General features: G+C 37.2%; 27 protein-coding genes, 1 long non-coding RNA gene and 1 pseudogene across 46 annotated transcripts in view; 14 read left to right on the forward strand and 15 right to left on the reverse strand.

The window, feature by feature from the left end:
• Positions 1-802: 802 nt before the first annotated feature.
• LOC125214206 (heavy metal-associated isoprenylated plant protein 39-like) lies at positions 803-2139 on the reverse strand. The gene is made up of 3 exons (XM_048115128.1): positions 1605-2139; positions 1390-1465; positions 803-1300 (listed from the first exon to the last, which is right to left on the reverse strand). The coding sequence occupies exons 1-3, from the start codon at positions 1608-1610 to the stop codon at positions 948-950; spliced, it is 435 nt and encodes a 144-aa protein (XP_047971085.1). The 5' UTR covers positions 1611-2139; the 3' UTR covers positions 803-947.
• A 134-nt stretch (positions 2140-2273) lies between these two features.
• On the reverse strand, positions 2274-3721 carry LOC125214207 (60S ribosomal protein L36-2-like). The gene is made up of 3 exons (XM_048115129.1): positions 3592-3721; positions 2544-2743; positions 2274-2445 (listed from the first exon to the last, which is right to left on the reverse strand). The coding sequence occupies exons 1-3, from the start codon at positions 3691-3693 to the stop codon at positions 2415-2417; spliced, it is 333 nt and encodes a 110-aa protein (XP_047971086.1). The 5' UTR covers positions 3694-3721; the 3' UTR covers positions 2274-2414.
• A 6715-nt stretch (positions 3722-10436) lies between these two features.
• On the forward strand, positions 10437-14867 carry LOC125212157 (kinesin-like protein KIN-10C). Of its 2 annotated transcripts, none has more exons than XM_048112242.1 (16): positions 10437-10689; positions 11311-11473; positions 11589-11789; positions 11886-12066; positions 12172-12368; positions 12449-12804; positions 12895-12934; positions 13079-13168; positions 13264-13413; positions 13507-13588; positions 13671-13936; positions 14011-14057; positions 14304-14325; positions 14415-14483; positions 14566-14604; positions 14687-14867. In XM_048112242.1, the coding sequence occupies exons 1-16, from the start codon at positions 10475-10477 to the stop codon at positions 14726-14728; spliced, it is 2160 nt and encodes a 719-aa protein (XP_047968199.1). In that variant the 5' UTR covers positions 10437-10474; the 3' UTR covers positions 14729-14867. The 2 variants fall into 2 exon arrangements, with proteins under 2 accessions (XP_047968199.1, XP_047968200.1); XM_048112243.1 differs by having other exon boundaries at positions 11314-11473.
• A 1264-nt stretch (positions 14868-16131) lies between these two features.
• Positions 16132-18002, forward strand: LOC125209927 (annotated as a pseudogene).
• A 217-nt stretch (positions 18003-18219) lies between these two features.
• On the forward strand, positions 18220-24466 carry LOC125215465. The gene is made up of 10 exons (XM_048116887.1): positions 18220-18371; positions 19380-19567; positions 20412-20554; positions 20746-20790; positions 20866-20919; positions 21673-21777; positions 21886-22092; positions 22462-22547; positions 22854-23869; positions 23982-24466. The coding sequence occupies exons 2-10, from the start codon at positions 19387-19389 to the stop codon at positions 24197-24199; spliced, it is 2055 nt and encodes a 684-aa protein (XP_047972844.1). The 5' UTR covers positions 18220-18371; positions 19380-19386; the 3' UTR covers positions 24200-24466.
• A 598-nt stretch (positions 24467-25064) lies between these two features.
• Positions 25065-28327, forward strand: LOC125216639 (short-chain dehydrogenase TIC 32, chloroplastic-like). 3 transcript variants are annotated; one of them, XM_048118398.1, is made up of 8 exons: positions 25065-25263; positions 25643-25874; positions 26114-26189; positions 26355-26524; positions 26961-27039; positions 27484-27568; positions 27646-27697; positions 28000-28230. In XM_048118398.1, exons 1-7 carry the CDS (start codon positions 25158-25160, stop codon positions 27678-27680), a joined length of 783 nt encoding a protein of 260 aa, XP_047974355.1. In that variant the 5' UTR covers positions 25065-25157; the 3' UTR covers positions 27681-27697; positions 28000-28230. The 3 variants fall into 3 exon arrangements, with proteins under 3 accessions (XP_047974355.1, XP_047974353.1, XP_047974354.1); XM_048118396.1 differs by having other exon boundaries at positions 25098-25263; positions 27651-27697; positions 28000-28327; XM_048118397.1 differs by having other exon boundaries at positions 25104-25263; positions 26114-26193; positions 26371-26524; positions 27651-27697; positions 28000-28327.
• An 874-nt stretch (positions 28328-29201) lies between these two features.
• On the reverse strand, positions 29202-31055 carry LOC125213956 (UPF0496 protein At3g49070). The gene is made up of 3 exons (XM_048114778.1): positions 30695-31055; positions 30475-30580; positions 29202-30270 (listed from the first exon to the last, which is right to left on the reverse strand). The coding sequence occupies exons 2-3, from the start codon at positions 30521-30523 to the stop codon at positions 29255-29257; spliced, it is 1065 nt and encodes a 354-aa protein (XP_047970735.1). The 5' UTR covers positions 30524-30580; positions 30695-31055; the 3' UTR covers positions 29202-29254.
• A 320-nt stretch (positions 31056-31375) lies between these two features.
• On the reverse strand, positions 31376-34178 carry LOC125213955 (30S ribosomal protein S9, mitochondrial). The gene is made up of 4 exons (XM_048114777.1): positions 33498-34178; positions 32470-32910; positions 31800-31880; positions 31376-31620 (listed from the first exon to the last, which is right to left on the reverse strand). Exons 1-4 carry the CDS (start codon positions 34102-34104, stop codon positions 31529-31531), a joined length of 1221 nt encoding a protein of 406 aa, XP_047970734.1. The 5' UTR covers positions 34105-34178; the 3' UTR covers positions 31376-31528.
• Positions 34179-37385: 3207 nt separating this feature from the next.
• Positions 37386-39239, forward strand: LOC125212427 (scarecrow-like protein 8). Its single transcript, XM_048112599.1, has one exon. The coding sequence runs from the start codon at positions 37522-37524 to the stop codon at positions 39076-39078; it is 1557 nt and encodes a 518-aa protein (XP_047968556.1). The 5' UTR covers positions 37386-37521; the 3' UTR covers positions 39079-39239.
• A 3725-nt stretch (positions 39240-42964) lies between these two features.
• Positions 42965-48542, forward strand: LOC125211035. Of its 4 annotated transcripts, none has more exons than XM_048110711.1 (7): positions 42965-43914; positions 44062-44109; positions 44469-44769; positions 44854-45058; positions 45183-46103; positions 46182-47064; positions 47174-48542. In XM_048110711.1, exons 3-7 carry the CDS (start codon positions 44587-44589, stop codon positions 48354-48356), a joined length of 3375 nt encoding a protein of 1124 aa, XP_047966668.1. In that variant the 5' UTR covers positions 42965-43914; positions 44062-44109; positions 44469-44586; the 3' UTR covers positions 48357-48542. The 4 variants fall into 4 exon arrangements, with proteins under 4 accessions (XP_047966668.1, XP_047966669.1, XP_047966667.1 ...); XM_048110712.1 differs by having other exon boundaries at positions 42965-43891; XM_048110710.1 differs by having other exon boundaries at positions 42965-43325.
• LOC125209929 (ferric reduction oxidase 2-like) lies at positions 47504-51452 on the reverse strand. The gene is made up of 8 exons (XM_048109504.1): positions 51278-51452; positions 51111-51210; positions 50840-51034; positions 50529-50763; positions 50113-50440; positions 49771-50014; positions 49038-49693; positions 47504-48958 (listed from the first exon to the last, which is right to left on the reverse strand). The coding sequence occupies exons 1-8, from the start codon at positions 51450-51452 to the stop codon at positions 48819-48821; spliced, it is 2073 nt and encodes a 690-aa protein (XP_047965461.1). The 3' UTR covers positions 47504-48818.
• Positions 51453-51822: 370 nt separating this feature from the next.
• LOC125216997 (surfeit locus protein 1-like) lies at positions 51823-53412 on the forward strand. 3 transcript variants are annotated; one of them, XM_048118811.1, is made up of 7 exons: positions 51823-51936; positions 52009-52118; positions 52190-52293; positions 52352-52569; positions 52634-52757; positions 52830-53137; positions 53224-53412. In XM_048118811.1, exons 2-7 carry the CDS (start codon positions 52031-52033, stop codon positions 53279-53281), a joined length of 900 nt encoding a protein of 299 aa, XP_047974768.1. In that variant the 5' UTR covers positions 51823-51936; positions 52009-52030; the 3' UTR covers positions 53282-53412. The 3 variants fall into 3 exon arrangements, with proteins under 3 accessions (XP_047974768.1, XP_047974767.1, XP_047974769.1); XM_048118810.1 differs by having other exon boundaries at positions 51867-52118; XM_048118812.1 differs by having other exon boundaries at positions 51869-52118; positions 52640-52757.
• Positions 53413-54299: 887 nt separating this feature from the next.
• On the forward strand, positions 54300-55980 carry LOC125215993 (surfeit locus protein 1-like). The gene is made up of 6 exons (XM_048117586.1): positions 54300-54545; positions 54613-54701; positions 54801-55039; positions 55110-55182; positions 55249-55523; positions 55702-55980. The coding sequence occupies exons 1-6, from the start codon at positions 54458-54460 to the stop codon at positions 55757-55759; spliced, it is 822 nt and encodes a 273-aa protein (XP_047973543.1). The 5' UTR covers positions 54300-54457; the 3' UTR covers positions 55760-55980.
• A 1059-nt stretch (positions 55981-57039) lies between these two features.
• Positions 57040-60081, forward strand: LOC125214998 (probable receptor-like protein kinase At5g24010). The gene has a single exon (XM_048116265.1). It carries the CDS (start codon positions 57087-57089, stop codon positions 59727-59729), a length of 2643 nt encoding a protein of 880 aa, XP_047972222.1. The 5' UTR covers positions 57040-57086; the 3' UTR covers positions 59730-60081.
• Positions 60082-60637: 556 nt separating this feature from the next.
• LOC125212923 (glutaminyl-peptide cyclotransferase-like) lies at positions 60638-66489 on the reverse strand. Of its 2 annotated transcripts, none has more exons than XM_048113221.1 (12): positions 66043-66489; positions 65833-65889; positions 65434-65469; positions 65145-65209; positions 64790-64853; positions 64557-64674; positions 64190-64287; positions 64034-64104; positions 63902-63929; positions 63751-63802; positions 62741-63679; positions 60638-61892 (listed from the first exon to the last, which is right to left on the reverse strand). In XM_048113221.1, the coding sequence occupies exons 1-11, from the start codon at positions 66298-66300 to the stop codon at positions 63570-63572; spliced, it is 957 nt and encodes a 318-aa protein (XP_047969178.1). In that variant the 5' UTR covers positions 66301-66489; the 3' UTR covers positions 60638-61892; positions 62741-63569. The 2 variants fall into 2 exon arrangements, with proteins under 2 accessions (XP_047969178.1, XP_047969177.1); XM_048113220.1 differs by having other exon boundaries at positions 63751-63805.
• LOC125209930 lies at positions 60796-61425 on the reverse strand. The gene has a single exon (XM_048109505.1). The coding sequence runs from the start codon at positions 61423-61425 to the stop codon at positions 60796-60798; it is 630 nt and encodes a 209-aa protein (XP_047965462.1).
• Positions 66490-66589: 100 nt separating the features above from the next.
• On the reverse strand, positions 66590-68400 carry LOC125212924 (40S ribosomal protein S10-1-like). Its single transcript, XM_048113222.1, has 5 exons — positions 68290-68400; positions 68138-68186; positions 67792-68056; positions 67343-67475; positions 66590-66800 (listed from the first exon to the last, which is right to left on the reverse strand). Exons 1-5 carry the CDS (start codon positions 68290-68292, stop codon positions 66744-66746), a joined length of 507 nt encoding a protein of 168 aa, XP_047969179.1. The 5' UTR covers positions 68293-68400; the 3' UTR covers positions 66590-66743.
• A 1474-nt stretch (positions 68401-69874) lies between these two features.
• LOC125210790 (protein REVEILLE 6-like) lies at positions 69875-73944 on the reverse strand. Of its 3 annotated transcripts, XM_048110383.1 has the most exons (9): positions 73665-73944; positions 73266-73323; positions 72480-72603; positions 72223-72396; positions 72046-72123; positions 71352-71461; positions 70575-70634; positions 70293-70403; positions 69875-70164 (listed from the first exon to the last, which is right to left on the reverse strand). In XM_048110383.1, exons 1-8 carry the CDS (start codon positions 73862-73864, stop codon positions 70305-70307), a joined length of 903 nt encoding a protein of 300 aa, XP_047966340.1. In that variant the 5' UTR covers positions 73865-73944; the 3' UTR covers positions 69875-70164; positions 70293-70304. The 3 variants fall into 3 exon arrangements, with proteins under 3 accessions (XP_047966340.1, XP_047966341.1, XP_047966339.1); XM_048110384.1 differs by lacking the exon at positions 70575-70634; XM_048110382.1 differs by having other exon boundaries at positions 69875-70403; positions 70475-70634.
• A 1728-nt stretch (positions 73945-75672) lies between these two features.
• LOC125215451 lies at positions 75673-77794 on the reverse strand. The gene is made up of 3 exons (XM_048116870.1): positions 77727-77794; positions 77093-77306; positions 75673-76275 (listed from the first exon to the last, which is right to left on the reverse strand). Exons 2-3 carry the CDS (start codon positions 77273-77275, stop codon positions 76003-76005), a joined length of 456 nt encoding a protein of 151 aa, XP_047972827.1. The 5' UTR covers positions 77276-77306; positions 77727-77794; the 3' UTR covers positions 75673-76002.
• A 370-nt stretch (positions 77795-78164) lies between these two features.
• Positions 78165-80839, reverse strand: LOC125216249 (cytokinin hydroxylase). Its single transcript, XM_048117906.1, has 4 exons — positions 80551-80839; positions 80168-80397; positions 79478-80083; positions 78165-78821 (listed from the first exon to the last, which is right to left on the reverse strand). The coding sequence occupies exons 1-4, from the start codon at positions 80813-80815 to the stop codon at positions 78396-78398; spliced, it is 1527 nt and encodes a 508-aa protein (XP_047973863.1). The 5' UTR covers positions 80816-80839; the 3' UTR covers positions 78165-78395.
• Positions 80840-92775: 11936 nt separating this feature from the next.
• Positions 92776-93900, forward strand: LOC125216431. Of its 2 annotated transcripts, none has more exons than XM_048118142.1 (3): positions 92776-92917; positions 93105-93431; positions 93512-93900. In XM_048118142.1, the coding sequence occupies exons 1-3, from the start codon at positions 92851-92853 to the stop codon at positions 93661-93663; spliced, it is 546 nt and encodes a 181-aa protein (XP_047974099.1). In that variant the 5' UTR covers positions 92776-92850; the 3' UTR covers positions 93664-93900. The 2 variants fall into 2 exon arrangements, with proteins under 2 accessions (XP_047974099.1, XP_047974098.1); XM_048118141.1 differs by having other exon boundaries at positions 92784-92917; positions 93096-93431.
• Positions 93901-94712: 812 nt separating this feature from the next.
• On the forward strand, positions 94713-97732 carry LOC125213895 (probable CoA ligase CCL9). Its single transcript, XM_048114683.1, has 4 exons — positions 94713-95054; positions 95301-96348; positions 96727-96830; positions 97296-97732. Exons 1-4 carry the CDS (start codon positions 94854-94856, stop codon positions 97512-97514), a joined length of 1572 nt encoding a protein of 523 aa, XP_047970640.1. The 5' UTR covers positions 94713-94853; the 3' UTR covers positions 97515-97732.
• On the reverse strand, positions 97703-100207 carry LOC125213896 (tubulin beta-1 chain). The gene is made up of 3 exons (XM_048114684.1): positions 99692-100207; positions 98803-99072; positions 97703-98554 (listed from the first exon to the last, which is right to left on the reverse strand). The coding sequence occupies exons 1-3, from the start codon at positions 100083-100085 to the stop codon at positions 97872-97874; spliced, it is 1347 nt and encodes a 448-aa protein (XP_047970641.1). The 5' UTR covers positions 100086-100207; the 3' UTR covers positions 97703-97871.
• Positions 100208-101138: 931 nt separating this feature from the next.
• Positions 101139-102672, reverse strand: LOC125216323 (actin-depolymerizing factor 7-like). Of its 2 annotated transcripts, XM_048118015.1 has the most exons (3): positions 102603-102672; positions 102029-102288; positions 101139-101603 (listed from the first exon to the last, which is right to left on the reverse strand). In XM_048118015.1, the coding sequence occupies exons 1-3, from the start codon at positions 102603-102605 to the stop codon at positions 101453-101455; spliced, it is 414 nt and encodes a 137-aa protein (XP_047973972.1). In that variant the 5' UTR covers positions 102606-102672; the 3' UTR covers positions 101139-101452. The 2 variants fall into 2 exon arrangements, with proteins under 2 accessions (XP_047973972.1, XP_047973971.1); XM_048118014.1 differs by lacking the exon at positions 102603-102672 and having other exon boundaries at positions 102029-102294.
• Positions 102673-103536: 864 nt separating this feature from the next.
• On the reverse strand, positions 103537-105716 carry LOC125215055 (low-temperature-induced 65 kDa protein-like). 5 transcript variants are annotated; one of them, XM_048116357.1, is made up of 6 exons: positions 105559-105716; positions 105295-105480; positions 105002-105217; positions 104579-104932; positions 103780-104511; positions 103537-103715 (listed from the first exon to the last, which is right to left on the reverse strand). In XM_048116357.1, exons 1-6 carry the CDS (start codon positions 105635-105637, stop codon positions 103672-103674), a joined length of 1611 nt encoding a protein of 536 aa, XP_047972314.1. In that variant the 5' UTR covers positions 105638-105716; the 3' UTR covers positions 103537-103671. The 5 variants fall into 5 exon arrangements, with proteins under 5 accessions (XP_047972314.1, XP_047972311.1, XP_047972310.1 ...); XM_048116354.1 differs by having other exon boundaries at positions 104585-105217; XM_048116353.1 differs by having other exon boundaries at positions 104579-105217.
• An 8316-nt stretch (positions 105717-114032) lies between these two features.
• Positions 114033-115889, forward strand: LOC125210934 (putative 4-hydroxy-4-methyl-2-oxoglutarate aldolase 2). Of its 2 annotated transcripts, none has more exons than XM_048110579.1 (2): positions 114033-114285; positions 115175-115889. In XM_048110579.1, the coding sequence occupies exon 2, from the start codon at positions 115189-115191 to the stop codon at positions 115687-115689; it is 501 nt and encodes a 166-aa protein (XP_047966536.1). In that variant the 5' UTR covers positions 114033-114285; positions 115175-115188; the 3' UTR covers positions 115690-115889. The 2 variants fall into 2 exon arrangements, with proteins under 2 accessions (XP_047966536.1, XP_047966535.1); XM_048110578.1 differs by having other exon boundaries at positions 114035-114259.
• A 534-nt stretch (positions 115890-116423) lies between these two features.
• On the forward strand, positions 116424-123605 carry LOC125217151 (protein SHORTAGE IN CHIASMATA 1-like). The gene is made up of 7 exons (XM_048118986.1): positions 116424-116741; positions 117618-117710; positions 118289-118360; positions 118857-120170; positions 120534-121034; positions 121555-123204; positions 123278-123605. Exons 1-7 carry the CDS (start codon positions 116451-116453, stop codon positions 123353-123355), a joined length of 3999 nt encoding a protein of 1332 aa, XP_047974943.1. The 5' UTR covers positions 116424-116450; the 3' UTR covers positions 123356-123605.
• Positions 123606-125363: 1758 nt separating this feature from the next.
• On the reverse strand, positions 125364-129597 carry LOC125217152 (flagellar attachment zone protein 1-like). Its single transcript, XM_048118988.1, has 8 exons — positions 129449-129597; positions 128947-129147; positions 128702-128824; positions 128573-128610; positions 128371-128464; positions 126623-128251; positions 126129-126221; positions 125364-125762 (listed from the first exon to the last, which is right to left on the reverse strand). Exons 1-8 carry the CDS (start codon positions 129509-129511, stop codon positions 125535-125537), a joined length of 2469 nt encoding a protein of 822 aa, XP_047974945.1. The 5' UTR covers positions 129512-129597; the 3' UTR covers positions 125364-125534.
• Positions 127658-130883, forward strand: part of LOC125217153 — a 3405-nt gene continuing 179 nt past the window's right edge. Inside the window, exons 1-5 of the long non-coding RNA XR_007175582.1 lie at positions 127658-127778; positions 128634-128826; positions 129030-129181; positions 129333-129383; positions 130442-130883. The exon at positions 130442-130883 is cut by the window's right edge and continues 179 nt beyond it. This is a non-coding gene — a long non-coding RNA (uncharacterized LOC125217153). The remainder of the gene's footprint in view (positions 127779-128633; positions 128827-129029; positions 129182-129332; positions 129384-130441) is intronic.

Raw genomic sequence — 130883 nt, forward strand, 5'->3', positions numbered from 1 at the left:
AACATACTCAAAATTTTAATTACTGTTAGCATAATTTTTCCAATTAATGCCAAAATTGGACGGCTAGTTGAATATATTGTCATATGTTGGAGCCATATACAGAGGTATCAAACTTCAATCTAAAATTAATCGCATAAGATACGAGTTTTAATGTATAATTAATAAAATATAAGAGGGTATAATGAAAATGTAATTAGAGTAAGTTAAAATATGAGACGGATATAATGAAAATGTAATTGGAGTAGGTTAATGGAGAATGAAACTCACTTATTAAAGAGAAAAATGTTATTAAAAATAAATGTTAGACTATTTTTATGGTAAAACCAAAATGGAAAAGTCTCTAATTTCATGAGACGGATGGAATATTGCATAAAATTAAAATTGTATTGGTTGGTCAGCAGTAATGCTCACTGCCGAATATATTTAAGCCACGGTTGAAACTTTTCGAGATTCTGTGCTTTGTTTCCGTTCTACAAATCGGGTCAAGTACAAGTTAAAGTTCCTATTTATTGTGCGTTATTTGTTTAATGCCAAAAACAAATTGCATCTAAATTCCATTTACCAAATGCAACTATATGATGACTAGTCTTAAACCAGCGCTTACATCTGACGTTATAAATCAATTCTATGAAATGCGACATTTTCAATCATAATCCACGATAACCAATTGTGTATTTACGTAAGGAATTTGCATTTCTATGCGACAAATATGTCAAAACCGTGGCCCATTTTCGATATGTTGAAAAAATCCAATCGCCGACTATTTGGAAATATTCAAGCCATAAAATCAATAAAGCTCAACTAGTCTCAATTAAGTACTCCATTTGGCAAAAATAGGATATACTATTTAAATTAATAAACCTCTCAAGTATAGCTGAGTTAGAGTATATACACAGTGGATATTCTATAAATCGTCATTACTTATTCGTAAAAAAATTGAGGAGAAATTAAGAAATAACGCAAGCATTAGGATCCTCGTCGGCGCTCCTCTGATAATATGGCGGGTAGGGCAGGGCGGCGTGATGATGCTGGTAGTAGTAAGGGTTGTGATAGTAAGCTTGTTGATAAGCTTTGAGTAGTTGGGCTGCTGCCTCTTCGGCTTTCTTCTTGTCGTCGGCCGCTTTCTTGGGCTCTTCCTTCTTGGGCTCCTCCTTCTTCTTTTCCGGCTCCTTCGCTGGCCCCACTGATATGATCTCTGTGTTGCAAATCTTCCTCAGCTTTGCCACCACATCTATAGGATCTATGTTTCCAGTTACAGTCAGCTTTTTGTCTTTTGGATCCAGTGAGATTGACTCCAGACCTGGGGTCAGAAATGGGATTAGCACGTGTTTGTGGCTTCTTTTATACAATAGTGTACGAGAAGATCTGGTTTATTTTATAATACACTACCTGATAGGCCGGAGACTTTTTTCATGGCTTTTTGCTTGGTTTTGTCGTCGGCTAGATCCAATTTCAGTATAACCTTCTGCAGCATATAAGGATCAAGATCAATAAAAAGATTTTTAGCTTACAGCTAATATATAAAATCATTTCTACGAGGAAATATGCAAGAATCAGAATCGAAACACAGAAAAGTAGATGCTAAAATGCGTGCGCACACTGACCATCATCTTTGTTTGGATTTTGGAAATAGTACTATATTTTTCTTCTTCTTCTTCTTTTGATTGTGTTGAAGGTAGGGAGGAGAAGAAAATTGAAGAAATAAAAGAATATGAAGAAATAATTGGATGGGATGTGCGGGTGCCCAATACAATAGAGATGTTTATATACTGGCAAATGGAGTGACTGAGTCAACAAGAGTCAAGATGATTAGTCTACGGTCAAGATTTTCATCATTCATGAATGAGATGAGACTTTAGGGTGGGCGATGAATCCAGAATGCTTAATTTTTAATATTCCCCCGGTCCAACCATAAGCAATGAATTTAGTAATTGACTAACTGATTTTTGCAAAGAGCAATAATAACACAAATACACAATACAAGAAAACAAAACGCATAGCTTATTAAGAGTTTGTCAATACAACATTTCAGAAACGATATAATGGACCATGAGAGACAACCCAAAGATTATACAAGTACCTCAATGAACAAATTTTATTTTTATTTTTATATAGTACTCCAAGTACTAAAAACTGCTACTTGAATGTATAAAACCATAGGAGTATTTTTTTACTAAAAACTTTCATATAAGCTTAAGCTAAACTGCCACTTGCATGTATAAAACCATACAAAAATTTCTTTTCCAAGTAATAAAACTTCATTAAAACAAGCGTCAGAGAAGATAGTTCTGATAAAGTAAAACCAAAATGTGTCTCATTTGTGCAAGTCATTAGCAAATAAACAACTGATTGAAGCTAAATCAAAGGATATTCCTAATCAACTCTCACAAAAATTAGATCCAAGAGCATTTTCTCTATTTCTTCTTCTCGCCACCACCGGCAGCCCTGCTCCAACAAGAACAAAGAACAATAAGATATACTAGTACTAAAGAAAGAAACATTATTTCACCATTTCTTTTAAAGGAGGCACAAAGATAATTCACCTCATCTTTCGGAGAGCGCCAGACATCTCCTCTCTCTTCCTCTTTGCCCTCTTGTGGGTGCCTAACTTTCTCTTGGCTACTTTCAAAGCACGCTTGTCCTTCCCGACTTTGAGAAGCTCAGTGATCCTCTTCTCATAAGGTGCAAATCCAGCAACTTCTCTGATAAGGTTCCTCACGAAATGCACTCGCTTGCTTGTTTTCTGAATTAAAACATAGGTTTTGAGCATAAACAAGTTGAAAGACCAACTGGGGCTACCAAAAGCAGGGAAATGGATTTTCTACACAATCAATCAGACAAAAAAACATTCCCATACAAAATGTCTAAGTTCCAAATCTTAAACGAAATCCAAAATTTTCAACTATCATACACATCTAAAAACAGTTATTCCTTCGAATATCTCAACTCTCTGAATAAGCTCAAAGAGTTCGTGTATCACTGAATTAGTGCGTAACCAAACAATAAAGTAAGACAGCGTTCAGATTTGAATAACTAAACATCAGCAATCAAAATTCTTGATCATATTACTACATTTGTCAGTGACTACATACAAAATGTCTACCTTCAGAGGCTAGTATATCTAAAAAAGGTTACTCCTTCAAATATCCCAACTCTTTGAATCAGCTCAGAGATCATGTATCACCAAATTAAGGCATAACTAAACAACAGAGTAGCACAAGTTCCAAATTTGAACAACTAAACATTAGCAATCAAAATTCCTGATATCCTACAAAATACATTTGTCAGTGACTATGAGTTCATAGAGCTCATGTATCAGTGAATTAGGATTTAGGGCATCACAAAACAACAGAGTGAGACAACTTTCTAATTTGAATAACTAAATTTGAGCATAATGAATCATTGGCTACATTTGTTAGTAACTATGATTCTAGCAAATGAATCAGTAATGTGCGTATATTTAAAGATTATCTTTAAGAATTGCGAAAACAAAAGGAGCAAGTTAGTACATGACACAAATTCATGAATTATATAAAAATTAAAATAGACAGCACTGGATGAAATTGCAATAACAAAAGGCATTCAACTCACCCCTTTCCTATCTGAGGGTCGCGGCGCTAGCTCCTTTGGGGTAACGACATGACCTTTCTTCAACCCCACAAAGATACCACTGTTTTGCTGCTTTGGAGCCATGGAGTAGATGGAGGCGTCCCTGGAAAGAAAGATGGAGGTGAAGAAGTTTTTAACCTAATTATAGTTAGTGACTTTGGGCTTAGGTTTGGGCGTTAGTAGTGGGCTCTTTAGTGGGCTTTTTAACTAACCCTAATTAGTTAGTAGATTTGGGTATGATTAGTGGGCTCTTTTATAGTCTCCAAAAATTACTACTAAATTTGATTTATTTATATAAATGAATGACTATGATCCATCTGTGCTTTTATGAGGAACGAATGGTAGAGATAACAAGCACAAGGATTGTGTGTTTTTTTTTTTTTTCACTTTTCAATATATGACTATGATTTATTTGTGTTATTATTTATAAGATTTAGGCCAAAATTGGTCTTGAACATATAGCCATTTTACATTTTTGGTCATAAGCTTTATCTTTTGGATTTTTTTGTATTGCACATAGGGGTGTGCATTTGGTTTTTCGGTTCGGTTTTTGTCCAAATCGAACTGAACCGAAAAAACGAATTTCCTTGAAAATCAAAACCGAACCGACCCAACCGAAAAACCGAAAAACCGAAAACCGAAAAACTGAACTTAAAAAACCGAATTAAACCGAAAAACTGAAATTTTCAACAAAAACCGAAAAATCGAAAAAAATGTGGAGTATATATTAATATATACTTATATATAATTTATTTATTTTATATATACTAATATAAATTAAAATATATGATATAAAATTAATAGAATATATATAATACATACTATATAAAATATATTCAAAGTATATAGTATTATATACTCCCTCCGTCCACGAATAGGAGTCTCATTTCTATCCGGCACGGGTTTTAAGAAATGTTAAGAAAGTGGGTGAAAGAAAGTTAGTGGAATAGGGGTCCCACTTGTATATATTAGTATTAAATGATATGTGAGTGGAATGAGTTAGTGGAATGTGAGGACTCTTTACCATTTATGGTAATTATGAACCGGGACTCCTATTCGTGGCCGGACCAAAATGGAAAAACGGGACTCCTATTCATGGACGGAGGGAGTATATCATATAATATATTTAAATTAATAGAATAAATATATATAATATTATATTTAAAATATTATTCGGTTTTTCGGTTTTTTTTTTCGCCCGAAATGAACCGAAAATTCGATTTTTTTTATTTTTAAAACCGAACCGAACCGAAAAACCGAAAAAATCAAACCGAATTTCAAAATTTCGGTTTGGTTCGGTTCGGATATTCGATTTTCAGTTTTTTTTGCTCACCCCTACTTGCACATATGGAAATTTGACCATTTTGGTCCTGCACATATGGAAATTTGATCATTTTGGTCCTCCCGTCAATAGTTCTGTTAAAAACTAACGGTCAACGGGTTTAATCCCGATTTTGACCAAATTAAACTCTTAATTCTGATTTTTAAGTCACTAATTAATCTCTTAATTATTTTAACAAATATCCATTTAAAATTAAAATTAAATAAATAATATAAAAATTAAAATGAAATACAACCCGTCGATTTCTCTCTCAATCACTCATGGGGAATTCTCTCATCACCAACACTAAAACGTCTCTCTCTCTCAACGATTCACTCACTTCTACGGAACCCTCCTCCGATCGGCGACGGCGAATCCAGGCAAACGACGGCCAAACCTAGTCCTAGACACGACGACGATGACGATGAGCACAAGGAGATAAAGGTCAAGCTCGTCGTCCGCCTCCCCCGATCCGACGACAAGGAGACCCCCAAAATCAATAAGAAGGATTTCGCGCATTCAGCGTCGGAGCCGGAACCCGATCCTGCCTCCGAATCCGAACCGGATTCTGGCTCCCCCGCCTTCGAGGATCGAGACGTGAAGAAGCGGAAGATCAATGACGTCGATCACGAATCTGAAGGTGCGGTTTCAACTCAGGTGGGGTTGAATTCTGCCTTGGTTGCCCCCAATTTTGAGAATTTAGGAATCAGGGAATTGGGAGAGAGTTTTTCCCTTCTGAAAATTAATTAATTTCGAGGTTTTGGCAGTTTTTTCGTAAATGGAATTTTTATTTTGGGAATGGAATTTCGGAATTTGAATGCTGGGGGTTTCTTTTGGGATTTCGCTCCATAACTAGGGTTTGAGATGAAGAGGAAGTGAGAAGATGAAAGATTAGAGGAAGGAAGAAGAAAGAAGATGACGGATGAAGTGAATTGCGATGCGATGTTGAAAAAATAAAAACCAAGATTTAATTCTAATTTTAAATGGATATTTGTTAAAATAATTAGGAGATTAATTAGTGACTTAAAAATCAGAATTAAGAGTTTAATTTGGTCAAAATTGAGGAGGACCAAAATGATCAAAATTTCATATGTGCAGGATCAAAAAATCTAAAAGATAAAGTTTATGACCAAAAAGATAAAGTGGTCATATGTTTAGGACCAATTTTGGCCTTTACTCTATTTATAATAATAATTGAGTTCAAAATTACAATAATTGTTTTTTTCTGCTTTCTACTTTTGAACAAATGCCTATAATTCATTTCATTTCATTTTTATAGTGAATAGTTGAGAACTTGAGATAAATAACACACTCTGGGTTAGTATAGCTTATCCAAAGGTATGTACACTTTTCATGGTTTGTAATGAAAAATAGAGATATACATGGATTGAAATGAGGTTTTGATATGTGTTTCCGTTAAGTTGGGAGCTACAACACTTGCGAACTTCCCTTGGAGTCTCTTACGTCAGCTGCAGGCATATGCAGTGCCTCTGCTAACCTATTTATACTTTTGTTTGTGAAAAATGGTATTCATATGTAGTAGTAGTAGTACAAAAATATGTACATATTGACTAGACATGAGTTGTTCATAAATTTTCAAAAAACACTAGCATATAATTCTGGTTCTGGTGCAAGAATTCAAGAACTTCATTAATCTACTCATTTCAAACTTGGTGAAATCTTGTCGTTGCTACTGTGAAGATGACGAAGATCATCCGCCCAAACCAAGAGACGGGAGAGCTGGGACGAGCTGAAAGGAACGAGTCTAGTCACATGTTGTTGAGGAAATTACCTAATGGCTATGCTTGAGTGTACTATATATATATGCATGCTATGCATCTGAAATTCTGAACATAGCATCGTTCTTTAAGCGTGTTTGTGCACATAACAGTAGACTTATATACATGTTCATAGATTGAATTAAGTGTGTTGAAATAATATAAACCCAATCTTATCACTACTTACAGCAAATCAACTGGTAAGATCATAAAAGGGTATACTAACAAATACACCATTATTTATTACTACTACCAAATCATCCTTTTACAACTTGCATCAGTATTCAAATGAAAATAAAAGAAAAAGCTGAAGGATTAAGCTAATTAAAACCTCAAAAATCGATTTTTTTTTTCAAGATGAAGTGGGCTTCTTAATTGAGCACGCGCTTTTGAAAGCTTCGATTTGTGATCGGCATTTACTCTGATCGCCTTTGTTCTCTTCCAGACATTTCTTCAGCGCCTCCACATCACACGGCGACATAATTTTTCTCACACTATCGCTATCGCTCATGTCTGTCTTATTGATTGTCCCACTTCCTCCCATTTCTGAAAAATTCCAGTAGCGAAGAAGAAAATGACTAAATGAGCTTGTTCTGCAATTCGGCTGCTATGGTGAACCCTAGGCAGAAAAGAGGGATAAATTAATGGGGTGAGAATGTGAGATCCCCTGCGGCTAATAAATTCAGGCAAACTATTTTAAAATAGAAATTCAAAAAAGTTTCAAAACCCTACTTAAAATTCAACAACGGTCCAATTTAAAATTAATTAATTCAAAATTTTTTGGCACGAAAAATAGGAGAGAAAAATAAAATAAAATAAAATAAAATATATTAAGAGTGAATTGATATTTAGTTTTTTTTAAAAAAAATAACTCCAACTCAACTTAATTGAGACATAGAGAGTGCACTTAATTAATTCAGATTGCTTGTTACTGACTATCTGAAGTAAAAATGGGCAAAACATTCATCTCAAACGTTAGTAATAATCCATCCGTCCCCGATTAAGAGTCACATTTTTTCATTTCGGTTTGTTCCCGATTAAGAGTCACACTTCATTTTTACTATAAATGGTAAGTAGGTCACACGTTCCACTAACTTACTTTACTCACATTTTATTATAAAACCAATATAAAAAAGTGGGTCTCACATTCCACTAACTTTTTCAATCAACTTTTCTTTAAATTTCTTAAAATTCGTGTCCTGTCAAAGTGTGACTCTTAGTCGGAAACGAAGGGAGTAGTAATTAATTTCTGAGCATCCACAACGATTGCTCTGAAGTAATGTTGGCCCTTCCGCAGGACATGATGGCATGAGTCCATCATTGCAGGTGATTCGTCCCATCGAGCGGCCTTTGGAAGGCTTGAGCCCCTTCTGATGGGACACATAGGGGTGACAAATCGTGCGTGTTGTGTCGTTATCGTGTTGACACGATAACGACACGACACGATAACAACAAACACGAACACGACCCGTTAAGAAAACTCCAAACCCGAACACGAACACGACCTGCTACCCTCAGACACGAACACGACACGAACCACTTCGGGTCAACACGACACGATAACAACACATATATGACACGACACAATAACGACACTATAATAATGATATTATAATATATAAATATTATTTCTAATATTAAATATTAAATTTTAATTTTAAAATTTTAAAATAAATAAAATAATAGTATTATTATAATATTAATATTATTTCTTAACGTGTAACACGAACACGACACGAAGTTTTCGTGTCCTTATCGTGTCGACACGAACCCAATAAGCTTTGACACATACCCATTAATTTCGTGCCGATTCGTGTCGTGCCAAAAATTGCCAGCCCTAAGGACACACTCCCCCACCCATGTGGCACATTTTGGTTTGGCGGTGACATGCACTTGTTAGCTCGCAAATAGGCATCCTTTTGTCCAATTAAACACTTCCTAAGCTCTATTATAAATGAAATATTTGTTTTTCGGCATAGAATTTTATTTAGTGTTATTATGTGAGCTAATGAGAACAAATAAAGTAAGAAAGATGGAAAATAAAGATGGCGTTATTTCCATTTTAAAAAACGTTTAATTTTTAATGGGATAAACAAGTAAGAGACGTAAGGAGTATATACTGTATATATAGAGAGAGATATTCCAATTCTAAAATTATATTTTAAAATAAAATAAAATTATAATTTCACCATGATGCATACTTTAAAGTTATCTTTGTGGATTAGCAGAAGATTATATTTTATAGTATGTGAGTAGGTTTTGTTTTACTCGAGTGAATCTTTTATACGACAAATTGGCTATTTTATAATTTGTTTTAATTTCAATATTTCTTGTGATTTTGACATGTGACAATTGTTTGATTCGGCATAAAATCAATATTTAGTCAAATTATAAATTTGTTTTGATGAATTCTAGATATTGTGATTTCAAACTTCAAATCCAACATTAATTTGTTTTAAATTTTGATTTTTGTTATATATTTTTTATTTTATTATATTTTTGTGTTTTCCTTTTTTAATAGCATATAAATATTTGTGATTAAATTAATTTGCATATACTCCCTCTATCCCAAGATTAGCGAAACACTTTTTTGGACACAAGGTCTAAGGAATTGATATTTCAAGAGTTTAAGTAGAGAGAAAAAAGTTGAGAAATAAAGTAAGTGGAGAATAAATTAAGAGAGATGATTTTTTGCTAAAAATGAAAATGACTCTTATAGTGGGACATCCCTAAAAGGAATATATATGTCTACCTTATCTTGAGACGGAGGGAGTCATATTTGCGGATTTTCAAAATTATCATCCTTCATTAAACAAATAAGATATCGACACCTAATATCATGGAACTTTCAAAAAGTTGGGTTTTTCCCACGAACTTTGAAATTGACAAATAATATCACGAACTTTACCATGAGTTTGTTATTTCCCAAATCCCACCAACGAAAAAATTAAGGCAAATAATTTTATTTTACGAATTTTTCTTCGTAATTTCTCGACAACAACTTCGAGAGTTTCAAGTTTTTCAATATTTGAAAATAGTTTTTCTTGAAGCACACCCTCCAAAATTGTTCTTCAATCTATTAATATAGCCGAAACTTTTTCATTGGTGGAAAATAACAAACTCATGGTAAAGTTCGTGATATTATTTGTCAATTTCAAAGTTTGTGAGAAAAACTCAACTTTTTAAAAGTTTCATGATATTATGTGCCAATATCCCAATAAATAAATAAATAGATTTGTAGATTTCAAAATTTTGTAGTTTCACTAATTTTATATCATTAAAATTTCATTATGAAACTAATAATCCATTCGTCCCATTCTAAGTGATATATTTCATTTTTTGGAATGTCCTACTTTAAATGACATTTAAAAAAAAAAACATCACTCTCTCTACTTTTTCTCCTTTTTTACTTTATTCTTTTCATTTAACACACAAAACAATATTACATAAAATTTCATGCCAAAACGCAAATGCACCACTTAAATTGAGACGATGAAGTATATAAAAATAAGATTCACCTTTCACTAATCTTTTCAATTCACTTTCTACTACCGTACATTTCTTTAAAAATTGATTAAATTTGACATTTATTTGTGGACGGAGGGAGTAATGGGCTAACTCATCTCACACGCACGTGCAATACACATGCGCTAAATCAAAGATTTGAAAACAGAAATCACCGCCTACCAATCTCGTCCATAAATCACACAATCACGCTCCATCTCTCCCAACGGCTCTCACACTCTACCACAATTCAAATTCTGCAATGGCTCTCGAAGCTGCTGCAACCTCCAACGCTCTGAAATCTAATCGCTGCTCGAATCCAGGAAATGTTCGAATCATCGGGAAAATTAGAGGTTTAACACACAGGGAATCTGAATCACTAAACCAAGACTCGAAGCCATGGATAACTGTCAAAAATCCGGAAGAGAACGGCTCGTCTCAAAAGTGTAAAGTCTATTTTGAGACTCAATCTACCAAGTAATTTCTTCTCCTTGTAATTCTAATTTCTCGCTTGAGTTATTTGATTGATTGCTGGTGTTTTATTAGGTCCATGGTGGTATATTGTGCATTTTTTTTTTTTTTTAAATCTTAACTTGTTTGGAGATTATTACATGGAATTTGAGGAGTTCTATTTAGGGCTTATGTGTCTGAGTTTTGGAAAGACTAAAGAGCGTTTAATTTTTTAGGAGTTTAGAGTATCAAGTTTATGTAGAAAGTTCTGAACATACGGATGCCAAAACTTCTAGATTGTGCACTTTCTTAATCATCATAGGAAAAACTCCAGCTTCAGTTTATGGTGCAAGCTTGGCTCCGGTTTCGATAGTATTTTGTCTGACACCTAGAATTTATAAATAAGCTATATATGTTGAGATGTTGTCTGTACTATGTAACAACAACACACGAATCGTGACTCATGTCCAACATACATGATCTACTAAGTGTTGACATCCTTCTAGTTTTTTACTTGTTTATGCCATATCTTGAAATATTAGTAACGATTATGTATCAAGTCATTGATCAATTTGAAGAAAAACATAAATCCCAAGACTGACATGGTTTTACTTTGATATAATCTTGTTTTGTGCCATCTATGTGTAGAAGGGTTGGTTATGAGCTGGATTATTGCTATGAACAACTTGAAGAAATTGATAGAATATATACAAGGGAGATACAACCTCTTGTGCGAGAACTTTTTGAGGGTCGAAATGCATCTGTCATTGCTCTGGGAGCTAAAGGAAGTGGCAAAACTTTCACCATCCAGGTTTATGCTTTCTCTGACCATTTGCTTCTCTTTCTTAAATTCTTAATATGAAGTTTGCATTTACCTTCACTGTTGAAATAAATCCATTCTAAGCTGCTTCTCCTACATACTGAAGGGATCTCAAGAGAAACCTGGTCTAGCAGTGATGGCAATGTCTGACATCCTTGCAAAGGCAAAAGAGACCGGAAAGTCAGTTTCCATGTCTCTATATGAATTAACGCAAGAAAATGTGAAGGATCTCTTGAACCCCGACCATCCTGCTATCAAAGTACTGGATGATGCTCATGGCAAAGTCAATATTATAGGACTTTCTAAGGCAAGAATTATGGTTTTACTTCTACATTTGTTATATGCATTCGTCTTCTTTTCAGTATCAGTCAATATTTACGTGGAACATGGATTCTTTTGTCAGGTTCCTGTTAATTCTATTACAGAATTTCAGAATATGTACATTAGTCAGGTCTGTTCACAGAATACTCAGAAAGTAGTAACTGATCAGTCACACCAGAAGGGCTTGATGGTGCACATATCGTCAGATGACTGCAAAATGAAAGTCAAGCTGGCCAACAAGATTAATTTTGTTGACCTAGCAGGTGGATTTCTAATGAAAATGCTCTTTGCATTTTGAACTTTATTAGTTGTTTAAATGATTTATTATATTTCCTACAATTGCTTATTTTAAGTTCTAATGTATACAGGCTATGAAGATCTCAGGAAACAAGGGACTACACCTGTTGATAGTAATAGGAAAAATAAGTCACTTTATGCGCTACTGAATGTTATTAGTGCTATCAGTGCCAATGAAACACGGGTGCCATATCGCGATAGTAAACTCACTCGGATTTTACAAGATTCCCTTTGTGGAGGAAATCGTGTTTTACTGCTGACTTGCTTGGTACATGAGCTTTACTAGTAACATTGCATCAGTCTGATTATCAATTTAAATGTGTTATAATATTCTGATACTCCCTGCAGAACCCTTTCTTTTGTCAAGACTCTCTTAGCTCCATAAATTTAATCTCTCATCGTCAAAGCACCAAGCAAGTGTTGACAGACTCAACCAATAGAAGTCAAACCCCAGCAAAAGTGAAAACACTTTCATCATTTCAAAGTGGGAAGACAATATCAGCTTCTGTAAGTGCAAAGAAGCCGTTTGGACATAGTCAGCTCCATTGTGACTCAACCAATAGAAGTCAAACCCCAGCAAAAGTGAAAACACTTTCATCATTTCAAAGTGAGAAGACAATATCAGCTTCTGTAAGTGCAAAGAAGCCGTTTGGACATAGTCAGCTCCATTGTGCAGCAAAGGATAGTCGCAACTTGAAGGGAAGGTAAAACTACTTTCATGGTTGGTTTCAATGGGAGGATCGAGGTGCTGCTGAATTTCTAATAATATGCTTTAATTTTTTTTTTATTTAAAGGAAGCTCTTTGATGAAAGGAAGAAGGTCAACTCTAAGCAGGTATATGCCTCAAATTGTGAAGCTTCCCTAATCAATTGTTGTTTCTTTCTCAGCATATTTTGTTTATTTGGTTGTTAATCTAATGCTCATTATACACTCGTACATAAAATTATTAAATGTATGTTATTGTTTGAAATGATGCAGTTAACATGCCAATCTGAAGATACTTCATGCCACAAGTCCAAAATTCCACCAAACCATGCTTTAGCTGTTGCACCGTTTTCATTAGAAGAGGTACGTAAGTTAGAGATATAATTTCTTGGTCATGGTTTTGCATAATTGTCGACAATGTCTTTAACGATACAATTTTATACCTATGAATGGTGCAGGCTACACAAGACATATTAACTTCAGAATGTAGTTCATTTGTGGAGCATATTATAGATTCAAATTCTGAAGCACTTGTTTCACAATATTCTCCAAAGTTTGAGGGTACCACTTGTGCCACCACTGATGATCTAACTATCTTGATGAAAACGGTATCCAATTTGATGTCAGAGTAGAAATGAAATACGTAAATACTACTTGTGCTTAAATTTTTTAACTTGGCTTTCTATTATGCGTTTTCTCAGGATAGTAAGGTATGTGGGCTTGAAGAAACTCTTGACAACATATCAGATTTAAAAGTTCATACACGGTCTGAATCAGAATCAGGTAATTTTATTTATTGATATGATATAGTATCTGTACGCTATAAAGCTTCACTTATTTTGTTGTTTTATGCCAAAAAAATCAGCTACCACATGCAATGAAACAAAATATTTGTATACAAAAGGTGATGGATCCCCACCACTCAGTGAAAGAATTAGAGAAATATGTAACAACCTAAAGTCTCTATGTGAACCAACTCCATTGTCTATAAAGATGCCAGATGAGATAGCCACACCTTGTAACAATGAAGTGAACTATAATGATAATCAAGAACCAAAGACTCCGGCAATGGACCGTACCAGATATTGTACACCACAGGGTATTTTTGACAGTTGCAGTTCTAAACTAAAGGTACATGATGAAAAATATATTTATGATAGTATTCATTTTTGGTTATCTTAATGTCCATTATTTTTGTGATGCAGAATTCTATTGTCCTCGAGTACCTTACCTTTTTTAATTCTGCCAACAAGTAAGTTGATCACTATTTTGCACTCCATCATGTTCTGCCCTTTATCATGCACTCCAATTTATTGATAGAGAAATGCAATCACTTATTCATTTTGCTTATGCTGGAATTTAAAGTATATTATAATTTATTTTGTAACTATATTCTCATCCATCCATTAAATGTTTACATTTGAAAGATTAAATCTTTTTTCTGGGATGATAATGAATTTTCAAGAACTGATTCTTTTTTCATTGTTTGTATTTGCAGGGAAGAATTAAAGAGCTTAAAGGTATTTAAAATTTCGCAAGTCTCAAACTAATGAGTGCATTACCAAACACTAATTAGTGCATTACCGGAGTAATTCTTTTATTAATACAGGGTATTGGAGAGAAGAGAGCTACATACATTATGGAAATGCGCGAAGAATCTCCTGAACCATTTAAAAGTGTAAGAATATCTTTTGGTAGTAACACGTTAGATACGTCTTTGCGTACACAATCTGAATGTTGCTATGTTTAATATAATACAGCTCGATGATTTGCAAGACATCGGCCTTTCAGCAAAGCAGGTTGTTAGCATTTTTGGCTATCATGTTTCTTTCTCTGCAGTGAAAACGTTAGTCTTTACATTTTCTCTATTTGAATATGCAGATAAAAGGCATGATGAAACAAGTTGTTGGAGGTCTTTTCTGATTTCTTAATTTTTTAATTTCGGTGTTATAGGAAGAAAGTGCTTTGATGAAAATTTAAGAGACAAAGTTTGTGTGTGATGCTGATGTATATGAAACAACATCTATTATTGTAACATGTTTACAAGTCTCCCATACATATATATACTCTCTTCGTATTAAAATAGTTGAATCGTATTCTTTTAGGGCATGAAATTTGATAATTGATGCTTTAAAAGTTAAAGTGGAGAGAGTAAAATAAGATATAGAATAAAATAGAAAAGATTAAGAGGGTAAAGTATAAAGGATGCTGAAGTTATACTACTGCAAACTATCCCCATAAAATTCAAGTTTACTTTATATATATTATTGAAAATTGGTCCTCATTCTACATAATTCTAGAAATAGATATTTGTTAATTTTTGCCTATGTATAAATCTAGAATTATGTAGACCAAATTAGAGATATAAGGATGGTATTATAGATAAGAAAGAATTATAGATAAACATGGTATTAGTGATGATGAGATCAGGATTACCTTATCCATTATCAATTATATATATATGTATGTAAACGCGTAGTTTCATTTTGTGAAATAAGAGAAGCCCTATATTAAACAAGAAAGACTCCGTTCTATCATTCAAATATACTTCTATGGATCACTAAACTGGCATAGCTAGTTTTCACAACACCTCTCCAACCCCATATCTAATTTCTCACTATGGCCACACCTTCAAGTAACGATCAAAACCCAATCCCACATTTTCAGAGTTTTGAATTTTGAGATGCTAAAGAAGACCCTTGCTTATAACTTTGTTAAATGCGTGTTGACACTCTTTTTGTTTGGTACATTGTGAGATTCTTCGTATCACCCTATGAAAGCGGTGGGCATTGACATTCATTCTCTTTATGCCTGTTGGCTTTCGTTCTCATTCAAACACTGTTGTGCCATTTTCACATGCAATAAATACAAGTGTACCTGTTAAGAGCACTCAACTAGATCAATGGAAGATGTAGGTCGGGCATTAGGCGTGGCTCCAGCAGTGGGTGAGACAAGTCAAGATGAGTACATCTTTATTTCTGAAAGTGGTATGATAGAGCTATGAACAATTGGATATTCATTTGTTATGACTTTAAATGATACTAATATCTTAGGAGGACTCTGGACCATGTGGATGAATGAAACGTATTTGTATGTTTCTGTGGCTCGAAAAATAGGCAGTTGATCTTTCAGCTTTATGCACTTAAGGGATTAGTTGTCATTCATGAATGATACAATTGATAATAAGGTCCTTGTACATAACATGAATGTGGTTGCAGATGCTATATGATTTATAGATTTTGATTTTGATAAGATAATATTCCAGGATTCGAAATATGAAGAACAAGAAATACATGATCTGGAAAATGAACTAAAAGCATAGTACTATGGTAGTCATTGAGAAGTCGAAACAGACAGCAGTTAAAGAGTCATATCGATGGGAACATGGAGAAGATGTCTGGGAGGCTCTGAGTAAGGGAGTAGAGAATGTTAGTCTGTAGTCTGCTATTATCTTTTTCTTTAGAAAACGAATGGTGAAATACTAATGATAGGTTGGTTTGCTCCCTGCCAGAGGTGAGAATCGGTATTTCTTTGTTAGTGGTAGTATATTGCAAACTCTCTTCTCGTCTAGAATGCTATTTTTCAATAAGGAAAACTATCATTGGAAGATAATACTACTCCTAGTACTTATTTCGATAAGGAAAACTATCATTGAAAACTATCATAAACTTACAACTATGCAACATAGACATAAGCACTTGACTTCCATGCTTCCTGCTGTTGAGCATAAGATGGTTTCTTTTCATCAACTTGACATTTACTGAAGTTTCAGAAATTTTAATTTTCCTTGCAAAGTCTTTTATCCGGATTAGCTCCATTTCATTCATTACTTAACATATAAATCTGAAAGATGTGATAAGTTATAATGCTCAACTCAAGCTGAGGCAGCAGAAAATCTTTTGAAGGACGAGATTAACAGAACTAAAGAAACTGAGGAACTATTGGTCAGAGTAAGGCAAGAAACTGAGAAAATGAAAAATCTTCTGAAAGAACTTCAGCTGATCAGGGTCCAGAAGCCTGCATTAGAAAGACAACTAAGTGAGGCCCGCTGCTCAGAGAGAGAGCTAGAAGACAAGCTTGTTCAAGCTGTGAATCTCTTGATAACATATAAGGGGACATGGGATGAACTCCAGAGGGAGTAAGACTCTTCTGTAAGGAAAATTAACAGATATAGGGCAGTGCATACAGATTATCCTTCAGTAATATTGCCTGCACATTTTTTCGGAACCAGTTTCTCTGATACTATCATTGAGGCTACCGAAAATTTTAAACCATCTCAAAAAGTTGGAGAGGGAAAGTATGTAAGTGTTTTCAAGGGAATACTAATATAGATGTTGCTGTCCTCTGGTTCTCAGAGCGATTCAGAGTTTAAGATTAAGGTAATCTTTTCAGAACCTTAAGATTTGCCTATTAGCATAATAGCGTTAAAAATTCTCAATTATGTCAACATTTTGCGTTTATGAATTGTTTGAAACAATGATCATTTTCTAAATTAAAATTATGTACTAACTTCACAAGGTTTGGTTTCAAAAGATCTAGAGTACATTGATCCGAGTCTCTTGAAACTGGGGAGCTCACTCCTGAATCAGATGTATATTCATTATGAATGGTACTATTAAGGCTCTTAACTGCAAGAGCAGCTATAGTGGCAGTGAGGGATGTTAAGTGTGCACTCGAAAGAGGAAAATTAGACAGCATCCTCGACATGTTAGCAGGGGAGTGGCCGCTCGGGCTAGCCAAGAAGTTGGCTGATTTAGTTTTGAATTGTTGTGATAAGGATAGCATGGATCGACCGATACTGTTTCGCAAGTATGGCATTTTCTTAAGCCGATGAGGGTCCGTGGATTCCGGAGGTCAGGGTAATGCATGCAAATGCATCTTTTTCATTTTATCCAAGTGCTTCTTCATCCGTTGCCTTGGTCACTGATCGAGTAGGGTGATCGCGCAGGATGTCATGAAGGATCCGCATATAGCTGGACGAAGCAGAGGCGATACAAGGATGGTTCAGCAGTGGTCACAAGACTTCACCTATGACAAATCTAAAGCTTGACAACAGCGACCTAATTCCAGATTATGCCCTTTATTATGCTCTCATATTTTCACATGCCCCCTAATGTAATACTACTACTACTACTATTTAGTGCAAAGTGATGAAAAAGAAGAAATTTCAAGAATTATGTTCCATTTCCTTCCGGGTTACAAGCATTTCAAATTCATAGTATTTAAAAATCTTAGTAGGTAGTAGTGTAGTACTATGTACCTCTCACCTTATATACGAAATATAATAATAATATTTTATTCAGAGTTTCGGAGTGAGTGAATTACTGCTTACAATTTTTTCATATTATATGAAATCATTTTACTTACATTTTCGAGAAAACCCCAAAAATAAAAAGAATTTCATAGAACTGGTGTGAATATAATATATAGCCGCTCGTGTTTTCATCTTTTTTTCCCTATTTGCATTCGCTCTCGGCGATTCCTGAGTTTCTTTTTCATATATACATTTGGCTCCATTTCCTGTTTACGCGACGCCGTTCAGTCGCCGGTGATTTCTCGTTCAGTGGTAAGTGGCCTTGGATTTGGTCACAGATCACCAGCACACTAACCCTACAGCTGTTTTGTGGATTCTTTTTTTGTTTTCTTCTTTTACCATTATTTGTTTTTGGTAGCGAATTCAATTCAATCCAATGTCGGTTTTCTTGGTTCATCATATTGATTTTCGATCATAATGTTTGAATTTGATTTTTATGGGTTGCGAATAAGTTTGAATTAAAGTACGAGTTTATTAAGATTTAATACTCGCCTGAACTGGATCCTATGTAGTTAGAATGAGGTTTTGCACTAATTCTCAATCTTCTTGCTTTAGTGTATTTCTGGTTCTATTATCGACACTGTTATTCTGCTGAGATAGTTAAATAATCCATACTTTGGATGTTAGGCACGGTAGCAAATGATCAAATGCTTATGCGTGTGACTGTTAGGCTACATAAAAGTAAGCAATATGCTGCACCCTAAGGAAGATGTGCGAGATTTTTACTTACATATTAGTTTTATGGATTTCTTGATAAAGACATGCCGAGATGAGTCATGTTTTGGCATCAGGACAATCATGAAACTCTCTGATCTGTAATAATGATAGTTAAGAAGAGCAGTTTCCTCTGATTTTCATGCGATGTGTTTCTTTTTCATTTTAACGTGCAACTTTATTAGCTTATTAGTTGCTTTATGGAAGAATGTATTCAATTTTATAAACACTCCTTTTGTGTAAGTTCAATAGTTCACTACACATTTTAAGTAGCTTTACTAATTTCGCTATGTTCGTCTGCAGCCTGTGGTTCGATTAATCAAGTCTTCTCATCCAATAACAAGAAAGGAATCATACCTAAACCATGCTTATCATTTTAGTAAATGTTGTAGGACATTAGGAGCTTCATTTAATGAATCTTTGCATTCTTGTATGAGCTATCTCTCTTTTATCGTCTGACTTTTTTTTTTGTCATTTTGCAATTGATATATGATCATTTATGTCATTAAACTATGAAGTGTTTCTAAATGAGATAATTGTAATCAGAACCTAAATGCCTGCTGCAAAGCTCTACTCAAGTGGAACTCTCAATGCTATGAAATCAGAAGCAGGGAATGATTCCCTAGGCACCTTCATCAGACAAGCTACAGGAAAGGAGCCTCTTGTCCCTTTTCCAAGGACAGTGGATGGTCCAGTGCAGTGGATTCAATTGCTTAATGCCTTAGATCAACCAGGTATTAATATCGTTTAACAGGTTTGGCTGTCTGTACACAGTATACGAACAAAAAATACCTTAATTGTGTGGTTATAAAATGGGTTATGTGATCTATCTTCATCATTTAAGGTATACAAATTTAATACATACAGATGTGATACACTTTGTTTGCAACAGTATAGAACATTGTATACTTCTTTTAATAACATTTACGGTGTGTAAGTGTTATGTACTGAGAGTAATAAATGTACAGACCACATTTCCTATTAGTTCAAGTTTTTCGTCGGTTCTTTATTGTACTAAATAATTGGGCTATTTGCCGAAAGCCCTGCACTCTATGGCCCATAGGAAAGAGAAAATTAGGGTTGTTCACCTAACAGATGGGCTCCTCATTTCTTGCCTCAATAATTAAGTTACCGCCGCTCCTCTACAATCTTGTAATTGTCCTCTGCACTTGATCAGTTACCCACAATTCTGTCTGAAGCCAGCACATTTTCTGTAAAGAACTTTGCAAGTAGAGTAGAAGTGTATTGTGTCCTATTCGATTTGGGTGCACTTAATTTTTTTTATAATTAATTTGCATTTGATAGTTGTTTCATTATTTTCACAATGCTAGATACAATGTCCAACATTTAACAATAGCACCCAGTGGCTGCTGGTTTTTGGCATATGTCAAACACTGCAAGCACCATCGGCAGGCGAAAGGATTTCCTTGATGTTTGTCACTCATTCCAGTGCAGTGTTTACCTTCACTGGATGCTTGATTTGTACTAGATCTTGTTTTTTGTTTTGCAAAAGGGCATGTTTGGTAGGTTCTGGATATTAAATTTTGTTTGGCTATTAATGCTTGTTTCTTCTTTTAGTTGTAGATTTCTCTGGTTGGCCCTTGCTGGCACCTGTAAAAGTTCAGATGCAAAAGTGTGAGAAGTGTCACCGGGAGTTCTGTTCTCCTATAAACTACAGAAGACATATTCGAGTGCACCGCCGCTCCTTAAATATCAACAAGGTTGCCAAACTTTTCTGAAGCACCTAAGAAACACACACAAATTAATAGCCTGCTTTCTATGAAGCATTACTTAAACATCTATCCATATGATACATTATCTATTAGTTGTTGATATCTGGGAGAATATCACCAACATTTTATTTTGAGTCTCACATTCTATAATACTTAATGTTTGTGTGGATGCTGTGTAGGAATGGCACAAAAATAGGGATTTATTAGCTGAATTTTGGGATGAGGTAATTACTTTCTTTTTTGCATTCATTTTTTGCTTTTCCACTATATTTCAAAAATTCACTTTTTGCTGTGTGCAGCTTTCATTGGAGCATGCTAATGAACTGGTGTCATTTAATGACATAATTCTTAAGGTAGCTATGCTCTCCCTTTTTTATCTCTATATAATTTGTTTGTTATGATATTATGATTAATGCAAAACTTAGTAGCCTATGCCATTTAACATGAGGAGTCATCCATTATGCTATCATACCTGGTGAATGTGAATAATTATTGCACAGATGACCCTTAGTGTGCACAAAGCTTTAATGTTTTGATTTAGAGTCTTGAGTATTATGAGCTCCTATTTCAATGTAGTTGAAATTGGTCTTTATTATTTCTTTAATCATTGACAATTTCACATCCTTCCAATTGATTCTGAAAGAATTTTTCTAGAAGTGGAACTTGTGGTTCTGCTCATTTATATTTTGAAAAGTTACTTTGAGCTCCTGAACTATAGTACTATATATGTGGATACATATTGCTTGTTCTTAAAAATTCTTTCCCCTTTCTCATTGATTGAACTTAGATTTGTTTCAATGTTTATATATTTATGGAATACTGTTCTAATTCTTGTGTTTCTCAAATGAGATTGGATCTCTTTGGATTCTGCAGTGGAATATCTCCTTTCATTTACATTTTGGTTAGTAGGCTTTAACCACTTTCCGTAATGTTATGAGGTGTATGTTGTATTCTTACATTAAAAATATTACTTTGCCCATGTTTTCTGTCAGCACTATTTAGTGGTAATAATTCACTTTCTTTTCTTTGAATATCTTCCGGCATACTTTATTTTCATCCAGTATCACATTCACATTTGTTTATTTGGTTTTCAATCATCCTCTCAGGATATTCCAGGATCATCGGTAGTTAAAGCTTTGTCTTCCTCTCTCCTTAAAGGAGGGGTTTGGACTCTCCCACAGGCTTATGTGAAGGCTGGTGCCACACTGCTGGTGAGGAGGCTTCATTTATTTTTATTCCGTAATGCCCTTTGTATAGTTTTGCCACATGCAATGCCTTCATTTTGTCAAATGTTTCATACAATTCTTTCTTCATCCCAGGATATCATCCAAGCTAAGCCTTCCAGATTACCAATATCCTCACAAGAACTGTTTAGCATCCTTGATGATGCCAGCGAGAGAACGTTTCTGTGTGCTGGTACAGCTGATTCTGTGCAGAACTATGTTTTTGATGGAGAAACTGCTAAAAATAGCCTTGAGTTGAAGAACCTAGTAGCGCTTACAAGCTTCCTCTTTGAGCAACTACTGGTATTTGCTCTTATTTTCTCTTAGTTTTCAACTTTTCAGTAATTAGCAAAGAATACCCCACCCCTGCCGTTGTTAAAAAGTAACCATGCACAGCTCTGCATAATCTCAGTAGGGTGTCACTGAAAAAAAAATATACAGGTTCAATATTATTTAGCCTTTGTCATTTATACACATTCATTCTCCTAGCCTTATTTGTAGCTTCAACCAAATTCTTTCTTTTCACGTTGGGGGAAGTGATGTTTCAGTAACAGGAAGTATATTTGACCTCTGCTATGTATCCTCCCCTTATCTTTGGCTTAGTTGTCATGACTTCAAATAACTTGGATTTACAGTATACTACAGTTTAAGTTGTTACGCTTTCACAACCAGGTCAAGGCATGGGTCGCTGACAAGGATGCAGAGGCTTTGAGATGTCAGAAGCTACTTGTGGAGGAGGAAGAAGCTGAACAAAAAAGGTAGATTCCATTTGTTGACGCAAAATGTTTCTGCAGATACACAATATTTGTTTGTAGGTGTAATTTTGCATGGTTGATTTGCCAACAGAGGGTAGTGCTGTGAATGCTTGGTTATATTTTAGTGAGATATGCTTGCTATATTTGTGTGTAACTATTCTTGAACTGCTTAGACCTGAGACATGTATAACACCGATAAAAAATTCATACGAAATTAGGGTTAAGACATTGAGCATCCATAAGTGGATTAGGTTGCAGGAACTGGAACAAATGATTCAACACTGATTACTTTGTTTGAAATATTACTAGGCAAGCGGTGATTGTGGAGAGGAAAAAACAGAAAAAGCGTCGTCAAAAAGAACACAAGGTCAGGGAGCAATACTGTGGGTGCGGCAGCAATTTGAATGTCTACATTGATGCTGTAGATAGGCCAACTTCAGCCGAAGCATCTGATATTTCATCCCCATCCGGCTCCAACTCAAACTCACAAGATGTGCCTACAACCATAGACTCAGTTCAACCCCAAAACAAAGAGTCAGATGAAGATATAGAAGAGCAGTTTGATGCTAGCAGCGAACATAAGAAACAGAGGGACTCCCCAGCAGTTGAACTCCAGATGTTGGTTGCAAATGGTCACCGGCATGCAGCCACCAACCGCTTGCAGGCTCTGAAGTCACAAAGGGGCAGCCGATATGGCCTCCATGCAGACTTGAATCCCCAAACATTAAAACCTGAACTTATGCACAAGCTTGGTCCATCCAAAGACCGAAGAATTCAGAATGGATGCAAAGTCTGGACCAAAAAGTTCAAAAATAACAATGATTGGGAGAACCCGAGGCCTCCTTCTTTGCAAGAAGTGGAAAGTAACCGAATAGAACAAAATAGCGGTGAGGTGATTATCGGTTCTATACCTGTCACGCTGAAAAGTTATTATGATCAGCAGCAAGCAAGTCCCCCAAATGAAACACAAGATACTTGCAGCGCAGAGCAGCTTAAGAAGAAAAATGCTTCAGAAAAGCCTGTGAAATGTAATTCTCTGCAGTCTGGCACCAACCGAGCACCTTCAAAACTTTGGAGGCCTGTTAGCCGTGGTGAGACAAAGAACGTGCTGACAGTTGGTAGAATCAATGAAGATCTCGAGGATAGTGCTATGTTGACTAAGGTTCATAACCATACTCCCTCAAGTGAAAGATCTGGGCAGTCACAGTCCTTGGACAGTGATGGTTGTCAAAACGGGAGGCAATTCCATGTCATCTCAGATGATAATGCTCAAGGAGGATTGATGCCTTTCTCCAGTGAAGCTGTGAAAGAGTTTCTTGCCAGGAGTATGCCTTGTTTTACCTTTAGCCCATTCTATACGGACACAAATTTCCAAGTTAAATTCTTGTATTACTTTATTGCCTTGCAATGAGCCTAATAAATCCCAAATTGGTGCAGGATGGAAGGAAGCTATTGCCGGAGACCACATAAAGTTAGCACTTTCATCAGAGCGTGAACCTCCTGGACGCCCTGACGTTCAGCCAGCATCAGGTCCTCCTAGAAGCAATGGTGAGAATCAGTGTGGCAGAATCATTCAAGTTCAGGTCACTAGAAAGCCTGACAAGAGCGTGAAACTCAAATACATACCGAAACAGAAACAAAAAGCTACCCCATAGGTACATTTGATTGTTCAGAATTTGTTTAGTTTAGGACATTGCCCTCAAATTTCTCTGCAGAGGTTACAGTTTTACAGTGGTCGTCCATCGGACAAGTGAAGGAAATTTTATCGAGGAATCCGATTTTTTGTTTTCGAGCAGTGATCAGCTGGGGGGGTTAGACTGTTTAGGAGGTTGGAATCTTGGAATTTTGCTGCATTTGTAAAGTAGGTTTTATTAAATGTCCTGTCGATAATTTTTGTCTATTAATTACAACTTTTTGGGGTATGTGTGGTACTGGTTTACTTGCTCAATGTATGAATGATAGTCAAATTGGAGCTGAAAATTAGTCTTTGGTTAATAAGAGAAATATTAACATCGATAATTTTATCGCTTACCAGAAATATCGCCCTTATTAACATGAGAATCAACATTTCATTCCAAAGATTTACTTATCATGCAAACTAATGGCCCTACTCGTGATGTGACAATAATGTGGGTCAATATTAGTTTTGTTAATACAGATAAATACTCAATAGTACCCAAAAACCTTCTCGGAGGGGCAGCTGTCCTTCTCCGGCGGATTCTCGCTGCCGATCCGCGTGTTTGTGCCGGTTTTCTACAATTCGCGGGAGATCTGGAAGGCGTTTTGGTGCTTCAATTTGTTTGGGTTTTTGCTGCCTGTTTATCTGCCCAAGGCCTTCAGGATTTACTACCCATCGTCGATTACCAGATTCTATAACTGTTTCTACTTTCTTCATCTACTTACTTTTCATCATTGGATTGTTATGGATTTACAACAAACTTAAAAAATCTTAAACAATTGGATCATAGTATTAAAAATTAAAGTCTAGTCATTATGTAAATAAAAAGAACATTGAAATTGAATATTTTAAAATAGTGGATTTGAAGAAGGGCCCACACTATCAAGGGTGGTTATGATATCTATCAGTGACTGTGTTATGCCGTGAGGAAGAAAATGTGGTTCTTCAGCAATAAAGGGCCCTTTGGCTATTATGCCACCTCCACGGCGGAGCAAGTAACCCAAGGAATTGATGGCTCCGGTCTCACCGCCATTGTTACAGGTTATTCATTTTTACCTCTGTATTTCTACTAATATGCGTCACTCTCATTGTTATATATTCGAGCTAATTTAATCTGCTGAAACTTGAATATTCAATTCCTTTTGCAAAGATACCAGTGAATTTATTTCTATTTCTGCTTTCTTCCTAGGAAAGACAATATTCTTCCTTGTTCCCTTTTTAATATGCAAACTTCTAATTTGTTTGTTGGAGTTTCGGTGGATTAGATGACATCGGTGGATTGAAGTTATTTTTGATCAGTTTATAAGATCGATTTATATCACAAATAAGGAAACCAGAGCATCAATTGTAATTTGCTGTGTATTATCATATCTTGTGCGAAGTCAGTTCATGACCTAGCCTTGCCCCTCTCTGTTCACAGGAGCTTCAAGTGGTATTGGGGCTGAAACTGCGAGGGTACTTGCCTTGCGCGGTGTACATGTCATTATGGGAGTTAGAAATGTCGGTGCGGGTCATCGATCTAAGGAAGCAATCATCAAACAAGTTCCAGATGCAAAACTTGATGCAATGGAGTTGGACCTCAGTTCTATGACATCAATCAGGAATTTTGCGTCAAATTTCAATTCTTTGGGCCTTCCTTTGAATGTGCTAGTGTTAGTATCATTACTCACACATATATATATTCATAGCTACTAATAATGCTCATTAGATAAGACCACGATGGCAACACAGGATAAACTTCACCTGTATTTACCAAACATACTGAATAACCTCATCCCTCTTTTCTGGGCATTATTTACTAAGTCCTTGGCTCATTCTTTTGGGTAATGGTTCTAATGATTTATATTTACCTTTTACGTTTAAGGTGTCTCCTTGTTTTGCTTTTTGCTAGAAACAATGCTGGCATTATGGCAACACCTTTCATGCTTTCAGAAGAAAACATAGAGCTGCAGTTTGCAACAAACCATGTAGGCAAGAATTTTCAGCACTCAACGTATATCATGGACTGAAATTAGTTAAAATTTTGATTTCGATAGGATACAGGTTGATGATTGCTGATTGACAAAAAATTATATAAGTTATTAAGAGTTGCATTCCTATTAAAGTATTTGTATTAGATGACAGCACTCTAGTTGTGTCTTTTTGCAGGACATTTCCTCTTGACAAATTTGTTGCTGGAAACCATGAAGAAAACTGCTGATAAATGTAAGCATGAAGGAAGGATCATAAATGTCTCTTCCCGAAGGCACAAATTTCCATACAATGAAGGAATCCGTTTTGATAAAATTAATGATGAATCAGGGTATGCTCTTAAACAGCAGAAATCTATTTTATATATCTATTGCAAGTCTGTCTTTCTTGGTGTGATAAGAATTATGCTGCATTCAAGATGCATTTACCAAAAGTATAATGAATGAGAGGTTTGTGCACTTCTGTAAATTGAGGCTTCCCATTTGTAATGCATTTAATTCAGATCGGTATATCCTAAAAAGGTTGATAAAGAAAAATAAGTCTTGATATAGCCTAGAAGTTTTGGGAAAGAGTTTTTTCGTTTATCTCTGCAGCAGGTTGGTAGTTGCGATATTTTTTGAGAAAAAGTTTCCTCTCAGTTCATAGACTGATAAAAATGGGAAATCCAAGAAGTACCAACATATATCTATGAAAATGTTCAAAGAACCCTTAGATTTACCAGTGTTATTATTCCAGTCTCACGAAATGATGCATGTGGTGATGTACAGGTACAACAGCCTATCTGCTTATGGACAATCAAAGCTTGCTAACGTGCTGCATGCTAATGAACTTGCTAGGCGTTTGAAGGTATTGGTTGACGAAAAGTTTTTTGTCAGCTGATCTTCATATAAATAAATGTCTCTTTCCCATCCTCACAATAGTGGATGAAGAAGCGCGCAAGATATTTTTTTCTCGAGATATTAGAAGGCATTCCTTGTAGCTACCTGATCATAAAATCTCAACCTTTCTAGTGGGCATGCCATGACACATGTGGATAGGTGCCTTATTTAGTTATATTCTTAACATGCTTGACTGTGTAGTTTAAAGCGTAGAAGCTACAAATATGTTTGACTCAATTACGTTGGTGACTGAAGATGATTTTAATAATTAACATGCAATACATTCATTCAGGAGATTTGTTTATCCCATTTTTGCATCCACAAGTTTTATTTTTCCAAATGTGCCTAGCATAGCAACTCTCATTCATGTGTCATTCAGGAGTATAATAAAGTGTTCTTTCTTTTTTTGAAGGAAGAAAATGTGCAAATAACAGCTAACTCCCTTCATCCCGGAGCAATTGCCACAAATCTTTTCCGTCACTACAGCTTTTTAAATGGTAATATATTCTTGTCCAGTTAATTCATCTTATATAACTGTTAAGTATCTGATCCAATTCTTTTCTCTTTTGGCTAGTTCAGGTCTTGTTGCAGCTCTTGGTAAGCACGTGATGAAAGATGTTCACCAGGTATTTTACCTCATTAGCAAGAACAGTCATGTTTATCTTTCTTTTTGAAGTAAGTTTAGGCTCTTGAGATGGCAGTAAAACATAATGAAATAGCGCTGTTTACTTCAACATCCCACTTTGAGCATGGTAGTGTGTGTATATATATGCATTGGTGGTCCAAATGTGTCACTGTCTTCTGATAAAATCCGCAGTTTTCAATCTGGTTATGAATTTTAGCACCACACAAATTTGGACAGTGGTGACCTGTGCAAGAAAGCCTCCAATTATAGACATTTGGCATGTTCGTCTTGAATGAATTGCAGGGAGCAGCAACAACATGCTACGTCGCATTGCATCCGGATGTTAAAGGCATGACTGGGAAATACTATGCTGACTGTAACTTGGCTGAGACAAGCTTGCAAGCTAAAGATCAAGATCTGGCTAGAAAGCTATGGGACTTCACCAATAACCTCATAGACAAATCTACAACTTAGTCTAGAACTTTGTGTTATATTTTGTAGAGAATAATAATCTGTTTGGTTACTTTTGGACCATGTTAGTGAGAAAATATAGGTTTCTGATGCGTTTTCAGTGAATTGGTTCAGAGAAACCTTATAATTCTGAAAAGAAGTCACCCTTTGAATTTCTCAATTAGCCCAATTATTTATTTTAGTGGAGTCCAGTTATTTATTTTATTGAAAAAGACAATATGAAAGAATAAATTGGGCCTAAAAGCCCATACAATGTGCCTAAAGCCCATCTTTTATTAACACATAGTATGAGATTTACTAAAATAAACAGAAATATTAAATTGAGATAAATCTGGTTATTGAATAAAATAAAATAAAGTAAAAGTCGGATAGATAGGAGTAATAATATACTATATTAATTATACAGTTCTGTTATACTCTTTTTATAAATTAATTGATATAGTTTTTCATTGGAAGAAAATTAAATTGTGATCCTTTAATCTATTTCCTGTCTACTTTTATCTTTAATTTTATAAATATACTAATAATATTTATACAGTTTGAGATGAGATGGAAGATTAAATTACGATTTATGCACTTCATTTTTGCTTAATCTGTAAAACAAAAAGGATTTAATGATATGGGGTGATGTTGAATGTAAGGAGGAGGAGCGAAAAAGGGTGGTGCGGCATCCGCATTTCACACCATAGAGACGAGCCGAAAAAGCATATCCGCCCCCTCCGTGTGTAGAAATATACTCCCTCCAATCTCCATCCTTTGGTATCGCTGCCTTCACCTCAAAGGGCGAGACTATATAAATAAATCTCATCAAGGAACGCAGATGAAAATGGCACTACCCAAATAAAACGTGGGCTGCGTTTTCGTAGCGGATCGACCATTCGTTCATGCATCTTGGCAACCAAATATATAACCCAAGCTAATCTTGACCTTATAGTAATACTATAAACCGAACATGCCCTAATAAGATACTACTCCATATTGTTATGTTTGCAATTGTCTTGACACATACTCCTACTACTATATATATATATATATGTAATGTAAATAATGATAGTTATATGAATAAATATTGAGAGATATTGATAGGCTAGTTATGTGATGAATTGAGAGTGGCAGAATCCAGAATTTGTTTGAGAACAAGGTTTCTGGCTCTATTTATGGTCATGAAACACAAGTACAAATGCTCTTCCAACTCATCCAACTGCTCCATGAAGCTCTGGTTATTCTTCTTCAGCTGGCAAGCCACTTCCTCGCTACCTTGCAGCCCATCATCCCTTCTCTGCACCCACAGTTGCACCAACCCATCCACCCGCTCCAGCTCGTTGTTAAGCCGAGCCACCAGCCGCCCTATCGTGTCCAAGTCCCTGATCAGTATGTAAGTCCCCTTAGCCGCCGTGTCCAGCTGAGCCGACCACCTACCCAGCTCCTCCATCGAAGCCAGCTCCACCATCACGGCGGGCGCGGCCACCAGCATCACCAAAGCATGAGCCGCCACGACCACCACCAGCGAAGCCGTGACGGCCACCAGGAGAAGAGCTGACCCGAGCTTCACCTTCTTGAGGCGTCGGAGCTTCAGCAGCGCCTTGTCGCGGCGTGACTCGAGCTGTCTGAGCAGGTCGGAGCAACCGGCTTGCACGGCTCGGAGACGGCTCATCGATGCGCCTAGCAAGGAGAAGGGGCTGGATCTTGAGAATAAGGTCACCACTACGGGTAAATGGTTTGTTTTCGATGGGTCTTCCAAGGATTTGAATTTCTTCCTTATGTGGTTAATATCTTTGAGGAGAAGCCCGCAAAGATGAGAAGCACAAGAGGTAGTGCCGAAGTAGTCGGTCAAGAGAGGTGAAATCTTTGGGTGGATCCGGGTCGTGCTCAGGATCCGTTTTACAGTGGGCTGATCCGGATCCAACAGATTCTCCGCGAACAGCCGGTACGAAGGCAGCCGAGCCGCTGTTTTGGAGCCCAGACTTCTGTGAGGGGTGACCTGCCCTCGGTTTAAGGCAAGAACGTGGGTCCAAAAATCAGTGTAAGATTCCGTCCGAAAAGCTTTAGCGTATTCTTCGCGTATGTCCAAAATTTCTGGGTTCGGTTCATTTGGTTCGGTCGCTTCCCATGCATGGATGGATAAAATATGTCAGATACAACCAAACCCTAGCTACTCATATGAGGAGTGATTCATTAAGTATTTTAGATATTCACATTTTCGATCCATGTACATACCTCAACAAGATCAATCTAATTGGAGATTAGTACTAGTATTTAGGTCAAATGACTGAGAAATTATATATATAAAAAAATAAACCAACTTACAATTGGATGAGAACAAGGTCTTGATTTTGGAATGAAGTTTGATCTTCATCCAACTTTATCAGCTCTTATGATGAATGTGTATATCCTAGTTTCTTCCAACTTTTGACTGAGGAAAAAGATATGAGAAACAAGAAAGTATTTGATACATGCACTTCTAAATGAATGAATTAATTAACTGATATATGGAGTACAAAAGAATATTGCGTCAAAATGTATATACCTTGGTAGAGAGGCTTAATTTACGATTTCATGGACGGATCGAAGAGGACTAATGATACTTTTTCACCTTTTATAATTGTGTGGATAACTTTTCTTATAAGTATTGAATTAATTGGTTGTAAGTTAAGCATGAGAAAATATTTGCTTCCATGTATCTTAGAAGGAAAACTTGGGAAAGATGTGGGGAAAAAGATTTGCGTTTCCTCAATTTTGTTCTACACAACTCTTATAAAATTGTACTATTATACTCCCTCCGTTTTTAAAAAATAGCAACTATATTCATTTTGGGCCATTCCTTAAAAATAGAAACTTTAGAATCTTTTTTCTATTTTGTTCTTGATATTATTCTGTTTCTATACACGGATACGCGCAGAGTCCATACATTTTTCTTCAATAGCTTGAGAATCAAAGGAATTTAATTTTAGTAAATCTTCACGCTTATATTTATGTTAGCAAGGAGCAAACAGATGAGGTATATCTAATTCAATGCTAGTTTTTCAGGAGCATCACTGGAGAGTATCTAAGTTTATTCGCAAACTCAATGCCAGTTTTTCTAAAGTGAGGTTACATCAACCAATACTTCAGAAATTTTCTGCCTGCGTATTACACCGTAAAAAAAAGAATCAAATGCAGTGAGCTGCAACAATATCATCACATAATCACGCAAAGATGGGGAAGGTGATGAACAATGAAACATCGCCAAGCGCTGGAGCAAATGTTGAGACTAAAGACTGTATTACAGAGGAGGCTAACCTGACTAGCTTTGTATTATATGGATAAAAAAGCTAGAACTGTTGCGGTATAACTGGTGCCATAGATGAAGATTACAAAATGGTTAACGTTTGACCCATTGGAAGCTTTTCCTAGCTTTCGCTTTACCAGGTTTCTTCCTTTCCACAACTCTTGAGTCTCTCGTCAGAAAACCAGCTGAAGAAACAGTGTAAACAGGATTAGCGGCAATATATCACAATCTCTGTTAAGTTGTACAAGGTAGATGTAAGAACAGCAAATTCTTGGCTAAACTTTTGCAACTAGGTAGCTTCAAAAATCACAGGGCATGCAAATGATCAGACATTGTAAACAAAATCCGGACTCAGAAGTTAGACCTTGTTTTAGAGGAGGGCGTAGTCCTGGCTCCCAGTTTTGTAATGCTCTACTGATCCCCAATCGGACTGCTCCAACTTGACCTGCAATGTTTGTGCATAGTATAAATCCACAGCATGGCAATAAAAATTGGAAATTAAGAGTCTCCTGGAGAAAAAATCTAGCTGGTCATGTCTGGTGGCTAAACACAATGATTTTTCACATATACAGTACAAAATAGCAATTGAAGTTCAATGGAACTCTATCAAACTCAACTGCATTTTTAATTTATAGTAGCAAGAACGTCATGCCAATCTTTTTAACAGCCAACTAAGTCTTGAAAGTTTAGTTAAAAAACGAGTTTTAACAGCTCTGATCTAAAGATTTTAAGTGATAACAAATCACACAATGCAGGTGTGAAACAAACAAAAAAAAATCTTTACAGCCATGTCAAAGCTACAGTACATCATGAGGAACTCACTCAGCTGAAGTCATCAAAACATGGTGAAAAATAACATTTGCTCTATAAGAGAATTAAAGAGAAAGAAACAACATCAGGTCTTTGTAGTTAAGATTTTAGTACTATTATTCTTTGATCAGAGAATATATGTCTTATTTACTCATCTACCATACTCTAATAAAAGTTCAAGCAATCAACCAGACAAGGATGATTAGTAGAAAGCTAATACTCACCTGTAGTGCCACCTCCTTGAACAGTACAATTGATATCCCACATGCCCAATGTTTTCGTTTCAGAGAAAGGCCGGAGAAGAGCAGCACGGTGATCAAGCATAGGGAAGTATACATCAAACTCTTTGTCATTCACCAAAAATTTCCCATCACCAGGCTGAAGCCAAACACGTGCTATGCTGCATTTCCGTCTTCCTGTTCCATAAGACCTTCCCTTCTCATCTACTTTTCTGACACGAGCCTTGGCAGCTTCTTCTTGTTTCTGGCGCTCTATTTCTGCTCTCCCAGACTTCTTAGTATTCTTCTCATAACGCATCTCCTCTATTTCAGATAGAGACGGTAGTCCTTGAATGCCTTCGAAGTCCTTCAGTGCAATTAAACTATCCAGCATCTCATCTGTTATTCCAGATGCAGCTATAAGGTCACCAAATGCACGATCAGAACCTGCAAGAATCAGCAAAATTAGTAAACAATATTTCCAAAAGGCTTCCCTATGGGAGACTTTTTAAGCTAAGTCATAGGAGTATCTAAAAAAGATGGAACATTTAGAACAAGTTATGATGGCCTAGACATAGATGTGACAGTAGACATTGCTCAATAGAGATTTAGAGAGCTGCAACCAACTTTTGCAAACTGAAAGATTAACATAAATATTCACACTAATCCAACTTCAAAGTTAGATAATTCAAAAACTTCATATCCGCAGGCAAATTACCAAAGTAGAATGTGAATTACGTCAACTTATTATCAGATCAGTTTCAGGGAAATTAAATTGTCAGTAAGTAATGGCCAATTTCACACAAAATGAAAGAAAATGAGCATATTGGCACCTTTAAGAAAAAACCATGAATCTCAATCACAGTATAGCAATTTTAATTTCTCCAATACAAAATAAATAAACCAAGTAAACAGGATAACATAAAATTGATGACATATATTTCAATTTTAAACACAATGTAATAGACATAACACCATCGACCACCAAGACAAAGATTGGGAAATTACAAAACAAAACTAATCAAAGAACCCACCTTTGAGAGCAGCAGTCAAAGCTTTCGCCTCTGCTTCGAGTTGTTTCTCCTCCTCGCTCTTTTCAGCCCCCAACCCTACTCCATCTTCTAAACTACCGAACCCCATTTCTTCTCCCTCAGCTTCAACTCCGCCGAACAAATCATCACCCGGTTCCCCTTTCCCTTCCTCCGAAAAACTCCACGGTGTATAATCTTCAGCTGGCCCCTCCTCATCCCCTCCACCAAACTCCCGGGCCTCCGAAAAAATATCACTCCCGCCAGCATCCGAGCCTTCCCAATCGCCGCCACCATGCACATTACCACTCCTCATAACGCCGCCGTTCCGATCGTCGAGTCCCGGTAGATTGCCGGGATCCATCGAGAACACGGAGTCCACATCTTCGTCAGCTTCCGATGACATTTTCCACAAATCAGTAGTCGATGTGGTGGAATCATCGCCCCCACTGCTCCCTCGTGTAGAAAAGAACGAAAAATGAGGAGCTTTCGGCGTTAGAAAACGGTTAGGTTTTGGAATTAGGGCAGTTGGAGCTACGAAATTCGAGCTCGAGGAAATTAGAGAGAGACATCGATGAAATTGCGAAGATTTGTGGATTAATCGAGCAAGCATCGCTGTGTTGTTTACAGTGAGGAACAGTGTGGGAGCTGAGAAGAAGAGGGTTTTCACTTTTCAGAGGTTTTGGAGAAAGGTAATGAAAATTGGGCATTTAATTTTATTGGGCCATTAACTATTTTAATGATGGGCTCGATTGCTGTCATTTTAGACCGATTTATCAATTTATTGAGAAAAGTTCGGTACCAATTTCAATATTTTTGTTCATACTAAAGCCCATAGGAAAGATGAATCATAAGTTTGGGAGCAAGAATAATTTTTTTACAGGATTTAGATATCACTTAATCATGGAAGTAAGTACTCCCTTCGTTCCATGTTAATAGAGACATTTTTTTTCGACATTGAGTTTAAGAATAGTGTGTTGAATAGTTGAGGAAAAAACTAAAAGGGAATAAAGTAAGAGGGATGAAGAGAGAATAAAGTAAAAGAGAGAATTATTTGCCAAATATAGAAATGACTCAATTAACTTGGAACTTCCTAAAATTGAGAAATGACTCTATTAACATGGAACGGATAGAGTAATAAATTTGTTATTGTTGGTGAACAATGAACAATTAGATTAAGAACCTAGAAAAGAAGATGAAGATGCTGAACAAAAAGAGTCTATGGACTGACAGAAAAGTAAAAAATTATTTCTTAAGAGTGAATTGAGTTACTTGCTGCTGAATGTGGCTACATATATTCTCTCCACAAGAATTCGACTAACACACTAACTAAAGAAAAGTTAGTTATAACTGCCACCAACGGCTAGTTCTTCCTATCGGCTAGTTTCACATAACCAGCTCTTGTTCCACCGAGCCTCATTGCTCCAACTCCGAGCCTAGCTGAACGAACCTCCATGATCGATCCATCAAATCTCCACCTTGGAACATCATCAAACAAAGAACAAATGTTTAACAACCTTAGAGCATCCCCGTCCATGCTCTTAAATAAGAACACAAAGGTAGGTCCGGACCCACTTTTACTCCTTGTGTTTAGATAAAAGCACAACACCCACATCCATGCTCTTCCGCAAGGACAAACTCAAGGGTCTCACCATTCTATTATTCAATTTAAATACTTCAATTACTAAAAATATTTTTACAATATAAAAATACATTAAAATATAAAAATTACATAATTAAATCCTAAAAAATAAAACTTACATAATTAAAATCCTAAAAAATAAAAATACATAATTAAAATCCTATAAATTAAAAATTACATAATTAAAGGCTAAAAAATACCCTCATAGAAGACTAGTCCTCTATCCCCATTGTTCTTCGGAGACCCCTTATCATTGGGAAAATTGAAAAATAAATTAAAAGTGTGTAAAAAACGGATATAATTTATTGGGAAGTGGAAAAATATTTTTTTTATTTAAAAACGGTTTTTTTAATTAATTTTGAATTTTTAAGAAAAGAAAAGAAAAAAACAAAATCTATGTCGTTGGCCAATCGCAGTCTGCCACGTAAGCCTGCTCAGCGGCACGGACGTGCTCTTATTTAAGAGCACCGCCCCGCCGCTGGCAAGGACGGACAACGTGCATTGATGAGCAGCGGCGTCCTTGCCAATGGCAAAGACGGCGTCCGTTACCGCTGCGGATGCTCTTAAACAATAGTCAAACTTCTCCTTGCCCAAAGGCTTTGTCAACATATCAAAGGGATTAAACAATAGTCAAACTTCTTTCCTCCTTGGAGCATCTCTAATGGGAGAGGCAAAGTCTTATAACTATCATATTTACCTTATTTTCATGAAAAACTATTCTCCAAGAGAAGAGTTTTGAGAATGTATTATACAATTTTCTGTTTTAAAGAGGAATCCTTACTCTCCATTGAAAAATCTAATAACTATCATATTTATCTTTTTTTTTCATGAAAATCATTTTCCAAGAGAAAAGGTATTTGAGAAGGTTTATATATTTATATTTTGAAATGCTTCTTATACTATTTTTTTTATTTTAGAAAATACCTTTCTATATAGTACTCTATTTTTTCTTTGGAGTTTGTTATTTTTGGAGTAATTGCATTATACATACAAAATGTTTCACTATTGTTTTAAATTAATACAAAATGTTTTAAGTTAGCCTAAATTATACAAAAAATTTAGCTAAAATTTTTAATTAGTACATTCTGTTAACTTCTTTAACACCGTTTGACTGTGTCAACACTAGTGATTGTCAAAACTCCATTTATACATCACCACCATAAATATGCAATCATAACTCCTTACTAATTTTTTGGGAAAATACAAAGGAAAGAACAGTAAAAAGAACAAAATTTTGAAGCCTAGTGATATTTTTCTCCTCACACCTCTTCGTCCCACCAACACCCATCTGAAAATCAGAGGTCCACATTATTTGTTTCGTTTTTTTGCTTTGTTTTTATTTTCCGTTCTTCTCAGTTTAACTCACAAACTTGCACCGTCGCTATGTGTTTCTTTTTTTGAAGGGTTTCACGTTTTATTTGTTGTATTTTGTGTACGTATTTATGTATCAGTGCGTAATGAATTTGATTTGTTTTTTAATCTGAAAAATATAGAAAAAAATTAAAATAATGGCAGGATGGTTGAAGAGAGAGAATGATACTCTTCAATGAGCACATAAACTGGGCGTTTTTATTCGAGAATAGAAGACAATGGCGTTCCAATGTTAAATAGTGCTTCACTAAATTTCTCAAGGCTTTTCTGGAAGAAGTTTACGGCATTTCTTGCCGGTTATTTGAGAGGGGTAGATTGTTGACCAATTTGACGGTGTTAAAAGAAGTTAACAGAATGTACTAATTAAAAACTTTAACAAAACTTTTTTTAGTATACGGTAACTTAAAACTTTTTGTATTAATTTAAAATAATGGTGCAACATTTTGTATATATAGCGTAATCACCCTTTACTCTTTAGAATAGTATATTTCTCCTTTTAAAAAGGTAAATATATGATACTCTTAAATCTTTTCTATACATATTCTCTCTTTGGATACGCTCTTATAAAATTAAATCCATAAACTTATAAGCAATTTATTGGAAATTTCTTATAATAACATGACATAAATAGAATTATTATCAAATTTCCGTGATACGTGTATCTTGGCTTTATTAAGAAACAATTTTAATTGTTGTGTCGGTTAAAATTTTGAAAAAGTAGTAGTAAAAGTTTGATTGGTAACGCAAAACCAAAATATCCGATGTTAGCTGTATATGAGTGTAACCGTGTAAACTAGCATTCATCAAGGGCCACTTAACTTAATTGATTCAACCAAACGATGCGTTAATGCATTTCTATTTAATCTCTACTAAACACCCCATTTATCTCTCTCATAATCACACCATCCAATAGCATAACACCGAAAAACACGTCTCCATTCCCCTCTCTCTCTCTATAGAAAAAAATTCCAACCCCATCTCTCTCTGTCTCTTTGATCCAATCAGTTCAGCCAGAAAATGTCATCCGGCTTCCCTGGTGGCATGCCTGACTCCTTCACCGCAGGCAGAAGAGCGACGCTGCTTCCGGCCAATATGAACAATAGTTATAGCTCCAATATCATCACCGCGCAACAGCAGTTTTCCCTCCGCTCAACGCAGATCAACGGGAAGAGGTCTGTCGACGAATTTCACCACCAACAGCAGAATCTCCGGAACGTCAGGCCGCGTCCTAGCTACCAAAATCCATCTCCGGCGCGGTACCATCTGAATCTGTCCAACAGAAATGTAGGAATTCGGTTGGCCGGGGATCCAGGTTTGGATTCGGAAAAGAATACGATGAACCACCGGCTGCAGGAGCTGGAGAAGCAGCTGCTCGATGATGAAGAAGACGACGGCGACACTGTCTCTGCTATTACTAACACCGAATTGTCGGATACGATCCAGAATTTGATAGGTACATCTTCTTCTCCTACTTCCTCCTCTTCGTCGTGCTGTTCCACCTCGGCATCACCCTGCCCCAAGCAAGCATCGATCGACGCCGCCGCCTCGATCTCCGAGGGAAAGCCGGAAGTCGCGGCCGAGATCCTCACGCGTCTGGCGAACGCGAACGCCAGCGGCATCGCGGCTCACATGCTAACGGCGTTGAAATCGCGCTTAAATCCGTCGGAGAATCCTCCACCTCCTGCGTCGGAGCTGTTTAGTGCTGAACACGCGGCGTCGACGAAATCATTGTACGAGTTCTCGCCGTGTTTCAAGCTCGGAATCATGGCGGCGAACCTGGCGATCCTCGAGGCGGCCGCGGAGGACGGATACAACAAAATCCACGTATTGGATTTCGACGTTGGACATGGCGGACAGTACGGCCATTTGCTTCACTCGCTCGGCCTCGGCAGCAACAAATCCTTGAAGATCACCGCCTTCTCGGATGATGAGAAGCTGAAGAAGGCCGTCGGCGACAACTTGCAGGCATTGGCTAATAAAATTGGTGTTCCGTTCAATTTCTGTGTCCGTAATCTGAATATCGCCGATCTGAACCGTCAGATACTGGAAATCCAATCCGACGAGACATTAGCAGTGAACTTAGCGTTCAAGCTGTACAGGCTGCCGGACGAGAGCGTGACGACGGAGAATGTTAGAGACGAGCTCCTCCGGCGCGTGAAGGGGCTCTCGCCCAAGGTCATGACGGTGGTGGAGCAGGAGCTGAACACGAACACCGCTCCACTGACGGCTCGCGTGCGCGACACGTACGACTTCTACGCGGCGCTACTCGACTCTCTCGACAACTCGGTCCGAGTCCTGGTCGAGGAGGGATTGGGCAGGAAAATTAGCAACTCGGTTGCGTGCGACGGTAGGGATCGCGTCGAAAGGTGTGAGGTGTTCGGCAAGTGGCGGGCCCGAATTAGTATGGCCGGCTTTCAACCTCGACCCATGAGTCAACACACCGTGGAGGCGCTCCGCTCCAACCTCAACTCGTGGACACGTGGCAACGCGGGATTCGTCATCAACGAGGAATCCGGTGGCATCTCCTTCGGTTGGATGGCACGAAAACTCACCGTCGCTTCTGCCTGGCGTTAATTTCCCTTTTTCTAATTATATTATTTACTTTTGATTAATACTTTAATACTTATAATGCTCTCTTAATTGTTGCTTTAACGTTTTCTTCACGTGATTTGTAATTTTTGGGGCTCCACTTACATGTATACGTATATATACCTCTAGTTTGACATTGTTATTGACTTTTAATTGTAATAGTCTTTCAGTTGACTTCTTTTTGTTCATATTATATGTGTGTATGAATGACATGAGTTTCTTTGAAATTATGTTCCCATTAAAAACTTCAACAAGATTGTCAATTTAACTCTAGTTGTAAATGTCAACGTTTTTTTTTTGATACTGTGCACAGTTACAAATAGTCATTTTGAAATATAATTAAATTATAACTAAATTTTAGTACAGCTATATTTTCAAATTTAGACTTTGTATTAATGCGCTGGGTCCATATTCCATAACTTTAGTCTTGGAATGCGATTTGTTGTTCGAGTATTGAATTTTTAAATACCAAGTATTGAAATGAATTGGTAGGCAGCTGCAAATAAATTAAAAACCAAAAAGATATACAGTACACCATAAAAAAAAGGAATTTGTTGTGTAAAATATTGGTTTTTATTCGATTTGAACACAAGTCGCCGAACATCTTACCGAACTTGCTATCTAAAACTTTAAATTTTATGCAAATAGTAGTTTTGTATTCCCGTTTATATGTAATTTGGTGGTAACAACAACCATCCATTCCCCATTAGCTATTGCATCTGTAACTAACTCCACTCGCATTCATGTAATGCAAGATATTTAATAGTAGTATTAATTACTTATAATTTATATTTAAGGTACTAGATTACGTATGCACTTCTTGTTTAGTAGTAGTATATACATATATCCAAATCTAAATTAGAACATGCTTTATTCATGTAAAAGACTAAAACTATGATACGCTTTAAAGTCTTCAAGAAAAAATATATAGCCTATTACCAATAGTCCTCAATACACCGTTTACAAACAAATGAAGGATCTTCTTAAAAGGTGAATATAAACATATAATAACATAGATTGTGATCAATGTCGAACTAATTTATAGTGTCGAACCGCACAACTGTCATTTTAGATAACACAAAGTTTATTTTAAAAATTCCAAGTTTAAAAAATACAGAGTTCATTTTAGATCGTTTCATTCTTTCTAAAATGATTTAAAACTTACTAATAATAGCTTTTGTGTTATTTAGTAATAATGAACTCCATCTTGATTCTACAGATTAACACTAAAATTGAGTTTTGCATATAAGAATCATCTCTAAAAGGTGAATATAAACACACATAAATGGCATAATATCTTACTTGCATATATTACGTACGTTATATTCCAAATTATTTCAAAATATTCTAAATTAGTAGTGTCATGATAGTATGACAATAACAAGCTAACTAAAAGAAGACTATTGTGCTAACTTATTTATGAAAATTCTTTATGAGGGTCCATTACCTAACATATGCACATGATTATGATGATCCACTTGGGGGTCTCTATTCTCTTGGCTCAGATTATTGCAAAAATTTATTCCAATATAGTAGAGTTTGGGCATTTGAAAACAGATAAATGTTAGAGAATGAAGAATGAATCTGGTACCTATAGGCTATAGCTACAGTCTACAGGCAATATACAATTGATCTAGCAACGGTAGATACTTACATCATTTCTCATAATGACACACGATCGAATAAGGTTAACAATGTTATGACACCATTTTGTTTCTTACTTGCTTTCATTACCAAAAATTTATCGAAGACAAAAACATTGAGACACAATCATATGCATTAATTTTTTTTAAAAATAACAATAATTTAGGATGAAAAAAATGTGTCCTTAAGTTATGACAAATTAACTTAGTCTTTTGTATTTTAAGACGCTTTCATCTGTGTCTTCTAATTTTAGTTGGAACACCAACAATAAAGACGCTTTTTGAAGCGTTGTGGTATATTTAGAAACACAAAATAACGTCCTTAATTGTATTATAAAATGTCCTTAACGATTTTTTATATTGTAGTGTTTCATTTTTTGTCTCTTAACTTATATATTATAGATAATCAGCAAATAAGTTAAAAAAGGTTACCAATTAAATGGACAACTGTTACCATGAGCCTACTAGTTACTACTATAAGGTTCATTTTATACATTCTAAGCTTAGGATGTTTACAACTTAGGCTTAGATATTTGGGAATATAAGTGTGATCTTAAATAAATTTAATGAACACTTTGACATTGATTTTCTTGGCATACTTTGTCGGTATAGTGTTTGAAAGTGTGAATTATTAGAGCTTTTAAACTTGAGGAGCCAGTATATCTTTCAACCTTCAAATGATCTTCTCATATTTATAGCCTTATAGCGGCCTGTAATTGAAACAATGTCATAACCTATTGTCAAAATTTTCATCATTTAATTGGGGCATGTATATAGAATTACGCAAAATACTTGTATGGATTGGGCCTAAAATATCCATTGGGTCACGTACTTATGAGTCGGGATGGGATGGGCTGGTTCATTTTTATTTCAAAATCATGGGCCATTTTTAATTAATACCCCTGGCTCGGGTATTTATTTTCCAAGTCGTATTAGTACTAGTACTATACTATTTTCAGCAATCTTGTAGAAATATTAAATTGTACTATAGCTATATATTTCTGGTCTAACACTTATTTTGTAGGTTTGGGTATAAGGTTTAGGGTATTGATTTGATTATTTACTTTAAATTTTACGCAGACACTGTATAAATTGGATGATACTCCATGTCATTAGTATATTTTTAAATGTGCAACTACGTCTTTGGGCACATGTGCAATATGAGTCATTTACTTATTTCCATTCTCGTTCGTCTTTAAAAATTTATCATTTACTTATTTTCATTTTCGTTCGTCCTTAAAAATTTGTCACCTTTCACTTTATTTCCTTCGACTCATAATAAGAGTCACATTTTACCGTTACGGTCCGTCTCACAATAATAGTCACACTTTACTTTTACCATAAATGGTAAGTAAGTCCCACATTCTTCAACTAACCTACTTCACTCACATTTTATTATAAAATTAATATAAAAAAATGGATTCCATATTCCACTAACTTTTCCAACCCACTATTCTTTACATGTCTTAAAATCCGTGCCTACACTAAATGTGACTCCTAATTGTAGGACGGAGGACGTACTATTTTTGATACTAGATCCTACATTTCACTAACTCATTCACACCCATATTTTATTACTAAAATTAATATAGTCCATAAAAGTAGGACTCGTAAAAGTAGGGCTGGCTGATAATTGTAGAACAAGAAAAAGAAAAAGAAAAAGAAAAAGAAAAAGAGAAAAGTGAAAGGAAGGAAGAAAAATTGAAGAAGACGACAGATGTGGTGTGGAACTTTGTGGTGATTTTGACTTTTTGTTGAGGGTGTGGTGTCCAATTAGTCTTTCTTGATGTAAACAATAATAAAATACAAATGCTTAAGGAAAATGCGGATATTACCCTTAGTATATTCCCTTCTGTTTCTTTGGTGTTGGTTAAGGTATAGATACTAATTTTCAGTTGCGATGTGAATCTGTTTTGTTCCCCTTTTACTTATTTATTTATTTATTTATTCTATTATGTAATTATTTTTTTCTTACTCTTTCTGTGATGTTCAATAACGAATAATAGCAGTTTGATGTTTAATACAGTATTATTAACATTTAAGTTTGGATTATGATCTTAATTGTGTAAATCTAATTAGCGAGATGTGATGACTGATTGATATCATCATTCATCAACGCCGCTAATTAGAGCGGACGTCGTTACCAAACAGTACTAGGGCATCGAAGGGTATTTTCGTGTTTTCAAACCTCGAGAGTTAATTTGGTCATAGTGGAAAGCATAAAATGGTGGCCACTGCGATGCAATTAATCCTCCATTGCTCATCATATACGATTTCATTCTCTCCTCTTCTCAGGAAGGCGAAGAAATATTCCAGTAGCCAAGAGATTTCACGGACGACCTCTCGCCGTTCCGGCGGTTGAAGATCGGAAGGACCTCTCTCACCTTAGCCCTCGATCCAATTGAAGCTGCGGCGTATTCGGTTGTGTGAATAGGACTTGGAGCGGAGGGATTTTTGGCTAGGATTTCCGGCGGAGTTATACGTGTGCGCCAGTTCTTGTGAGATTCGGACCATTTGGAAGGAGGTTAATCGGAGCCCCTAGAGTTTTGAGTTGCGGAGATTTGGGAGTTTTATACCGTTTACATACAGGTATAGGAAACCCTAAGTTTTTTGATAATCTGCGTGATTTGTGAGTTTTTTCTCTTAACCGTCGTCCGGCGAGTAATCTCCTTCTCGGTAGAAAGATCTGTGGTCTCCGGCAGACTTTCTCATCCGGATTTGAGTTCAGGATCCACGAGTTCAAAATCTGAATCTGATTTGTCTCTTGAGCTAAGTCTTCGTTTGGCGGAGCAAGTGAAGTTGCCACTTAATTAGATTTTGATTGAATGATTTGCGGTGCACATGTTGACTTCAAGGATGGCTTTTCGCGTGCTCTCTTCCTTTTTTGGTTAAATGCATATTGCACATATGGAAATTTGCCTCGGATCGGGATCTGGTTGTAGGAAACGTATTAAAATTAACCATGGAGGAGTCGATGGCCTGTCGGCGGCTGCAGATTATTTGAAGACTCTGAAGCTAATGACTGATTAGATCTAGCGCTCATTCACTATGTTCACCTGAAGGGTGCAAGCTATCAATTATGATGGATGAAAGGCCATTCATTCCGGCCATTTTCGTCATCTATATAGCAGGAACTTATTTCGAACTAAAATGAAGTACAGTAATGATGTGCTCATTCGTATGTCCATCTATTTGTTTTAAATAAAAAATACTATAATTTTACCAGTATAGCTTTTGATCTAGGTGAAATGAATGAATCTTGGTCACTATCGTGTGCTTTGCTTCTTTGTCTCGGGCCTAATGCAGTTTTCTGCTTTGTTGGCAGTGAGCTCAGCTGCGTGAAGTTCAAAGAAATTACTGTTTATGACCCATGGTAAGATTTATTTATAAATTGTCAAATGTTGCATACACAGGGTTATTAGGAGTAAAACTAATTTATTTTGGCACTCTAGGTTGGTATTCAATATTAACATTTATGATACATTGATTCAGTTATACCAAGTTTGTTTTTTATGTCTTTACTTGTTTGTAAATGGTCCTATAAATGTGTTGTTGTTGACAACTTATGAAGCTCCCCTAGCGAATAAAAGGAGGGCAAAGTTTGGTTTGTGGAAAATAGTTATCTCTGATGGACTGAATTTGTTGAAAACACAGCTCTAGACCCAACCCTATTATGCATTTTTATTTAAGATTTTTTGTCCACTTTTCCCGAGTTAACTTTGCTTCTGGCAGGCTTGTACTTGCAGTTGATCCGGGACTGTAATTGTTAATTCAGAAAAGTAGGCAGCAGGTTTGTTAAATCATTTGGTGGATTCAGCGTGTATGGGATAGAGCCCATATCTGCGAAATAATGCTAAGCAGTATGGGTCTTGAAGTCATGAACTTCACCGATCCAGAATTAAGTTGGAAACCAGTGACGAAAGGACGACGCACAAAAAAGTCACTAGCCAGAAGCTTGAACAGTGTTGTAAAATCAGGGAATTCTACTAGCCCCAAAAGCATAGATGATTTATCTTGGTCTGATTCTGATAAGGTAATATTGTAAAAACTGCTTACTCTAGATATTTAGTTTTGTATTACTATACAAGACCTGAGCATTCTTATGCCACTGTTGCAGTTAGGTGAAGTGATTATTGGACAGGAAACCACTGACAAATCAGAAAATGTTCCACTCAAGAAAAGAAGGCATTTACTTCAATCTCCACCATCTCATCCCTGGAAATCCTCTCTACGCAATCAAGTTTCTGCCCCCTCGAGAACTCGCTCTTGTTTACCACTTTTCGGAGATCGTGAACAGCTTCAGTATCCTAGCTGTTCCTCAGGTCAGAGGCACTTCACTCGCATTTAAGAGTAATGGGTGAATATGCTAAGGCTAGATGTATCAGTTAATGAATCTGGTGATGTATCCTTAAGTACTCACACAGAGGATGATAATTGTTTGCGCAGGGGATTTCTCAGGAATTGAACTTCTTGCAGCAGCAGCTAGCATGGTTGTTGACATTAATGATGCAGATAAAAAGGATGTTACAGAAGACCCTATACTCCAAAATAACTCTGATGAATCAAGTTCTGCCACTCTGTCTGAACAAGGGTCAAAAAATAAAGTGTCAGCGGGTTCTTTGAGTAATTTTGATGTCCTTGGAGCTACTGGCGAGTCCCAAGACAACAATTCTGCTGTTGCTCCTCAAAGCTTACTAACACACCCTGAGGATGACACCATGCCAAAGGTAAGCAGAGAGCATTGGGATTTGAACACTCTGATGGATGCTTGGGGCGAACCATGTGATGATGCAAATGCTGTGGATACCTTAAAGGATGTCAATGGAGGGATGCATAGGGAGGAGGTGGAGAAGCATTTTGCAAATCACGTACTATCTAAGCCAACTAAGACAGCAGATGGGACTTCAAGTCTTTTAGCAGAAGAAGATAAGTCAACATTAGTTTCAGAAGATGGAATGTGCAATGCACCTCCCCACCTTGAAGAAAATTTGTGGGAACCACCAAATGTTGTCTTTTCTCATACTGCTATAGATACTTCCAATCAATCTTGTGAAAAGGATCCTGAATCAATTCAGGCTTCTAATTGTGAATCTGGAATGAAAATATTGAATCAAGATACAAGCTCGGATATCATTGTTGGCTGTTCTCCTTCCTGTGAGCTAGTGCCTGAGGAGAAAAACAATGCTACTACGTTACATGATGGAGATTCTTCTGGTAACATCAGTGGATGTGAGAGAAGTGCAGCTCTAGATGGAAGTCATACTGGGACTGATGAAGTCAATGCTCATGACAGAACCGCTTCTGAATCTGTGATTTATGTCCAGCCTAAAGATAAAGAAGTTTCCAAGAAGATGCCTGACTTACCTGGTATAAATACAATGTAAATGGATTATTTACTCTTTGATGTGCAATTTATTAAGTTGCATAAGTGTAGTGAACTCTCAGTCCAATGTGTTGATCTTCTTTCTGCAGATGGTCATCCTGTTGCAAGTACTGATTCAAATAAACAAATTGATAGGGGCTTTCTTTCAAATCCTTCAATGGCTGATTGCGAGCAGTATTCAGAACTAGCTGAACTTGGTACTGACCGTGATGGAGATAGTAATCTTCCTAAAGAACAATTGAAGAGAACTGTGGTGGATGACACTTGCAAGAGTTTTGGTGCTGGAACACGATGTAAAGTACCTTTCTCTGTTGGAAGTGTTGGACGGTGCAATTTAGATGTTTCTCGGGGCAACCATGTTGACATGGGTGATGGAGATGACTTGACTGGTTTCCAGGAAGGGTGTGATTCTCCATACGAGGATGGGGAGCTGAGGGGTTCATGTTTTTACTCGTGGGAGGAAAGTGATGTGGAAAATGAGTGTGTTGACTATGAATCTGATGGAAGGAATGGAGATGGTTCTGTTGTTGATGATTACTACCATGGGTCTGAGATAGTTGAAGGTGGTTCCGAGGGTTCTCATGATACTCAAAGAAATTTGTCAATGAAAATATCTCCAGAAGGTAAAAGTAAGTGTGGAGCAGTTAATCGTTCCTTAAAGGAGCATATTGTCAAAGATAGAGACAATAATGAGTTAGCTGGAAAGGGATTAAATGCTGGGTCTGGTTCTACTGTTGAACAGTGTGTGGAAATGGCAATTGAGGCAAATGATGGCATAACAAGATCACAGTTGCATGATCACAAAGATGCTGTAAATGCTAGGATGACACAAATAGAAGAATATGTATCAAAGACTGTCAGGGGAAAGCTTCAATCCCGAATTGAAGGACGGTCATCTACAGATGGTACTGATGTGAAGGATGTTTTCTCCGTACAGCAATCCAGGTACTAAGTTTTGTTTTCTCTTGATTGTTTTTTCGGTCTTCTGTTATTTTAGGTGCAGTTACTATGAAATCTTGATTTCTCTCTTCAACTCTCTTATATTGTGTTGTAGGTCATGTCGTGTTGCTGGTTCATATCCTCAGCCAGAAAGAGATGCTAGTCCTGATAGATATCTGGGTCGACATAGATCTGCTGTTACTGGTGAAAGAGATGGAGCTCATCAATGGACATCATGGGGTTCCAGAAGGTGTTATACATCAAATTATCAGGGAGGTGAGGGTCGCAGCAATACCAGGCCAAGAAGTAAAACTGGTGAATATGCAAACAGGATTGATGGGGTGGAATACCATGAAAAGAGGCAGGCTAATTATTTAGCGAAAGGCTTGCATAAGCCATTTGTGAGGAGATCACCAGTGGAGAGGGATGAATATTTTGTTGTAGGTAGAAGAGTGCCACTAACACAGGGACTGAGTAACTTTAGAGGCAGAGGACATTATTCTCAGCGTCCGGGTAGAGATTTTGCTGAAGAGTTTGAACCTCTGCCTGAGGTTGCTGGTGCATCTGTTCGCATGCCGCGCTATATATCAAGAAGAGAACACAGTTTCTCCCCAAGCTCTGGTAGACAGACGCACATGGCCATGTCCCGGAAGAGATCTCGGTCAAGATCCAGAACCCGTTCGCCCAGGGCATGGCATCAGCAAAGAGAATGTATTTTGGGCGCTAGAAGAATCAGCAGGTCTCCTGATTTTAGGTCAGAGGCTAGGATGGAAAGAATGAGGATGCCTTTCTCAAAGTCTTCGTTTGCAACTGAGTATGGAGAGGGTTACATATCCCCGCCAAGAGGTCATTTCTCTCCTCAAAGGAGCTGCCGTTGGGTTGAGGAGCGTAATTTTGCAGATTCTAACTATTTAAGACGGAGAAGATCACCACCTGTGAGAGAGTTCAGGCGTACTCAAACGCTTGATGCTGTCGGGTCTTCGGGGAGAATGAAGTCAGACAAGTACTTCAGACCTATGACGCGGCCTGGGAGATTCTCTTTCATGGCCAACGATGGTCGGGAATGCAAATTGGAACCAAACTACAGTGATAGATGGCGTGATGATAGTGGGGAGATAAGTCACCGAGTGGTGCATCCGGGTGATGGTGCAATCATGAGGCGTTTCCGGCACAATGTAGGTGGTTATGATTTTGAGGTGAAGAAGTTGAATAATGAGGAGGGTGATGGGGATGTGCCTAAGAGCCACCAGCAGCAGCAGGGTGAGAGAGAGGATAAGAAAGCATCATTTAAAATCTGACTTGACGACGTATTTTCTTTGGTAGAGTTTAGCGGAGTGCATCATCAACGAAGAAGAGAAATGACCCTAGGATTGGGGATTTCCTCTTGAGGTTGGTGGCTGTTGTTAGGTAGGTAGGAATTCCATACCAGTTTGAATTTTTCCCTCTTTTATAGCCCCAGAGTTAGTCTTAATTTTTGCTGATTATTTTTATTGTTTTAATATTTTGGTAAGGCCCTCGTTTGATTTTTCATTGTACATCCTTTGGAAGTAAATAGCTTTGGGCACAATGTTCCTTTTTTTCGTTTGCCGAAGGTAAATGGCCTTTTTGCCGTGGCAAATAGTCTTCTCTTTTGCATTTTAATAAACTAGGCTTTCATAATGTTCGTTTCTGGGCTGACGAATCTTTCTCTTTTGTAAATAGTAGTAATTCGATTAAAAAGGCGGTGTATAAATTTGAAGCACATATTTGCTGGTAATTAGTTACCAGTTGAAGCTGAAAGATTGATAATGTAGGCGTTTGGTTGAATCAGATGAGCATATTGCAGCAACATCTTGTTTCATCTTCTGTGAGCTGCTGACGAAAACACCGATGTCTTGCCCGTCACACTTGGATAGTATTTCTGCAACCATTCTAATTCCCGTGAGTTTTTATCACCCCAACAAAATCAATAACCAACCCTATGAATTTGTAAAACTTACTCTTGAAATCAGGCCTTGTGCCATAATGCACTGTGGTGATTTGCTTCAAAGACTCTTCTGGGATGCTTTCTAATTCTCTCTCAGTTGGAGATGGTATGGTGGCACTTTCAATCTGTCTGCACTCTTTAGTGTTATGTTTCTTGTTCCAAAGAAAAGCTATGGTGGCAACAGTTGCCACAGCCACACACAAAAACAGAGTGCTGATCAAAGATCTTACAGCTTGAGAGTAAACTACATCCATGGACACTAGGTTTACAAGGCTTAAAATAATAAGAAAAACAACAAAGGATGCTGAGATAATAGCTCCGAGCCACAGCCAGCTGCTTGAGCCCAAGACTCCAGTAACTGGTGTTGCCCCTGATACACTTGGTTCGGACCAAATGTTTATGGGGAGTGTCTGGCTGTTTGTGGAGGGACTCGTATCCCTAGTGACATAAGCTTGAATGTGCAGCTGAAGGCATGCAACATCACAGGGAGTTCCAGACAGCGGCAGGAGTAGATTCAGCATACCGACATCTGCAGACTTCTTGAACACAGCCACAAGGAGAACTCGAGGGGTCTTTTCACGTGCATTTGAGAGGAAAATGAGTTCCCTAATGATGGATATGAAAGGTGTTATGCCACTTCCTCCACTCACCAACACTAGCATCTCATGCCTACAAAAGCACAATATTCAATCCAGAATCAATCTTAAAACTTAAAAGTGAAAGAGCTTCATCTTTCTTCTTCAAACCTTAGAAATGAAGTGTATGGAGGTGCGTAGGGTCCTTCCACGGATACTTGTAGATCACCCAATTGACACGGGGATGAGAGCTTCGAGTGGAGCTTCTGAGACCAGCTTCCTTCACATTTGATGACAATGCTGAGCTGGTTGGGATCAGTATTCTTGTTTGAGGTTATAGTGAACGGATGCCATTGTAGTTTTGATATGCTCTTCACATTGATGAACATAACGCTTGATGGAGTATAATTTAGCCCTCAAACCACACAAATATTTAAAAAAAAAAAAAAATCAGTTTTGGTGCATCTATGTAATGATCAAGTATTGAACAGTCTATACATATATAGCTCTTACTTGGATCTTTCGCAAAGTTCAGTTCCATAGCCCGGCAAGGTAGAACACGAGCAGAGATGACATGAATCTTCTGTTGGGATTGCAAGAATCTCAGAAACCGGTCGACCAAGAACAGGTACAATCCAGGGAGCATGATGCAAGAATACACGAATCCCACATGTAAAACGAAGAAGACTAAAAAAACAATGTATAAATGATGAGTGTAGAAGAACAGCTCAAACAGTTTTCGCCTGACATGAGAGATGCTTGCAATCCACATGACTGTTCCACAGAGAAGGGCTACTTCTCCAGCCACATTTGAAATTCCTGTTCTATTCCACTTCCGCATCTGCAAACTCAGAAAAGTCACTGCCGGATCCAATGCTTTTGTGTCGAATAAACTCTACAATCGCACGTTTAATTGTCTATATACATACCTCAGAGATCTGGTCAGTATTAGCCCAGAAAACAACGTAACACAGACCATGTGAGAGGAAGAGAGTTAGAACAGTGTGGCCAAGCCAAATGTGATACTTGATTGAGGACTCTGAGGTGAGTCCAACAAGGCGAACGATTGGTGATCCTCGTGCCACTGGGAAGAAGAGGAACGACAGACATATGTTGCCTACGAGGCCTAGCAGGAGAGCTACACTCTCCAGCCTAACCTCCCACCTGCGAAACCAAGCCTAGAGATCATCAGTAGATCACAAAAATGCTTACTTATAGTCAAGAAAAAGACTCATCTTACACGGCATCTCCCATCTTTGAAGCAGATTCTCTAGTGATGTTGTTGAACATACCATGTAGGTATGCAGAAAATGACCATACCAAGAGCACAACGAACATCAGCATGAATAGTAGTTCTGTGCAAGAGATGACTCCAAGAGGGCCCCTTACAAGTAGAGGTTGTTTCCAAGAGGCAAAGTATTGATCTTCTCTTCTTCTGCAAACAAAGTGGAGACCTATAAATAAACAAACTCTAAACTAGTATGAATTGCTGCTGCACATTCGCCGTATACCTGTTATCAGTATCATCACCATACTTGTCCAAATGGAGATACAGACATCCCAATATAGCAATAAGCAAGATGGGGAAAGTGTAGATAAGAATATTAGCTCCTGCAAGTGCAAATGAGATTGAGATGTGAAGTCTTTCAAAGTGTAGTTGGGTAATGAGAAATCAAACCTTTTTGGCCTAAGAATGTGGAGTCTGTTTTAGCATGGATATGTGGAAGCCAGTGCAGCCAGAATTCGTTTGTAGGCATCATTATCCATATCATAAGGTACCCCATGAAGATGATCACAGTCAACATCTTTATGGCTACTCTAATTCTCTTAATTTGTTGAATAACGAAATCCATCTTTCTTTTTCTCAATCTGTTGAATTCCCTGTATTTATATAGAGTGCATGTTCACAAAACAAGAGCAAGAAAAAGAGCAGCTCATTAACTTGTAGTAATAGCATTCAAAATGATGTACAGTATGCTAGTATTTGACTGTTCGAGAACTCCAAGTTAGATTTCTTGCATTGCGTGAAGATCATTAAGTTTGTTTGTTTGTTTGTCTGTTTAATATCGTAATAGGAGTAAGTTATTTTTTCAAGAACAATAAAAATATTAGTGTATCTTTATTATCGAATTTCAAGAATTTGGCATTTCTTCTCCATATTATTGTAAGACAAATAATTGGTCTTGTTTGTTTCAATTTGTGTATCGTTATCATCTCCCTTCACAAATTTTCACTTTTTTAAAAATCTTAAATAACAAGTTAATAAATGGTTGAATTCGCAGTTGAATTTTGGGTGCAGAATAAACAATGAATCAATATAAAATTAGAAGCTGAGTGGTTAGATGGTTACGAGTATCAAGTTAAAATCTTAATTTATTCAGGATCTAATTATTTTGGTATAATCTGTAGGTGTTGAGTGTTGAGTAATAAGATGTTGGGCACACATAGGAATCATCAGCGGCTGCAGCAAATACGCCGGCGTGCCGCCTCCATGAGCATGGCTAATTCAACTCAACAAGGTTTCACATCACTCTTATATTTGATCCTTATTTTGTTGCTGCTAAATAAATACGGTAATTTGGATTTGCAGAGGGGAAGAACAAGTCAAGCTGGTGGAGCAAGATAAATTTTTTTTGGGTCCCTAGTTTTTTACTTTTCAAAGGCACCGAGCTACTCTTCAGCCTACCAGAAAAGGTACCAATTCATGTGATATATTTCAATTAGATAAGTGATGAATTCATTCACTTTACAGCCGGAGTTGGTGGAGAGCAGACTAAAACTGGAAGCGATTGAGATTAATGATGAGTGTTTGAGTTTGAAGAAGAATGTGGAGTTTAGAAAAATCAAGATGAAAGGATTTTTTGATGAGAAGAAGTCAATTTTAGTTGTGGAAGAGACATGTACAGATTCTGATCCTTTTGCATATGAATATAGCCTCCTAACTCCCTTTCTTTTTCTCACTCAAAACAGGTACTTAGTAAAATAATTCAGTCATCATCTACATTTCTTTTCTTGAGATTTAAACATAGTATAGCTGCAGTGGCAGTGTAAGTTCAGGTGTACTAGTGAACAGAGGGCGTGTCCCACGGGAATGGGCAGAGTATACCAAAATTGAGAAGCTTCAATCCCATGAGATTGTTAGAGATTTTCCCCAAAAGGTTGTAAATATTGATATGTGATGTGCCAAGTATCATTTTCATTGTGAATAATAGTAGCAACTGAATATGCAGGAGAAGCTTTCATCCATTGGAGTTGTGAACAATAATACTAGTAGTAATATATTGAAGAGGCTAATATTATCAGCCATCTCTCGGCCTCGGCCTCAGCCTATTGAAGTTGTTGGAGTTATAAGGGGCAGAGAGGGGCTTGGCACGCTTGCTGGTGGTGTGGGGCTTCATCCAGAGGCAACCCTCTATGTTGAACAAATTGAAGATAAAAGTGGTGATCATTTAGCCAACACCACTCTTTACAATGATGCACATATGCTGGCCCATTATGCTCATACGAGGAAGGACCATATTCATATGATCATACTCTGGTATGTACTACCTATTACTTTTTCATGTAATAGTGTTCCTATCTTTGGAATTACTTATTCGTACAAGTTTTAATGGTTAATTCCAGGTACTGTAGCTCGGCTGGAATGTTTCAACTTGGTAGATGGCTAATGAAAAATCTGTGATGCAAATAAATGTAGGAGGAAAACCTATAGTATTTTGTAACTGAATCTTTTCTCTTATTTAGGGAAATTGAGAGGATGATAGATGAATTTAACCCTATGGGTTTTTGGCTTTTTAAACCAAAACCTTTCCCTGAATTCCGGTTTTTCCCATGAACTATGAGATTTATTTTTAAAACCACGAACTTTCATTTCGTTAGGATTTTCCCCGGGCGGGTCAACGACGAAACCCGGGTTGTCTACATGTCAATTTTAATCCTATTTGTCACTAAATTGATTACTTGGATCCTATTTGGCACAATAATACAGTCACAACTCACAATTATTACATAACAAATGACAACTTTAACATTTTGAATTATGCTATTCGGGTCGGAAATGTGCTATTCGGGTCGGGTTAAGAAAAACCAGAATTCGGAGAAAGGTTTTGGTTTAAAAAGCTAAAAACCCTTTTTTAAATCGAGAATCTACATGGAAAAGATATACAGTAGGAAATTGATTAAATTAATGATTCCTGCGCAAATAGGTACTACTCCAGTCTCTGCAGCTGGTCGTCCGCATAAATAATTTGGATATCAGCTCAGTAAAAGAAGGTCACACATAACATGACACATCTCCCAATATCAAATCGCTGGCAATTTAATTAGTCCATTCACTGCATCTTATTATTCCAATAGCAAAACTTGCATCCATTCTAACCAGAGTTGGTTAATATTCAATTAGACTATACGAAATATAGTACTCCCTCTCCCTCTGTCCCACAAAAGATGTCACCCTTTGGAATGATACGAGATTTTATAAGGTTTTGTTTTGTGTGTTAGATGGAGAGAGAAAATATAATTTTTATATTCATGTGAGAGAGAATTTTTTTCAAAAAGGAAAATATGACATTTTTTGTGGGACAACCTAAAAAATAAAGTATAAAATTTTTTGTGGGACAGAGGGAGCTGGACTATTGTTTTTTTTTTCAAATTAAAATCAGTCATCAGAAAAAATCGACAAATGCTGTCATTAATTATATACGCAGTTCATGTGCAAAAATAGAGTAGGAGTAGTCATAAGATTGAAATTAATTTACGCAGTTCATGTGTCCACATTAGTTATGCAACATGTAAAGTAAAAAAGATTGAAAATAAGTCTGAAATTAAACATATTTCTGGTTTGATGCCGCAAAGATAGATGATAGGAGCTAGAAATCTCCGGTGGTTTGGACTGAGGCGCCGGCTTTCCACCTCGCCCAACTCTGCTACTTCATCCCATTCCCAAGGTTAACCACATCTAAACTTAAATTTCTACTCATTTACTCGGTTTTGATTTGTTGGATATGGAATCAGAAAAGTGGAGGTTGGAAGAATGGTGGATCCTCATACCAACAGGCCTTTTCGGCGTTGCTGCTTGGAATTTCTTCCGTGCCCGAGCCAAGGTTAATCCAATTTTGATTTTCATTTTGATTTTGACTTTGATTTTGATTTGTCATGTTAAGTACATACTAATAAAGGAAACGTTTTTGGGGTTAGTGCAGGAGAAGGTGCACAAATACAGGGAGGGAAGACTAAAATTGGAAGCTCTTCAAGGCAACCGCATCTATACTGAGAGGCAGAGCTTGGATTCTGTGGAGTTTAGGAGGGTGGTGTGTAGGGGAGTTTATGATCACAAAAACTCTATTTTAGTGCACAAATATATCAAAATCAACTCTGGATATTGGAAATATGGATACAACCTCCTTACCCCTTTGCATCCCATCCCCAATGATCCTCAAAGGTAATTCATTCTCATTCTACTTTTGTTGGAAATTATTTGTGTTACAAGTAAAACCATTAGTAATTTGCAGCATACAGTCTGCTATACTTGTGAATAGAGGATGGGTACCCTTGGCGTGGGGAAAACAGGCACTTGGGCGAGAGGTTGCATCTTCACCACATTATCATACTATCAATTTGAAATTACTATTATTAATGTGGAGTGTGCAGGAAGAGAGCGTTGAACTGGTTGGAGTAATAAGCAAGGGTGAGAGGCCTAACACACTCTGGAGATCAAACAATCCTGCTAAGTCCGAGTGGTTCACAGTGGACGTTCCCTCCCTTGCTCATGCTTGTGGACTCCCTGAGACGACACTCCATGTTGTGGAGATCGATTCGAGCAGCAAGATGAATACCAGGAAGCCATACCCCTTTGCTTTCCTCGCATGTCAGGTCAAGGAAATTTACTTGTCTCAGCTAGAGCATGCGCGCTATTCAGCCCTCGGGTAATATATATTCATCATTATCATACTTATCTTTTATGTCTGGATTCATCTTCCATTCTTTCTAATTTAGTATGGTTACATAGATGATCTACTGTAAGTTTTAATAAATCAAGAGATTGATCATGCTTGTATGTGCAATAAAAACAAGAAGCTTTTCCTGATTTAGACGTTGGCGCAGGTTCTTTAGTGGATGTTCTGCAATGGCCGCGGGTCTGAAGAAATTTGGCAAACCCTGATGGCTCTTTTGTGTATCTTATGTTTTACAACAATGCAGAAACAAGGTTTAGTTCATGTGATGGAGTATTAATTTTGATTTTGAAAACTATCTGATGCACATTTATCAGAGAACATCCTGTTGGAACACAAAATTTATTGCAAAAACATTACATTTCTGTAATCTCTGAGCATTCATAAGCTTATACAGGAGTACTACGATTATATTCATATGGCTCTATAACTAAACTTTCCAAGATTCAATCGTCACCATCCACATCTTCCTCCATTCACAAAAAGTCGTTCTTATAACTTACTCCATCCGTTCCGCTTTAGCAGTCCCATTGACTTTTCTGTCCTTTTTTTAAAAAATGATAAAAAATAGTTAAAGAGGAGAAATGATAAATTAAAAGAGAGAATAATATAGATAAGAGTTTTATCTATATTATTGTCTCTCTTACTTTACCATTTTTCCATATCATTTTTACAAAAAAGAGGGCGGAAAAGTCAATGGGACTGCTAAAGCGGGACGGAGGGAGTATTTATATTTCATTCCACAATTTTGTTGTCGTTATTACAACAATTAATCGTCATGTTGACATCATGCACCATGTCTCAACTCTTTTCTAATTTGATGAATGATGACCACAAAATAATTGACACATATTGCACCTTTTTTAGAGAGACCCACCACTAACTCAGATAGATTTTTTGTACGCCATATAAAAATATAATATTATAGACATAAATTGATAAGAAGCAAGAAGTCAAACAATTTGACAAAAAAGAGCCAATTCAAGATTGTGGGATCTATTGAAATTGCACTGATAAATTAGTTGGTGACAACCAACTTTCACACATTCTAGACGATTAGATTAGATGTATATATGTTAATTTATAATCTCGTTTGATAGTATTATGAGCATTTATTAAATGAGGAATAAGTATACATAGTTTCTTACACTTGATAAAGAATAAACAAAACAGTTATAAGTGCTGGCAGCTCTGCTGAATACTACTCCTAGTACTATTTTTTTCACAAAATTTAGTTAACACTGGTGCTGATCAAGCTGGCAATTTTGTCACTACATCAAAAAGGTGCTAAACTTATAATGAATCAAATAAAAAAATTGGAGAATTTGGACAAAAATTTAATGCCACATTAAATCTGCACATGCCAAGCTTCCCAAGTCAAACTTTAGCTGAAGGATGAAGCATTTTAAGTTTTCACCCATGTTTTTACTGCTTATAGCCTTATATAGTGTGCGTAAATAGTTTTCAAAATCTTTTAAACAAAGTTTCTTCTTTTGGATTAAAAATCTCAAAATCATGAATTAGTACAAAACCCACATGATTCTCAGCCTCCACCTTTTCAAGTGTCCATTTCTGGCATCCATTTCTTACAGAGTCCAAGTCCTTTCCTTGTTGAATTCTATCCTTTTCATTTTATTATCCCTTTCTGTCATTATCCCAAGAATTTCTGGATTTTATTCACAACAATTTCCTCAAGCTCTTATGGCTGGACAATTATTCCTACTTGTTCTATTTTTAACAACTTCCACTGCTTTCACACCTGAAGATAACTTTCTCATCAGCTGTGGATCCGATTCTAGCTCAGAGATAGTTTACAACAGACACTTTATTGGGGATTCTTCAGACAAAGGTTCATCTTTTCTGTCGGAAGGTAAATCATCTTCTCTCACGAATCCAAATTCTGCTGTTATTTACAGCACAGCTCGAGTTTTCACTTCTGCTTCGAGCTACACTTTCAATATCAAGAAACTTGGGACTCATTTGGTGCGTCTGCATTTCTCTCCTTTTACCTCTCGGGATTATAATCTCAAAAATGGGAAATTTGGTGTTTCTGCCAATGGGATTTCGCTTTTAACCACTTTTAGTGCTAATGTTACTGTTGTGAAAGAGTTCTTTGTCATGGTAGATAGAGATGAGCTTGAGATTGTGTTCACACCTGATGATGATTCAGATTTTGCATTTGTGAGTGCAATTGAGGTTTTCTCAGCACCCAAAGATTTCTTCATTGATTCTGTTGAGATAGCATTGATTAGCCCTCAAGAGATTAGTGAGTTTAAGCAGAATATCTCAAACCAAGTTTTGGAAACAGTTCATAGAGTTAATGTTGGAGGTTTGTTGCTAACACCTTTTAATGATACACTTTGGAGGACTTGGATTCCTGATGAGGATTTTCTGGTGATTAAATCTGCTGCTAAGGTTGCTAGGACTAGTGATCCTCCTAACTACCAGCAGGGCGGGGTGACTAGGGAGGTCGCCCCCGACAACGTGTACATGACTGCACAACAGATGAATGTATATAATGGGAGTTTGGTGAATCATTTCAACATAACATGGGATTTCCCAGTGAGCTCAGAGGGCGCTATGCATTTGGTTCGTCTGCATTTCTGTGATATCGTGAGCATTTCCCTCAGCATGTTGTACTTCAACATATATATTAATGGCGTTACTGCATACAAGGATGTGGATCTGTCTGTGCTTGCATTTCACAGGCTTGCATCTCCTTACTACATTGACTTCGTTGTGAAGAATATGAGGGGTTCTGGTGTTGTTCGGATCAGTGTTGGCCCCTCTGATTTGAGCAATACCATGAAGAAGAACGCCATTCTCAACGGGGTGGAGATCATGAGAATGGTGAATTATGTGTCTCCTTCGCCCCCAAAGTCTAAGAATGGTGGCAAGTGGATTGTGTTGGGCTGTGTCGTTGGTGGAGTTCTCGTGCTGAGTTTGGCCGTTGTAACGGTTGTAGCCATATTGAGATGCAAGATCAGGAAGCCCAAGCCCAAGCCCAAGACAAGGCGTGCGGAGAGCACAGTCTGGGCTTCTCTTCGTATATTTGGTGGTGGCAGCTCCCACGGCACAATATCTCAAGGCACAGCCCTGGCCTCTCCAGGCCCGTACGGCTACTATGGTCTGAAGATCCCATTTGCCGATCTACAGATTGCTACCGATAATTTTGACAAGAATTTGATAGTTGGCTCGGGTGGTTTTGGCATGGTCTATAAAGGGGTGCTTAAAGACGACATAAAAGTGGCTGTGAAGCGAGGCGTGCCTGGCTCGAGGCAGGGGCTCCCTGAGTTTCAAACTGAAATTACTGTACTATCCAAGATTCGCCACCACCATCTTGTCTCACTCGTAGGTTACTGTGAGGAACAATCCGAGATGATACTTGTTTACGAGTACATGGAGAAGGGGCCATTGAGAAACCATCTCTATGGTAGTGACTCGCCACCTTTATCTTGGAAGCAACGGCTTGAGATATGCATCGGGGCGGCCAGAGGGCTTCATTACCTTCACACCGGCTCAGCCCAAGGGATCATTCACCGTGACATCAAATCGACAAACATTCTGCTTGATGAAAATTGTGTTGCCAAGGTTGCTGATTTCGGCCTTTCAAAGTCGGGGCCGTGCCTAGACGAGACTCATGTAAGCACTGGCGTCAAAGGTAGCTTCGGCTACTTAGATCCTGAATATTTCAGGAGACAGCAGCTCACTGATAAATCAGATGTCTACTCATTCGGGGTTGTGCTCTTTGAGGTTCTTTGTGCTCGACCTGCAGTGGATCCATTACTAAACCGCGAGCAAGTAAACTTAGCTGAATGGGCAATGGAGTGGCACAAGAAGGGGATGATCAATGAGATCATAGATCCTAATCTCGTGGGTCAGATCAAGCCGAACTCCCTCAAGAAATTTGGTGAAACGGCTGAGAAGTGTCTGGCTGAATATGGTGTGGATAGGCCAACTATGGGAGACGTGCTGTGGAATCTGGAGTACGCGTATCAGCTACAGACTAATGAGAGGCCAAGGGAAGAAGAGCAACGAGCAGCAGATGGTGATGATGAAGCACATGTGGTTGTTCCATTGAGGCGTGCAGACATTGATGGGGATCGGGATTATGATGGTGGTTCGGACATTTCAACGAGCCGTGTTTTCTCCCAGCTCTTAACCAATGAAGGTCGCTAGATCACCAGATAAAGTAACAAATTGCACTGGTGCTGTAGGCATATACTACTACATACTTTGCCTTGATAGATATGTTGGTTTGATTGTTCGTAGCTATTTTTGAACAGAAACTTGGGCCAATGTAACATGTTCTACCAAGAATTGTCTGTCGCCATTTGAGGTTGTTTGATGGAGTAGTATTTGTCTCTGATTTGGATTTTGTTTTCATTGTTTATACTCCACTTGATCAAGCAAGCGTTGTATACATATATTAGTGAGTAGTAGTATAATTTACTGTAGTTATTACCTGTATCAATATCAAGTTAGGGAGTATAATTGCTACCTGTATCAATATAAAATTCAGTTTTCACCATTTTGATGCTTATTCATTTAGTATCTTCTATACCTACATTCTAAGAATTTTCAGATCTTTTGTTATGTTTGAGCAGGTTGTGGTGGATCTTTCACTTAATATGGAGTACTTGACTTTCATTGCGAATCAAGTTTCAATTGCTCAACAGGTTTATGGTGATGAAGAATGGTCTTTTGGGTTCTGTGAGCAAGGGTACTGGACTCATCCACTGAACAGAGAAACCACACATTCTGTCTCTATAATTAACCAAAAAATCAGGGAACTGAGCAGAGACCTGTCTGGAGAATCATATGATTTGTTAGCAAAAAATTGCACTCATTTTTGTGATGAGTTTTGAGAAAGACTGGATGTTGCTAATTCTTCTTTTGATGGCAAAATTAGCTTCTCCTGGGCTAAGTAGCTCCCATATACTGATTCTTAGCTAATGATAGTGTATTCATTTGCTAGGGAAACCATTATTGGATGGGTAAGTTATATAACTACTAAAATACGAATCATTTGCCTGGGAAACCATAGTGGTGAACAATGCAAGTTATAACTACTTAAAAATTTCAAGTAATTGAAAAACACTAAATATGAAGCCAAAGTATGAAAATGTGATGATACAAAAGGGGCAGCCGAGCTCACTCCATATGTATATACATAAAATTATTCAAACAGAACCTAGTGCTCGCACAACAACTTGACCGATTGCCTCAGATTTTTGTTGCTTCTTCATCCTCTCAGCATCCGGTTGAACATATAAGCATCAATGTGAGCATCGTCAGCTATTTTAAGTGACGAAACAGCCTGAGCAGCAAGATGACCAGCAGATAAACCCACGGAGCCCCATCCTTGTTCAGAAAAATATTGAGGGTAGACGTCTCTTCCAAAGAGATGATCAGATAAGACCAACAGGTTAGAGTTACCCCAGTGACTCCACATATGCCCATATCTGTGAGCATCAGAAACCAATCCAATATTGTCAAGGGAACACTTGGGGAAATCTTGGTAAGGAACCAAAGAGTGTCTCCCAACAATGATGTCCATGTTGTTAGCATGATCCCACAAGGCCAGCCCCTCATCCTTCTCCAGCATTAGTTCACTTGAATCGTCCGAGTCTTCGCCAAGTAGGACATGCAGAGCAACCGCCTCTGCTATGGCAGCACCTTCGTCAAGTCTTTCTTGTTCTTCTTTCTTTTTCTGTTTCTTTTTTTCTAGCTCAGAACGGATCGCGGCAGAAGTAGCCAATGCCTTCTCCAGGCGTCTCTTTTTCTTCTCAGCCTGTTTAATTAGATCAATCTCGTCTTTCACCTGCTTCTTCTTGCCTTTCCTTACACCAGTAGTGACTTTAGCACCTTCCATGATATCCAATCACACTCAACTCAAACCCTATCGCTACACAGTCCTAACAACCTAATATATTTCCAGAATATCCTCTTTGTTTTCCCTAGAATACTTCCCTATGGCATATGCATTACCAAAGCTAATTTGTTTCATTTCTTTTCGAAACACGTTATTGAATACTTTAATGAACTAAAATTCAAAACTTGGAAACATTAAAGCAGTAAATCTATAGAACTTACACCTACACCTACACCCACTCAGGTCTGAATGAATACCTCATCTTGCGCACACTACATTCCCAAAAAGAAATAACAGGAGATAAAAGAAGTGAAAACTGGTAAGCATTCATTAATCCTGTCTTCATCATTGTTCTCAACCTTTCACAACCTTTTGCCACCCACTAACAGAACAGTTAGAAGAGTAACTCAATTAATATGAGCGGTAACAGTTCTTTTCCGCCTCAAAAAACTCACATGGCCTTCCCCCTGCAATAAACAAGAATAACCTCAGCATATACACAACCGCTAACAAGAAGAAATGCAGAATTCAAGCAAAAACAGCAACTACGTAATTACAAATGGGAAATGCTAAACAGCAACTTACTGTAACACACAAATAACTACCAATTTGAGACACATACCTACGTAAATGCCTTGGAACCAATCAAGAAAAAACATGCCACAATATTGACAGCATAGCAACACAAAACAATATGAGGCAAGAAGTAACATGACAAGCATTCTGTAATCTACCACAAGCCACTGGAGAGATTATGACACAGCAATTCCAGATCTATAAGAATTTTATAATGCATCCAATACAATTAAGTCATCATACAGATTGACCAGATAAAGGAAAAACAAATACAGTACATGGTGAATCATACTGAAATCTGGATAAGCCGTACTTGGAGTTATAACAAAATAACCGTTTCAGGATTGCGTCATGAAAAGCTTACACGCCATTTCTTATTCAAAGTTTTGTAGATACCAAAATACTTAGCACGTAAAAAGTGTTTCTTTACACACCTAAAACATTACTAGAATAACTACCTAACCTTAATCAAATAGGTAGCTCGGGTATTAGTTAAGGAATTGATTCACATATTGTGACTACATTCTATGCAATCCGAACATAAACATATCTCTAAAAGGGGCCATTTATGCCGCGCATATTTTTGGATATTACCAATAATAAACCCTAATTGAATTCCATAATTCAATAAGCAAAAACTCTTTCAATTTGACATAAATGCCCGAAATTCAATCCTACGCCTATGAATTGCTTAATAAATCATTCAGAACATGAATCTAAAAAGATATTAGAAGCAGACCTGGTGGAATCAAGGAGAACGAAGAAGGCCTCCGGACAAGAAATTAGAAATAAAATAGATAAGAATAAAGAAATGAAGAGAAGTGTGTTTGATTCTCTGCAATGAGTGGCGCGTTGAGAGAGAAATGAGATAAAATAGCTGATCACCCGGTGAGATGAGACGGGGGATGAGTGCAAAGACAAACTAAAAGTGATCCACAATTATATTGTAAGTAGTACTCCCTATTCATTAATATCTATTTTTATTTTTATTTATTTATTTCCTTTTCTTTTTTCAATAATTTTTAATTTCTGACCCTATAAATTTTAACTCAACTTAATCCAGACAGATAAAGTAAATATTTTGCAATCTAACAAAGGAAATGAAAATAGTGGATTGTATCTATCTATAAATAATACTACTATTATTGTGAAATAATCTTTAAATTATATCATTAGACAAATTTAATTTTAACATAATGGTTACCAAAATCTTTAGTGATGATCTAGGAATTGTTATGGGTGGTAGCTCAATTGTTGGGAGCTACGTTTATTTTATTTGTGAAGTGAACTAAATGTTCCTATCAATTTATTTACTCCCTCCAGTCTATGAAAATAAAAATGTGGCCTAAATGTGAAGTGAACTAAATGTTCCTATCTAATTGTGGTAGCTCAATTATAAATGTGGCCTTGATTGTGAACGAGGTTTGTTTGGAGAAACTAATGAAGCCAGCAGTTCTTGACATTCTACTTGTACTAGTATCTTTTGGTATAAATAATCTACAGTGAATCAACAGCCACTTTGTCAAAACTTTGGTAAGATGAATTTATACATAGCTGGAATCCTTTCATCAAAAATGGACAGCAGGCGGCATGCACAGCTTCTTGATGTCGCCTTTGAATGGCTTCTTCAGCCGTTGCAGCTTTATCTCATATAGCTTCGGCCATAACTTCCCAGTTACTGTCAAACAGAAATACGTACCATTTTAGATTTGTTTTGATCTCGAGCATAAAAATGGTCGGAGGACTCACTGAAAATCCGGTTTTGCGCCTGATCCCAGGCGATGCCATTCAATACATCAATCTGCTGAAAAAAATGGATCAATTTTTAAAATGACATCTTTATTGATTAGCCTAAAACTAAAAATATCCAGATTAACTCAGGGAGGAAAAAAGAACCTACAGAGTTTCCAGATGCTACGAGCCCTTTCCTGCGGTAGATTCGGACAATTTGCAACACTTGGTTGATTATTGGGGAAAGAAAAGATGTAGTACTACTATTTATAAAACATGGAGACTGGAGAGAAGACCAAACCTCAATTTTGGAAGGTATATCCATCCCAAGACAAGACCGTCTTTGCCCGAGATTCTTGCAATGCAGTCAGTCTAGTCGAAAGAAATAATCAACTCTGAGGTAAGAGGGAAAGATAGGAAAGACTCAGATGATAGAATCGGAGTCTCATTAACATACCTCCCAAACATTGGCCCATACTTCGCCAGCCACGAACTCTAATTCATTCAGGTTATATACTTCATCTCCTTTAAACTTGACAGTGTGATTTCTAACAACTGCATCACCCAGACCAACTAAATTAGTAGTAGTATGTTACAAACAAAGCTGCCATACGAAGCACGAACTGAATTCATGGGGGAGAAGACTTAAGGAAACATAGATAATTGATTGTGGCATATAAAAGATCAACACCCGGCAAATTCCTTAACATACAGTAAAATTTTAAAGTCTGAATTAACAAGGTAGTGCAGAACTAGCAAGTAGCAACAACTAATAGGATATGGAGAGCTGGCAGTTAATGCGTAACAACCCAGAAGATGCAAACCTTTCATTGTCTGAGGGTCAATCTGATACAAGGTTGATGTTCCATCACTTCCAAATAGAACTTGTCCATCAGTTGCCAATCCCCACCCATCTTTCATTTGATTATTAAATATCTTAACCTGCAGTAGATGACAATATTCAAAGATCGAAACCAGTGTATCTATCCAAATCAAGAGACCCAGGAATAGAAAAAGGAAATGATACAGAAAGGAGTTGAAAAGTGGAGGCACAAACTTTGCTCAAGTTATTTCTGTCATATATGAAACCAGTTTTCGTCAACCAATTGACTTGGAACAACCTACAGAGGTACATGATATTAATACAACAGATTTCAAAATAACATAACTATCAAAGTAAAGCAACATTAAGTTTTACATGGTTTTGATCACCATACAGTACATAAGACAGGTAAAGAAAATACTTCAAAAGGTAAGTGCAGTTTTACTTTATTAAACAGGAGTAGTACATTCAGAACAAGCTTCTCCGATGACTTCAAATAAAAGTCATTCTATCTAAGATTTTCATCCGATGAACAAAATCATAATTAAAAAACTTAACCAACAGTCCAACACATATTTTCTACACAAACCTGTCACCAAGAAGAGTCAAACCCTCCCCAAAGTAAGAGTTGTCCATTTTATGCATAACCTCAACCTGTAAACAGAAAGAGAAAACATTAGTTATCCATATATGATGTAAATAATTCAGATGTTTCTTAATGCTTGGAAATTCCATAAAAAAATATCTTCTCCAACAAAAAATAATCAAAAGTATCAAAAAATGGTAAACATTTAAAAAACTATAGAGGAAACAATAGTACAGTTATTCCAAAGAAAAACATAATGTGGATAAGTAGTTAATCATTAATACTTTCTTACCTTCCCTGTCCGAATAGCAACTTTCCGAACCGACGACTGCCATTCAAGAAAACATGTGAAGTTAGGAGAAGCTCTGCATAGCTCAGAGAAAATGCATATTTTGCTTTAAATAAGAATAAGAGATTTTTTAATTTATAATCCAGTGGCTCTAACAAAGCAGCCTTGGCTAGCTACTTTATCTGCTAGCTATATGATCCCATTACTCTTTCAGGCATAGGTATGATTCCTTCAAGTAGAAAATTGCCCATTTTAAAGTTAATTTCTGTATCCACCAAAAAAACATCAATTTATACTATTCCAAGATAATTATTCTACTACTCGTTCTAGGTACCAAACATGCTACAATGACTTGCATATGCATATTAAATTTATGGAAACACAGAGGAAGAACACACTCACATGTCCATAGAGTCCCGTAGATTCAAAAAGGGCATCATTTCCTGCATACAAAAGCCCCTAAACACCAAAACTGTTAGTGCAAATAGAGCTATAATTGTCACTGAAAAGTGTGGATGCAAAATTATTAAAACCAATAAAAAGGCACATAAAGAGGTGAATCTTGGGTTGAGGGTTGATGAAAAAAAGCAGAAGAAAATCCAATCGAAATACCTGAGTGAAGGCATCGGGATCGTGAGGAAACTCATTGACAACTTGAACGTCGTAAATGCGATCAATACTCGGCTCCAAACCGAGCGAGTTGGAAGAAATGGAGAGAAAAATGAGAGTGAGAGCATACGCAAAAGCAGCAGCTGAAACAAGTAAAGCGGCCATCTTGTAATTGGTGTGGTCGTGGAGATTAGTCGGATTGGGAATTGGTGGACGGCGCTTTACCGATTTCTTCCCCGACGATTTATAGTACCTTGTCATAATTAAGTCATCGGATTTGAGTTTGACTCGACGCCTCCCCCTCAACTTTACAAATGGATCTTGATTATGCGTTTATTGTTCGGGCTCCCCATTTCCAAGCGTCAACCAACTCACTTTAAATCATTTGTGAATTCGTTTGTCCAGCTGATCTAATCCCAAATGCTACTTTTGCTCTTCTGATTGATCATTTTCGCATTTGATGTGATGCGAATTTCTTACCCACTAAAAATTTAAAGGATTTTAATTTGATGTGACTAAAGAGAGTTTATGTTCCACGAAATACGGAGTGTCACACTAACAAACAAAATATTTTGTAGCCCAGCATAATTTTTGATTCAATGTAAACAAAATTGTATTTGTAGGGCGATTAAAACGGGAGTTACAACTTAGGTTCCATACAATCTCATTCCTAAAAACTATCAAGAAACTGGGAAACCACAATGTTAACTTGAAGGTGCTCCACCGAAACCACCAGATCCTCTGCCAAAACCACCACTGCCCTGCATTCACAAATAAAATAAACTCCATGTTAATAATACTATGCCCAATGAACTTCAAACAGCATAATGAAATGAGGGATGAAGGAGATATTGGCTCATTCTATCATTTAGAGAACACAATGGCAACATAAAAGATAAAAACTCAACTTATGTGAACCACAAACTCTACAAACAGAACTCGAGTGGAAAGATATGGACTTGGGAATATACACAACACAACTCTTCACAATATTTAGGTTTACTTTTCATCATATAAAATTGGATGATACTTTTGAGTATTAAATGAAACAGATAAAGGAATACATAGAGTTAAGTAGGATAATATAAGAAATTGAACAAACAAGCAACACCTAAAGAGATGAACTATAATCCATCAATCTTAATCCACAATGTAGGCAACAAATTGTACATCAACCCCACTAATAAAATTCGCCGTGTGAGAGTATTAGGAAATTCTCAGTGATTGCAAGGATAAGTAATAAAGTATAAGTGCAAATCAAATCTATGAAAGTAAGAGTGGCGACCAAAGAAATTGACATTACCCTGAAGTTTGGCTGATAATCAGCCGGAGCTCCACCTTTCTCACCACCAAATTCACCTGCTGGGCCTCTTGGTCCACCACGGTAGCCATCTCGATCACCAAATCGTGGCCTGTCACCATCTCTAGGAGGTCCACTGTGAAAAAAACAACACACATTTGAGATGAAAGATGCACAGAAAAACTTTGTAAACATGCTTCCATAACAAATTATAGAGGTGGACACACAAACAGACCATTTTTAAAACATGACAGAGGAAAACACATATTGCAGGGCTTCATACACATCTTCAAAACATATTACAGTACATCCTAATATACTACACACATTGATATTGTACTGTAGCAGAAGTTGCAAAGTTTTCTTCCACAAGTAAACAAAAGCATGCGATGTTTAGAAAGAAGAAATGAAAAGTAGCAACACGATATGTGCATATTAATGGCATCACTGACCGAGGGCGATCGCCAGCTGGCCCACCCAACTTAGATGACTTCTTCAGCGTGGCGGGCACAATTTCCGAGGGCAGATTGAGGTATGTGCGGAGGAACTCAATCCCATCATTGGTGAGGTACCAATAGTAATGCATCCAAGCGAAGGTCTCCCGGACGTATTCCTTTGACTTGAAGCTCTGCATAAGCTTAATCACCTCAAGATTCGGGACATCCATTTCTGGGTGCTTCGCCAAATTGTAATCCTTCTTCGCATAGCACACACCCTCTGCATTTTTCCCACGCATAAAAAACACCACATTATTACTACTATATCACAAATAAAAAACAAATAAAAACTTAATGTTACCTTGAAACAGATATTTCGAGATCTCTCTCCGGCTCTTCTCTGAGATGATCTGAGATTTAAATATAAATAAAATATGATTACAGGAAGAAAGAGGAACCGCGAAACATTTCAACGACAAAACCAAGAAATTGATGGATAATGTGGAGTTGTACCATGGCTGCACCGGGTTGTAGCCAAGGCAGATTGAAGAAGATGCAGCAGCTCAGCTGATGGAACCAGGTAGCTAAAAACAAAGAGAATTAGGGTTTCTCACTACTTAAAAACGGCCCAAACTCTTTGCAGACAGCCCTGTTTTTTCTATTTTAAAATTAATTAATCAAACTTTAATTATAGCAGATTATTAAATTTAAATTTTCAATTTAATTGTAATATTAACAAAATATTAGTTAAACTACTATGTAATTATGAGTTGTGGATGGTGTAATCACAATTTACACTATTACTGTACTAGCCTTTAAAGAGGTTTTTGTTTTTTTTCACCCAAGAACCTATGCAATGATGTTTAGTGAATTAAAAATTAATAAATAATAAAATAGAAAAGAGAAAAAGAGAGAATTAAAATATTGTACTAATAGAATAAATAATAAACTAGTACGAGAGATAAGAGGATAAAATTGGAGAGACAATGAAGTTACTTATTAAAAAAAAATGAAATGTCTCATTTAGATTAGGACATCTAGAAAATAATACGTTGCATTAAGACCGGGACATATTTATTGTTGATGTATTCATATGTACTGTATTAATCTAACTTCTCTATATTCATTTCTTGACCCTATTGACTGGTTGAGAGGATAGAAAGAAAATACTCTCTATATCCTATAAAAATAGATATTTTTGGGATGACACAAGTTTTAACTCAAAATTGATAAAATAAGAGAGATGAAAAAAGAAAAAGTGATTGGAGTATTATTAGAGCATCCGCAATGGTTAATAGGCCAGCCATTCTCTCCTCTGCCACGTCAGCAACACTAAAAAAACCACCTGCCACGCCAGTATTTAGGGCCAGCCATAGGCCAACCGCAATAAAAACAATTCAAAATATACTACATTTACGGAATTAAAATTGCGATATACGGAATTAAATTTACGACACATATACGGGAAAAATAATCCATTCCATTAAAAAAAAAAAGTACAAAGATTTAAAAAAAGTACATGATTTTTTTTTTTTAAAAAAAGGGCTTCAACACCCGAGCCCCGCCACTCTCTACTCCTCATCGCCGTCGCCGTCGCCGCCGCGCCGCCGCCGCCACCCGTGGTATCTCGAGCCCACGTCGGAACCCCCTAGCCTCCTCGTCGCGATCTCTAAATCAGCACGCATGCTCTCGAGCATCTCGAAAAGAATCCTCTTCTCCGTGGGGTCAGTGGCGTTCTTCCACTCTCGGAAGACCTGTAACATCTGAGCCCGCGTTTGGTTACGCGAATGGAGAGTGTACTCGAGTGGGGCGGCTGGGAGGGCGGAGGACCATTGCGGATGCTCTTAGTAGAAGTAAGAAAAACTTGTCAAAAATAAAAGATGACTATTTTTGTAGAATGGCTCAAAATGGAAAAGAGAAAGACTATTTTTATGGGACTGATGAAATAAGGTGTTATCTTTTTTTAATCTTAACCATAAAGAGAGTTTAGCGAACAGATATAGGAGTATGTTATAGTCGAGTACAAAATTTGGGTCCAGCCCACTTCTGGTTCTGGACAAAGCTTAAAATGGCACTAATAATTAACAGCGCTTTTACATCAAGGAAAATACTACTGCATCTTTATTCAACATTATTTGACTGCGTCATCTAATTTTGTAAAACAATCGAGAAGCAAAAAATTTACATCATCTACAGAAGCTGCACAATGGGATCAAAATTTTGCATTTACAGACAAACATGTTCACAATTTACATCGCCGCAAATACCCCTCATTTTATTTCATTTGCCCGTATGTACAAGGCCCCACTAACTGCTTAGACACAAGAACGATACTTACAATTATAGGAATTGGCAACTCTCGAAACACATCAAAAGTTTGCCCAGAGCCTGCCATTAACAAAGTAGGCATCCAATTCAACTTCAGACCAGCTAGTATCATTCATCAAGTAACGATCTCATTGATGATATAACTAATCCTAGGACGATTGAGAGAGAGAGAGAGAGAGAGAGAGTACCAAGGCACAAAGTTAGCCTGCACCCTCAGATTCGCAACAAAGGATAGAATCAGTTACATCAAAGGCATCACCCATCTCACGGTCAATCTCATATGATGAAAGCACCCTTCTCTGCAAAAAGTAGTATGTTAGTAAAAACTTACAAAGTATAATAATTTACCAACACAAAAAGTAGCACATACAATTGAGCAAATAATAGGCAGGGGATGCACAGGCAAGCATAGACAAACCAAAAACTAGCCCCTGAATGAATACTTTAATGCCCAGGTAATTTGTGCTTACATGATGCTCAAAATCACGACTAGCCAAATTGATCGAGAGATTTCTCATCAACAATAGCACCTGTTTAAGAGACAAAGCTAGAGATCATGAGACACTAAGAGCTTACACTTAGAAATTTAAATGTCAATTCAGAGAAGAAAAGTGGATGTCTATGAAAAAGTAAAAGTAACACTCATTTGCCACTGAGATGCATGAGAGAGACAGGAAGGTGCCACAACTAGCATAGTTACAATTGTGCTTAGTTGCTTACAGATTCAAATTACCAACAGAGAATCCCACAAACTCAACTTCAACTAAAATTTCAATATTCTATTTAATGATTTTAGGTGCAACACAGCTGCCAACTCCCCCCCCCCCAACTGGGTGTTCAAGAGAGAATGAGATGACCTTTATGGTCGACCAAACTTAGTTAAGATTAAAACCAACGATAACTCTATACTCTATAGCATGCTTTCAACAGAACACAAAGCATTCAAGAAAGACAAGATCGAATGTAGCGGGGACAGCTCCGAAGGAATGTACATAAGTACCTTCATATGCATGAGGTAACTATGTACCCAAAATTCATTAAGAAAACCAAATCACATACTTTTCGGTATGGCACACTACTACAAGCCTTCAAATCCATCTGATTTTGTTCCACTGACTAAACTAAGTCATGGTTTTGATTAGGTGATCTAATCCATTTAATTTTTATACAGATTAATAACCCTAATTTTTTTTTGAGGAATCTTGCAGCAACAAGGGGATCAACACAGACAAGTTCAGAAAGCATACTGTCTCAATATCAATTGGGTCCATCTTCTTCAATTTCTGTAAATGGCCAGTAACATTTGGATCGAAGACACTGCCTATGAAACTGTACACTTGACCAAAATCAGGGAGAACTGCACTCAAAAGAAAAATAGATGTTATTGAAATTTTTGAGGCAGTAAGACAGCAAGGCCAGATGCCAGTGCAGATTAAATATTACAGCATAGCTTGAACAAGGTAAAGGTTAAAATAGTCCAGCAAGATTGCAGGCGGGCAGAGTGAAGCATGTAATACATAACATGTCTAAAACAGAAGCAGATAAGGAAGTAAACCAAATCAAACATCACATAAGCCTGCATGTGCAGATTAGCTAAGAGATTAAATTGATGAACGAAAAACAGGAGGTATTATAGAGCAATATAAATCCACATGAGATGACCACAATCACAAGCAAAATCACAGCATATAGAGTGCAAGACATTCGAGCTTCATCAACTTTTGAATAGATTACATAAATATGGTTGACCATCCTATCGTCACTATATTGTAATTACTTGAATAGATGTTAAAAAGCTTTTTACGACTTTACACAATAGATAAGAAATAGAGAAAAAAAGAATACAGGTAATGCATTCTCGTCTCTTTTGAATTGTAACCATCACTAGTATTAGTTGGAGGACCCCACAAGCATAAAAAACTTGATCAGCAGTTATTTCACCTGTGGGTCTTGTCTTTGTTGTGCTGTCATTGCTACCACAAATATAGGGCATTGTCTGTCCGGCATATCTGGCATCAACTGCAACAGAACAGGAAATCAACATCAGCAAAGATAAAATGAAATAACTTCTCGGGCAACATAAAAATATTCTATTGACAAGGACGAGAAGTTGTTAACCTCCAACTGCATGCAAAAAATTGGTTTTCTGCAAAGGTTTCTCTGTCCAGCCAGGTATAGATGCAGCAGATTCATTTCTTATTATTGCAGAAGGAACAGGCCTCCTTGCAAATCCATTATCAGGAACAGCAGCAGAGTCTTGGAATGATGGTCTCTCTTGTGAACGAACAGGAACTTCAGAATAAAATAAAATGAAAATGTTATCTAGCATTGAAGTTTGCAATTTTGAGCATGATTCAACAGAAAATAGTGCATACCAATTTTAGAAGCTTTCTGTGGATATGGATGAGCAGCTTTTCTTTTTGGCCGAGGTGGAGGAAGATGTTCATTGGTTCCACTCTTTTGAACTTTCAGAAAATACTTTTGTGCGTGGCTACGTATCTACAAAAGTTACAATATGTCTCAAGCTACTGTTACCGACATAATAACTTCACCTTATAATAGAGAAGTAGAGCTAATACAATCTCACATCAGTAAGAAGAATACAATATTGCATTCTTCATCCACATGCAAGTCAGAGGACTATCAAGACACAACACAACCTAGAGATACAACTACTTTATCTGCACGTACAGCAGCAAGTATCTTGGTGTTTACATGCAAAATAAGTACAGAGAGAAAATTCAGTAGATACATGAGCTTGTGAAGTAAGAGAATGCAAAACATCAAAAAAGAATATGGAAGTGGAAATATTGCATTAAACTGAAAATGAATCCATTTCATCAGCAACGGTGACACAATCTTAGTAGAACACTTAACATTCCAACTAGAAGGAATGCATACCTGGATTCGGCATACCTATTTCAAATTCATCCTAACTGCAGAACTATGCTAAAAATGAAGCCAAAAAGCACAGAGGAATCCTGAATTATGACAAGTATACCGTTACTTACTTAACACAGGAACCCATTCTCCCAAATGGTAAAGTATCTAAGCACATCAGATTAGTGCACGACGGAAATGGGAGATCATCTTTATAACATGTTTGTATGTGTAGATGCTACTTGCCACTGACAGGACTAGATGGAAGCATGGGAAGTTACCTGAATAACTGTTTTCGATCCGATGAATGCTTCAATCTTCTTCCAATCACGATCAAAGCTACACAAAGATAGCAGAATATAATATTTGTAAAGTAGAATGAGCCAGGAAGTGAGAAAAATTGTGAATCAGCTGAATAACACTTAAGCACTCCCCCAATAGATAAATTAAATTAAATTAAATCACACAGTTCATAATCTCTTACACTCGGAGAAATTATAGTTATGTGCAGTGTACCCCGAAGAAATTAACAACAGTTCCCGAAATGAATAATCAGAGAAGCTTCCACTTATAGTATGATTCATCTAGCCCTAAACAGAACGATTCAACCGCACCAAAAAGTAGAAATTCCGAGCCACATTCCAATAGTGCTTTAAAAACCCTAAGTGCTGAAAACTTACAGCTGGAGGGCTTCAAGGAACTTGTCGTGCTCAGGTTCGGTCCAGCTCTCACGTGACTTGGTAATGGTGTACGGTTTTCTGATTTTCTTATTGGGGTCTTCCGCCGGAGACGAAAATAGGCCGATGTTCGGCAAGGCCATGGCGTCCCGATCCAAGAAGAAGCCCTTGGTTTGATTGGTGTTCAGTGAGAGTGAGAACATGCGCTGAGCGTCAGTGCGTGTGGTTTCTCCTTCAGTGTGTGTATGTGTTTGGGGTTTTCTGCTTGTGTATAGATAGATTCGCTTCGGGTTGGGAAAAATTATAGAATACCAATATACCAGACTTATCTTACTAGTAACTGAAATTACCTAATTTTCTATTGACTATAAAATTTTTGTATCCTAGGACTCGTTTGATAAAAAAAGATGGGATATAAGAAGATATGTAAAACGAGCTTCATGTCAACATATGCAAAGATATGATTTTTTTTCGTTATTGTTTGATAGAAAAGAAATTATCTAAAATTGTATTTTATATTAAATAACATTGCTTAACTTGACAAATTGGTGGGATACATAAACATAGTTAATGTTATAATTTTGGTAAGATTGGTTAGGGTCCGTGTCTTATATTGGACTTTGGGTTAAGCTTAAATATGATATCAAACAATTAGAAATGTCTATATATAATTCTCTATCTTGGTTGATAACAATATAGATTTTCATATACAACAACTTAATATACTCCCTCGGCCCTCAGAAAATAATCTCATTTATGGACGTATTTTAATAAGAAATTAATAAAAGAGATAGAGAAAAAATAGGTAAAGTAGAGATAAAAGAGAAAAAGTGGATAAGTATTAGAGAGAGGGGGAAAAACCGAAAAAGTGAGAAAAGTATTAGAGAGAAATTTTTCATTTTTAGAAATGAGACTATTTTTATAGACGGATGGAGAATAATTACGGTGACCGTGTATATATCGACAATAATATATACCATAAAAACGGTTTATGCCGATGAGAATGTATAATATATTTACATATAAAAGTTAATTATATTTATAATATTTTCGGTATACCGAATTTCAGTAAAACAAACCAAAAATACGGTACGATATCGGACTATCAATACTAAAATTGGTCATACTAAATCTTGGTAAAGTAAATGTATGATTTTTACTCATATTGAACTTTCAATATGGTATAATTTATAAGCGTTTTGGTATGGTATACAGTATCAACCAAACCTCTTATGGTCTATTAATCTTTCCCTTTTGTTTTGTTTCATTTTTATGTGAATCATACTCCACTTAGTATTCAAGAGGCAAAGTAACCAATGCGTACACAAAATTCAAACATATATAAGGGAAACATGCCAACTAACCTACACTACTGAGTCGTAGAGGGAGAAGATACCGGATACTATGGAACTTGGGGCACCCAAGGCACTAAACTGGTAAATACACGACTCATACAAAAATTTTATCTTTTTTTATATTGGTATAAAAAATTTGATGTTTACGTAAATAATAGTACTACAAAAAGTTCCATTCATATTTCATTTTGGTACATTTCGTTATTTTTGTTTCGATATCGTTAACTCTTTGTCTATATGGAGTACAAAATATTTCATCATTGTTTCATGTTATAGGTAAAGAGTTAACGGTGTTCAAACATATGACTGAATGAATTAAATTGTACTCCCTCCGTCCACCAAAATTTGTCCCATTTTTCCATTTCCGTCCGTCTCCCAAAATTTGTCCCATTTCATTTTTATCATTTTTGGTAGTGGACCTCATATTCCACTAACTCATTCCTACTCACATTTTATTATAAAACTAATATATAAAAGTAGGACCCACAATCTACTAACATTTTCAACTCACTTTCCATTATATTTCTTAAAACCCGCGCCCGGTCAAACCGGGACGAATTTTCATGGACGGAGGGAGTAACAGATTTTACCTTTTGTATTATTCAGCAAACTTGAAACATTTTGTATCATATGAAATAAAGGCAAAACATTTTATATGAACTGTATAAATTATCCAGGCACTGAACTATCTGAATAAGGTGACTCGGGCACACCCAGTAAGCTAATACAGAGGTGTTTGGTCATATGCCAATGTCATGTTAGATTTCTTACTAGACATCTAGTATTACTAACAATACATATGAGATTATGGACATACAATAATTTAGGCCGAACTAGTCCAAGCCAAAATAGTTGCAAATGCCTAACGTTCACTGTCCGCATCTACTTATAAATTGGCAATTCATTAAAATACAAAACGATTGCATATTTCATTATATCATGTACTACACCAAAAACAGAAGGTGGACATCAAGGACCAACCATCTCTAACTCATGCTATCTCCTGATTCAGATTGCTCATCGCCATCATCATCATCATTGTCGTCTTCCTCCTCTTCGATCATATTGCCATCATTCAAGACACTCTTGACATCTCTGAGCTCACTTGCGATATCAACTTCACCCATAGAGCTTCCTCTGAATTTAAAGTCACGGTGTTTGATCAGAAGCCAACGGAGCAACCGGTCTTCCTTGTTCAGGTAATACAGCTCCGAGTTTATGCTGGGCGGTGTCATCATAGTCATCTGCAGTAGTTGGCCCTGCACGATATACCAATTAAATATTTCCGGATAGTTGTCTTCTTTCACAACAAGGAGTATTTCACTGACAAATTTGATCTAACATATATATGCAGTACTACAATTTAGCTACTGAAAAATGTTTATAGGGAGTCTTTACTTAGAAAAAAGGATGAGCGAGAGAAATGGAAAAAAAGTAAGATCAGGAAAACCAGGGGTGGGAATAACCAGCTTAAGCATACGCATAGACATTTTAATGGTGCATCAAAAGCCAACAAATAAAAGCTCAGATGCTGAAGAAATTCATCATTGCCTAAGCTCTTAATGTCTACAGGCATAGATGCTTTTCCTACATAATACTATAAAAGACCTATGATATGATACGATACAAAGTAAGAGCAACTAAAGAAGGATCGTTCTTAACAAGTCTCGTATAACCCAGGCTTGAGCAAGATGTTATTTGTGAATTTCAAAACAAGCATGGTGATTCGACAATGTCATGTAAAGTAAGGAAAAGCAGGAGACCAATGTTGATAATCAAATCAGTCAACATGTAAACAACTTAGCATATCATCTTAGGCAGATTTTGCACAAGTTAGTCAAAGAATTGAACCAAATCTGACATATGATCAATGTGTTTTACAAATTTGTGAATTTTTTCAATTCATTTCACCAATGACAAGTTCTAGACGATGAAATGAAACACTTCAAACCGGACACACCAGATTTGGTTGGATTGTCAGCACTTTCCTATCGAAATTCTAGTCTGAACCGAATCAAATTTCATTAGATTTCACCCTTTTTTTCCGTGAAACCATGCCAAAGGTGAGCAGGATACCTGATAATATCTTCCATCGAGTTTTCTAATTCCATAACCTAATTGGACAATTCCAAAGGATTTCAAATCAGTGACTACTCCGTTTCTTCGGTAAACATGCTTTCCCACCCTTGCAATCAAATCGAAGAGAGCTTCCTTTGGTACAGCGGGTTTTAACAAAAGCATGCAGTCATAAAGAGGCATCTTTTCTTTCAAACTATCTCAAAACCACAATCTGCAAAAAAAATTGTTGTAATGAGTCACTCTGATCCTCAGGCCGCAGCAATTAAGCAATCAGATAATCAACGCTAATTATCCATATCTATATCTACACACATATATAACCCAAGAAATGGCATGTTTTGGGCTCATTTTATCCTAAAAATTAACATCTACTACATTTTTTATCACCCATTAATTTCTGCTCATCACTTTCTTTTATAAATGGAATAGATCCGGTACATCACATCACATTATTCAATGAAATATATCAAACAATTTCACATCAAATTTCAATCCAGAAAATCTTATTATTCCAATTTTGAGATCATTAAATCCTAATTCAGAAAAAAATGAACAAACTTGCAGAAATGCTGGAGACGATATACAAGCCGATAACAATAGAATTAAGGCTTTTTGATGTTTCCGAGCTTAACTGAGAAGAAGACGGCGAGCACAGGTTTACGGCGGCTGCAGCGGAGGAGCTGAAGAAAATGGTGCAGTGCTGAGGCGGAGATGATATAATTGGATACTAAAATTGTTGGGCTTTTTGAATATGTATTGCAAAGTGGTCCATACTTACTCAGTAAATATTTGAGTCAAGCAACAATGTTTGCAACTTTTTTTTATCACAAGTCCAAAAATTTGTTTGCAATTATTGTATCTTTTAATCTTAAATATATAGATGATCATTTCTTTAAAAAAAAATTTATTAGAACAAGGAAACATCGTTTGTTATATATGACGCATATTATACTATCACTTGTGTAAGTCATAGAGACATTTCGAGTTTTGCTTATTAACCCAAAAACAACGTATTTAATCCTTATAACATATTCCAAGAAAACATAACTATTCCTTTATAGTAAATAAATTCGGGAAACAATGACTAAATTTTATTCTCTAGATTAGTTACAAGTTACAACATGGAGTACTAAACCTTAGTAGCCCTCTATTACAACAAGTTACATTTATCCTTAATGCTAAAAACACACTCCCACAAGTTTTAACTTGTGTAACAATTGAGTAGGAGCAAACAAATACCCAAATAATAAAGAGAAACAAGAAAAGAAAGTAAATTAATAATGTATAAAAGCAAAAGTATCTATAGAGGGTTGAAGATGAGTTGCATGCCATGCTTAGGTCTAAGAGATAGCATGTGAGATGGCTGATGGCAATAGTTTGGGGAGAGTGAAAATGAAAACCTAGTGAGAATTAGAGTTAGCATGATTTTGTATTCCATGGCTGTCAAATTCCTCCCAACACACATCCTTCCTCCAAATCCAAATGGCAAAAACCCCATCTTGTGATTGCACCCTCCATATATGTTGTCCTCGAACCTCTCCGGCTTGAACTCGTGCACGTCCTTCCCCCAAAGCTTCTCGTCGTGGTGCATCGACACCACGTCGATCCACATGTTGGTCCCATTCGGAATCACCACGTTCCCCACTCGGATGTCCTGCCTTGCCTGTCTTTGCACGTTTGGAGCCGGAGGGTATAATCGTAAAACCTCATTCATTACCCATCCCATCTGCCAAATTAATCAAATCAGAAATAAGAATGCCATTGGATACTAATGAGAATAATAGTAAGTAAATAGTTTTTGATGATTGGTCGGTGTGGAAGCGTGGACAGGAAATTAAGAGGAATTCGGTGGGTATCGTTTTCACGTGAGGCTTACTCACAATCAGCACAAGCCACGTGGCACCACTATTTTGGTAACTATATCTCCCAACGCGTAGGAGAATTATTGTCGTCAACTACTTGGATTTCATTTAATTTGATGGTTTTATAAGTGAGAAAACAAAATACATACTGTTCATTTCTCAACCCCACAATTTGACTCTAAATTCCCAACACCTTGACTCAGCCCAGAATAGAGTCATTTTTCCATTTTGGTACGTTCCATAGTAATAGAGTCATTTCCATATTTAGTAAAAGTCAACACATTTTTCTACACTTACTTTACTTTCTCTTCATCTCTCTACTTTTTCATTTTCAAATTTACTCTCCCTTTACTTAACTCACCTAACACAAATTTTCTTAATCTCCGTGTCGAAAAGAACCGCCTCCGTTACTATGGAACGGAGGGAGTAGTATAATAGAAAAATCACACTATTTTATCTTTTGTTATCCTACTTAAATGATACTCCTAACTCAAATTAAAAATTGGTAAGAAAATGTCACCTTTTTTAGGCCAGCAAGCATTGCGACATCTCTAAGCTCCCCATCTCCGACGACTAGGGTGATCTCCTCCCTCAACTCCTGCTGCCACCTAGGGTGGATGGCGAGGAGGAGGAGTGTCCACGTGAGAGACAGCGCGGTGGTCTCGTGGCCGCCAAAGAAAAAAGTCTTGCACTCATCCACCAGCTCCTTGGTGGTGAGCGCCCTCTTTTTCTTGTCATCCGCCATCAGCATACCGAGGAGGTCCTTGGCCTCTGCCTCGCCGCCCCCTATCTTGGTCCTCCGCTCAGCGATGATCTCGCGGAGGAGATTGTCGATCTCCTCCCCGAGCGCCTTGGCTTCTAGGGTTTCCCTAAGGTTCAAGTACTTCCCCAAGGGAACCCCCACGTAGCGGTTGGTTTTGAAGAGAGTGATTTGCACATCTCTCAACTTCTCTAGAACCTTCCTCCCGTTCCCGTCGCTTATGCCGAAGCTCGTCTTCGCGATGATCTCTCCGGCCGTCCGGATTATCTCCCTCTCCACGTCGATCTCCGGTTGGCCCGAGCTGACCAGGCTGCCCCACCGGTCTAGCATGTCGCTCGCTGACTCGACCATTAAGCCTCCCATAGCCTATATATGCATCAACAAAAATGCTAGTGTTAGGTCAAGTTTTGCATTAAAAACTCAAGTCTAACATATAAGTATAAAATATACCTTCAAGTTAGCAGGAGAGAATGCGGGGGTGATGACGTGGCGGTGGCGAACCCAGTCGTCGCCTTCGACCATGACGAGGCCGCTTCCGAACATGGGCTCTCTGTCCTGTTTGAAGACATTAGGTTTCCCCCAACCTTTCCCTTTTATGTCTGCACTCATTTCCTTGACAAATTGTGGGTCGGCGATGTACAGAAACGCCTCCGTCCCCAACCAGTACACCATTACTTTCCCTACAATAACAAAACACCCAACAACTTTATACTCACATACACGTGCATGCATGCATTAAGAACGAATACTCCATCATCTTAACCAACACAAACACAAATACTATTAAACATGCTAGTAATAGTTATATATATAGTAATTGAGAGCCTACGTACCGTATAGCTTCTGCCATAGAGCGAAGTAGGGAAATGCGGTGGAATGGATATTGTTCGATATACTACTCAGTGGTGATGAAGACGAAAACGATGACAATAGTTTTATGTCATTCAAGTTTCCAAAAGGAAAGCTAGGTTTCGGCCCGGAAAATCCATTTCTTTTGAGCTTCCTGTAGGCCAAAAAAGGGATAATCCAGCAAGAAAACACTAGTTTTCCCACCAATATAAAGGCACACAAGATGCCCAAACTCATAGTAGTATTCATTAATAGATATCTCTTGTGTGTGTGTGTGTAGAGATTTTGAGTATATTTAGAGTTTGTGTTGATGAATATGCTATGGGAATGAGAAGAGGGGTATTTATAGTTGTGAAACAAGAATGTCAAATCATTGACTAGTCAGATACCAAATTTGATGTTTGAACATTTTTAATGCCTCTGCGTCTGCGTTGAAAACAAAAAAAATTCTAACTTGCTTTTTGTTCAGTGTTTATTAGGAGTACCGAGTACATGTTTGCGGTAAGGAATATGTCAAAGTTTAGTTCAAAATCAAAATCCTCAAACCGAGTACATAAATTTCGAGGGCGGCTTCTAATAAAGTGGTAGTTTGCCCCACGCACCCAAATCGATCTTCGCTTTATGCCACTTCATCATATTTACATGATTTTTTTACAATTTTCAACTTATATATCTTTATGTCAATATATATGAAACTTTCATATGCTACTTTAATATGGATTTTAATTACATATTGCTAGTGTAATATGTGTAATTAATTAATTTATGTGCATGTGATACATAACTATATACAGTACTCCATATAAACCAATACAAAGTTTAATTACTCTTTTTTCTTGTAGGTCGTATGCCATGTGTTATTGATGGAACAAGTCCTTTACTTTAATTAATTTAACAATATGATCAAAGTCTAATTTTGAATCAAGTCAATAGTAAAGTGCCTTTGATCCCCCGCCGAATGATGTTTTAGGAAATTGTTTTCATTTTATTTAATTATCATAGGGTTATTATTAAGTTTTTACTCTCAAATTTGGTCCCATGACAATTCAAGTATTTCAATTTAAATATCCTACATAAATAAGTATCAAATGAGTGACATGCACAAACTAATTAACTAAAATACCTTTTAATTAAAATGTTGAAAATTAACGAAAAGTTGCCCCAAAATTCACATAACTAATAGATAAACTTACATTAATATAAGCATGAGATCAAGATTCGGACAATATTTAAAAATATATATATAAAGTATAAAAAAACTGAATAAGTTGTGTGTCACAAAATATACTAATAATAGCTGAGTTGACACGTGTGCCTGACTTTCAAAGCGTGGCATGATCCTCACGTTTGACGTGGCAAAACTAAAAGAGTCCTTTTTGTTTCATTCCTCTTTTCCGACAAACATAAAAAACGTTATGAATAAAAAAATAATCAACATTTATTATATCAAACCAAGAGTGAGACTTCTCTTCTCATATAAGGTGCTCCGGCCACCAATTTTTTTAATTTGCAGTCAATGATCAAAAGGGTCAAACATTACAATCCAGGAGAATTCTTAATTATATCTATTTAAAATCAAAAGGGAAGATCTAAAAGAAGATTAATGTGGGCAAAGTCAACTACTAAGAAAATATGCATGCAGAGGCAGTAATGATATCAATATGTGCAAATTCAACAAATTGATAAGTCCAGCATCAAGCTTTTGAACAATTGATTTGTCGTGTTTTTCGTTCAATTTTTAGAGATATTTGACAAACATTCTACCCTTTTATTGATTAAATTTCAACTTGTAATAAAGATGTAAATAATATACTTAGTAATGATGATATTAATATTTTTTATGACAATAAGTATCTATGTTCTTAAACTACTGATCTTGACTACCTTTAAAGGTTTGTAGTTTTTGGACTGGGTATACTCCGATTTAGGTAGGTAACTACGTGTAATTATTTGCTCAGAAATGTCAAAAGTATAAATAATATTAGAAGCAATTGTTGAAAATACCCATTTTATGTTGAATTGTGTATTTTGTACGTATTCGTTATGTTATACTGACATTTATGTTCTTGTACGGACCACAACTAAAAAAAGTATTTTTATTTTATTTTTCCCTGTGTGGTCAAGAAACATTTGTTTGCCCTACTGGCTATTAATATAATGTGACATTATAGTGGAAAAACTAATATTTTAAATATTGTTACATTTTTTCTTTTAGCGAAAATGACATTAATAATTAATTATTTGATGTTTCTTATTCCCTCAACTCCTAAATAATAATAACAAAACACATGCAACCCAATTATTACTAGGGAGGTTAGATTTTGAAATATAGATACGGATCATCATTGTATTCACACACCCTATGCATGGACGTATTAAAAATCTAAACAATTTATAGGAGTATAAAGCACCGACTAATAGAGTATTTTCTATTACAACGACAATGATTGGTCTTCACCAAGCTAATATGGAGTACCAAAAATTTAAAAACAAAAAAAGTGAAAAAAAAACTAACTTCCTTTTAAACTTATATACGCGTTAGTCAAACAAAATTAAATAATTAGCTCACAAATTATCGTACAGTATTAAATTCTGTCACTACATATAAATACCGTCTGTTTTTGGATGCCTTCCAAATCGGGAAGGTCAAAGACATTAATATTTTTAAACATCCAGATTTTTTGTCAAAAAAAGTCCACTATTCATACTTAGGTCCAACTAAGATCATAAAATGTATGAACATGGCCGGTGTGCTCTAGAGGCCATCTAGATTAACATATTATATCCATAGCTAATTGTCTTCGATTGACCGGTGTGTGATGCAAGATCGATACCTCGGTTAAAAAGACGATATATGTTGTTGCTATTGTTAGATGTTTTTTGTCTTTTGTCAATTTTTCGTGTCTTTTAGTATAATTTTTTACACTGTTTGAATTGTCATTCTATGTAGACTCTGCTCGTCTCTTCCTTACTTTGACAAATTTTCATTCCATATATTAATTAAATGTTTGTGCAAAAATCACTCAATGAAATTAAATTTTGTTACAATTTCAGATTTATGCGTCCGCCTGTCATATCTGATGAGGTTACAAAAACAATTAGATTATATTACCAGTACATATGGATATTGTAAAACTGTAGAAGTCATGAAAACATGTGTAATAAATTTGAAATACTGTACAAGTTGCAGAATATAAATGTTTTTCATTGGCCTATAAAGTGCTTCTTAGTTAACAATATCTTTCACGTCAGTAGCACTATAGAATCTTATCTAGTAGTATATCACTTTTAATAACTGAAACTAAATCTAGGAAATCAATTATCACATGTAGTGCTGTTAAATCTTCTGCTCAGTGCAAGTGCACTTTGAGTTTGAGTAGGCTAGCCTTTTGTTAATACAATGGCTTACGCGTTAGCGGCGTTACCTAGCCTTTTTTTTTTTTTTTTAAAAGATAGGGTATTTCTGAATTGAAATGCCATCAACCATAATTTCTAATCATGAAATGATAATACAGTGACTGTAGTCGCTATATGAAATAATAAATCGAGTATTAGAAACTTTGTGGAGTCGCAACTCAATCACATGAAGAAGGTCGTGGCTGACATCGTCTGTCGCTTAATTATTGGGTTGTGGAAGCATTATTTTATATGTACCTTTCTAAATTAGAGAGTTGAGACAAAACTATCATAGAGTTGGAGGTCGATTTATGAAGTTTTCTTGCAGTGTGATGGACCAACTCCACCTAAAATCGTCCCTGACTATATATATGATTGATTGATTAACAAACCCGCATCTCTATGATTGATATATCCTCATGTTTGAATCTCCATGATTACAACCTCTGACAGGGACGGATCTAATGTGCAAGGAGGAGGGGCAAATGCCCTCCCTCAAAATTTCATATCTATATATAAATTTTATTGCAGAAAAAAATTAATATTAATTTCTTCTTTAAATGCCCCTCCTCAAGCACTTCAAATATCCCCATATGTATTTTTGCCCCTTCTATGATCATTTTCTAGATCCGTCCCTGACCTCTGATCCATGAATATGTATCATTATTCGTTTTCAAAAAAAAAATGCTTTTATATAATAGGAGTAGTATCTTAAAAAGATTTTAATGTTCATGTGGATATATATGATCCGAAGTAGATAAGCATGGTTATGTCAATATTTTACTTTTGGCTATTAGGAGAGCCGTTATATCAAAGGGAAAATGTAACATGTTAATCATCACCGCCAAACAAATTATACACAAGGAAAAAAAGGATGGATCAATTGAACTTGTATAGTGTATACAAACAATGAATCATATGGATATGAAGACATGTCAATTTATTTACTCAGTCAATTAATTCCCAAGTTTTTAGATAAATATGATCACAAGGGCGGAATTGCGGCTCCAAATACGATAAGAAAATGCCATGCTGATTTTTTGATAGTAATATACTCATGATTTTCATGCAAGTAATAAAGCAACACCTTTTAAGTGAATGAATCTATTTTCTTTTTTATTTTGTTTTTTTGGGAAAGAAAGTACATAATATAGATATTGATATACTAATATCATCTTATTATTAGGAATTCATGTCACTATCTAATAGTAGCTAATAGGAAACAAAAATAATAAAACGACATAGATCTAGATTGATAACATGTAGTACTACGAGGTCGGCATTAAAACATAAATGCTAGAGAAATTACTTCTTGAATTGTTTTCTATCTACTACTAATTGAATTTTGCTTCTGAATACACTACATTAAATTTCCACGTGAATGTTAATTCGATGCAAGAATAACTTCCAGTACGCAGTTCAATCAGATAAATATATGAAATCTCTGATTTAACATATGTATTATTTGTGTACTGATCAGTTACTTCTCTATGAAAAAAAAGTAGTAGTACTCCTATATTAACTACACCATCCATAAGCCCTTACCAACGGACTTTTAATTATTTTGTATGCATTAATCAGTTAATGGTCAGTATCTTTATTTAATCAATATATATATTTCACTAATTTGATAAAAAACTAGTAGTAGTAATATTTTATTTCTAAAATGGGCAAATTATTATATTATCTCAACTTACTAAATACCACCCATTATAATGGATTTGGCAATTCGTCTTGTGTTTGGATATGTCGCAATCAATTTTAGTCGTTTTCCTATTTTTCATCTTTTGCATGATGATTTTCGTTTTTGTCTATATATTGAGGCTCAGAAAAGCGCATGTGTTTGTTGTGTGCATGATATTTTCGTCATGGGCCACACACTAACAAATAAAATTAATTTCTTATGATCGGCCCAGATATTAAGTTAATATGAAATCATTTCATTTCCATAAGAAAATTAATGTAAAAATATTGTTTGATTTCCATATTTTAAATGAAATATTATTAAAATTTACATGGCAAATCTAACGGCCAAGTACACAAAACAAGTCATTTTTTATTACTTTGTCTATCCTATTAATTGTCCACTTTTAGCATTTTTGTCGGTCATTTATTAATTGTTCATTTTCACTTTTTACCATAAATATAAGTGGATCTAACATCCCACTAACTCATTCCACTCATATTTTATTATAAAACTAATATATAAAAGTGAGACTCGTATTCAACTAACTTTTTCAATTCACTTTTCTTTACATTTCGTAAAACTTGTGCTAGAAATAAAATGGACAATTAATAAGTAACGGTGAAGTAATAAAAATTTAATTAATTATTAATTTACCTTATCTCTCACTTACTTATCATATAATATACTTCATCCGTCTCAGTTTAAGAGTAAGATTTAAATATGGCACGAGTTTTAAGAAATTGGTGGAGTGTGTAATAAATAAAGTGAGGTAGTGGTTGTTGGAGTGTGTAATAATTGAAATAAGGTAGTGGAAAGTGGGATCCTTTTGACTTTTTGTATGTTTAGGATTTTGTTTTGTTTTATTTTTATGAAAGTAATGGCATTCGAGTGTAAATTTCATCAACAATGATGTTAAATTTTATGTTCAAATATGATAGATTCTAAATGTAACTCTTAAATTGGAACGGACTTAAATGACAAAATATGACTTTTAAACTGGGACAGAGTAACTAAACTAAACAAATAATAACATTACTATTATTCATATATGTCTGCTGAACCGAAAATAAGTTCTCTAATCAATTTGGATTATTATAACTTGTGGTTGCTTTTTGATAAAATCACTATTCATATCGGGCGTGTAGACAGTCATCTTCTTTGTAGCCATTTATTCGGGCCTTTAGACAGTCATCTTCTTTGTAGCCATTTTTATTTTTTATTTTTTACTAGTATCATTTTATACGTGGATATAGCCATGATTTAATTCAAATCTTTTATACCTATATAAAAGGGGAATTTTGGAAAAAATAACTATAATGTCATTGTAATTTATAATATTATATTTATAGTATTATATACTCCTTCTGTCTGTAAATAGGAGTCCTATTTTTCTATTTTGGTATGTCCACGAATAGAAGTTTCGGTTCATTATTACTATAAATGGTTAAAAGGCCCACATCCCAACCCAATTCACTGGTGAGCCTAGCCTTCGAGGCCTACTCATTCCGGTGAATCTACATAAATAAATAAATACATGAATCTATGAATGGTTTCTTGCTCATGGTTTTGCATAATTGTCGACATTGTTTTTAACGATATAATTTTATACCTATGAGTGGTGTAAGCTACACAAGACACATTAATTTCAGAATGTAATTCGTCTGTGGAGCATATTATAGATTCAAATTCTGAAGCACTTGTTTCATACTAGTATTCTCCAAAGTTGGAGGGTACTACTAAGTGCCACCACTGATGATCCAACAATCTTGTTGAAAACGATATCCAAATACGTAGATACTACTTGTGTCTAACTTTTTTTAATTGGCTTTCAATGTGCATTTGAAACTTATAACCAAAATGTATCATATGACATGCTTGAATGCCATGTCCCAGTGGAATTCTATCTCCGCTCTGATACCACCTAAACTGTCACACCCCAACCCTTATGACTTATGCACTTACTATAAATAAATTCAAATTTTCAAAAGCACACATATTATATAATTTCAAAAATCAACATTTATCAAGTACATATTTCAAAACATTCTGAACAGTAGTGAGACTCTCTCACCACTCTATATACTATATATTTATCTACATGCAAAAATGATGAGGAGGAGAAGGTTGTCAAAACGCATCAGCCGCCGACCCTGATAACATGTGCAATTCCTACGACGCATCTCAACCAAATACTTCACTCATATCTTATTCCTGAAAAATATTAGTGGTTTATATGAGCCACAACTCAGTATATATAAACCTTACCTTTAATTCCACATCTCAAAATCAAACATATTCTTTAAACAATATATATAACAATAACCAACAAATATTAGAAACAATTTCATATACATATGCATATGTCACTCCGTTCAATTTATTATTCTGTGACTGGTCAAGCATGTTATCTGCCCGGGATTTCCATTGTATATGACCTGTAGGTCCCTTTTTATTGTTTGACCTTTCCACGAAGGCCCCTCTTTGCATTATTGACCTTTCCACGAAGGCCCCTCTTTGATTCGACCTTTCCACGAAGGCCCCTATTTGCATATTTTCTTTGACCCATAGAACCCAGAGCAAGACTGTCACATATCCTCTTTAATTCCATGATTCAAATAATTCCAATACCATGCATCAATCATATCCATTGCACCAATTACATGCCCATATATTTCATCAATAATTCCAATACATATTCATTGCACAAATCACATATCCACATCATATTTCACCATCAATATCAAATAACACATAACCATTTCAAGCTCGCATCATATAATTCAAATATTCACTCCAATTTAACACATAGCAATCAATCACATAAAATATGTAAAATTAAAAATGAGATTTATGCACACTTGTTCATGAATAGGAAATCTATTTGAGCACTTGATCTGCTTCTTGAATCTCGATCTATAACCCTTGATCCTTGAGAAAATATTTTATCCCTCGTTTTCTTTTCTCCCTTCTGCCTCCTTTTTCTTTTTACCAAGAAACTCTACTAATTTAAATTGATTCACCTTCTAACAAACTTAATAATAAAATATTTAATATCCCACACTTTCTTACGAAATACACTAATGACTTAGGGAGGCAACTATGAGACACGTTTGTAACCACATGTCACCATTAGGAAATTTCTCTTTTATATTCTTTCACATTTGTCAAGGTATATCGCTAGTTTTATATTTCTATTCATTTTACCATATTCATACATTTTCTAGTGAACTACATCCACACAATTATACATTTACACATACGAAAATTTATATATATATTTATATACCAAGCACATTAACTCTATGAAATTAGAGGATTGCGTACATACTCTATGTGATTCATTGGCCAAAACTAACATGTAATATCTATACATACTATATTTTACGTAACATATTTATATAATTTGTACTACTAAGCTTAATATAAAATAAACTTGTCCCAAAATAGTAGTACAAATATGCTATTATACAAAACGATGCATGCTTTGGATCAGGGATATCACAATTCTTCCCCCCTTTAAGAATTTTGTCCGTAAAATTCAGTTCTCTCTAAGTAAATGTACTCAAAGAAATTGTTAACCCGTAAATAAATGTGGATAGTTCTTTCTCATCTTTTCTTTGCAATTGTTTCATCTGGCGATCCACTATATTGATCGGTTCTTCTATACAACTCAAATTTTCATAAATCTGTGTATCAAGATCTTTCAGAACATGTGAAGGATCAGATCGATAAAGCCAAATCATACTGACGTAGAAAATATTATGAATCTGTGCCAACTCTGGAGGTAATGTTAACCTATACGCCAATAGTCCAACTCTTTCAACAATATCTCATGGTTCAATATAATGAGGACTCAACTTACATTTTTGCTTGAACCGCATGACTCCTTTCTGAGGTGAAACTCACAAAAAGACTTTATCAAGACTGAGATAGTAAATCGCGGATCTCTGTTAATATATAAGATACTAGAATACCATGTAAGCATTCCTGCAGATAATGATGTCAAATCTTCAAAGCAAAATAATGTCGCTAATAACAGATTTTGAACATAATAAGAAACTTTATGTACTTGCGATTGTTATGACACATAAGCAATAAACTTTCCATTAAGTCAAAAGATAACCAAATCCATGTTTCAGCGCATCACTATAAATAACATAATATCTTGTACCTGCGGAGATAACCAAAATAGGTGACATATTCAACCGATGCTTCCACTCATTAAAACTCTTTTGATATGCTTCACTCCATATAAAAGAAGAATTCTGTCGTACTAACTTCATTATCAATTGAATAATAATCGAGAAATATTTCCAGCTGAAAATCAGTTCAATCTATAGGAGAAAGAATAATATAGAAGAGAGTTATAAAATATAAAAAAACCCAGCCCAATTCACCGGTGACTTGGAACGTTCTAGTCCAATGAACAACTCTAAATGTGAAATTAGTTCAATATTTTCTTAAAACTCAACTTAAAGGATGTGAAATTAGAGGAATTTTTTAAGTCAACTTATGAATGTAAAAAGATTCTAAAAGCTAATATTAAATTCACAATACATAGGAACATAATTTTCTAGATAGTAAACAATAGATTGATAGAATACCCATTTATTTGAAAACAACTTTTTCAACTCACTTTCCATTACATTTCTTAAAACTCGTGCCGGGTCAAAGTGTGTCAAAATTTGGGGAACGGAGGTAGTATTTATGATGATGTCTGATTTCTTGATAAATGATATGATACGAGTGCACAACCACAACTGGCCGTTGACATACCAGAGGTGCCTGAGGTAGTCGTAGTGGAGCTAAGTGAAGTCGCAACGGCAGCGGACGATGAGAGTGTGGAGGAAACGGGAGTCGGAGTCGAGGGGAAGAAACCAGCACGTCCAAAAAGGCAGGCAAAGACACCCGCACGATTTCAAGATCATGTTTCCCGTTAATAGTCCTTATTTTAGATATTTTTTATTTATTTTTGCTGAACTATTTTTATATTTAAACAATTTGAGTCGAGCAATTGATAAGCTCCATTTTGGATTTGCTTGTTGGTTCTTTCAGGAATGATCAAGTCGAAACAAACCTAGGTCCTTAGATATTATAAATAGGGATTCCGTGCATTGAAACCATTATTCAATAAATCAAAACTTACCTACTTTCCTTGCCTTTCTTTTACCGCAAGTTATCTTTTATTCTCGCAAATCCTAAACCCTCTTGCTCGACGAAAAAGGCTTCTGCGAACGGACATTGGCTGACGGAATTCTTTAGCCTAATATCTTAATACAAGAATTACTTGTATTATCATAAGTCATATAGCTCCCTAAAAGGGAAAAGAAAAACAACATTTAGAAATTTGTATAAGGAGTGTTAATTAGTTGATAGTTTCCGGGTTTTGATGTATCGCTTATTAAATGGGTGTATCATGAATTCATGATTCATATGTCTCTAAAACAAGTTATTTTGCATTATTTAATTGTGATTAAATTCAAAATTAATGGATCTAAGATTCGAATTTTTTTTATTTTAATTTGGTCAACGTAATTCACGTGCATGCATACCTTTTAATTACAGTATTTCTTTCTTTTTTGCATTTTCTATAACGTTCAAACTTATTTTATCTAATGCTATTACTCCATCAGTTTAGACCTATCATATTATATTTATTCTTTATAATACATACGATAAAAAAAAGTATCTGAATAATTGAGTCAATTGACCACATCAATGGAAATGGCTAAAACTCAAACATAGGAATAATATTCTATAATTACCTATAAACACTATTTTATAGTACTCCATAATTCAAACTCTCCAAGTCGCAATAGCAATAGCAGCCCTACTACCACTTGTTATTGACCAAGAGATTACTTTCTCTTCTTCTCCAAATTTTGCTATAGTTTCTTTTAAATATCTCTCATTTTTATTACATCGTCATGTGTGTGTGTGTATATATATATAGAGACGTGTTTAAAAAATAACTAATTTTGAAGTTACGCTACATCCAATCTCGTGCTGCCAAGTGGCACAAAATATGCAATATTGTAAACACTAAAATACAATATACGTTTATAGAAGCTGTACATGGATTTCGGTAGATTCCATTTTATTTATAGAAAATGATGTCGGTAGATTGCATTTTATTTATAGGCAAATTGCATTTTTTATTGTTGAGTTTTGCATTTTAGATATAGACTATTTAATTTATATTTTATATATAGACGGATTGTATTTATATATAATTAATTTTGCCTGCATTTACTTATTTTATTTGAATGTTATAATTAATATAATTAATTAAAACGTAGCGTATAGTAACTTATTTCAATCTTGTACATATTAGAAAATAAAAGAAAATCACCGTAACATAGCAATAATGAGACAAGCCAAAATAGATTTGGAATTGGAGGGAAGGAGAATTAATAATCCACGACACTTGTAAGAATTGTGAAGTCTGAAGAAAATATAATTTTGAAGAAAAAAGTATTCAACAAGTTAGGTCAAAGAACCCAATAAATGGAAAACAAAAATGAGTATTCATTCATAATTTTTTCCTACCCCAATAAACCCGGCATAATTAATGGAGTATATATCAACCGAATCAACTGACGCCAGGTAACTTCTACATAAATATGTGTACCAAATTCAATGTGAGAGAATATATAGATGTGCAAAACCACAAGATCAATAACAATAATGTAATACTATAGTAGATCTATAAATTGGGCAGAATACAAACCACAAGATAAATGTGAAATGTTAGAAGATTTTTGCACATTCCTAAATCTTTTCAACTTCTTAGAGGGGTTTGAGATAATGGACGAGTTTAGAATCTTATACTATACTACCATTATATCGTAAGCAACTCAATTTCTCAACAAATTCAACTAATAATAATAATAATAATAATATATGTTTTTCCTACCCCAAAACCACGCCATAATTAATGGTGGAGAATCAACGAAAATCAAGAGAGAAAGAGTCATGTGTTTCCAACTTTCAAGTGAAAGTTGATTTTCGTAACTTTCAAACATTTACACTTATGACTTAACAAGACTTTTCACATCTTCATAAATTCCATGTTTCACTACCTATAAATATATACCATTTCTTGCCATTAAAATCTCCACACCAAAACTTGTCTAAGTCTTTCACTAATTAAATAAATCCCCAAATTTGAAGGCATAAAGCTTCCTTCAATCACATTTCCATGGCTTCACAAAATGCATCTCTTGCTCTACTCCTCGCCCTAGCTCTTCTCGTCCAAGCCGCTTTTGGTTAGTAACCATATGCTTTTAATTCATTGTATATGTTCAACGTCACGGCAACTTATTAATTGTTGATAAATTTTTACTAGCAAATTTTGTATTTAATTTTATGACATACAATTAAGATTATTGATAGATGTTTTTGCATGGAGTAGTGAAAAAAAAGTAGGATTGATAGAGATTTAAGCTTACGTAGGAAACATGGAGTGCGAGAATTTGGAGAAAGAGTCGTGCGCGTACGCGGTGTCGTCGACAGGGAAGCGGTGCGTGCTTGAGAAGCACGTGCGGCGCAGCGGGGAGGAGGAGTACGCGTGCACGGCGTCAGATATCGACGCGGACAAGCTGAAGAACTGGATCGAGAGCGACGAGTGCATCGAAGCGTGCGGCCTCGACCGATCCGAGCTCGGGATCTCCTCCGATTCGCTACTGGAAGCGCGATTCGCTAAGCAGCTCTGCTCCAACCGCTGCTACCACAACTGCCCCAACATAGTCGATCTCTACTTCAATCTCGCCGCCGGAGAAGGTATATATATCTTCATTCCACGCCTTTCTTAATTAATTATTACTACCTGTATGTATTTACAATTTGATAATGAATGGTAGGGGTGTATCTGCCCAAATTCTGCGAGGCGCGAGGACCGAATGCGCGCCGAGAAATGGCGGAGATAAAAAGCTCGGGATATGCTGAATCTCCCATAGATGACAACGCTGCCACCTTCATTGGCTCCCCAGCATTGGCTCCCACAGACTACTAAATTGGCCTAAATTTCTTCCCAAATACTACTCCCTTATTATAGATACACAAACACAAATAAAGATACATGTAGATGCAATAGTGATACTCCCTTATTATATATACTATATAGAGAAACACAAATAAAGATACACGTAGATGTGGTAGTGAATAGTGATTGTTCTGTTATTTTACATGAATAAATTTTCTGTACTTCACTATATGGAATTTTATACTCTACTACTAGTATTTTGTTAAATCAGCAACGTTGGCTCCTAAATTCGGCATTAGTAGCTGCCAACGGGCAACGGCCTAGAATATATCGACTAAAAATTTAATGGTCTAGACATTATCACGTGGTCTGTTTAGCCATTTATAATTACAAAAATATTCTCTTTTCTCATTTTTTTTTGTGCAACTATGATCCACTGGAACATTAATTTTTTACTCATAATGAATTCTCACAAATAATTAATTCAAAAATATGAATATATGATCAAAGTTCAAATCAATTTAGTTAAATCTCAGTTCGAGCTTTAATTTCTTACCAGTTCAACTATTTAGTCAAAAAGCCCAAATGCAAAAGCCTGCATAGTGCGTATACAGTATTTCTATATAAATAAAGCCCAATCCAAACTCCTTAGTATCTTGCTCCATAATTCACCTTCGCGCAAGGCGATAATAGTGCCACTATATAATTTGGGTAAAATCAATAAATTATTAATGTAATCTTATATAATTTGGGTAAAGAATCATCAAATTATTATTGTAACACGTTATTAAGCATCTTATAAAGGTACAATTGGTATGCGAGGAACGCGGACATTGGTAAGTATATTTGCATTCTTTAATGAAAATGCACCAAAGTGGGATTCAATCATTTTGTTTATATAGTTTTATATTTATTGCGAACGTTTACATATGAAAAACTAGAATTAGTATTAGTACGTGAGAAAGAAACAAAGTAATGAATTGAGCATGATTAAATTTCCGAAATTCCACGTGGCATATGGAGTAACCCATTACCTTCCCTAGTTCATTCCGCCTCCAAAATCCGAAGCTGCCTCCCCCCTCCGCCCCCCTCCCCCATCACCTTCTCTCTTTATAAATCCTCCATCACCCTTACACAAATTCAAATTCAAATTCTTCATTTTCCTCAAATAATATTCTAAATCATCATTCATATTTCTATTCATTCATTTCTGTTTTCCAATGGCTATGTCCACTCTCACCGCCTTGCTGAACCACGTCGCCGCCAAATTTCCTTCTCGCCGCGCCATCAGCGTATCCGGAAACTTAGATCTCACCCATGCACGCCTCAATCAGCTCGTCGATCACGCCGCCGCACACCTCCTCGCCGCCGGCGTCAATCCCGGCGATGTCGTCGCGCTCACTTTTCCCAACGTTGTTGAGGTACAATTCCTTCATTTTTGCGATTAATTATCGATTGTTGATTTGTACTTCATTTTGGATCTGTATATTTCAAAACTCGAATTCAACTTGATTCGAGTTTTCTGTTATTCGAGATAATTAATACTAGTATTTTTCTTGCTTTTGACGATCTCTTGCGTGTTGTGTTTTTCATCGAATTAAAGTAAATTGAGAAGGAAAAAGTCGCGATTAACGGTTAATTGAAAATATGCTCTGTTTCGATTGCAGTTTGTTATAATGTTTCTGGCCGTGATACGAGCCCGAGCAACAGCGGCGCCGCTGAACGCCGCCTACACATTTGACGAGTTCGATTTCTACTTATCGGACTCAGAATCGAAGCTCCTGCTCACGTCAGAAGAAGGAAACGAGCCGGCGCAGGCGGCTGCCGCGAAGCTCAATATTCCTCATCTCTCCGCCGCTCTGCCAGGCGGAGACTCGGAAATCATACTATCTCCAGCTCAGTCCGACGTGGACACCGGCTCGATCGCTAAACTCACCAACGATCCTTCCGACGTGGCACTCTTCCTCCACACGTCCGGCACCACGAGTCGACCCAAAGGCGTGCCTCTTACTCAGCACAATCTCTATTCCTCCGTCGAAAACATCAAATCGGTCTACAAACTAACCGAATCGGATGCCACCGTGATCGTCCTGCCCCTGTTCCACGTCCACGGCTTGCTAGCCGGCTTACTGAGCTCGCTCGGAGCCGGCGCCGCGGTGGCTCTGCCTGCCGCGGGTCGGTTCTCAGCATCGACCTTCTGGTCAGACATGAAGAGCTACAGCGCGACGTGGTACACCGCTGTGCCAACGATCCATCAGATCGTGCTTGACCGCCACCTCAGCAAGCCCGAGCCGTCTTACCCGAAGCTCAGGTTCATCCGGAGCTGCAGCGCCTCGCTGGCGCCTGTGATACTGGATCGGCTGGAAGAGGCCTTTGGTGCGCCGGTGTTGGAGGCTTACGCAATGACGGAAGCGACGCATCTGATGACGTCGAATCCGTTGCCTGAGGAGGGGCCGCACAAGCCCGGGTCTGTGGGGAAGCCCGTGGGGCAGGAGATGGCGATTTTGGACCAGAATGGTGCCGTGCAAGAGCCTAATGCTATTGGAGAGGTTTGCATAAGGGGGCCTAATGTGACCAAAGGTTACAAGAATAATGCTGAGGCCAACAAATCGGCTTTTTTGTTCGGTTGGTTCCATACTGGAGATTTGGGGTACTTGGATTCCTATGGATATCTGCATCTTGTTGGTAGAATCAAGGAAATGATCAACCGCGGAGGTAATCTTCTTTGATTTTATTTCATTTATTTTGCTAATTGTGTGAAAGGTTTTACATGTTGCACTTGAGTTGTCCATGTATTCCACGTTAGAGAAATAATTGACAGGACAGCTGCCTATGATCTGATACCAAGTATGGTATGCAGTTACTGATCTTTTTTTATGATTGGGTCCATTGTTTCCCAGTTAGTTTGTGTAGTGATCGGTCCCAAAAATTTGCTGAAAATGGTTCCTTTCTCTTTCATTTTTGGTCTTGTTTTTGGTAGCTTGCTGAAATATTGGCTAACAAGTCAGATGTTCATACCTATGACTTGTCAATATTGCGAATTTTTGCTTGAAAAGTTTGAATTGTTGATGATGAAGATGATGTTTTACGCAGGGGAAAAGATTTCACCAATTGAAGTAGACGCAGTCCTATTGTCCCATCCTGACATTGCTCAAGGTGTTGCTTTTGGTGTCCCAGATGATAAATATGGTGAAGAGGTAAAGGAGTCATTTCACTCACATCTTTGATTGTTTCTGTCGTCATTAAACATAATCTGTCTCGTGCTTATTGGAACTTAAATTTGTGGATGCACACTTAATAGGATGTCTAACTCAATGACTGTATATTTTTGTCATATGTGCACTGTAGCTGTGACATATAACCAACCCACTTGAACCCCGTTGTTATTTTTAACGGACTTGTATATTTTGCAGTTCCACCTTTTTTGTTTTTAAGTTATTTTTGCTGCGTCATATGCCTTAAAATGCACTTCTTGCATCATCTCATGTAAGTTTAACCAATCACTTTCTACACCTATTTACCAACTTGATGCTCTGTCTTTTTTTAGGTGTTGTGTGATGCCACAAATTTTAAATTGAATCAACTTTTTAACCTTTTATCTTTAAAAGGCATTTATGTATTCTCTATATGCTTAGTGGTGGTGACTTGTTGGTTGTGTTCAGATTAACTGTGCAGTTATTCCAAGGGACGGGTTGAACCTTGATGAAGACGAGGTTATCAAGTTCTGCAAGAAGAATTTGGCGGCATTCAAGGTTCCGAAGAAGGTTTTCATCACTGATTCGCTCCCGAAGACTGCATCTGGGAAAATCCAGAGGCGGATTGTTTCTGAGCATTTCCTTGCACAGATATCCACCGCAAAGGTGCCGAAATTCGGAGCCTAGGTTGGCAAGGCCAAGATTTGGTAGCTCTAAATAATACCAACAAAATACTACTACTATCTAATTACCAACGGTATGAGTATTTTCTACAAGTTCCATGATATGCAAATTTTCATGTCGCTTTGGATGTGTATCATAATGAGTTGTGTATTCTATAGACATTCAAATAGAATATATGTAGCAGTTCCGGATTTACTGGCAATGCAAATTCATTAACTTCACAAGCTGATAGCAGAGGGTATAATAACATAAGATATGACATGAAAGACACCACACAATCTCGAAAAACCATTTAGCAGCAAACACCAAACTATCAAACATAGCTAAACAATCGATGCAAAGATATGAATGTTGTAAAACTTAGGCTTCATCTTGGTATTCATCCTCTTCGTCTTCATACTCATAGCCTTCTTCCTCAGCTGTTGCATCTTGATACTGTTGGTACTCGGAGACTAAGTCGTTCATGTTGCTCTCCGCCTCAGTGAACTCCATCTCATCCATCCCCTCTCCCGTGTACCAATGCAAGAAAGCCTTTCTCCTGAACATGGCTGTGAACTGCTCACTCACCCGTCTGAACATCTCCTGGATCGAAGTGGAGTTGCCTATGAATGTCGAGGCCATCTTCAGGCCCGTTGGTGGAATGTCACACACAGTAGACTTGACGTTGTTGGGGATCCATTCGACAAAGTATGAAGAGTTCTTGTTCTGGACGTTGATCATTTGCTCATCGACCTCCTTTGTGCTCATCTTGCCACGGAACATGGCTGAAGCAGTCAGATAGCGGCCGTGTCGAGGATCAGCAGCACACATCATGTTCTTTGCGTCCCACATTTGCTGAGTGAGTTCTGGCACAGTAAGGGCTCTGTATTGCTGTGACCCACGAGATGTGAGTGGGGCGAAGCCAACCATGAAGAAATGAAGGCGAGGGAACGGGATGAGATTGACAGCAAGCTTGCGCAGATCGGAATTGAGCTGACCGGGAAACCGTAGGCAGCAAGTTACACCACTCATGGTCGCAGAAATCAGATGGTTGAGATCTCCAACTGGTGACAAGAAAACATAATGTTTCAGAACTTTGGCTACGGATCTAGAAAGAAAATTCCCTCTAAAGCCACAAGAAGCTTCAAAATCAAACATTAGTTTCTTATCCATTCCCAAAACAATGAATATTCTTTGAACCAACTTCTTAGATGCAATAGATATCTAGCTAGAAGATGTTTGTGGAAAAGCATGACCGAAAAATGAAACTGGAGAGCTATATGCAAAAAACACCTAAAACTGAGGTGCTTACAGCTTGGGGTGGTGAGCTTAAGAGTTCTGAAGCAAATGTCGTAGAGTGCTTCGTTGTCCAACACCATACACTCATCAGCATTCTCAACGAGCTGGTGAACAGAAAGGGTAGCATTATAAGGCTCCACAACAGTGTCTGAGACCTTTGGAGAGGGGAAGACAGAGAAAGTAAGCATCATCCTGTCGGGATACTCCTCCCTGATTTTAGAAATCAGAAGGGTTCCCATTCCAGACCCGGTTCCACCTCCCAGAGAGTGGCAAACCTGAAAACCTGAAACATGGAACAAAAACATGTTATTAAGAATCAGTATTCAACTGATATAAAGCATCCTTTACATTCAATAAGAGTTACTTTGGTTGCAGATGAAACAACTATCCAAAGGATGTGAGAATAGGAATAGTGAGATTTCAAAGTGCTCTGTTGTATCCATTTTGATATTCTAAACTACAGAAAATTAAAAGTATCACACACTTATTGATAGCTTTTCAAGTGATCAATCAAGAACCAAACAACGTCCAATCATCACACCACAACACTGGCAGCAACATAGTCATATATCCCTACTTGCAACATGAAACTTAGAAAGCCCAATTATCTCATTCTGCGCAAATCATTAGGGAGAAAACATACGTATCATGACATGAATATAATATAGTATGTTGAAATGAGAAGCAGCCACAATATAAGCACTATCCTCAGATCTACAAATAATATGCAGAAAATAACCCCAAATATTAGTTGAAGCTCAGTAAACTCAACCTAACACCACACACCATCATTAATCGTACTAGATTATCTAGATCTATTAGATTTTCAGATGAATATGGCAGTAACACGATTCCAAAACTCACAACAAAAAATAATAGGAGGAGTAATAAAATAGAAATACCTTGCAAACAGTCACAGTTCTCCGCCTCCTTCCTCACAACATCGAGCACCGAATCAATGAGCTCAGCTCCCTCAGTGTAGTGACCTTTCGCCCAGTTGTTCCCCGCGCCGGACTGGCCGAAAACAAAATTATCCGGCCGGAAAATCTGGCCGTAAGGTCCAGATCTGACGCTGTCCATAGTGCCGGGCTCCAAATCCATGAGCACGGCGCGCGGAACGAAGCGACCGCAGCTGGCTTCGTTGTAGTAGACATTGACGCGCTCGAGCTGCAGATCGTTGTCACCGCTGTACCTTCCGGTGGAATCAATGCCGTGCTCCGCGCACACAACCTCCCAGAATTTCGCCCCAATCTGGTTTCCACATTGCCCGCCCTGAATGTGGAGGATCTCTCGCATTGTGGCGTTGTGCGTTGGGATGCAGAGAGTGAAATCTGTGTGTGTGGAGAGGATTTTTAGGGTTTTCGTGTGAGTGAGAATGAAGTAATGGAGATTTTATACAGCTGAGGAGAGGGACGTTGCACTCGAACTTTGAATTTTTGAAAAAAGTTTTTCAATTTATTTTTCTTATTGGTGTTGAGTTTATTTGTTCGATTGCTATTTCTATAGATTTAATAGTACGACTCCATATAATTGGTGTTCGGTTGATCAAGATCAATCTGATTACTCCAACTTTAGTTGTTAAGAGGTACTAATTGTGAATAATTGTAATATGTGGAAGACCAACACTCATAAGTCAAGACTAATTCACATGACATTAATTTTATATTTAAGTGTTGTATGATATTTATTCAATCAAACAACATTCAAAAGAGAGAAAAATGAGTATCACACTATATATATCCAACCAAACAGCACTAATAAGATTCAATCTAATCTAATTCATCAAACTTAGCATCAACGGTCAACTCAGTAATTTACTATTATGTGATTATTGCTAATAAGCTTTTCAAAAGGATCTAATGATATCTCATATAACTAACCATATTAACTATTCTTGGCCTTTATGACAATTATAAACTTTGTCTATATCCTAGATACAATCATCTTAATTTATGTTGTTAACCTCCAAATTGTACTATGAAAAGTGAAAAGGGAACCACTAAATATAGAAATAATTGGCAAGTTAAAGGTGAGGTGAAGCATTTATATGGTACTAGTATTTTGTAATACTTGGTTTGCACTCTAAGATGATGATGATTTGGTAGAAGCAAAGGACCCCATTTTCCATTTGAGTTTGGCAGCAAACCTACTAAAGGAAAGAAGAATTGGAGTGAGAGCTCTTGTCCCAACTTTTATCATGATTTCTTGTCTTAATTATCAAGCATCCAAAGCACCAAGTCACCAACCAATCTCTCAAACCTTCTATCTCATCCCATCACATTCCAACTACAAAACAAATATGATTGGTACCTCAACATTCCATTTGAAATAGTAGCTCTTTTCATTAGATTAGAAATAACGATTTATTCATTCTCATTAGAAATAATGAAAATTCAAACCAATTTTCTTTACAAATAGATACAAAAAACTGATGGCCTATACATGATATACATATGATAAAAATTCCATCAACAATTTATTTTATCCTAATACTATAGTTGCTATAACAAGGGGTAACAACGTGACCCTTATTTATGTTACGTCTATGATTCAATACAAAAATCATGCACATTATTACAACTAAAATTAGCTAAAGAATTACACAAGTAAATGAAATAACAAGACACACTGCATGCATGTGAAGGATCAGTGAAAATGGCGTTTTAGTTGGCACGCGCCTTTATTATGTCGAAACTCATCTCGCTAGCATCCGTTGCTTGGAGCTCATACTGAGTCCCGTCCAACTCTCTCTTGAACCGATCCTTTGAGCTTGCATACACCATCTTCATTCTCACCGTCGCCACGTCGGGCGACCTAAATTATCACAAGTAATGAATCATTTTCTATCCTCATTTAGCGTTTTAGATCAAAATTAGTAAAAACAACTCTTTCATAAAAGGGGCATTCTCACGGTCACAATGTCTAGTGACCTAAAATATGACACAGTAATTTGCATGCCTAGTCAAATCAAATGAATAGGTAAACGGTGAGCCATTATTGATTCTCTTTTAGCAAAATTTAGATCAAATATAATGGGAGTATCAAAATTTATAAAAACAACCCTTTTAATTATAATGGGTGCATTCTCACTGTTTTAATTTAGTGTCGGGCAATCTAAAGTATCACAAGTAAATTTGCAAGCCCAATTAAATTAAATGAAATAAGTATCACTAATTAGTGATTCTCTTTTTATGTTTTTAGATTTAATATAACAAGTTGATCTTTTATAAAAGGTGTACCATGCAATGAAGAAGATCTTGCTCTTCTGACAATTCTCATTGGTCGTGAAGTCGAAATCGAAAACAGCATAACGGCACTGGTCGGAGGGGAGGGAGGACATGAAGACGTCGTAAGATTCATCAGGGCCGCCCAGTTTGTCGACCATCACTTGATAATCCTCGATCTTGAATGTGATGAATCGATAGTTCCTTTTTGCCTTTAGCTCCAAGAACTTGAGCTTGCACTCGTCATCGATTGCCATCCCTGATGCCGAATTCGCCTGCATCCATCCATGGTGGAAGCCGATAAAATGTTAATGGGATTTTACAATTTTCCAAGTATCAATTCGGGCTCAAGATAATTTTTATAATTCTCATATATTTTTATATGTGGGAAAATGTCAGAGGGGCTTAAGCCCACCCTATCTCTTTGCCTGCATCCATGCACCTACCCATGCATGCCATTTCAAATTAAAAGAATGGTGCTAAATTGCAAGTTTGGTACATTTCATTGAATTCATAGATACACAAAGAAAAACCAATAGAAAATAAGGCATGCACAATGAAGAAACATAGTAAGAAAATGAAAAGGTACCATTTTGTCTGCAAAATCGATGAAAAACACAAACAAAAAGTGAAAAAGAAATGGAGAGAAAAATGGGAAGTCAGGGTGTTTTATAAGAGAGATAAAACCGGTGGAGAAGACAAAATGAATGGCCAACCTTTGTCTATATCAAAACACTCCTATTATTATGTATGAACCAACTAAATTTCACTTTATTTTTATATTCACAATAGTGATAATTAATAATCATATGTTATTTTTTTCCCATTATATTTATAGGTACTAACTGTGTATATATAAAAAAAATAGGTTAAAATACGGGAAATGGATTATAATATAATCCCACACACAGAATCAAGATGTAAATAGCATATTTAGCTATTCTTTAGTAACTTAGGCCTTGAATATAGGGATAGAGCTGCGATTTTGAAAATGAATGAACGATATTGCATCTCTTTAAATAAAATAAAAAAATGCAAAAAACAACTTAATAATGATAAAATAACAATGACGAATAATGTAATTTATAAAGAAACCTCACAAAAAAAATGTGTGATATAATCATCTGTTGTAAATTATGAAAAGGGGGTTACATAGTTAAGGGTAGGTTTTATGGAGAAGGATTTATCCAACGCTTTTTGTTGTTTGAACACGCTTTTCGTCATCTGAAAAATGCATCTATGAAGGCAAATCGTGTCAATCCGTGCTCAATTTTAGACTATTCGAATAATTTATAGGCAAGTTCAGCGTAGTTGAGTTAATCGAGTTTTATTTATTTATTTCGGACAAATCAAGATAAGTTCCACTTCTAGATAATAACATCATGATTTACACCAAAACTTATACTAGTAGTACATAATTATTTGACATGCGTTGTATATAGGTTCGATAAATAGCATGTTCGAAAAAGCAGATGACCACTCTTGCTATTATATGCTTTTATTGACATTTCACAGGATAAAAGTGCAACAAACAAAATGGAATTGCTATGATAGAATCCACTTGGTTCACAACTTACACACACAGATTACAGATACGAACATTCTGGTACTTATATAACAACACTACACAACCATGGTTCCAAGTGGAATCAGTGGATTTACTCCTGTAACTTGCTAGCTATTTCCTTCTCCAGCCCTTCCCCTGCATCACCAAATTTATTCATTAATACAAATTTATTTAGAAACTCATAAATAGATGAACTCACCTTCACCCGGGTGTCCACGATGGTTCTTGCCGAGCCACGTCCCAATAGCGCCTTTCACTCGATCCACGACTCCCGCAGCCGCCTTCTCATCACTCACCACCGCCTCAACCCTCACCCTTTCCTTCACCTCCTCCGCCTCCTGCTGCCCTTCTCCTCTAATGGCGCTGCTGATCACCTTCGACAACTCCCTGTCCTCCTCCCCTGGGCTGAACTTCTCAACCAAGTATTCCTGCACCGACACCCCTCTATCGCTCTCCTCTGCCACCCCACCTCTCTGCATCTTACACATTATGGCCGTCCCTGCACCAGCCGCTTTCTCATACACCGGCGCCAGTTTCTCACTTACCGACTCCAGTGCACCTTTCCGCGGACCCTCATCCACCACTTGGGTGCCACTGCCGCCGTATCCCAGTTTCGACGCCACCATATCCTTAGCAGAGGACGCTTTCTCAGCTATAACAGATGTGGCTGCAGAAATCTTCTCGGCAACCGTGTCTCGTGGCAGCACGAGATCATCATCCACGCTCTTCGGATTGAACTCGTCACTAACTGGAATAGGCTGAGGAGCGAACTGATCGTGGCTTCCTGTGTAATCCATCTCTTCTGACTGAGTCTTCTGAATATGATCGTGGCTTCCTGTGTAATCCATCTCTTCTGGTTCGGTCTTCGATTCACCAACGCGAAGGTTTCCGAGGCGGTCGACAAGCGGAGCAACATCCACCTCCGCAGCCCCTGCAGTGACCACATTAGCTACTAAAATCGAAAACAAAATTCATGTCATGTCAATTGAATTTTAGACCTAAACCGGTAGGATCAGAAACTTTGGTCTCGTAATTAGGAGGATGAAGATGACGATCAGTCCTGGGAAAGTGAGGATCCTCCTCCAAGGCAGTGAGCGGGCCGATTTTAACCATAGGCTCTGGCTCTGCCACCGCAGAGCGTCGTTCTGGAGGAGCCTCCATTGCCAACTTTGCCATTATCTCTCCTACATCTCCTGCTTCAGAGTATTCTGCTTTCCTGACGTTAGGGATGTACGGATCCTCCACCAAAGGGGAGGTCTCAATCACTTTATCGTTTCCTATACTGGAATACATCTCATTCCTCGCATTCCGATCCGACTCCGTGTTTGCTCCAACATGATCAGCGTCATCCCCTGCAATTCGACGGTTTTCCAAATTGAGACCGGTTTGTATAGGCAGAGCTGTATTTGCCCCAAAATCACCGTATATTTCATCTCCTGCAATTCGACTCTGCCGATCCTCCAGCGGATTCAACGGGTTTTCCAGATTGAGACCGGTTTGTTTACGCAGATCCCCAAAATCACCGTATATCTCATCTCCTGCAAGTCGACTCTGCCGTTCCTCCACCGGATTTTCCAAATTGAGACCGGTTTGTTTAGGCAGAGCCGTGCCGCTGATAAATTCGGATTCCTTCACAACTGCCACGCGAAATCAGATCTCAAAATCAAAATCAAAATTATTATGAAGAGAAAACAGAAGCAGTTAGAAAACGCACCTGGTGCCCCATGAACATGACCTCCGTCGACGGTTTCTTCATCCTCGTCATAATCGTAGTCATCGCCTTCGTGAGCGTGACCAGCGTGCTTGATTTTGTCCTTAATCTTCTTAGCCTTGTTCTTCACCTTCGTGAGCACCGACTTCTTCTCGCCGTGGTGGTTGTGATCACCTTCACCCTCCACCACTTGAACAAATCAAAACCGCCGATGATTTAGACAGATACGAACCAAAACTAGAGGAGAGTATTTTCTGAGTCACTCACCAGACTGCATACCAGCGCGATGATGAGGGTCTTCTTCGTAGCGATGATGCGTTCGCTGCAGTTGTCCTTGTCCTTCCATTTTTGTTGCTTTGCTTGATTGAGAGAGGAGTTGCGTGTGCGCGTATATATATAGATGGAGAGGGGGGGGTTGGTTTAAGTTTTTAAGAGGATAAGAACAGAAGCAGTTTAAGTAGAAATGGAGATAAATGCAGAGGAAAGGTTGAAGAAGGAATGATTCGGCCAGCTTTGCATGGGCTGTACACGTGTCACGTCCTTCTGCTACCAGACGCGTGTCGCTTAATAACTTGCGGACGTGGCTTCCTCTGGATAATAGTAATTCTTAATTATAAATCATAATTTATCGTAAATCTTTAAATTATATTCCTATTTTCTTTTTCTATATTTCGAATCTTGGAATTATTTCTATTTTCAATATTTCGATTCTTAAAATATAGTGGTAGTATCAATCATTTAAGATTATATTTTTTGTTATTCAATAGATTTAATTGAATAATACGAATGAATTTGTAAAAAAAATAGGGCAAAAAAGAACTATTGCGACAACTTGAATAAATCATCTTAATTATTCCTACTAAAATATTGAGTAATATGTCAAAATGTTTGTTATCACATCACCAAGATTTTGTTATTATATTACTCCTGGTTGACTATCATTAAATAATTCTTCAAAATTAATACTTCAAATAAAAATTAAGATAAGTAACCAAAACTCACTTCAAAATTAATACTTCAAATAAAAATTAAGATAAGGTTAATAATGTTTTAATACAAATATCACTTATGATTAATTATTCAGCTGGAAAAATAACTAGAAAGCAAAAGTAATTAGAATAAAATAACCCAAAATAAATGACGGGTTGTAATCTTAATTGGATTTAGTTATTGCAAAGAAGAACTATTGCAACAACTTGAATAAATCATTAATTGGATTTAATCTTAATTGGGTTTAGGGCAAAGAAGAACTATCGCGACAACTTGAATAAATCATTTTAATTATTCTTACTAAAATATTGAGTAATATGTCAAAACCGCTGCTATAACATCACCAAGATTTTGTTATTACTCCTGGTTGACTATCATTAGATAATTCTTCAAAATTAATACTTCAAATAAAAATTAAGATAAGTAACCAAAACTCACTTGAAAAGTTTGCAATGGGATGATAAGGTTAATAATGTTTTAATATAAATATCACTTATGATCAATTATTCAGCTGGGAAAATAACGGGAAAGCAAAAATAATTAATATAAAATAACCCAAAAAAAATGACGGGTTGTAATCTCCAAAAACATTTTAGAAAATATATTTGATACTCCCTCCGTCCCGAGATATGTAAACCGTCTTAATCTAATACTCCCTCCGTTCCTTCATAGTTGAGTCATTTTTCCATTTTGGGAAGTTCCCTCGTAGTTAAGTCATTTTCATATATAGTAACTTTTTCCTCTCTCTTATTTTACTCTCTCTTACTTTATTCTCTTTACCTTTTTTTCTCTTACTTTTTTATCTATTTATTTAACACACTCAACATTCATTTCTTAAACTCCGTGCCGAAAAGTTTTGTCTCAACTATGAGGGAACGGAGGGAGTATAAGGTTAAGCTATTGATCTGCTCAAAAACAATCAAGTAATGGCAATTTTGGGGCCACAAAGATCCATTCAGCAGATTTTGTAATAGACATTGGTGACAAAGTGAATGTCCCAATAATCTCACCAGCAACTAGTCCATCTCTATCCCCTCAAGAATCCCCATTCTTCATCAGATCTTCATGGTCCTCTGCTTCTCAAGCCAAAGCAATTGCCGCAATCGTCAACCACTTTGGTTGGAGGGAAGTCGTCTTAGTCTACGAAGACACCAACTACGGGAGTGGCCTTTTGCCTTTCTGTTAAGGACCTTCTCCTTAACTGCGATCTGCAGCGTGTTTGCGGCGATCGAAAAATGTCCCGGCGTCCTTCGTCGGGTCGGCGGAAATAATAGTTTCGTTGTGCGCGGGTTCTTCCCGTCAGGCAACGCGATAACTAGGGTTTGTAGAGAATTCCACAATATGTTGGACAAATAATGAATTTATTGATTTACTGAATGAATGCAAATAATAACCATCTATCCCTATTTATAATACTCAAATACCATACCCTAACTTATTGACCAAGATAACAATTATACGGAAGGATTTGGTGAATCAAAAGATATAACTAAATAATAAGATATAGGATCGTATCAACTCCCCCACGGTTAAAATCCACTCTGTCCTCAAGGTGGAAGACAAGAAGCAACGGCGAGAGTTGAAAGCAAAAGCTTTGGCGAGGCGTCTCCTCGGGATCAAACACATATCGAACGGTTGAATGTCTTCCTTTATCACCTCCAAGAACACTCAAATATGGCGTGTCATTGCACGGAGGGATGAACCACGCATTGACGTCGAGTGATGTCGAACGAAGAACAATACTTGGAACATGGCCATCAATGAAATCCACATAGAAATAGGCAATTATCCTTACACCAGCACCACCTCTCTTAAACCAACAGTTCGCACCATCCGTTGATGACATTTGAGCCACTTTGAACGATGCGATTATCTTCCCCACTTCACCAACAGTACCATTCTCCTCTTTATCTTCTAGCAATGTCTCCTCCTCTTCACCAATCTTCTCATCATATACCCCGACGAGCCATTGCAGCGGCGTATTGTCGGTCTTATCGATCTCTTTTATGACCTCGTCGTTTGGAACATCAAGAATAGAGCCCCCATTGTGAGCAACATTGTTGGGAACATTCTCACCGTCAGTGGCCACGCCCTCATCTCCCTCCTCAGCGTAACACAATAAACGTTGTTTGCACACATGACCTACCACCCATTTTTCGGGACAATAATAGCACAGGCCAAGCCTAGCACGTTCGGCTTTCTCAGCCTGCGAAACACGCACCAGAGGCAGCTTCGACTAATCAGCTACACGCACTGAGCCACCCGACAGCTGCGTCGAGGCTAGGGTGTGTGGTGATGGCTGCTGTGTGGGCGACAGATTCGCCTGACCCCAACCCTCTCTGTTCTGCCATTGGCGGCGCTGAGTGGTCGGCGATTGTGGTTGCGTGTTCTGGGAGTCCGCGAGCTCCAGTGCCAGAGCCATAGCAGCCACTATAGATGATGGCTGATGTAGTTGCAAGCTTTCCTGCATATCAGGTTTGAGGCATGTAACAAAGAGAGTGAATAGCTCAGACTCCGGAATACCTTTTACACGATTCAAATATTTCTCGAATGTATTGTGATAGTCCAACACCGTCCAGGTCTGCGTTAACTTTGCTAGTTGCCCGAAGTAATCCTTGAAACTTTGTCTGTCAAAACGGTGACGCACATCTTCCAGAAAATCTTGCCACGTCACGAAATCGTTATTGGCACAATAATCAAATACCCAATCGGCCGTCGGCTGATCGAATAGCATGACGGCATAATGGAGACGTTGAGCCTCCGACATCATCAGCTGATCAAAATAGTACTGGACCCTCGAGATCCAATTCGACGCATCCGTGCCGTCGAAGCGAGGAGGGCGCATTTCAAACCGTTCCGGCTTGTCGTACGCGGCACCCAGGGACTGGAAACGTTGGGGAAGGTTCCAACAGGATGCTGGTCGGTCGAATGAGTGTTCATTCCCTCTGAATTGATTACGAGGTTGACGAGGCCCCTGTTGATCCCAACCAGTTCCTGCGCGGTGTCGGTTGTCGCGACTCTCCATCCCCCATTCTCGACTTCCAAAATTTGGGTGTCTGGAGCGCACACCTTTATCTCATGAACGTCGACGATGACTATCCTTGTCCTCCAAATCCTCACAATCACTAAACCCGAAAGGCGGATCCGCATCGCGCGCCAAGTACGGTTCCAAGTTCTCAAATTTCCGATCTGTTTCGTCTCTCCACCCCTCCAGCTTATCAAACCGATCCAACAATCGGTCCAATTTGCGACCCACCGGCTCCTCCATGGAGTGATCATCCCCAAGTTTGCCTTCTAAATCACCATCTTCTTCGATTTGGCGGTTAAACCCTCCTTGATCGCAATGGCCAACCCACTGTTGACGGCGCGAGGAAACACCTTGAAAAGGATCGAATCGAGAATTGTTCCAAACCGCTTTACCGTTGTTGGTGAAACGTTTCATGAGTACAAGCACCAATTTGTTAAGGACCTTCTCCTTAACTGCGATCTGCAGCGAAAGTATTCCGGCGGCCTTCGTCGGGTCGGCGGAAATAATAGTTTCGAGTTGTGCGCGGGTTCTTCCCGTCAGGCAACGCGATAACTAGGGTTTGTAGAGAATTCCACAATATGTTGGACAAATAATGAATTTATTGATTTACGAATGAATGCAAATAATAACCATCTATCCCTATTTATAATACTCAAATACTATACCCTAAATAATAAGATATAGGATCGTATCACTTTCCTAGCAGAGGATATGCTCGAGAGCAACGCTCTTGTCTCAAACATGACACCAATCTTCCCTTCCGCTGACAACAACGCCATTCTCGAAAGATTGTTCGAGTTGAAGAGGATGCAGACGAGGGTGTTTGTCGTCCACATGCTCCCACCTGTTGCGTCGCGTTTCTTCAAGATGGCCCGGAGAGTCGAGATGATGGAGGAGGGGTACGCTTGGATCATCGCGGACGCGCTCACCAGCTTGCTGGACTCGGTGGATGCTGAGACTATTGAGGCCATGCAAGGCGTGGTGGGCGTGAAGGCCTGTTCCCCACGGTCCAGTGAAGTTCAGAACTTCACTGGGCGCTGGAGGAAGAGTGATACGAATCCAGGTAGCGCTAAACCAAGGAAAGTGAGGTGAAAGAGGTGACAAAGAGCCAAGCCGCAACTGGGGTCAGATTCGAGCAAAGATTCTCCTATCCATATGATGTCCAAATGCTTGTCAAAGACCACCATTGTCTTCGCCATCGAAAGAGCTTTGTGTGAGTAACTTGCACGCTTCAATCGGAGCTCGGATGAGGAAGTTATAGTCGTTTTACAAAATCCGCGCAGTCCAACAAGCAAAACGCCCGACGACAGTGAAAACGCCCGGGCAAGGCCCCAAAACGCCCGGCCGGGCGTTTTATGTCCGAGAAGACTTCAAAAAGGCGGGATTTTGAATTATTTTTAATGACTTTTCATATTCCAACCCTAGTTTGAGTGACTTTTCATTTCCCAGTTTCCCACATCTATAAATAGGGTCTTTTGTATCTTTTGTAATAGATAAGAGATTAGAGATAAGATTAGACTGAGTTTAGATAAAAGAGTGTCTCCTTTGTGTGAGTCCCTCCCCATGTTGGGTGAGATGAATGTTTGGAAAAATCCATGGCCCGATTATGGTTACTTGGTGGTTGGCCCGGGGTTAGCCACTTGGTAAACTCATAACTAGTACCATGTAGCTAGTGGCGGAGCTTGAGTGAGAGTATACCCTAGGGGTGGAGCTCGAAAGAGTATATCTTTAGTGGCGGAGCTCGAACGAAAGTTTACCCTAGTGTCGTGAAGCTAGCGAGTGAGTCGATTTAAATGGTTGCTTGGATGAAAGTTGCCAAGGGTTTCCATCATCTTTTTAGTAGAGGTCCTTCGGTCTCCAAGAGGTCATTTGTTCACTCCTCAATTTCTTCCATTTCGATCCCCCTCGCCCATTCTATTTTGTTCTATCTTTTTGTCTTAATAGGAAACGAACAGTTTGAATCAGACCGAAAAACCTGACATGGGAAAATGGCAACCGACAATAAAGTCCGTGACATTACACGAATTTTTTAAAGTTCGTTGGAAAAAACGGAATTCATGGAAAGTTGGTGACTTTAAAAGCAGTTACTTAAAAAATTATATATCTTTAATATATTATATTAAAAAATTATAGAAATTATACCAAAATTCTTAATTTTTCATCCTCTATAAATAGAGACCATATTTGCTATAGTTTTGCCAAAAAAAAAATCATCTTTTCTCCTCCTATAATACTCCTTGATTGATATAATTTCATATTTTTTAGCTTCCTTTGTAGAAAAACTAGAAGGACAAAATGCTATTAATTCCATAATAAAAACTGAAGACATAAAACACTAAGTATTAATTATATAATTTAATTTGTTAGTTATTCGAATAAAATCGTAATTTATAATATATTGTAGAGAGCCTACAACTAACAACATCAATTGTAGTAGTAATTATAAAATGTAACTGTGTTTCTTTTTCTTAAAGATTTTTGTTTTTTTTAGTTAACCACATACTCAATTTAAATAGAATTTATAATAAACACATACAAAAAATAATTAAATAAATAGTGTATGAGGTTAATAACAAACTGTAGACAAATTACCCTAAATTACTTTACAAAATAGTCCATTTTGTCACAATCTTCTTCTGGTACTAATCTAAATGAGACAATCTTTTTTTTCTTTTGTTAACTAATTAACTTACTTCTATTTCTTACTTTATCCTCTTATCTCTTCGTTATTTTTTCTCATTTTAAATTTTTACTTTATTTTTTTTCTATTTTATTCTCTTTCTTACTTTATTATAGTTTTTACTTCATTATTAATAATTATCTCTTACGTTAATTTCTCTCATATTTTATTTTTTTACTTTATTTTTTTTTCTATTTTATTCTCCTTCTTACTTTATTATATTTTTTACTTCATTATTAATAATTTAATTAAATGAACATCACTATCTAAGCTTTTTGTGCTAACGTAGATTCGCCTCAATTAGGTCGGGATAGAGGGAGTGAAAGGTAAATAAACTGAATTTTCAAACATATAACTATAAGAGCATCAACAATAGGGGCTAGCGCACCGGCTAGCCGATTCGCGTCGCTAGCTGAACCATTGTAATCGGCCAGCGGCTTTTTCGGCGAAAAAACCGGCGAGCGCTATATATACGCGATTTTAGTTTCATTTTTATTTGCAGCACTTGTTTTAACGAGTTTTCTCTCTCTCTAACTTTATGTACAAGAGCTACATCGAGCAATGGACAACAACAACGAGTCCAGTCCGGCGACGAGCGGGTCTCAGACTCCCACGGTACCCGTGGGGTTTGGATGGGGGCAGATGGGCGGCGGCCAGATGGGCGGTGGGTACAACATGTACCCTTGGCAACAGTTGATGGGATTGATGGCGGGCGGGCAGGCCAGCGGCAGGCAGGCAATGCCAGGGTGGGGAGGTATGACGCAGATGACGCCACAGATGATACAACAGATGATGGGGATGATGCCAGTATGGCAGGGGGGATGCAGCCCGGTATCGTCCCACTCTTGACTTTTTGACGGCTTCGTCTCACACATCGACCCCAGTGGAGACGCAGTTCACTGGGGATGACCGTTTCTCATTACATGAGCTGGGGATCGATATCGGGGAGGCGGACACTGCCGTTCCAGCGGGGGAGTAGGGGGGATCGGGTCGCGCCGAAGAAGAAGAAGAGCAAGGTGGTCGGCGAGTCGTCGCAGCCGGCTGTCGACGACACCACCGCACGGAGGAAGTGGACGGACGATGAGAACGCCGCCCCGTCCAAAGGTGTGGTTGTTTGCTTGCGACGATCCTCTCGGTTGTGAACAACCAGAGGATCGCTACTACGTGGGCTAAGATTGGGAGCAGCCTTGCAAGCAGGTACCGCTCGCATGCAAAGACTTCACCGGAAGCGAGCGCTGGCGCATGCTGAACGTGACGTGGTCATGCTTGGCCTATTTTCTGGGTTGTACGCTAACGCCTTCTCGCATGCGTACTAGCGGGGTGTGATCAGGAGGACCGCGCAGGATGTGGGGCCGAGAGTCCGTTCCCCGGTGTCGGGGAATATAAGGAGCTTCACCTACCGGAACCGCTTATCCGGTGGCCGAAGGACCCGAGAAGTTCGGCGGGGTCGACGCCGGGTGGCCGAAGAAGCAGAGGCTGAACTATTCCGGCGATTACAGCGGCAGCATCGGCGGATCCCACGACCTCCCTCCGGATGCTGAGGAGTTTCCGTCCCCTCCATCGCTTGCTCGCCGCACTAGCCCGGTTGGCCAAAAAAGCTGGCGCAACGGGCAGCGAGGGGATCCTCCCCCCATCGCCCTGTGAGGTCCAATGTACTCCTCAAACGGCGGCGATGAGGAGTAGAGGCGGGGGCTCGTGTGTGGAAGCCCGTTTTTTTTTTTTTTTTTTTTTTTTTTTATATTATGTACTTTTTTTGATCTATGTACCTTTTTTTTTATTTAAATGAAATGAATGAATTTTCCCGTATATGTCTCGTAAATTTAATTTCGTAATTTATCGTAAATTTAATTCTGTAAATATAGTTGTTTTTGAATTATTTTTATTGCGGCTAACCTATTTGCTTAAAATGATAATGTAACAGATGAAATTTTAATGCTGATGATGTGGTAGGGAGAGAGTGGTTAGCCTGTGGCTGACTAAAGCCATTGTGGATGCTTTAAGTAAAAATTTTAGTATTTGATATCATGCGTTGTCACTTTACTGGACCTTTACTTTTATGACCCAAGAAATATCCAATTCCAAATCAATCCCTTCTGCCAAAACCACTCCTCTGTCTATTTGATCCAATCACAACAAGCTAGAGCTACAGAACCAATCAAGCTCGACAAAGAGAAGTTTGAATTTCACAAAAGAGTTAGCTCGGTTCATTGTTTGACTTCAAGCAGTTGCTCAATAGCTCCGACGGCTAAATCGCACCGTAGCACTTCACTGTAATACTCTCCGATCTAAAATATTGGTCTGAATGCTTTGCTTGACTTGAACTCACTATTTGATTTCAACAATTTATCTGCTTCACTGTTATTGCTTATATCTGTTTGTTTGGTTAGTTATCTCATAGTTGCCGTAATTTGACTTGTGAACTAAATAGATATGGATGGTTGTTGATTGAGGATTCCGTTATGCAACTGATGACGTGCGAGCTCAATTAGCTTCATTTCGTCGACGATCTTCTGTCTATACGTGTTAATAAAAAGAATTTTAGTCTTAATCTAAAGGCAGAAATGATAGCTGAAATGTGATAGTAGATCCATGTCTGTTGTCTAGTTGATTCATTTGTTAGTTACTGCTATAATTCATCTATTTGCTGGATACAAGCAAATTCAGATCAATGCATAAGACAATTTTGGGCTCTAGAGTCTGGTGAGATAGACACGAGGATGTGTTTTATCGATTTCAATTCCATCAAGTTAATTGTTTGCTTTTCCCTAGTTATTCATTATGTACTGGGTCTGTATGTAGTCTGAGAATGCACCTTTGACACTCTGACATATCATATGTTTGGCTTGATTGTGCCTTTGAATTTGGTTTTCCACATCTACATATTGATACTTCAAGCCAGGAAAATAGGTTACTAATTTTTCAGAATTGCAGGTGCTTGATTTTGGCTCTATATTAGTGCAAAAAGTAGTCCAGTCGTATGTATGAACTAACACGAAACAATATACTTTGTCTTCTACATTTTTTGAAGATCTATTCATGATATGGAATGATTGTATTTGCTGTTTTAATGAGTATCTCAACTACTTTTTTTGGCTTTACTGAATGGATTACTTGTGCTCTTCGCTTCGAATCAATGTTGGTAGACAATTGTATAATCATTAACAGTGGTGTGTCCTTTTCTGAAGGTTATTAATCTAGGATGGCCTTGGTCACAACAGCTGAAGTGTGTGATACAAACCCACAGCTTATAGTGAGTGGTGAGCTCCGGGCACTCCATCCAGTTTTCCAGATTTATGGTAGGAGGCAAGTGTTCTCCGGCCCAGTTGTTACCCTCAAAGTGTTTGAAGATAATGTTTTGGTGCGAGAGTTTCTTGAGGAGAAGGGCAATGGAAGGGTTCTTGTTGTTGATGGAGGTGGTAGTTTGAGATGCGCGATACTGGGTGGTAACCCAGTTGTACAAGCTCAGAATAATGGATGGGCTGGTATAATAGTCAATGGTTGCATTAGGGATGCAGATGAAATTAATGGTTGTGACATCGGGGTGAGAGCTCTGGCCTCACACCCGATGAAAGCTAATAAGAAAGGGGTCGGAGAAAAGCATGTTCCTGTAAACATTGCTGGGACCAGAATCTGTGATGGAGAGTGGATGTATGTGGACACTGATGGTATTTTGGTCTCTAAAACAGAGCTGTCGGTTTGATAACGTCTCTCTTCTGCTCGACTGACAGGAGAGGTTTTGTGATATGTATTGTTTGATAGTACTGTTTATGATTCTACTCTCTTCTCTTCAGTTCATGAGGAACTTATAATTATTGTCTGTACTGTAATATTTATGCTTGTGTTTTGAACTTGCCATTCTAGTATCCATTTAAGTTGTATGCTATTCACTTTATATCTGTATCTGATTGTTTTCTTGAATAGTCATTTCATCTCTTTATGCTATTTTCACTTGTGTCAAAATCTTTGCAGCAGAAACAGAATCAAGGTGTGAATGAGGTTGATTTCGAAACTCACTAAACTATATGAACATATGAAAATTGTATCCATTGAATGTTTCAAAGAAAAATATGTATTGTACTCCATCCGTTCATCAACAGAGGATCACAATTTCTTTTTCTCATTGTTTTCGGACATCAAATCTACTAAGCACTCGTCCGGTTTCCACTATTGCTTATAAATAGATGCCGTATTTATTCTTATATTTTGCTCGTGTATTATCTTGTCTAACAAATTGATCGTCATCTAATTGTATTATATCGTCACTAAATTAAAGCAACCCGAGCAAAATACATAAATATAAAACGATTTCATTCCCAAAAGTTGCACTGTACATAACCGTAGGGTATGCTGACTGGACAGAATCCGCGAATAACATTTCATTTTCCCATATTACCGCCAAAACACGTAATTCTAGCGTCAAAACTGTCAGATATTTCAGCTCTCTTATTCATTACTCACACGATGCGCACTCGCTTCCTCGCCGCAGCCGTGACGGCCGTCACTGATCCGGTCGAAACCCCAGGCTTCTACCACCTGCCTCTTCCGCATCTTACTCCTCCAAAATTTTCCTCGTTTTCAACAAATTCTGCACACTCTTTCGATGAAATCCCCTTTTTTGGAGTATCTCGCGAAATCGATAAGCTGCCGATCGACGACGCTCTCTCAATATTCTTGGCTGACGTTGTCCCTCACTTCGTCTGCGATGCAGATATTCAGCAACCTCAAATTGATAGCAACACTGAAAGATATGAGGTTAATTATATGTTTTGATAGCTGATTAGTTTAGCTCTTCCTCTATTTAGTTTTTTTTTGTGTGATCGCTTATGCTTATGCTTAGCTATATGTGAAAACGATGGTGATTTGATGTGCAATGCCAAGCTAGAAGTGATTGACGAAGTTTACCTCTCTCTGTAGATATACGCGAGCTATTTGTTTTAATCTTATGTTGTTGCGAGTCCAGCTTTAGTTCTGGTGAAATTATACACTTCTTCAACAATATTTTTACAGTAATTTGAGGTGAAACTTATATTGGCTGAACTGTTTATCATATAATCACCATCGAACAAGGGAAATGAATTATGAAAACATTTTTCCTGTTTTATTGTCGGTAGTGATTGTTATGACCTGGAGTCATGTTCGCTAGACAATTGGCTTTTTTGATTATTAAATTTCGTTCCAAGTGTATCTGTCCAATCTCTGGCTGCAACACCAGTTTGACTCTCTTAAAATTGCTTGCCTTCACCCTTAGTTTCTATCATTTGTGTGATTCTCTTCTTCTGTTCAGCTTGAGACTCATCACATTTATATTTCTCTGCAATCTTATCAGATATTCCCCTTAGATGAGTTGGTCCTCTTCATTAGTATGACCCATACTTAGATGTGGACATTGCTATATTCTGTCCCTTAAAAATTCGACTGCATATTCAGTTCATATATATAAACATATTTTTCCTTTCTCCTTTGAGTAATCATCTCTATAAAAATAAAAGTGTAAAATACGAAAAAAAATTTACTGTCAAAACTTGTGCAAACTAACTCCAGAGGAGAATAAATATTAATCATGGTGAGAAATAACTAGACAGGTTATATATTGTGATACTAATTTGGTTTTACCTCATTGTAATTCAGGACAATGATGGACCAATTCCTGGTAATAAAGGCGGAGAGGAACCTATTGTGCGATTTGAAATTCCAGAGATGGATATGGCCTTGCTTCCATCTGTAAGGCTTCTTCCTGATTCTGAAGATATTCATTAACTTTCTGTTATTCATTTATGACTTATGAGCAATGCATTTGATTCTGAATCACTTTGTACCGTTGGTCCCATATTATATATCGACACAGGACATAGCAGTGCCATCCATGGCTGGAAAAAAACACATGTTTGATGATGTTACCTATGGTCAAGCTTTACTGTCCTTAAACATGTGGAATATATAAAAAATGTTCTGAACCATGATGTGTTGGCGCAAACGTCTATGCCCAAAAAATTTCATTTCTTGCGCATGTCTTCTCGTTTTTCTTTGTGAGTCTATACAAGCTTTATCAGCAGAATGAACATTCGAAAATCAAATCAACAGGCGTATTGACAACCTGAAAAATGCCTTTCCGATTGCAATTGTTTCCTATATCTCCAGAAATATTTTATTAAGTGGATGCTTGCATGCATGAGTATGTGTGCGTGTGTATTGCTTGTCAGGGTTTAAACCTGATAGTTCTGTGTCTGCTGTATCCGTTCTGTGCATCATTGATATTAAAATTCAGTGAGATCTCTCTATTATTCTTCCTGTATTGGCAGGAAAATTCTGCCCATTCCCAAATCGAGCACATGGATATTTTCTCTGAGGTTCCAGATGCTGAATATGCAGAGGTTAGTTCCTTGGCTTATCTTGCCATCTTTATAATATTACCCACATAAGTTTTCAAGAATTAAGAATGAACGAGTCTTTCTTTTTTAAGCTTCCAGACTTTGCTCAACTTGATTAAACATGTTATGCTACTTGACAAGCTCTTGGCGGTAATTAAAGAGTATCTTCTCAAATCATTATGTTTGTTTTGGAAGGGCCTACTGAAATGATACCATAGATAATAAAGATAGTGACATGCATACATTCATCTAATCTTCAATGATTGTCATGGTCTTTGAAGTATCACTGTTATCCTTCTAGTTTGATTTTCTTTGTTCATACAATTTGCAATTGTTAGATAGTGCTATGCAGTCTATATCAATCTTCTGACTGTTTAACATGCATCGGTAGAAGATAAAATCATTTCCTGTTATGTTTTAAATAGCTGGTTCCTAGTATGTTCCAGTTTATGTTTTCTATGAAGAATATATTTGTTAAGCTCTAAACTGAAATTTGCAGGACCTGCTAAATTCTGAGTTTGTACTGCATGACCTGGCTGAGATTCAACAGTTACTTTATATAGTTGATGACATAAGTATAGAAAACTTAACAGAGCAAAAGGCTGATATGCTGGAAGATGCTGATTCTGTTCATGGAAAACATCATTCTTATAACATCAAATTTCCTGAATTTGAAGTGGATATGGAAAGCCTGGGTGTTATTGGAAGAATACTTATGATAGAAGAAGTTTTGAGTTTTGAAAATATTGAAAAGAGGCAGGTGATGCAAGAAGATAATAACAAAGAGCTTTTGGGTTCTATGGAGTCTGACTTGATAAACTATATGTTCCATCATTCTGAAAAACTAAATTGCCTTGAAGGAACAAATTTGTCATCAGAAGTGGACTGCATAAGAATTATTGAACTGTCACATAACCAGCAGTACCCAATGCTCTGTGGGGATGCAGATGGCTTTTCAATTTGGTCAGTGGAGCCAACTCCATTTGATGAGTTTATGTTTATTGATTTGGATCTGTATAGTTTCTGTGAGGTGCGTTCAGATTCAGCAAAGAAGATTGAATGTGAAACATGTGAACACATGTTTGGAGAAGCCATGAACTTTACAAGTTTTAGCCAATTGGTTGTTTGCCATGAGCTTACTCTTCTGGATGACACTTTTAAATCTCTGCCGGTGCCTATTATTTCAGATCATGAAAATTCTAGTTCACTACGAACACTGATTGAGAATTTATTGGCCCAGTCTGATTGGCAGTGTTCATCAGCATCTGATGATCTATATCTAGATTGGGATTTTCTTGGAGAAAGCGATTGTGAATCAGCAAAATATTCTTCATGTTGGAAATTGTTGTGGGATATAGACACTTACAGCATTGACATTGATATGTGCTCAAATGATAGTGGAATAGTGATCTTGAATTTTATTCTATCAGAAGACCATTCTAGTAATTCTAGTAAACCAAACCCAGAAAAGGACACAGAAATTTTAGAGTTATCTTGTTCTGATGTCTCTATACCTCATTCCTCTGGTACGGTAGAGTTAAGTAGCTTGAAGAATCGAGGCGATGGAAAACGAAAGAAAGATGATATCTTATTGAAAATTGGTGTTGAGAAGGTTCGATTGTTTGGTGAATCAATGACAAGTGATCTTGAATTTTTCCTCAACCCCCGTAACTATGTTCTAGGAAAAGAAAATATACCTGCAGATAAGCCAGTTACCAAAACTTTGAGTCAAGGGTGTATGTTTAGTGGTGATTCTGCCGCTGCTAGTTCTACCACTTTTGTACAGCAGAGCTTGAATGTAGAGGAACATGAGGTAAGTTTGTCTAATAATATATGACTATAATTGATTATTTGGGATTGGAAAAAATCTCAGGAACGTATTTACTGACTCACTTGGTGAATTCTTAAAATCTAGTGATAAAATCCATCATCTTGTTGAGTTTTAAAATTTTTAATGAAATTTAATTATATTATATCATATAGTTGGTTTTGTCCTAATTGCTCAGCCTTTTCAAGGTTTTCATTTTGTGCATCTGTACGTTTGAACTATTCAAATAGCTGAAGTACAAGTCATGTTACAAATTTGCAATGATTTTAATGAATAATAAGTCACTCACTATGAAGACTTTGTTCGTTTTGTTGTTTTACTGTTGTTCTTATTGGAACACCATACCAGGAAAGAGGCTTGGATTTGGCATCAGCTCCGGAGGGGTGCAAACTGAAGTTGGAAGAGCTATTAAATGCTGTACCTGTCAAGAAAACCTATGGAAATGTACCCATGGAAGCTGTAAATGATGCTGAAGTCAGCAATATGATACCTGTTCGATCCATGTCAGAATCAAAGCAAAGTCTTTCTTGCATGCCTTTTGGCCCCAACGCAGTTATAATAGTGAACACCAGAAATTTCAATGAAGAAATGGTAATTTCCAGGAGAACCACATACCAGAGGATTCTTGAAATCGAACAAGAAGGAGCACAAGTTGTAGAACGCGATATAGGTCTTCCAGTTGATGTAATTGTAAGTTCTGGAATTTGTCTCACGTGGTATGACTGCAAAAATATTGGAAAGAAAGCTTCAGCGCCAGACGAGGCCTTTTCAAGCTTACCCTTATGCATTGAAAGTGTTGCAGCGAGTATTTTGACATCCTTGAGTTTTGCTTTCAGTTGCTGCATCCTGGTAATTACAACTGAAAGTTTTAAGATTATTAAAGATATTTGTTGGTGCCTTTTCTTTTTTTATTCTGATTCTTCAGTCATTTATATACCTCCTTTGGTGGTGAGTATGTGGTGTAAAAGGTGATTATCATGTATTAGGCGGGAATCACTTTCTTATAGCATGCTTTATGCAGTTCAAACTCAGTCATATTGATAAAATACACATGCGAAAAATTATAATCTTTTGAAGTTTGCTCATTCATCTTATTATAATCTTTTGAAGTTTGCTTACTCTGTTTGACAAACCCCAAAAAAGCATTTGTCATTACCGTCTTAAATCCATCATTGCTATGATTTTGGACTTAAAATGTTTTAGGATGAAATATTATATGATTGTTGGAATAGAAGGGTAAAAATGCAGCGTTCTGGAATCAGCATTTACCTTACTGCACTGTTTCCTGATTAGATCTGGCCAAACCTTCACCAAGACTCTCAGTACTTTTGTATGTCCATGACTGCGTGCTTCATTTAAATCATTGCAGATATTTGAAGGAGAAAGCAGTTTTCTTGGAAGCATTATGGAATCATCAGACGAACTCTATGCAGCAGCTGCAAGCTTAGGAATTGATATACAGCTCTTTTGCTCATATTCACATGAGATGACTGAAGAAATTATATTGTCCTGCATCAATGCTGCGACAAAGTTGAGAATGGGTCTCTATCCGAAAATGCCCGACTCAGAAAGCCTGGCAGAATCTTTTCTTACCGCTTTTCCTTCTATTAATCCTCTCTCAGCTCATGCGATATTGTCCTCAGACGTTCGACTTGGGAACCTTTTCGAACTGTCAAATGGGTCCAAAATGGGCGCTCTTCAGAAATATCATATTCCTGATGAAAGCATAGCTTTGCTCAGTGTAGCAAGCAAATACGGAGAGCGGGAAGATTCTAAATCAGGAATGACTGATTGTTCCTCCTCACTATCACTTCCAGACTCAGGAAATGCTCGAGTTAAAAGTGCATCTGAGAGAAAGAAACCTAAATACACACACAACCTAAATGCTGATCAGCCTTTAAATGACTTGTTTGCTGTGGATCTAGGAAAATCACTTCCTGATTTTGAACTTGATCTCCCTAAAGTATCAGTATCGGATGATTCCTGGCTGTCAAGAAGGGCTGAGATATCTAAAGCGGAGGAGTTCAGTTTATCTTACAATGATGAATCACTGTTTCATAGTCAGGATATTGATCTTGATGTGATGAGGTCTTCTGCGGCTGGCATGATGGAGCCTGTTGATAAGTCAAGCCTTTATGACTTTGCGTTGCCAAAAGGTCTTCAAATATCCGATGAGAGTGAGAATGCCTGGGTGCCTCCAATTGAAATAGATTGCTGTCCAAGCTGGAGATCAACCACCACAATAAACAATGACTTGAGCAGACGAAGTGTGAAACTAAATGGGATTCGGCAGGGTGATTCTACTGGTGAAGTTATCAATTTAGAGGATAGTGCAGCATTTGGAAAAGATTTCTTTATTGCAACCACCAGTAGCTTTTCACCTACTCTGCTTGACAATGAGAATGAATATTCTGCAAGAAACTCTGGAATGAATAAACGGCCTTCCAGCGCAATCAATCTTCCCAAATTTACTAATCCTACTGAGTTGCAGTCTGGCTCTGGTGCTTGGCTTTCCAAAAATAATAGGAGACATACCTTGAGGGATGAAATCAGACCAAATAATATCATTAACAGAAACAATACTTCTATGAAACAAAAAGAGCTGGAAAAGGATATGATGAAAAGAAATTCACAAAATCCCTACAAGTATTTTCAAGAAAAGGGAAGTTTTGATAGCACACCATTCTCAAATGCTCTTCACTCCACTCAGCCTCAAGGATCGCCCTGGACTATTGAATTCCTTAACAGAGTAAGGGAAAAGAGTAGAATGCATAAGCAATCTGCTTCATATGACTTACCCTCTCAATATCTGGGTTCCTCTGGGAACATATCCAAAGTTACTAAAAGAAGAAGTCCCTCAATTCTTGAATTCTACAAGTATGAAGGGGGTGGTACCCCACAGAAAATAGTTCAAGAGAAGAGACTGAAGAGATTTTCACAAGGAGTAAACTCATTGAAGACTAAGAAGGCTTCTGCTTCAGGTCCTTCGTCAACTCCAGCTGATAAGAAAGCAAGACGGGTATACAAATGAAATCCTTTGTACTAGTTTGGATTGTTTTCTTTTGCATCTTAATTAGTTTGATTAACTGCAGACACTATCTTTCTCGACATATGGAAGTGCTGGGCAAAGTAAGCTCATTTGGAGGGATAATGATTACCAACCCACATAAAGAAACCCATAGCATCAAGTATGGTCTCTGTAGATTTTATAAAAAACTAAAGGGTTGTTGACTGTAATGTTGATTCTGGTGATGTTGCAGCTAGATGATGACTTGAGTATACTTGCTATCAGTGTTAGGAATTGGGATCACATGTATTTTCTTTCATTATGAGAGCAGGAGTATAAGTATGACAGATGTTCTGTAAATGTAGTATCAAAAGAATTTAATGAATGAACTAAGGATTCTGTTAGCATATCAACAGCTGGCTACCAGTGCCCTCTAGGAAGAAAGAAGGAAGAATAAAGCAACATATTAGAGCCTAAGAAGATAAATAAAATACGGAATTAGTTAAGGGAAGTTATAACTGACTATGAATTAGATGAGCTGAGAAGACAGTTATCCACAAATTAGTTAGAATAAATATCAATGTTGTCACTCTTTGTATGCTATCTGAGTTGAATGTGATGAAACCTGTCCGGTGAGAGCTTGGTTTATCCTTGCGTCATGTGTGAGTTTTGTGTTCATAGAATGAGTATTCTTTGTTCTTAGCGTGAGTTTTCTTTGAGATTTTCAATCTCTATAAATTGGATCAAGAGTCTCTAGTCCTTGGTGACGGCGAAGAAGATACAACCATTTGAATGGGAGGGGAGGTAGGAATTGAATACCATGATCTAGACCAGAAGTATGGGGCAAGCGACAACAATCGGAGGCTCGATTTGAAAAAATTGGTTCAGTTACTTTAACATATTAGCTTGCTGAATCAGGGGAAAACTGCAGAACGGTGGAGGTGGAATCCAGCCGTGGATCACAGAAGTAGAAGAAGAGGATCCACTTGCCAATCTAATGAATCTCAAACAGGTATCAACTCTTCAAACTTTTTAAAACCCCTTCTTGTCGAAAAAATGGTGTCCCGACTCTTCTATAAATCAGTGGTAACCCTCTCTCCTCATAATGCCTTTTAAGGGGGTGAGTAACCCATTTCTAGCAGAACTTATATTAATGCTTTTGCCGAGTTATATCCTAGGGCTGGAACAGAAGAAGATCAAGCACAACGTCTGTTCTTGTCTGGCTTAGTAGATGATTTGCAGACACCGGTCCGGATGTTTAAACCAACTACCCTAGCCAATGCATACGCCCCTTCAAGCTCCAAGAGTTCACATTGACCGGCGTATTACCTGGATTTTATGAGAGTGATGTGCGGCCTAGAGAGACAGTGGATGAAGATTTAGATTCTTCCATGGAGACAACACAGAAGTGTATATGGTGGAAGCAGAGCCAGATATTGAGCATGATAAGTGGCTGGATGAAGCTCTAGAGGAATCCATTGCAGAATCCTTCCTTCATCATGGTTTTATCAATTATTGATACATCTGTAGACACCTTTTCCTCAAGACCTTGGCAAGCTCCTGGAACTGCATGGAACGGAATTGCATATTCAGCTACAAAGTTTGCTGATAGGTGGATCATAGTTGACAAGAACTGCAATGGTTGTGGAGATGAAAATCTCTTATTTGGAGTAATTTCAATTGATAGGTGCTTCTGTATTGATGGATGTCCAGAAAAGTTGGCGAAAATCGGCATATGTAGGAGAAGGTTGGTCAAGATGACATCAAGATAAGTTCCCTATATTCAGTCATTAATGGAGTTGAACACTTGTTTTTGTTCTAATTTACAGCCCGAGCCCTTGTAAGATTTTGGTCCTTATCAGATCTTGAACACAATCTGGACAATGGCTTACAAACTCCCTCTACCATAGGACGCACAAATTGCTTTTAATACTGCTCCTTGTCCTTTTTATATCAAGTTGATCTCCATTACTTCTATTTCTTTCTATCTGGGTTTCTCCATAATTATCGTATATGGAGCTTATAATAGTTCCTATACATGATTTCTTTTCCTTTTTGGTTTGTTAAAATTATGTATTGCTTGACATCAGGACTGGCATATGTACAAGTTGAACTGCTAATTTGTGTAATATTTACAAGGATCCTCCACTATGCAAAAAATGACAGTGCAATTGTAACGAAAAAATCACAATACTGAAGAACTTGTTCATATTGCTTTTGGTTCTGAAGGGTAAGAAACCAACCAACAAATTGGGTCACATATGATGGAAATTGTTGATTTACATATCATACGTTCTGTGCCTAAATGCTATGTGATTGGGTTTCAACGCTATTGCTGTAAACTAGTTTTTCTTTCCATTTTTAATATTACGCAGAGCCATAACAAGTTGTTGTCGTTCACCTTCTACCTCTGCAAATCTGAGACTTATTTCTGAATATCTGTCATGCATCTCCTTCAACTCTTCCTCCATGCTTTTGTTTCTCTCTTTCAAGGATGCTACTTCACCCACCAAGCTGGAGACGTCACATCCACCATTGGATTGACCACTAATTTGCAATGGAATAGTTTCCTGTTGTCAAGGTAAGCACTTGTCCTTACAAATCAGATAAATGGATGTAACAAAGAAGAGACGATGTGCTGTGTTTCTTTCCAAACTTGTGGTGATTGGCATATCTGATTGAGCATGGTATTTTCTTATCTGTTTCTTGCTGGAACTCTAACTGTAGTTTGTTTTTCCTTACCACATGTGCAACACTGGTATTTCTTGTTATCCATCCTTTTTATTTTATTACGTAGCTCATAGATGCCATGCTATGTCTAGGATAGTTAAATTGAAGTTCTTCTGTTTCCTAAAAACATTACTATACTTTTTTCTGCTGTTTGTGTTCATATCAACCTGTTCTAATTGTTCTGAAAAAGAGTCTGTTGATTTTACCTGATATTTTCTGACTTCTGTGGTGCTACATTTAAGATTCTGTTCCTTTGCTGGAGAATTTACAGAAATTTGAAGTTCCGCCTTTTCCAGTTCCTGTCGAAACAACCACTGTTAGTACTCCGACTGTGAGAGACAAAATAAGTACTGCGTATTCATCTTTGTTGAAGGATTTCAAGGAAGGAGAATGCTGTAGTACATTACAGAAGCTTTTTCATGCCTTTCTAGCAATTTTGATCCATGCCAGTACTATTCCAAGAATTATTGAGACACAACATATGTTGTTAGAGGAAAATACAAATACAAGTTGACAAACATACCACATTCTTAACTGAGTTTTTAAAAAGATGTGCAAGAGCTTCAAAGTCATTCGAGTTGAGCAAGCTAATGTTACTGTGGAGTAGTTTTAGAGCACATCAAGAAAAGCATTTGATGTTATTTCACTCTTTTATTCCGTATATAATTTTATTGTTCTGGAAATATAAGCTACTACATACCTTTTCCTTTTTGCGTAGGTTGCCTTGTAATTTTAACATCTCTATCTTCAGGCCTTCTTTCTCCTGTTCTAGTTCTAGTAGATGACTTTTGGCTTCGTTATTCGTGATTCTCAGCTTCTTCATTTGTAATAGCAAGTTATCTTCTTTGGTTTTCTTCTGCTCTATTTGAGACTTCATGGAGACATTTTCATGCTTGGATTTTTCTGCTTCCTTCCTCACCGAATCTAGTTCTCTCTCCAGATTTTCCTTTTCTGATTGCCATCTCTGGAGTGTTTCTGATTCTCTAGTAGTTTTCTGATAGGATTTACCTCCAGAAATTGATTCATTTTGTTCTGAAGGCTCTCTGGTTGTTCTTTCATGTTTTTCTTTAATGATTTGAAGTTCTTCTTTGGCTTTCTGGAGCAATCCTTCTAAATCTTCATTTTTCTGGTGCAGATCATTAGCTTCTGCAACTGCTTTCTGGGCTAGTTTTTCATTCTCCTCAATTTTTAGTGACATCTCAGCAGAAATACGTTTAAAGTCCTCCTGGAGTCGCTCAGTCGCCTCTGCATTGCTCAACCTCATTTTCCTCAAGGCATCTTCAGCTTGTATGGCCCTCTGCTCCTGCTCTACTTTCAATTCAGTTACTGCTTCCAAATCTTCCTGAAAAATTTGCGCCTGCATATCCAATTCTTTCTGCAGATTCTCAACCTGGAACTCAATCTCATCAATGATATTCAGGGACTCTGAGTATTGACGAGCCTGCCTTTTGTTTTCCATTTCCAAGCTTGCTATCTGGTGTTTGAGTTTCTTCTCTGCAGCCAAGAATTCTGCACAACTTTGCTCAAGTTCCATCTTTTCCGTTTCGCATTGCTCGAACTTCGAGCTTATATCCTTGTTTTCTGCCTCTAAACTATCGTAATCCTCAGTAAGCCTCTCAACTTGAGCTTTTATCTCTGAATTCTCTTTCTTGAGAGCTTCTATTTCTGTATGGAGAGTCTCAATTTTCTGCTTCAACATTTTAACATCTTCAACATGTCCGTGCTTCTTCTCCAGGTCTTCTAGTTCATTACTTTTCATTCTAGGTGATGCTGCAATACCCTCTGCACCATAGTGGAGGGCCTTAATTTTGCTTGAAAGTCGAGATATTTCTTCATTTTTCTGATCCAATTTTTTGGTAAGATCTCTCATAGCGAGAACGTATTCAGAATTTGAATCTTCTGTCTCCTGTAGATGTAACTTCAACTTTTTGTTTAGATGTTTCTCATGTTGAAGTTCTTGCTTGACCTTTTCAAGCGACACATTCATATTTTCAGTCTCTTTTGGAGTAAGAATTGAAAATGCATCCTCACATGCTGAGACCTTGAGTCGCTCACATTCTGCTTTAAGAGTGTCTCTTTCCTCCTTTAGGCAGTCAATTTGCTCCGATAATTGCTGTCCTCTCTTGGTTTCCTTCATGATTTGCTTACGAAGAGCCTGCACTTCTAAATCTGAAAGTTCAGCCTTCCTCTCCAACATTTTCATTTGATTTGCCAGTGAAGTCCCTTTTACTCCATCTCTTGATTCAGCATCATTATAATCTGATTCTGCATCTCCAAAGCTTCCATGGTGTCCGTTGCGCATGGATGCTGCTTCACTCAAATCATCACTCTGTGAGGGGGAAAAAGAAAAGGGAAGGAGTCTTTATTGATTAATGCTAATCATAACATACTTCAGTTCCCTTACTTTTAGATGCAAGTAAAACCAATAAGTTTACTTGGAGACCTTACTTCAGGAGATTTTGGGGTTCTCTTTCCATAGACAGCAGAATCCATATTCGTCTCACATGATTCCTCCACTGGGGTCTCACTATCCTCATCATATCTGAGAAATTTCATCACACAAATGCTTTTCTGTTACTTAAACTTCTGAAGACCTTATTCATCGAAGTTATATCATAGAATACAATGATCACTGTTGCTACTACTTCACCTTGAATCAGGGCATCCGTTCATGTTCTGAACTGTGACCTGAATTGTAAAATTGATGTCAGGGCTATCAACCAAGTTTATTTTAGCCAGAATTATTAATGCTGTGCAAGGGATGGAGAGAGGGACTAACGTGCAACACTGCACCCGATTTTGAAGTCTGTAGAGGGAGAGTTAAATTCACTGGTTTGTAGGCATCTGCTAGATCTGCAAAATCAATTGAGACTTCTCCAAGAAAGCCCGATTTTGATGACCCCTGTAAGTACCCCCAATACACACTTCATTTTGTTTGGTTTGAGCTTACTACAAAAACTGCCATTTTAATACAGAAATTTTGAATTGTAATCTTGAGTGAAGATGGAGAAGAGTATCACTTACTGTTGATACAATCACATAGTAGAACTTTTCTCTGATTCTCCCTGATTTAACCTCCTTGATCAGCTTTACAGTTTCGTATACAGGATTTTCCCAGGTGCAGGTTCCTTCAACAATTGGTGATTTTGATAATCTGACTGTAGGCTTTCCAACATCTACTGGAACCAGAGAAACAATGAGGCTTTTTGATTTGAGCTGCGGTACCTGCCATAATTTCAATACATAAGCCAAATCATCGGTGAGATATGTTAACATTCAAAAATCTTGAATTCAGCAGTAATATCTTTAGTATCATCATGTCTTTGATCTATGATAGATGTTTTAGCATTGGAGGCATTTAACCGCAAGCACAAGGGGTTTTAAACTCATATAGTTCTATCTATGTGCAGAGAGGAATGAGGGCAGAATCAACATTAAGATTTCTCCGAAATATAAATCTTGTAAGTTACTCTAAGTTTGATAGACAGCTCTTGTTTTTGGCATAAACAATGTTGAGTTGACATACCTGTGTTGCCTGAAACTGCATCTTGAAGACTGCTTTGATCTTTTTCTCGCTTCGCTTGAACATTTTTCCTGGTTATTGAGCATCAAAATTCGTCGGCTCTTTGTGAGGGAAGAGCTGCAGTCTTTATTTAGGTGCCAGTTAAGAGTCTATAAATGATTCGGTGGTTAAATATAATACTAAAATTAGATTTTCAGAGCCCTTTATATTATAATATGCTACAAATAAGATACAGTAATTTTATGAACAGGATGCTATTACTGTATCTATATTTTTCTTATATTACTGCACATGAGATACTCCCTCAATCCTCATTTTCTTTTTTGGAACATCCTATTTAAAATAAATCCTTTTTTTTGGCAAATACGGAGTATAATTCAATTACTCTCTCAGTTTCTGGCAAATATAATTCAGTTAACTCATACTATTTCTTTTTAGACATTCTACTTAAAATGAATCTTTTTCCCCACTCTCATATTTTGGCAAATATAATTCATCACTCTCATCTACCCTTTATTGTATCTTTTACCTGCCTACTTTATTATTTTTCCACTTAATTTATAAACGCCATTTTCTTAAATCTCATTAAAAAATTGCAACTAGACACACAGTCTGCTTAATCACTGTTTCTATATGAATATGTTAACTGTTAATCAGTGGCTGTCATAAATCAGGAGATCTGAATTAGTTAATTATTTATTTATCTACTTTCCTGGTTAATAGACTAATCATGTGAGAATCTTCTATAGTTTGAGTATTAATTTATGATTTTTCCCATATAGATATGATTAGATGAAATAAAAAAATAGAATGGGGATCCAAGTAACTTGCAGCTTTACATGATGCAAATTATGCCAGTCTTGTGTCGCTGTCTTTGTAGTTCCTTTTGCAGTAGCTTGCTTAACCCTCTGCTCATTTCTTTTTCTTTTTTCGTTGGAGATTTAAAATCCAACAACCATCATATTTGCATTCAATTTACTCTCTGTATACGTGCAGTGAAATAAATGATGGTATTGATTTTTGGTTCTCCAATAGTACAATCATCGTTGGCAATGGTAATACTCACAATCGGTGACGGTTACACGTGTTATTTTTGGCTTGTTTTTAGTCGTAACAGAATTATCCAGATGTAGCTCCTATCAGCCTGATTGTGAGGGTGCGAAGAGGTAAGATTTGAAGTTCTTGATAACGAATATCCATAGAAAGATAATCTTGTGGTCTAGACTATTTAATCAATCATGCAATAATTATACACCATTACTTATATTTGATTTAATTGAGTTGGGTATGTGTCGGATTGCTATTGCCTATTTATTAGCATTAGGTGTATTTGTACAGGAGAGAGAAGCCGTTTGTCATTTATGGCGATTGAAATGAAGAATGTGAGTAGTACTGTATGATTAATGGTTGTGTTTGGTATCAATTTTATTCTTCTTCT

Source organism: Salvia hispanica, chromosome 3 (assembly GCF_023119035.1).
Source record: "Salvia hispanica cultivar TCC Black 2014 chromosome 3, UniMelb_Shisp_WGS_1.0, whole genome shotgun sequence".
NCBI classification, from domain to species: domain Eukaryota; kingdom Viridiplantae; phylum Streptophyta; class Magnoliopsida; order Lamiales; family Lamiaceae; genus Salvia; species Salvia hispanica.

Excerpts from the sequence above, each read along its gene's own strand:
- LOC125214206 (XM_048115128.1), bottom strand. Across the intron at positions 1,301-1,389 it reads AAAAGTCTCCGGCCTATCAG|GTCTGGAGTCAATCTCACTG; the intron begins GTAGTGTATTAT and ends TTCTGACCCCAG.
- LOC125214207 (XM_048115129.1), bottom strand. The coding sequence starts at position 3,693 with ATGGCTCCAAAGCAGCAAAACAGTGGTATCTTTGTGGGGTTGAAGAAA. Across the intron at positions 2,744-3,591 it reads GACCCTCAGATAGGAAAGGG|AAAACAAGCAAGCGAGTGCA; the intron begins GTGAGTTGAATG and ends GTTTTAATTCAG. Across the intron at positions 2,446-2,543 it reads GGCGCTCTCCGAAAGATGAG|GGCTGCCGGTGGTGGCGAGA; the intron begins GTGAATTATCTT and ends TTGTTGGAGCAG.
- LOC125212157 (XM_048112242.1), top strand. The coding sequence starts at position 10,475 with ATGGCTCTCGAAGCTGCTGCAACCTCCAACGCTCTGAAATCTAATCGC. Across the intron at positions 10,690-11,310 it reads TTTGAGACTCAATCTACCAA|AAGGGTTGGTTATGAGCTGG; the intron begins GTAATTTCTTCT and ends ATCTATGTGTAG. Across the intron at positions 13,589-13,670 it reads ACGGTCTGAATCAGAATCAG|CTACCACATGCAATGAAACA; the intron begins GTAATTTTATTT and ends CAAAAAAATCAG.
- LOC125215465 (XM_048116887.1), top strand. The coding sequence starts at position 19,387 with ATGCCTGCTGCAAAGCTCTACTCAAGTGGAACTCTCAATGCTATGAAA. Across the intron at positions 21,778-21,885 it reads AGGCTGGTGCCACACTGCTG|GATATCATCCAAGCTAAGCC; the intron begins GTGAGGAGGCTT and ends TCTTCATCCCAG. Across the intron at positions 22,093-22,461 it reads TCCTCTTTGAGCAACTACTG|GTCAAGGCATGGGTCGCTGA; the intron begins GTATTTGCTCTT and ends TTTCACAACCAG.
- LOC125216639 (XM_048118396.1), top strand. The coding sequence starts at position 25,158 with ATGTGGTTCTTCAGCAATAAAGGGCCCTTTGGCTATTATGCCACCTCC. Across the intron at positions 26,525-26,960 it reads AAAATTAATGATGAATCAGG|GTACAACAGCCTATCTGCTT; the intron begins GTATGCTCTTAA and ends GGTGATGTACAG. Across the intron at positions 27,569-27,650 it reads TCACTACAGCTTTTTAAATG|GTCTTGTTGCAGCTCTTGGT; the intron begins GTAATATATTCT and ends TGGCTAGTTCAG.
- LOC125213956 (XM_048114778.1), bottom strand. The coding sequence starts at position 30,523 with ATGAAGATCAAACTTCATTCCAAAATCAAGACCTTGTTCTCATCCAAT. Across the intron at positions 30,271-30,474 it reads GACCTTGTTCTCATCCAATT|CGACCGAACCAAATGAACCG; the intron begins GTAAGTTGGTTT and ends ATGCATGGGAAG.
- LOC125213955 (XM_048114777.1), bottom strand. The coding sequence starts at position 34,104 with ATGCTTGCTCGATTAATCCACAAATCTTCGCAATTTCATCGATGTCTC. Across the intron at positions 32,911-33,497 it reads TTTGACTGCTGCTCTCAAAG|GTTCTGATCGTGCATTTGGT; the intron begins GTGGGTTCTTTG and ends TGATTCTTGCAG. Across the intron at positions 31,621-31,799 it reads ACGCCCTCCTCTAAAACAAG|CTGGTTTTCTGACGAGAGAC; the intron begins GTCTAACTTCTG and ends CTGTTTCTTCAG.
- LOC125212427 (XM_048112599.1), top strand. The coding sequence starts at position 37,522 with ATGTCATCCGGCTTCCCTGGTGGCATGCCTGACTCCTTCACCGCAGGC.
- LOC125211035 (XM_048110711.1), top strand. The coding sequence starts at position 44,587 with ATGCTAAGCAGTATGGGTCTTGAAGTCATGAACTTCACCGATCCAGAA. Across the intron at positions 44,770-44,853 it reads CTTGGTCTGATTCTGATAAG|TTAGGTGAAGTGATTATTGG; the intron begins GTAATATTGTAA and ends CCACTGTTGCAG. Across the intron at positions 47,065-47,173 it reads TTCTCCGTACAGCAATCCAG|GTCATGTCGTGTTGCTGGTT; the intron begins GTACTAAGTTTT and ends ATTGTGTTGTAG.
- LOC125209929 (XM_048109504.1), bottom strand. The coding sequence starts at position 51,452 with ATGGATTTCGTTATTCAACAAATTAAGAGAATTAGAGTAGCCATAAAG. Across the intron at positions 51,035-51,110 it reads GGTGATGATACTGATAACAG|AAGAAGAGAAGATCAATACT; the intron begins GTATACGGCGAA and ends CTTTGTTTGCAG. Across the intron at positions 49,694-49,770 it reads CCATACACTTCATTTCTAAG|GCATGAGATGCTAGTGTTGG; the intron begins GTTTGAAGAAGA and ends GTGCTTTTGTAG.
- LOC125216997 (XM_048118811.1), top strand. The coding sequence starts at position 52,031 with ATGTTGGGCACACATAGGAATCATCAGCGGCTGCAGCAAATACGCCGG. Across the intron at positions 52,570-52,633 it reads CTTTTTCTCACTCAAAACAG|CTGCAGTGGCAGTGTAAGTT; the intron begins GTACTTAGTAAA and ends AACATAGTATAG. Across the intron at positions 53,138-53,223 it reads ATTCATATGATCATACTCTG|GTACTGTAGCTCGGCTGGAA; the intron begins GTATGTACTACC and ends GGTTAATTCCAG.
- LOC125215993 (XM_048117586.1), top strand. The coding sequence starts at position 54,458 with ATGATAGGAGCTAGAAATCTCCGGTGGTTTGGACTGAGGCGCCGGCTT. Across the intron at positions 54,546-54,612 it reads TACTTCATCCCATTCCCAAG|AAAAGTGGAGGTTGGAAGAA; the intron begins GTTAACCACATC and ends ATATGGAATCAG. Across the intron at positions 54,702-54,800 it reads TCTTCCGTGCCCGAGCCAAG|GAGAAGGTGCACAAATACAG; the intron begins GTTAATCCAATT and ends GGGTTAGTGCAG.
- LOC125214998 (XM_048116265.1), top strand. The coding sequence starts at position 57,087 with ATGATTCTCAGCCTCCACCTTTTCAAGTGTCCATTTCTGGCATCCATT.
- LOC125209930 (XM_048109505.1), bottom strand. The coding sequence starts at position 61,425 with ATGGAAGGTGCTAAAGTCACTACTGGTGTAAGGAAAGGCAAGAAGAAG.
- LOC125212923 (XM_048113220.1), bottom strand. The coding sequence starts at position 66,300 with ATGACAAGGTACTATAAATCGTCGGGGAAGAAATCGGTAAAGCGCCGT. Across the intron at positions 64,675-64,789 it reads ACAGAAATAACTTGAGCAAA|GTTAAGATATTTAATAATCA; the intron begins GTTTGTGCCTCC and ends CATCTACTGCAG. Across the intron at positions 63,680-63,750 it reads GGCGCAAAACCGGATTTTCA|TAACTGGGAAGTTATGGCCG; the intron begins GTGAGTCCTCCG and ends TCTGTTTGACAG.
- LOC125212924 (XM_048113222.1), bottom strand. Across the intron at positions 67,476-67,791 it reads CCAGCTGGCGATCGCCCTCG|TGGACCTCCTAGAGATGGTG; the intron begins GTCAGTGATGCC and ends TTTTTTTCACAG. Across the intron at positions 66,801-67,342 it reads ATTATCAGCCAAACTTCAGG|GGCAGTGGTGGTTTTGGCAG; the intron begins GTAATGTCAATT and ends TTGTGAATGCAG.
- LOC125210790 (XM_048110382.1), bottom strand. The coding sequence starts at position 73,864 with ATGTTCTCACTCTCACTGAACACCAATCAAACCAAGGGCTTCTTCTTG. Across the intron at positions 73,324-73,664 it reads TTCCTTGAAGCCCTCCAGCT|CTTTGATCGTGATTGGAAGA; the intron begins GTAAGTTTTCAG and ends ATCTTTGTGTAG. Across the intron at positions 72,604-73,265 it reads GATCGAAAACAGTTATTCAG|ATACGTAGCCACGCACAAAA; the intron begins GTAACTTCCCAT and ends TAACTTTTGTAG.
- LOC125215451 (XM_048116870.1), bottom strand. The coding sequence starts at position 77,275 with ATGCCTCTTTATGACTGCATGCTTTTGTTAAAACCCGCTGTACCAAAG. Across the intron at positions 76,276-77,092 it reads TCGATGGAAGATATTATCAG|GGCCAACTACTGCAGATGAC; the intron begins GTATCCTGCTCA and ends TATATCGTGCAG.
- LOC125216249 (XM_048117906.1), bottom strand. The coding sequence starts at position 80,815 with ATGAATACTACTATGAGTTTGGGCATCTTGTGTGCCTTTATATTGGTG. Across the intron at positions 80,398-80,550 it reads TCTATGGCAGAAGCTATACG|GGAAAGTAATGGTGTACTGG; the intron begins GTACGTAGGCTC and ends TTGTTATTGTAG. Across the intron at positions 80,084-80,167 it reads TCTCTCCTGCTAACTTGAAG|GCTATGGGAGGCTTAATGGT; the intron begins GTATATTTTATA and ends ATGCATATATAG.
- LOC125216431 (XM_048118141.1), top strand. The coding sequence starts at position 92,851 with ATGGCTTCACAAAATGCATCTCTTGCTCTACTCCTCGCCCTAGCTCTT. Across the intron at positions 92,918-93,095 it reads TCTCGTCCAAGCCGCTTTTG|CTTACGTAGGAAACATGGAG; the intron begins GTTAGTAACCAT and ends TAGAGATTTAAG. Across the intron at positions 93,432-93,511 it reads CAATCTCGCCGCCGGAGAAG|GGGTGTATCTGCCCAAATTC; the intron begins GTATATATATCT and ends AATGAATGGTAG.
- LOC125213895 (XM_048114683.1), top strand. The coding sequence starts at position 94,854 with ATGGCTATGTCCACTCTCACCGCCTTGCTGAACCACGTCGCCGCCAAA. Across the intron at positions 95,055-95,300 it reads CTTTTCCCAACGTTGTTGAG|TTTGTTATAATGTTTCTGGC; the intron begins GTACAATTCCTT and ends TTTCGATTGCAG. Across the intron at positions 96,349-96,726 it reads GGAAATGATCAACCGCGGAG|GGGAAAAGATTTCACCAATT; the intron begins GTAATCTTCTTT and ends TGTTTTACGCAG.
- LOC125213896 (XM_048114684.1), bottom strand. The coding sequence starts at position 100,085 with ATGCGAGAGATCCTCCACATTCAGGGCGGGCAATGTGGAAACCAGATT. Across the intron at positions 99,073-99,691 it reads GAACTGTGACTGTTTGCAAG|GTTTTCAGGTTTGCCACTCT; the intron begins GTATTTCTATTT and ends TCCATGTTTCAG. Across the intron at positions 98,555-98,802 it reads TAAGCTCACCACCCCAAGCT|TTGGAGATCTCAACCATCTG; the intron begins GTAAGCACCTCA and ends TCTTGTCACCAG.
- LOC125216323 (XM_048118014.1), bottom strand. The coding sequence starts at position 102,294 with ATGCAGGCGAATTCGGCATCAGGGATGGCAATCGATGACGAGTGCAAG. Across the intron at positions 101,604-102,028 it reads AAGATCTTCTTCATTGCATG|GTCGCCCGACGTGGCGACGG; the intron begins GTACACCTTTTA and ends GTGATAATTTAG.
- LOC125215055 (XM_048116353.1), bottom strand. The coding sequence starts at position 105,637 with ATGGAAGGACAAGGACAACTGCAGCGAACGCATCATCGCTACGAAGAA. Across the intron at positions 105,218-105,294 it reads TCATGTTCATGGGGCACCAG|TTGTGAAGGAATCCGAATTT; the intron begins GTGCGTTTTCTA and ends TTCGCGTGGCAG. Across the intron at positions 103,716-103,779 it reads TCGTGGACACCCGGGTGAAG|GGGAAGGGCTGGAGAAGGAA; the intron begins GTGAGTTCATCT and ends TTGGTGATGCAG.
- LOC125210934 (XM_048110579.1), top strand. The coding sequence starts at position 115,189 with ATGGCCTTGGTCACAACAGCTGAAGTGTGTGATACAAACCCACAGCTT.
- LOC125217151 (XM_048118986.1), top strand. The coding sequence starts at position 116,451 with ATGCGCACTCGCTTCCTCGCCGCAGCCGTGACGGCCGTCACTGATCCG. Across the intron at positions 116,742-117,617 it reads GCAACACTGAAAGATATGAG|GACAATGATGGACCAATTCC; the intron begins GTTAATTATATG and ends ATTGTAATTCAG. Across the intron at positions 118,361-118,856 it reads CAGATGCTGAATATGCAGAG|GACCTGCTAAATTCTGAGTT; the intron begins GTTAGTTCCTTG and ends TGAAATTTGCAG.
- LOC125217152 (XM_048118988.1), bottom strand. The coding sequence starts at position 129,511 with ATGTTCAAGCGAAGCGAGAAAAAGATCAAAGCAGTCTTCAAGATGCAG. Across the intron at positions 128,252-128,370 it reads GAACCCCAAAATCTCCTGAA|AGTGATGATTTGAGTGAAGC; the intron begins GTAAGGTCTCCA and ends TCCCCCTCACAG. Across the intron at positions 126,222-126,622 it reads ACCTACGCAAAAAGGAAAAG|GAACTGGAAAAGGCGGAACT; the intron begins GTATGTAGTAGC and ends TTGTTTCGACAG.